This window comes from Erithacus rubecula, assembly GCF_903797595.1.
Source record: "Erithacus rubecula genome assembly, chromosome: 3".
Taxonomy (NCBI): Eukaryota; Metazoa; Chordata; class Aves; order Passeriformes; family Muscicapidae; genus Erithacus; species Erithacus rubecula.
Window position 1 is genome coordinate 68,004,655 of NC_136689.1, and position 103,881 is coordinate 68,108,535.

At 43.2% G+C, this 103,881-nt stretch overlaps 1 protein-coding gene and 2 long non-coding RNA genes across 3 annotated transcripts; 1 reads left to right on the forward strand and 2 right to left on the reverse strand.

Moving 5' to 3' along the window:
• Positions 1 to 9,402: 9,402 nt before the first annotated feature.
• Positions 9,403 to 103,423, forward strand: BCL2 (BCL2 apoptosis regulator). Its single transcript, XM_079302103.1, has 2 exons — positions 9,403 to 11,387; positions 100,001 to 103,423. Exons 1-2 carry the CDS (start codon positions 10,800 to 10,802, stop codon positions 100,133 to 100,135), a joined length of 723 nt encoding a protein of 240 aa, XP_079158229.1. The 5' UTR covers positions 9,403 to 10,799; the 3' UTR covers positions 100,136 to 103,423.
• LOC306800187 lies at positions 31,051 to 40,445 on the reverse strand. The gene is made up of 4 exons (XR_013773769.1): positions 40,178 to 40,445; positions 37,291 to 37,430; positions 35,748 to 36,457; positions 31,051 to 32,173 (listed from the first exon to the last, which is right to left on the reverse strand). It is a non-coding gene; the product is annotated as an uncharacterized lncRNA (long non-coding RNA).
• Positions 77,120 to 84,895, reverse strand: LOC306800188. The gene is made up of 3 exons (XR_013773770.1): positions 84,722 to 84,895; positions 81,897 to 81,996; positions 77,120 to 78,561 (listed from the first exon to the last, which is right to left on the reverse strand). It is a non-coding gene; the product is annotated as an uncharacterized lncRNA (long non-coding RNA).
• Positions 103,424 to 103,881: the final 458 nt, after the last annotated feature.

The following is a 103,881-nucleotide window of genomic DNA, read 5'->3' on the forward strand; positions in this document are numbered from 1 at the left end:
TGTTTCATTTACATGATATGAAACAAGGCTGCTCAATTACTGCTTCAGAATACACAGAATCCAGTGGTTGTTTCTAATAAATCTCATATAACACTGAAAAAGCTTGATGCATAATAATGATGTTTTAAGGGTGCACTATGTATACAGTTTATTTAATGGACCACTATAGTAAGTGCCTTGTGAGCTGCTTTTTTTTTCAAAAGCTGCGTATTTTGTATTTGGTAGCACTGCTGTGTTTTCAATGTCATATTTCCATTTTCATTCAGTACTCTGAATCTAAAATTATGTGTAAAACTGGTCACTTTCACTTCTTTGAAAGTAATATTTAACAACCAAAATAGGCAAAATAGATTGCTTTTGTAAAGAGATTCTTTATATCTATTAACGAAGAGGTATTTAATTAAACTGAGATTAAAAAAACCTTAGGATGTAATTTATTGAGGCTATTTTCCCCCCTCTCTGAATTAGGTTGAACATTTTTCAAATTTTCTTCACATAGATTAAGCTTGCTTTAATATACCTGGTTAAAAACATATTTTTTGGAGAGGATCACATTGGCACTCTCATTTTAAGTGGTGAAAATTTGTTATATTGCAAATGTTGAGGCACTGTTGAATTCTTCACAAAGCCTATGTTTTGGATCCTGCCTCCTGATTTTGTTTAGATAGGTGAAGTTGTGCATGCCTATAATATAATGCTAATTTTGAGAATATAGTGTATTCCTGCATTTTTAAACAGCTTGGCTTCAGTGCAAAGAAATCTAGTGTGCATTTGTATTTCCTGTGCTGCTTAATGTGAATGACATAATGGAACATTTATCATACATCCATTGTCAACATTGGTTAATTGTTCCTTAAAGCAACATAACAATGCTATTCCTAGAATCATGGAATGGTCTGGGTTGGAAGAGACCTTAAAGATCATCTCTTTCCAACCCCCGAGCCATTGGCAGGGACACCTTCTACTAGACCAGGTTGCTCAAAGCTCCATCCAGCCTGGCCTGGAGCACTACTTCAGACCCTATGATCTAAGTTATTCTTGTTTTGATGCAAATCAAATACTCTTTTGGCCACCTGGAAAAGATACCCAAATGGGTGAATTGGTTGTGTTGTAGTTTGAAAGAAACAATTATGTAAATTACTTGATGCCAGCCCAAGCTTAAAGGTCAGCACTTCAAACCAGTAAGCTTTTGGATACTTGAATTTTTGGATCCTCAACTTGGAATGTTGAAGGGTTTGCGTTTAAGAAACGTGACCCAGAAGGTCAGAGCACACACCACACTATGGCAGCTGGGCCTCTAAAGCTTTCAGGTTGGACATCTTGAATCACCACTCACCTCCCAGTATTGACTGATAGAATTCAGTGCAAGTGTCTGGATAAGTAAGACTGCCAGGTGAAAGTTATGGTCCTGATCTACAGACACTTCAGTTTTGCAGACCTGATTTTGCATAGTGTGAGTGTTTTGACAGTGAAACTGTAAGTTGAACCCCTCAGCAATCCTGGAGATTGAAACAAGGTATGTTTTTTTAAAGCAAGAAAAAAATATTTCTCATTGTTTTACTTTCTGCTGTTGCAAGTTAATGATGTTTATTTTAGCTGATAAATTTCTCAACTGTTTTACCGTCAAAACAAAGTAAATTGTCAACTACAGCAACCTTCGGTGTAAATTTTGTTTTCTTATGCACATTCTCTATCTACCAATGTATCTTTTTAAGGTCCAATATAAAGTGAAGGAGATGCCTTGTAGTCTTGTGGAAAAATGTTTAGCAGTTGAAAAACTGTTGCCAGTTTAAATGTTACAGAACCTCTGCATCAAAATGTTTTAGCAGTGTATTAGATCCGTGAAGATCTTCAAATAGGCTTTATTTTCTACGTATTGTCTAATTGTCAATAATTTAATCACTTGTGCCATATCATTTGGTGTCTTGTCTCTTATTTTCTTGGTCAGTCTGTAAGGTTCAATTTAGGCTTTGATAGTCTTTTCCATTCCATGTAGTTTCTAATGAGTGTTTGCTTTATATACAGATTTATTATAATTTTACTTCTAGTTTACTTCACCAAGGTGTTCACGTGCAATTTAAATAGATTTAATATTTTAATAAGGAAGAAATATATAGGTGAATAAAGTTTATTTGCTGTGAAAAACTCTAGGCACTTTTAAATGGTAAAGATATATAGCGTTATTTGTAAAAAGAAACTTTGTGCTTATTGCGTCATCATTTTTGTGCCAGAACTGTAAACTAGTTTTCATATTTTATATTTCTCAAAATAAATGGAGAATCAACAAAGCCTGTAACTTCTAACTTCTTTAGGAGGATAAAGGGCAGTGAATAAATTCATTTGCAGGGCTTTGGTGTGGTGGGATTTTCTGGTTTGGGTTTTTTTTTAAATCTGAGATTAGCTCAGCAGGAGTCTCTTAATTTTTAGGACAGCAGAGGGGGCAACATGTCCTTTCGTTTTTGCAGCTTAGGGCAGAGGTAAAAAAAGGATGTTAAAAATTACTCTGAGTATTCAGCAGACCCAGTATCCTCAGACTATAATGAAAGTGAGATTAAATTGACAAAACCTGCCTTTGTTGCTGGAGGTACTGCCAGTATGCAGCTAGTGCTGTGCTCTCTGGAAGTGCTTGAGAATCCCAAGGAGCCAAGCAGTGCTCATTCTTCCTAGTGGAAAACAATAGAAGTAATGGTTAGGGCAGATGTCTTTCTGTACCAGCACTGAGCACACAGCTGTGTAGAAAATCACTGTATTATGTTGGAGCTCTGTGATAGGAAGGGCTTGAGTGTGTAGTTTGCCCTCAGCATAATAGTCAGGGAAAAATAGTGCCAAGATACTTATTCTCAAAGTAAATTCAAAATCTCAAATGCTCAATCTTTTAAAAAGACATTTGTATTAAATTATCAGAGAGACAAAATCAAAGATGGATTGAGGAAAGCATATGCTAAAATGTGTTGTTGATGATAATCTTTTAATTCCCCAACATTCCGAGTTTTGAAATGGGAGAAGGCCATTTTGCAACTGGAGCTCCTGCTTTTTCCACTTCAGTACAAGTAGCAGACCAAACTAGATTTCTCCTCAATCTTTTCCATAATTTAGGCCTTGTAGGTGAACTAAGATTCTCTCGTAGTTCCATTTAATTGGGTTTTTTCCTGCCCAGCCAGTACCAGGCACGCTATAGAGTAGGTGTGTGCGTGATTGTCTGTCAAAAGCTTGTAGTAAAAACCTCATGAAGTAATTTCCTTTCCTCTGTCACTGGAGGGGGACTTCAAATGAGGTGTCTGTCTTGCCATGCCTCTCATCCTCTCTTTTACTGCTTTCAACCTAAGTTGCTCTAAATTGGTAGGAAAGGTCAGCCGTGGGTTATGGTTTGTGGTGGGGGGAAATAATGTTGGTAAGCTTTTGGATGAAACTTGCACTGAGGGAAGTGGAAAGTGCAAATACTTTTTTTTTTTTTAAACCCAAAAGATGCATATCTAATTTTTAGAGGTGAGGGGGGGGGGGAACGGGATGGAGCAGAATCTAATTTGATGTGGGAGATTCATTTCATAGAATTTATTGGGAAGGTTTGCTGCTTGGGAAAACCTTGATGAATATAATGTTAAGTTTCCTCTGTGGTAGAAGAATGCCAGTCCAGTCTGAAATTTTCTTTTTTTAAGTTGAAAACAAGTTTGTTTTCAGCTTGGAGGGGAATCCCCATGTAAATTTTAAACCTTTCCAGTTCTAATTCTGAAGTTGATTCTGTAGTCATGCTGCTAGAGCAATGTAAATAAATGTAAGGGGTGAGAGCAAAACATACAGGACTAACACAATCATGCTACCAAGCACCAAGAATCAACTCCCTTGACCAAAAAAAGGTGTTAAATCTATAAAGATATCAACTGTAAATAATGTATATAAAATTGTCTAAAATGGAATTTTTAGTATAAGTTACTTGCAGCTGAGGGGAACAGCCTTTTCAAAGCTAACAAGTGCTTCAAAGAAAGTTGTTAGAAAAGCATTTACTTAAAAATGTGCTTTCCCCCTTTTTACTTTAAGAAAATTTAGCAGGTGTAATAAAAGTTTATTAATCAGAGATGGATGTTCCAGTTTGCCTAGAAGACTGTTTCAGTTTCCTACTCCTTCATGCAGAAGCTGCCTGCTTTGCTCCTCTGCAGTTTCCCCTGGGAAGTTGGTGTCCAACCCTTTTCCAAACAGCAGAAGGACGGGGCACGGGCGGCACTGCCTCAGTCACAAGCACAGGCTGGTGTCTTGCGAAAGGTGGCGAGACAGCTCAGCTCGTGTGAAGGCAAGACCCTATTGCCACACAGAGAAGCAGAGATGTCAAACAAAGACATATCCAGGGCTGGATGCAGCTGTTTGTCTCCCTCCAATCCAAACCAGGGGACCTATGGATCCTCACAAGAAGTGAAGATGGTTGAGGGATGAGTACAGTAAAAGGCATCTGAAAGCCAGGAGCTGTTTGTTATGTTGGACCCTAAGGATATTATCCAAGCATCTCATCCAGCTGCCTTTCCTGATGAGTGCAATTAAACCCCATGAAATAAACCATAATTGCAGGTTGGGTGTGCTTTAAGTGTTTTACAGTAGCATTATCTGCTCTGTAAGCGCTTCCAGCCAAAAAGGATCCACTCCACACCTGTAGCATTTGCAACACTGGCAGGATTGAAGGCAGTCTCCTATTTTAGGAATGCATTCTGAAGAAGTGAGGAAGTTTGTTCAGGTTAGCCTGCCACTATCCTGGCTAAGAATGAGAAAAATGTACATCCAGGCTTCATGGGTAGTACCTTTTCCCATACTTTTTACATGCAGAAAACTGGTTTTTAGAGTGTTCTATAAGACAGACAGCTGCTTCCTAGGCAGCAATGTTGGGCCACACATTGAGCAAACCAGATGAAAGAGCTTGAGCAATAAATGGTGGCATGCACCTGATAGCAGAGAATTATGTGCATCTGTGCAAGTCTCTACAAGAATATCGCTTTCAAGGCATTTCATCCAGCTTGGCAGAGATACCATAGATCCGTGGGTATTGTGGTCTCACGGACAGAAACAAACATGAAAGGTCATGTGGTTGGTGGTTAGTTTTACTCAGGGCAAGTTAGAAAGCTCTTGCAGGAACAAAGGCATGCAGAGTGAATGAATGCTGGCATGGGAGGGAGCAGCACTGAATGCCTGAACTGAGGGAAGCACAGCCATAGTGGGTGGCACAGACAAATGCCTCACTGGACACGGCACAAAAAGCACTTACAGAGACATTGGCTGTGTGAGGAGTGGCTTGCTAATTTGCATATGTGCAAATTCCCCACCTGTGGGCACAGTCTTAGTGAACTATTAGTAAAGCCAGTGTTTAAACTGTGCTCCAACTCTATAAGGCAATGGGCCTCTTCAGATGTCATAATTGTATTTGCCTATGTCGTATTGTATTTGCCTCTAAATGCTTCTTTCAGGTTACTCAAATTTAGTTTACTGTTGTTGAGTTTTTTGGTTGGTGGTGATGGTGGTTTTAATTTTTTTCCAGAATAGAAAACCTCTGCAGATTTTTACAAAATAAGTGGCAATGTCATTGCTCACTGTGAGTGCAAATACACATCCTGCTTGTTTTGTGCCTGTTCAGGCAGGGCTTTAAACAATCGTTTGCTTCTCTCCAACTTTCCTGCAGGTAAGCCAAGGAAATAAAAGGGTGGGCAGGTCACCAGGAAGCAGGATTGCTGCTGAAAGCCTACTGATGTTAACACAAAGGTACAGGAAAAGGTGTCTGCTTTCAGGCTGTTGGGAAGTTTGGAGTTGCCAGGCATTACAAACTTTGCTACATCACTTGTTAATAATACTGTGCAGTGGGCATCTGGGAAGCCACTGAACAAGGGGCAGGCTTTCCAGGATCCTGTCTGGTCAGTTGCCTGAGCAGGGATAAAAAAGCCATCTCAAGAAAAGAATCTGTCCTTCATGCTACCAGACCTGACTGATGCCTGATGGCAACGCTTTCTTTCATCTGTCTTAAGTTTCAAAAGAGTTTTCTGCAGATGGGCTGCTGCTTGTATTCCTAATGAAGTTCTGATTCTTTGTACAGCTAATTCTTCTTATAAGTCTCATTAACTTTGGTGGGCTGACTCACATAAAGGTAAATGTGTGTGGAAGGACTTGCAGCATCAGATCTTGAGTAGTCAGCATCTTACTCTGCTCCCTAAAAGCCCCATAATGATTTCTTAGCTGACTTTATGCACTGATTGCATGTTCCTTAATAAACCCTGAGCTTCTCTTGCCATTCCTTCCATCTGCCTCCAGAACCCTATTGCCTTTGTTTTGGATGTCTTTTTAACTGTTGTTTTATCCTGCTGAGCTCAGACAAACAAGTCAGAAGCAGTGCTGTGATGCAAACTCGTGACACTGTAATAGATGTTTATCACCCATTCAGGTAGCATGATAATTGCTTTTAAGATGCCGCTCCCTTCAATTAGAGCCGTACAGGTCAGATGCAATGCTTTTGACGTTTAATGTTAAGAACAAAGCTTTAAATGTGCATAATTTTCTTTTGCTTTTTTACAGAGTCCCAATTTGTCATTCTTCAAGGCACAGTTTTTGTTTCCCATGACTCAACGCTAATACCCTTGCTTAAAGCAAACACTTACCAAGATTTTCCCTTGTGTTTTTCGCATTTTTGGTACAGTCTCAGCTGTGCTGAGTGTTAGCAAGCTTTCTGGTGAACCATGACCACTATTTTTCTATTAAATTCTAAAAAATGCTGGAAGCTATCATTCCTATAGCAAAGTGCTGAATGTAGAGCTGGTGAGGAAAAAGCAACATCACTAAATCCCTTTCAGAGTATCTCATAAAATTTTGCTGTACCTGTTTCCATCAGGAATCAGTTACAAGTTATGAAACTCTTATTTTACTGATTGTGTCCTCATTACATTCTGATCATTTAGCTGGCCTCACTTGCATTTTTACATTAAAAATACCTTTAAATACCGTAAGTGAAAACAGTGATATTTTCAATTCCTCCTTACAAAACCCCATTGATTTTATATGCATCTTTTGCACCCATCCCACCCTGATATACTCTTTGGGCTTTAAAACTGATCTTGCTAGACCGTAATTGTGCAGTGTACCGGGACAGGATTTCTGTGTTACTCAATATCTCTGATGTATTTTCAGTTGCAATACCAACTGCATTAGATTCAATCACCAGTACAGTGAGGGACTGAGTGAGCTCCAGGTTGGTTATGGCCTGTATCATTGTATCATTTGTTCCATTTAAACCATGGAAATGGTTACATGGAAATGTCAGGTTGCTTTCAGTATTGAGAGACCTCTTTTTCTTTGTTCCCTTTCGGTGCAAGAATATAAAGATGATGATGTTACTTGGTTGACAGATCCCTTATCTGTATTTCTGCCATCAGAAGCCCTCAGTTCATAGCAAGCACTTTACGTTTGGGAGTTTTTCACATGGATGTGGATGAGATGAGGTTGTGGTCCAGCATGAAACCATGCTGTGAGTTACACACACGCCCTGGTGAGGCACAGCCCTTAGTCCCCGATTGCGCAGGGTATCATCAATCTTACCTGAACCCGTTTCACTTGCTGTCCTGCAATCCCCGTCCCTCCTAACCCCGAGAACTCAGCCACCCACAGCCCCGTTTGACACACCGGCAGTGCACACAGGACAGGCAGAGGGCACCTCTCGCCGCTCCGTTTCCCGGGCGGTGCGAGGCGAGCTCGCTCCTCGCTGCCGCAGGGACGGAGCGCGGTCCCGGCTGCGGCCGAGCCCCGAGCCCGGGCGAGCGGTGGCCGCTGGGTGGCAACAGCCGCCCGCCGGAGAGGAGAGGAGGGACAGGGAGATGGAGAGAGGGAGAGAGAGGGGAGGATGCTGGCACTCGGTGTGGTGCCGACTGCCTCCCCGTGCCCCCCTAAAACACAGACTCCAGCACGATTAAACACCCTGAACGCCTCCTCAGGCACCTGGAAAGGCGCTGTTCCGTACATGTCAGAAAGCAATTCCTCGGTGCTGCCTCGAAACAAATCCCTGGATCACCGAGGGCACAGGTGAGCTCCATTTGGGGGAATCTTTCTCGTTTGGATGCGGACACTTTCCCTTCTGCCGGAGGGAAAGCTGCTCACCCTTCTCACACCAGTGCCATTTCCTCAAGGAGCAGCCACCCTGTGAACTACGTGTGACGGGTCTGTGCCTGAAGGAACCGTCTCTAAAAGCAGCCTCGGAGGGCAGGGTGCAAACATTCCCAGTGCTCCCTGTCACAGCGAGCTCATGGTCACAGCTTCGTTTATGCATTTTATTCCTTTCAGGTTCGGTGTAGTTTACAGATAAAATTATCATCCCCATCACCCTTATATCGACAAGAAATGGCAGAATTTATCAAACGTCTCTTTTCCCCCTGTATTGAGCAGAGAAAGGTGCCCGGAATGTCTTGCTCCCGTTCGGCTTGGCATTTTCCCGGTGTAGTGCCCCATTTCACCTGGGGCAGCCCCAACATCACACATCTTTGGCCCCCAGTGTCATCGAGGATGGCAGGGGGGTCTGAGCCATCGCTATTTCCCAGCTCTGTAGGTTTAACCAGGTTTAAAGCTTAATTCTGCTTCTTTGGTCAACTCCAGATCGACCTCATCTTCACGCGGCTCCAGAAACCCCTCTTCAATGTAAAACAATTCCTCCGGGCCGGGCTCAGGGACAAACCTGAGCTCCGTTTGTACAAAAAAGTCCAAATACCCAGCCCATCCAGGCGGAGCAGGTGTGCGGGACCCCGCACAGCCGGGATCCGGGATCGGCTCCGCTCCTCTCCGCGCTGTGTGCAGGGGCTGCGGCCGGCGCACAGCCCCGAGCCGGAATGCACGGAGCCCTGCAGCGGGCCACTTTGCTATTTAAAAAGATGTACTCGGACTTCTATTTTTTTTCCTCCCAGTTAAATGTATTAAAGAAAATAATTATTCAAGTGGATCCGCGTGGAGCGGTACGCGCTCGGCCGCGGAGGGGGGGCAGCCCCCGGCCCCGCCGCCGCTTCCTCCGCAGGGGCGGCAGCACCGCCCGCGGCCCGGGGCCGCCCCTCCGCCCGCCGCTCCGCCGCGCTCCGCGCCTCCCCCGCCGCCCCTCCGCCGGCCCCAGCCCCGCGCCGCGGTGCAGGGCGGGCCCGGACCGCGGGGGGCTCATCGCCTCCCCCCGCCGCCGCCGCCTAGTTTTTTTTTTTTTCTTTTTTTTTTTTTAAGCGCCCCCCCTCCATTTCCCCCTTTTCTTGAATGAAGCGTGAGGCGGAGCTCTAGGAAACCACCGCGCCCGGCTACGCCGCGCGGGGCCGGAGCCTCCCCCTTCGGGCTCCGCTCCTCCCCGCCTCTCCCCGCCCCCGCCGCTCCGCTCCGCTCCCCCCGCCGCCGCCGCCGCCGCCGGGAGAGCTCCCCGCCCGCGCCCGCCGCCGCTCGGAGCCGCCGCCGTCCGGAGCCGCCGCCGCCGCCGGCGGCAGCAGCAGCGCGGAGCGCCCGGAGGAGCCGCCCGCAGCCGGCGGGGTGCGCGGGGCTGCGCGGGCGGGCGGGCGGGCGAGCGGGCAGCGGCGCCGCGGCCGCGGTCCCCATCGGCACCAGTCACACCGCACACACGCCCCGTCCGCGCCCCTCTTCGGCAGCGCCAGGGGCTCTTCCTCCGCCGATACAAAGCTGCTCGGGAAATGGCAGCAGTCAAAAGCAATTTTCCTTCTTTATTTTTATTTTCGTTTTTTTAATTAATTTTTTTTTCGCTTTTTCTTGTGAAAAATAATTAATTTCCTAAATACATGCAATTTTTTTTTTGAAATTTTGAATTTTTTTGGTGTGTGCGTGCGTGTGTGTGGAGCACCGGGCTTCTGCGATCGGTGTCTGAATGAAACTACGTAAATGCATATGTCTGTACGTTGCACTGGAGGGAAAAACAGAGCACTTCTGCGAGAGCTTGGATTCAAATGTGGTTCATCTGGTCTCCAGGATTTTCCGTCTCTTTGGGGTTGTTCGCCTTCCCGGGCTGCGAGGCGGGATTTTCTGAGCTTTGACACATCTTTGGAGATGTCTGTTAAACAGGAGTCTGGGAAAATACATTTGAAATCGTAGAAATCTTTTTTTTTTGTGCCCCTTTCCCATCCCCTTGGTGACTTGAAGCATCAAAGCGACCAGAACTTAACACTTCTGAAGACTTGTGATGTTTGGATTTTATTGTTGCTATTTTTCTTTTAGCGAAAACTTGACAGAGGAACATATTTATAGTCCAAGTAAGTACTTTACAGAGGAAATTTAGTTTGTGTAACTTAACAAAAAAACCCAAAACCTAGTGTTGAGGTTTCTAGCATAAAGTGCATTGGATTAACGTCCATCCAAGGCTGCTTAGCAAATCGTGTTGAATTGCAGTTTTTACAGTGTGTGTTCGTCCGCTCCTTCGTGTCCATGGTAGTCCAGCACCCAGGGGAAAATGCACCTGATTTTGAGTCGGTATAATATTTTTTAAGATGTGTTTCAACACCGAGGAGGAAATGGTCCTAAAGTAAATTTATAATAAGTAATAAATGTGCACCTGGAAGTAAAGTATTTACAGCAATTTAATCCCTATTTATGCCGTGCATCTCAAACCGAGGAGGAAACACTGAGAAGACAAAAGTACCTCCGAGACCCCGAGAACACCCCCACACCAGCATGAATGAAACCGTGTCCAATACAATAACTGGATTATAATTTTTGGTGTTATTAATTTTATTACTATTGGCTGCTTTACTTTTTTGGGTTCATCCTGCTCCTCTTCTTCCTCTCTCCCTTCCTCTTGCTGCTTCCTCTTGGGAATTATGGCTCATCCGGGGAGAAGAGGCTACGATAACCGGGAGATAGTGCTGAAGTACATCCACTATAAACTCTCGCAGAGGGGATACGACTGGGCTGCCGGCGAGGACAGGGCACCCCTGCCTCCAGGTCTCTCTGCTCCTGCTGCTGCTGCGGTTGCTGCTGCTGCTGCTGGCACTTCCTCTGATCACACTGGGCCGGTGTCTCCGCACCCCGAGCCCCCCGGCTCGGCTGCTGCTAGCCACGCTGCCCCGGCCGAGGGGCTGCGCCCCGCACCCCAGCTCGTCCACCTGGTCCTGCGCCAGGCGGGCGACGAGTTCTCCCGGCGCTACCAGAGGGACTTTGCCCAAATGTCCGGCCAGCTGCACCTGACGCCCTTCACGGCCAGGAGCCGCTTCGTGGCCGTGGTGGAGGAGCTCTTCCGAGACGGGGTTAACTGGGGCAGGATCGTGGCCTTCTTCGAGTTTGGCGGTGTGATGTGCGTGGAGAGCGTCAACCGGGAGATGTCTCCGCTGGTGGACAGCATCGCCGCCTGGATGACCGAGTACCTGAACCGGCACCTGCACACCTGGATCCAGGACAACGGAGGCTGGGTGAGTGCCCCGATCGCTTGTTTCCTCCTCCGGATCCAGCCCGTGGCTGGTGGGACCCCGGGTTGGGCAGCGCCCGGGAGATCGCGCTCGTGGGAACGAAAGGTTTTCCCGGGGAGGCTGCTCTGGGATGTGCCAAAGCAGCGCAGGCCTTTTGCCAGTTGTCAAGTTCCACCTCATGCAGGGTATGGTGGAGTGGTTTGAGGTGGGGACAGCAGCTACAGCTCGTGAGGGAAAGGGATGAGCGAGGCAATGTCTTCATCAGCAGTCTCCACTTTCCCTGGTCTCCACTTCTCCTGTCCACCCTTGCTTGGACAGGACCAAGGCAGGTTCCTGGCCAAGGCAGTGCAGTGGGGTGGGAGGGGGTGGCAGAGATGCTCATCCAGCTGCCAGGGAGAAGAGGCACATTGCAGCAGGTCCCAGCAGTGTCGGGACAGCAGGGACCACCTGTGTGTGTGCGCATGTGTGCAGTGTCCCTGCCTGAGAGGGTGATGCACCAGACTGGTGTGCAACAAACACGGGACCCCGGTGTTACCAGCAAGCAGGTGGCCATCAATGACAGTGTCTGCAGCTGTGCTTGTCACTGGAGTGGGGTTTTATGGTATAAAATGTGTCTAGAGTGAAAAATCTTCATCTTGAGATGAAACAAAGGTGCTGGAAGCCGTGTCTGTGTGATTGTTCTGGAAAATGAGTGTTTGTTGTGATCTGATGGGTGGCTGTGTTTCTGGAGTAGAGATCACCTCTGTCTGGGGCAGGCTTCAGCATCAACTAGAAAGGGAAGATTTCCACTTGTGGAAAATGGACAGCTTTTTCACTTGTAGTTAGTCAAAAGCTTTTCCTTTTTCTGTCCCTCTCTCTTTCCAGAATAAGTAACTGCATTGAATTAGAAGGGTATTTCTTCCCTTTTTTTCCTTTATTTGTTGATATACTGGAACAAAATGTGGTCCCAGTTGCTCTCCCACAAACCAAACCTGTTGTATGTGTAAAGCTTATGATATTACTGTTTTGGTGGGAGAAATGTCAAAAGTTGTACTGAAGAAGAAACCTGGGTTGAGAGCTGGCATAACTCACCTAGAAATGGAGGTCGGCTAGGTAGGACACCAGCAGTTTCAGGTTTGGTCTCAGAAAGCTGACTCAATTACACAGCACACCTGTGTGTAAAATATGTAAATTACATGTATGTTTCCCAGTTAGCATGTTTTTCAAGCCTGGTGTTTGTTAGCACTGGGTCTCTTGGTAAATCAGTGTTAGGCTAAATAATGTGCTGCCTGTGTTGACCAACTCTGTTAAAAAATGAAGGTGTTGCCTTCCCTGCTGCTGAACCCACCTGACTAAAGGGGATTCATGTCCAGGGATGCAGAAGACATCTCCTGATGCTATAACAGAGGGAGCAAGGCTTTGGGGCCCTTTTCTCAGCAGGAATCCACATTATGCACCTCCCAAAGGAGTGCTGCTGATCCCTGGCTACAAGTCACACTGGAGGCAGGATTGTTCTCCTCTGCTTCCATTAAAAAGAAAAAAAAATAAAAATCAAGATTCATGGGGCCAGAAGGGGGAGCAAAAATGTGTGTGTGTGTGTGTGTGTGTCTGTGTATTATATACAAATACGCACACAGACACAGACACACACTTAGGTATATACACATGCACACAGAATGACTCCAGCACTTGGTTGTTAGGACCACATTTGGGAGAGGGAGTTCTATCCCCTGACCCCCAGGTTCATGGACCACTACAGAGGGTTTGTTAGTTTGTGGGGGTCTTTTTTCACAGAACAGATAACTGGAGGAAAAAAACCCCCAAACTTGTGAATGGCTCAGGCTTTTGGAGACCTTGGCTGGTTCAGAGACGAGCAGCTAAAGGGTTAGGGATTTTGTGAGTGCACTTGTGGGCTGGGATGCCTAACTTGTGCGTAAGTCCCTCCTCAGGCTGGAAGCCTGTCTGCGGAGCTGGGGCCCTCGGATCGCTCCAGAGCCAGTGAAGTCATCCTGTTGACTCCAGCGAGCTTTGAATCAAATTGTGAGCATGCTGGAGATGTATTGTCCCGTGGGTGTATTGTGTAAAGAGAAACATAAATAATGAATAAAACTGAGAATGGGAAAGGACAGGTGTTACCAGGCGTGATTGGCCAGAGGAGGTGAGTGCTGGAGCTGTTGCTCGACAGTTAGAAGTACAAGAAACTTGGTCTGGAAACAATGACTGCCTTTAAAAGGAAAGGATGCCTCTTATCAATAGCCATTTAATTGTTTATTGGGGCTTCCTGTCAACAAAAGCTCCAGAATTTGGATGCATGTGTTTACTGTTGCTTGTTATTTGTAATGTACAGGTGGAAGATGTGCAAAATACCACCTGAAGGTGGCTTTTGCCTGTCTCTCTGACACATGGCTGGTACCTTTGAGCACTATCATTAAACACAGGCAAAACCTTCTAGCTGGTTACAAAGAACAAAAGACTAACGTGGAGATGCAAACACAGCTTTTGAGATCCTCTCTTCAGGTAGAAGAAATCAGGGAGGGTGTGAGGCAGTGGATTTTTCTTTTGTTTTTCCTTTCTTTTTCTAGATTTCTAGATTTGTCAGGATGCTTTAATATATGTGCTCATCTTCGACTTGCCTCTTGCACCATACCCCATGTATGAGCCTTATTCATAAAGGACCCTTCCAAAGCAGCCTTGTATGTGGTCTTGCTTGTAGGACTTCAGCACAGCCACTTGAAAAGATCTCCCTTGTCATGCAGGGTGCTACAACAGGCAGGAGCCCTGGCTGCTGTAGCCTTCTCCTCCTTCATATTTTGGTTCCCTGGTATTCTGTGGAGTGGTAAGTTTATTGGAGGCTGCACAGAGAAGAGAGTGTCACAGTTAGTCATGAGAGTATGTGTTACACAGCAGGTAAATTGGGCAGCACGGGCCTTGTGTCTCATGAGTGGGTGGGCTTGTGTCTTACACTCAGGCCTGAAATTTGTTTTTTCTTGTTTGTCAGTTTGGTCTGAATCCATTCTGTAAGTTGGCAGTGTGTTTTCAGGATGTGAAATCTTTATATTGCAAGGGGAACAAAGAAGGAAAGCGTATCGAAGGGCAGGGTGGGAGGGGGATATAGCTGGTGGAGTATAAATTTTAGGCACTAGACATCACTGATAATGGTGTCTGAGGTTGTTAATGCCTTTACAATACACGGCCTCATGGGTTTGTTCAAAACTTAGAAAAAGCAACAGATGGGGACTGCACGTAATCTGCATTATTAGCTTGTGGTTCTGGTGGCAAATAAATGCCACTTTCAAAGATTTTCACTTTGGCCAGGATACCGCAATATTGTACTTTGGCCTGATAGCATCTTAATTGAATTAAAAAAGAAAAAAGAGGAGAGCTAGCTCATCTCTGCAATTTTGTGGTACTTGGTATAATGTATGCTTTCTGATTAAAAACTTAATGGCTTCATTTTGATTTCCAGAGCTGCAGAAGGACTGGCTTGGCAGTGGCCTGTCGCACTTGGCAACTTTTTTGACATTGACATGGGGAACACTGAAGGGATGCAGTCAGTGTGGGAGAAACAACTGTGTTTGTCTTGCAGTGAGGGGTTCCCTCTTTGGGCACACAACCTAACAGACGTGGGAGCCATGCTTAGCTCTGGGCACTTCTAGTCCAACATATGGCTTTCTCCCCAAGCTGTTCAAGGAAAAAATAAGAGCATGAGCACTACAGAAGGAGACACATGCACTGTCACATTTACATAGACATGATGTAAAGTATGCCAAGGAGCCCAGGTGAGAGAAGTAGAGAGAAAATTTAGCCAGGAACAGTTAATTTTAAGTTACTATATTTACATTCGAACCAGGAATGCAATGGCCATGTGTTTTCATTTGATTCTGTTCCTTTATATTCTGCTGGAGAGTTAAGGGGAGGGATTTAGATGTCTGAGGTGGACCTTAGGTGGAACATAAGGGCTTGCATCCTCTGAGAACCTGCCTAGCCAGGGTGGTGATGGAGGTCCCTGACTTCTCACTGTTCCTCACCCAAGCTGGTCAGGAGCTGCTTCTGCCATGGGAGAAGGGAGGCACTTCAGGGCTGTGTGGGACACCATTCCCAAGAACCTCCCTGTCCCAAAGCTGGCAGGCACCCTCTGGCCCAGCTGCTGTCACTTAGGTGCCATCCTTGCCAGCAAACTCATCTGAGGAGAAGCCCCCCCTTTTCCTGGTGGCTCCTTAGTTTTGGCCTCTCCTGAGTTTTGGCAATGAGACTCTCTCCACCCTGGCAGTGGCACATCACATCTCCAGCATCTCAGGAGGTTTCACCTTCCAGATGGCTGCTGATTTTGCTGACGTGTTTTCCCCCCTGGCAATAGGGCTCCTAATTCTTCAGGGGAGAGATTTCATTTGGTGGAGGAGGAAGAACTGGGGTGTCTAATTCCTGCAGTCTGATGTGTTTTCTCAGGTGGCTGTCCACAGCCAAATGAATAAATGCTTCTTAGAGAAGCAACGAGACCCCAGGTTTCCTTTCTCCTGAGCTGACTGTCCTAATCACTGAGATTCCTCTTTTATTTTGTGCTTAGTAAATCATTAATTTTCTTTGCTTTGGAAAGGAAGCTTGGATTGCTGTGCCCTGCAATGCTCCGTGGCTGTGTCATGAAGGTGAGGCATTGCAGATGCATCTGCCTCCAGGACAGAGCTGGAGATCATGGATCAGGGTGGCACAGAGCTGGTGTGTGGGGCACTGACCAAAATCCCATCACCTGTGGACTCTGGATTTGGACTGCTCTGCCAGGCTCCCACCTGCACAACACTCTGCTTCTTGTGCAAGTCCCAAGCAAAAGCCTCTTGCTCTTTCAGCACAGGACTTCACCTAGCTTGGAGAGGGATGCCACGAGCTTTGCCAAGGAGAGCCTGGAGCAGAGGAGCTTTGACTTTCTTTAGCGACCTGCAGCCTTCTAACGACTCAATCCCCAGTGGGGCTAACCCCAAGTCACTGTTTGACTGGTAAAAGGAAACTGTCTGAAATCCACTCAGTTAAATAAGTGAATTGGCAGTTTCAAGTGTTTCACCTTCTAGGTCCTTTGCCAGTTTTTGTGGCTTTGTGGGTTTATAATCGTATTCTCAAAATATTATCAAAATATTTTTCTTTTTGCTGTTGCTGAAGACAAGAAATGTATTCTGTGGTGGATCTGTGCTGAAGCAAGGAGGAGAAGAGCTAGGGCAGAAAGAGAAAATGATTGTGGCTCTCTATTCCCTTTCATTTATAATAGCTTTCTCTGTAACTTGCAAAAACAGTAGGCTGCATATTTTCTCAGAAGTCTGTTTTATTTCTAAAAAAACAAACAAAAAAATGTATTGACTGTGACCTTTAAAATTTCAGAACCAGGGGTCTCACTTGTGGAGATGATGTCATTCGCCTTGATCTTGCAAAGAACTGTAAACTTCAAACAGCAATCCTATTAAAAAGTTTTACTTTACTTTCAGTATTGAGAAAGAAGTTTGTTCTGTGCCTGCACTAACACAGGCATCTCCCGAGCTGCTGTGTTAGCTCTGCTGGACAGTAAGGAGCTTAGTTTTGTGAGTATGTAGCTTGAAATTCAGAGTCGGTAATCCATGAAGAAAATCCAGTTGAATTTTCCTGCCCAGGCACAAGCGTTCCTCCGATGGCAGAGCACGGCTCCAGCAGGAGAATCACAAGACCTATGCAGTGATGTGTGAAATTGCATGTGGAGCAGAAGCATTTTCCCAGTGGCCAGATCCCAGGGCCTGGGCTTCCTAAGGCAGCCCTTGGAACTGCAAACACTGAGCCCTCGTGCTCAGTACAGGTGTCCTTGATGAGAGGGCCATCTGTCCCTCAGCAGGTTGGACCTGGCATGGTGGAGGGAGGTGGATGCAGAGGCGGGAGTGGCGCTCAGGTGTCGCTCTGAAACCTCTGCTGTGGTTTTGGTCTCCTGTGGTAGTTTGTGCCTGGCACAGGCAAAGCCAGCCTCCTGCTCTGCCATCACCACCCAGGGATGCTGGGCTGGTGGCTGGAGTGGTGGCTCTGCTTGCTGGTGCCAGATGCCACCAATCCTGCTGTGTCCTTGTCTCCCGTCTTGCTCTGCAGCCCCCTCGCCGAACCAGCCCAAAGCCTTTTAGCACCACCTCCTGCCCCAGGGCTCTGGTAAAGCAGTGGCCACTGGTCACTGATCTACCCAGATCTGAGGTTTGGATAGTCCCAAACTGGGTCAGGAGCCTGGGCAGTCATGGAGCAAAAAAAACAGTGTGAAAGACCTGACTGAATAATGACTATCCTTTCATCCTTCTTCCTGATTCATTTCCATCCCTTTTGGTGATCTGGGTTATGGTGAGACGTTCTGGTTCTTTGCCTGTTTTGCTTTCTGCTCCAAGGTGAACCAGCAGTCCTCAGCTTCCCTACTGCCCCTTCCATCCCAGCTGCTGGCACTGGGTGCTGGGCAGGGTGCTGGGTGCTGCCATCAGGAACTGTGTGTGCCAGGTCTGGCCTTGCCCTGCCCGCCTCCATCCCTGTTTTATTTTCCTTCACACCCTTGGGAGGGTGGAGCCCAGCCCTGTTTGGTTTGTTGGTTTTTTAAAAATAATTTATTTATGAGCACCTCGTGGCTGCCCTCCTGCTGATTTAGTAATAATAATAACAACATTTGTTACTCTGTGGCAGCAAAATACTGATTATTTCTAAGGGCAGTACCAGCCTGTTTTATTTTCCATTTCATATATAATAATAGGATGGATGAAGGTGTGCAATGCCATAAATCTTCTCTTCCCCAGCAGGATAACATCCAGGCCTTCTTGGCAAATATGAATGCTGATGACAGATTTGAGGGATTTTTATTTTACTCTGGCTTTCAGTCTCATTAACAATCTGATGGCTTTTTTTCCTTTTTTTCTTTTCCTTTTGGTTCCCAAAAGACTATGAAACTAGATAACTTTTCCAAATGCATCTGAAAGTCTGAAATTTATTTTCTGTTGTTTTATCTTAATGTTAGTTTGCTGCCATAATTATTATATATTGATAGATTTTGCAAAATTCCCCCTTGCTGGAAAGTTCCTTGCCAGTTTCTGGATTTTACAGTTAATGAGTAAGAAAACAAATCTGATGTTAGAAAGTGTTGCCACTGACTTCAATAGGAACAGGAAAAGGCACTTAATTGGACAATTGTAGCAGTGTTTACTTTGTATATGTGGCAAGAAAAACAAGATCAAGTGAAAAAGCCACAGGTTTTCAGCTAATAGAGAAAACCAGCCTTTTCTGCAACACATGATTAACTTTTGGAAGTTGTTTTCATGGGAAAGCTGTGAGTTAAAGTACTGAGTTGCATTCGGGAAAGGTTTGGATATTTATTCATAAGAGTAAGGAAAACATCTATGCTTCTGTTTGAGACAAATTGCATGAAAGGGCAGTCATACAATTTGGGATAAATTTAGCATCAGCTGCTGAAATCAGATCACCAGGTGCCGAGGGAGGAGCTTTCTCCAGGTAATGCTATTTCAAAATTATCAATGGCTTCTTCCCCAGAGCACCTGGTGTTGGTTGGTGACTGGGTATACTGGGATAGATGTGCTGCTGGTCTCATCCATCCAGGGAAAACTGACTCCTGCTTGTGTTTTGCTAAGGTAATTATAAATGCACTTGATGTGCTTCTAAGAGCACCCACATCACAGAATTTACTCCTGTGCTGGCTGGAGCTCTGTTACACATTGCTACTTCTCACTTAAAGTTGCAAGTTCACCCTCCTTGTATTTTTCATCGAAGTTCTGTGAAAAGAACCAGGTGCTGGGTTGGTGGTTTGACTCAATGATCTTAGAGGTCTTTTCCAACCTAATGATTCTGTGATTTTCAGTTAGTTGAAAGAAATAGTCTGCATCCTTCAGTGCATACATTGTTTTATTGCTATTTAATGTCAGAAGCATTAGAAGAATGATTCTGTTTTGTTTAATGAAAAGGCAGCTCGGTGGGTTTTAGGGTACTTCAGTGAGTAATTTAAGAATGTGGGCCAGGTACAATCAAAAAGAAAAGGCCTCATTTTACCCCATGTAATGACTGAAAGAGGCCATCACACAGTTATTTGAGAAAGTAACTAAGAGTCAAAACTTAACTTCCTCTTCTTGTACTGAGTACAAGATAGGAAATGGGGCAAATCACTAATATCTCTCTTTTTCAGTTAACCCATATATGAAATAGGTAGTTTTGCTATACAGCACACAAGATATGGGAAATTTGTTGTTGCTTATCATGCTATCATGAATTGGGCTGATAGTCTATAATTTAAAGAAAAAAGCAGTGATACAAAGTACAATTTTGAATAAAATGTCCACTTTAGTAATTTGGAGCTTAGGATAAAGCTCAAATCTGTAGCATTTTGTCATTGCTGGAGCTTGCTAGCCTGGGAAAGAGCAAAGTGAGTCAGATTGTGAAACTATCTTGGGTGAGATTTGAGTGGAGAGAAGATAAAACAAAGAGAAAAAAAAGTTAAATGGAAATTAGGCTTAAAGTTTTCCAGCTTCACTGTTTGGATGTGTTTAGCAATGCTTTGATGGAAGCAGATTAAAAAGATTGGTTTCAGGTGTTGATTTCTAGTTTTTATGTAGGGGAAGGGTGAGCAGTGAGAAATGGCAAGTGATGGTATCTGTGTTTTCCTTTAAGTATCAGCACAGTTCTTTGGGTGTTTCAAGAGGGAATTTGTCTTTCCTTTTCTATTCCCACTGTATGTAAAAGCTGCCTGTGGTACTTCAAGGAAGGAGTAGTGTAGGTATATCATATGCATCTGTAGGAAGTATCTTTATACACTTGTATTCTTGTGTTTCCATTCGTAAGCTTCATTAAATGCTCAGATGCAAGCAGAAAAAGATATTTTAAACTTTTTTTTTTTTTTTTTTTCCAGAAAGTGAATAGTAATCAAACCTTTTGGCTTAACCATGAGCTTGAAGTTACTCTTAACTATCTTGCTGAACTGAGGCTTAGGAGTCAAAATTCTTGTTGAGTGACTTGCACAAATCACTAGAAATATAGGATAAGAACACAGACAGCAGGAAAGTGAAATCTATGGGACAGTCCTGTAGCCTGTTTTTTGTGATGGAATAACTATTGCAGGCTTTGTCTCTAAAGGAATGAGCTCCTTTCTTAAGAATATTCTTCACATGTTCAGACTGCATATTATAAAACATATGAGAGGATCCTATTTCTAATCACTTACTTTTAATAGAGAAAAAAGAGTTGGAAATAAATCAAAGATAAGTACATTAGATATACCAGAAAAGATAAATGAGTTGGGATTTCCATAGAAGAATAAGGTGGTCAGTGCTGTAGATAGATAAAACCTGTTGGAATTCTCAAGAATGAACTCACATCTTAAAAATACTGGAGTATTGACTCCCTCGTTCATAACTGAAGCAAATTCTACATTGTGCTCCAAGTTTCTGTGAATTTTTGTTCAAGTCAAACATATCCAAAGCCCCTCTCCTGAAGTGATCTGGCACATCACATTAAGACACACTCTCCAAATATCTAATCCTCAGTCTGCTGCTGGATGTGCAAGGTCCCAAATAACTGAGAAGGAATCCTAGTGCCTGTGTTATTTCCAGGCTCCAGCCTGACCTGTTCCTTTCTGTGTTTTCCAGACCTGCAGTAATTAGCAGCACTGCTGTGGAGCTTGGCTGGGGGAAAGGCTTTGCTCCTCACGAGGCTGGAGTGCCACAGCAGGGTGCCCTGACAAGGGAGAAAATAAACCAATCTCTTGAAATGTCAGGTGGCAATCAAGGCTACAAGTCAATGAGCCAGCCTGGGGTCTGTTCAGGCTTCTGCAGTAGCTCATGGCTGGTTGCAAAAATCCCTGCAGCAGAAAATCTGAGTAGTTGGCTCTGGGCTGAGCATGTGGAATCCTTGTCTGTTTGGAGTCAATAGCTATTTTTTTTCCAGTGTGGGTGCTGGAAGGGGTGTGTCTAGCCTCCCACAGCAGTGAGTGTGGGGACAGACCCAGGAGGGGATCAGTGGAGTGCAGAGTGAAGGGATCAAGCTGTGCAGAGCCTTGGTTACAGTGGATGGCTGGGCACGGCTGTGTGCTGCTGCAGAACTGGAGCCAGGCTGCCTCGAGCTTTCCCTGCAAGTGCTTGCAGCCTCACAGGCATCCCCACTGCAAGGGGAGCCCAGGGTGCCACACACATCTTCTGACTGTGCCTGTGTGGGACAGGGGTGGCAGTGTCCCACCAGACCACAGCAGTCTTCTAAAAATCAGTCCTGCTCAGCTTGGCCAGCAAAGCTGTTCCCCAGCCCCAGGGCAAAGCTGGCTGGGGAGCCTTCCTGGAGCTCTGGAATTATGAGAGGGGGGCCTTTCCACTCTGCTCTCAGTCTGGGTGGGCAGGTGGGGAAACCTGCCAAGGCATACCTTTGTACTTTTTTTCATACTTATTGAAGCGCTTTGTTTCACAAGGGAATGGTGTGTTTATTTTACAAGCAACTGGGTTTTTCCTGCCTTTTAAAAAAAAAATATGTATTTTATTTTCCCCAATACAGTGAGAAGGATGCTTGTGACATGGTAGTACATCCTACAGGCTGGGACTTCTGTGAGAGTTCAATGGATCAAAGGAAGAGGCAGCACTGGCTCTTAGTTAGGCTGTGTAAACTGGCCTGGAGTTTGTTTCAGAAAACTTGCTTGCATTTTTTTTCTCCTCTCTCTACTCCCTTCTCTTCCCCCCTGCAGACACAATACATCATTCTTGCAAATGCAACTGTTTAACTTTAATAACTGGCCTAGAGCAAAAACTGACAGTAGGAGAGGAGCTGTTTGGTTTGCAGTTGCTGACAGATGGAATAAACTACCTGTTCTTTTGGAAGGGATGGACAGGCAGCTTGTTTGGTTTTCAGGAGACTTTGATCCCTGCAGAAACTCCTCTCCACAAAAGAAATACTGACTGGAGCTGTGGCAGCTCAGTGTTACTGGCTGCTCCTCATATGTAAGGCTCCAGTTTGGTGGGGAAGCTCTGTGTGCAGATGTCCCTTGTCTCTGTACTTCAGAGCTTTCTGCTGAGAGCAACTCCTCATCCTGGAAGGTCACTGTCACCAGTGCCTTGGGAGACACCCAGGGTCCTGGTAAAGTCAGTTGCCTATGATCAAGGTCCCCATCAGGCTGGTTTGACAGGAGCTCTTCAGAATAGTTAAATGGCTTTGGTTCTCAAAACCCTGCCTTGAAGCAATGAAGGCTGAATGATTAAGTTAGAGATTAAATAATTTTGCAATGAATGGTTTTACCTCTGGCTCCTTAAGAAAGTCAACCTTCTTACTTTGCCAGCTCTCAGAAGAAAATGGCAGCAGTCCCATTTCCTCTTCTCTTCCCTCAGGGCCTGCCACCCTTTTTATTTTTAATTTTTTCCCTCCCAGGGCCATTAGACAACATGCAAATGATTGCTAATAGGGCCAGAACAATCCTGCCTTCCCAGGGGATCGTTAGGGTCAAAGCCACTGTGTGCCAGCCCTCAGTGTGATGCTGATTTTGGCCGTGTCTGCCCCAGGACTTGGAGGTCAGGCAGAGGTGGGCTGGTGAGCACACACCCCAGCAGAACCTGTCCCTGCTCTCCCTGCCCACAGTGGGCTCTGGCCAGCCTGTGCCTGGGGCTTCTTCTGCCCCCCTGGCAAGGCTGGTGTGCTGCAAGGCACTGGCCCCTTCCTTCACCTCTCCTGCAGCCTCACTGGAGGTTCCTCAGAGGGGACAAGTCCTCCCCTGCACAGGGACCTTGCCACCCTGAGCTTTGGTGCAGTCTCCAGAGGACAGGGACAGGTTGGGGGAGCTGAGGAGAGGATGCTCTACCCCCACATTTCCTTCCTCTGCCAGTCCCTTCCTCCCAGGAACCCTGAGAGTCCTCCATGGAGGAACACGTTGGCAATGAATCTTTCAACATTGGCTCTGGAAACTACATGGACTGTGTACCAAGCTCAGAGGGAAAGGAAGGGCAGCTGCCTTCAGGCCTTAGCCTTGGGCTGGGTTCTCTCTTGCCTTTGATTTAAAGTCATGGGATTTTGGCATTGGAACTGTTTGCAGGGGGATTAGGGCATTTGCAAGGCTCCCTTTGTAACACATTTTACAGGGAAGTGGTTGTAACTGTATTTGAAAGTGAATGTAGTGGACAAAACAAAGTATGTCTGACATCACTGACTGAAGTAAAAGTAGAGGGAATTGGCTGTCTCTGTCAAGATTGGGATTCCAAATTCCTTTTCTCCTACAAGACTTGCTGAGGTATGGTTATGCCTGCTGCAGGGCAGAGGCTGAAATCCCCACCTTAAAGTTGCACTTTGACAAATGGCAAGACCTTGACATCATGTCTTCACCCTAGGTTTTGGTGGGTGAACAAAATTTAAAAAAAATGCATTGGATTTGATGAAATACTTCCAAGTAGTAATTTGGTTGGGCTTTTTTTTTTTCACCCCCTCTCTCTTTTTGACCTTGGCAAAGATTCTGTGCACTCCACGATGCTGTGAATTCAGGTGTGCTTACCTTTAAAAGGTAGCAATAGACTCACTGAAGTCTCTCACTTCCAGGGAAGCTGAATGAGAGGGTTCAAGCAGAAAGTGAAACTCTTTAAAAGCACAAATACAACAGAGCAGCCTTCTTTCATTTTCCCAACTGAGCATAATACAAAAAGTAAACAGTTGGCACAAATTACTAATACAGGTTTGCCAGGAGGCTGATCAAAACCACACTGAATTCAGCAGTATGTTTTGCACAAAGTTCAGGTTTTTTGCATCAGACCCATTGCAAGGTAGAAAAGGATATTTTTTGAAAGAAAAATGCCATTTGAAAAAATGTGGAAAATTCTCCTGCTCTACCTCCTACATGTTTCTATTGTCAAACAGTCACTGATCTTATTTTAGACTTGACCTTCGTGTTCTTTCCACAGCACACAGGCTGAATGACATGTTATTCAAGTTCTCGGACAATATTATGATATATCTGCTTTTATATTTAGCTGTAACTTTTATTCTCCTTATAAACAAACCCACCTAATGCAACCACCACCTATCCAGGGAAAGTATTTCCATTCCCCTCAGCTTAATTTGGACAAATTTGGCATGAAAACATTCAATAGTTCCATAATAACCTTTGCAACAGGATGCCTGCTGTGCTGACATGCAGGTCTAGAGCGACTTGTACCATGTGCCAGGAAATTGCATTCTTAAGAAAAATCTAGACATAAATTCTGAACAATCAACACTTAAATTTTGAGAAGTCTGGCAGCAAGCTGTTATCTGCCTCATGGGTTTTCACTGTAATGACTTTTTACTTTCTGAGCACTGCCTCTCTGTCCTTTATGCAGACTGTATGCCCCTGGCCCAAGTAAGCTGATCTTTGGAGAGTAGGGAGAGGGGGGCAATTCCCTCTTGTTGCTGTTGTGCTTTCCAGCACTACACCTTGACATGGCAGGATGGCTTTTCTTACCAAAAGAAAGCAGAGCTTAGCTGGAAGTTACATAAATGGGCTTTTAGCTCTCAGTGACCATTCACACAGCTGCTGGGCTGCAGTGCTGTTCAGCCTTGTCTTCCCACCTGGCGAGCTGGAAAGAGGAGGGAGGATGGGAAGCGATGGGAGTACCATTGGATCCATCTATCCTAGATCAGCTAGGGGCATCCTTGCCTTGGGCCAGGAAGGTTTGTTGAAGTATGAGGGGACTGAAGACAGGGAAGAAAAGGTTCTCCCTCTCTTGAGGTCTCTGAACACTTCATTCTTTTTTGGTCATCTCACTGAAAGTGGAGCAAGCTAAGTGGAGCAGCATCAGATGGATGCTCGCCTTCCAGAACTTCTGCCCTGCTGCCAGCTTGGACAAAGGTTCCAAGATTTTCAAACATTGCCCAAACCTCCATTGTTCCTACTTAAGAGAGCAACAGCATGGCTGGAAGACCTTTATGTGCCTCTCTGCCAAGACCTCCTAGGTGTGCATTCCATATTACATCAGCAAGAAAAGGGTGATTGTAGACAGAAACAACTGGATCCCTGAGCTTTGCTGCTAGGAGATTTCAAGAAAAATTGTCAAGACACAGAGCTCCTTAGGAAAGAAAAAACCTGCTGTGTTTTGTGATGAGTTCAGTAAAGCAAAGGGCTGGTTTAATTAGCAAAACATGAAATGGGGTTCTAGGAGGAGGCAGGGTTGGGGAGGGGCGTTCCATGGATATGAACTTGAAGCAACATGAAGGGCTGCAAAACCGTGTGAACCGAACCCCATCAGGGAAGGCTTACTAAAACTTGAGCCAGGAAAAATTATTGAGTTCTATAAATAGCTAAATTGAAAATTGAGTGCATTCGTGTGTGGGGATGCACACATCTATCTATGAGGTCATGTGTGCAACAGAAATACAGTAGTACTTCATGTGTCGAGGTTTTTTTTAAGTAGTGGAAAATGTTTTAATGACTTTTTCTTTTTTTAATTTTTTCCTAGAGACAGGACATTATGTTCTGTCCTTAGGGCCAAAAACACAAAGTGCCTATTTTCATGAGGAATCCTACAGAAGGAGGAAGGGAAAGTATTATGCAGTGAAGCAAGAGTATAGTAGCCATTCCTCAGTGATTACACATCCAAGCAAAGCCTGCACTAGAAAACTCAAAAATATATTAGAAGCGGAAAACAAGATGTGTGAAGTGTTTCCTATTCCCTCCCCACACTTAATGACAACCAAGCAGCCAGGGAGGCACTCATGGAGTTTAAATTTAACCCCTTGTATTTGATAATACTCTATTTCAGTGGCAGGCAGCAAGCATGTTATGTACACATTAGATTGAGGACTTCCTCTGCTTATTAATTTTGCTCCCTCAAAACTTTCAGTTATTTTCAGTATGTTAAAATAGTCCAGACACAAACCAGAAGTGACTGGAAGCACTAAATAATGCAGCAGATGTAGAAGAACTAAGGTACTTTAAATGAATCCCAGCCTGAGCAGCTCCTTAATTAAAGTGCAAAACTGTTTTTAGTTTTACACTAATAATTTGTGAATTCAAGTTTAACCCCCCCCCCCTTTTACCTTTTGGTACCTTTCATTCATCCTGTGATGGTCTAATGATGAATGAATTCAGTCTTCCTGAAAAAAAACCCCACTTTTCTATACAGAATTCAAATGAATTAAAAAATCTGTGCAGTCGTTCAATTTGATTTAAGAGCAAGACACAGTTTGGAGTGGTAATGCCCTGATACCATGAGAGAATCAAGTTTGTATTCGAGTCCTCTTTGCCGGCTTGTTTAATCGTTTATGATAACATCAGTAGCTTGGTAAATGATGTAATGGGAGCTAAATCAGGATGACCAACATAAACATCTGTCAGTGCATGTGAACATTTGATGTATGACCCCAGGGCCCAGTGCAGCAGTCAGTGTCTTGGCAAGCAGTCCTTGGACATCCGCGTCGGCGGTTTCGGGATCGCGCGCCGCAGAGGATCCGTGTCCATGTCCCCTGCTCCGTGCTGCTGGCAGGGGATGTGATCTGGCTGCTGGGTGTCGGGTGTAGCACTGGCAGCAGGTGCCCTGCTCGCTGGGGACACAGCTCACCCTGTGCCCAGGGTCAGGGCAAGGCATCGGCGTCGCGGCGCTTCTGCCTCAGCTGGCGCCGGGTGCTGGGCAGGCTCGTGCTGGTCCTCTGACTGCAGGAGAGTAACCAAGTTTGCTCTGAGTGGCCATGTAGTTTGAGATTCACACTCCAATTTGCACCCAAAAAAATCCCAGCCTTAGTATTTTGTGAACATAATGTCAGAGGAATGATTTCCCAGGCTTGGATTATGCTGGTGTTATTTTCATTCAAAATCATCTTGTCATCATGTTCTTGCATAGATTTGTAATTTTCTGAAAGCAAGCTGGCTGGTATGTTCATGCTGCTCATAAATCTTTTTTAATATTTTTTTTTTTTTTTCTTTTTAATGGAACTCATGTGGGAGGCTAAAAGACAAACATGTAAGTTGCTGGATGTGTGTGCCCTCTGCAGAAATTGACAGAAAGGATATGAAAATAAAATGTGTTTGAGAGGAAGTGCAGAGCTCAGGGAAGTCTGCCGGTTACATTTTAGATTACATTGTTCTTGGAAGGCAAAGTCTTTGTTGCAAAGTTAACACAGGTAAGAAATCCCTCAAGGAAGAGTTCAGGGGATGGATGGTTGTGGCTCCTGGGTCATCAATGGGCCTCAGTGCAAGCAGACATGAAACTGTGGTTGGTCCCATGTGCCCACCCAGTCTGAGAGCCACTTGGTTTTAACATGTGGGGATAGGGGAAAACTGTTCCCATTTATCCTTGCTGTTATGAAAGTGGTTGCTTTCACACAAAAATTAGTCATATTTAGCTATTTTACTCCATTTTAGTCTCTTCGAGGTACTGCATACTTATAATTGACTTCAAAAAGAGCCTTTTATAAGTCACGAGTAAGTACATGAGGTTGCAGAACATAGACTTCCTATTGCCATGAGTTTTCAAAAGAGGGCTGGCAGCATCTATTGGTTTTTATTATGGATATAATATATAGAATCTATTTGCAAAGAGAAGGAATAAGTTATATATTCTGTAGTTACTAGTGTTTTTTAGAAGATATGCAAGCCATTCAGGAGTGCAACTTAAGCTCCATTACTTCAAAATAAGCTATAGAAATAAATATAATTGTAAGCTAAAATATTTTATCTCTTTAAAGAGGCACTGCCAGCTTTAAAAATGATCATAATTAGCTGGATATGTTAAAATTAAAATTGCCAGAACAGCACACAGTTATTCTAAATGAAAAGGAAGATTGGAAAAAGAAACCACCCCTCCTTGCCAGCAGTTGAGCGCACATGCACTGCACATGCCCAATTTGGTTTTTACAAAGTATGCTGTCAAGTGAATACTGTCATGTTCCCTGTTTAATCAGTTTCCTCTTTTTTTTGTGCGCTGTTGTATATAAAAGGAAATCTGCTTGTAAAGTCAGGCTGTTTAATAATTCATTCAAAAATGATTAGAGTTCAAGGGGAAAGTTGTTCCTTTAAATGACTGAACCAAACAGGAAAAAAACGTGGGTAACAGAGGTTGCAATTCACTTCTCCCAGGATTATGTATGGTATATTGAAATTCCATGTTCAGATCTAAAAATCTGGCTTGAAGTAGAATGTCAGTAGTTATCATCTTTATTTGTGTCCTCCTTTATTCCCCTTTTGGGTAAATTTTGTTTGTTCTGGTTCTTCAAAGGTGCTTTCTTACGGAGAGAGATAAGAAAGATGATTTTTTTCTTTCGGTCTTTAGATGTACTGTGTCTTCCCAAAACAGGCTGAAAAATCCCAGTTGGAATTCCTTTTGCCAGCGGTAGTTTTCATCTCCTCTTCAGACTGTGCTCTACAAAATAAACCAACACCATCCCTGGGAAATGTCCCCTCTTTGGAGCTGGGTGCTGGGCAGGCAGGGGTGCAGTAGGAGCAGTGGGGTGGTGTGGAGGAGTTGGTGGGTGGGGTGGCAGGGCACAGGACTGGCTGGGCTTCAGCCCTTGGGTGATTGCTCCTGTGCCCTGGGAAAAGTGCTCACAGTGGGTCCTTTATTCAATGTTTTCCCTCCTTTCTCTTGTGCAACAAAACAACTACCAAGGGCTTGGATTCAACAATGTGTTTAGACCAGAAACTTCCCTTTGAAATCCCTGTCAGCACTTTCCCAACATTAGCTAAAGCAATGAAACAACGGGGCATGGGGACGCTGAAGCAGAGATGAGAGCCTGTACTGCCTCTGGTCTCTACAACTGTCCACATGGCCCCAGAAAGCCTCTTTCTATTAATGGGAGTATTTCCTTCAACTGCTTTGCTTTCCAGAAGCAGCCTAACCAGCTGTGACCCCCACTTGCAGTATTTGCTGGGGACTGTTTTCCTGAGTGCTGCTCAGAGCTTGTGTGGTGAGATACAAACCTTTCCAATCAGGGAAGGCTCAGCTGGACTGGTCTGCACTTCCCCCATGCAAGTCCAGTCTATTTGCATATGATTAGAATGGGCACCATCCTTGGGGATGCTGCTGTGCCTTGCACTTGGACTCTTGTCCTCCTGAAGCCACCCTAGAATGAGTGGAGCACTGGCATCCAAGGCACTTGAGTGTGATGATGCCACTTAGATGGGACTGAAGGCTGAAAGGTGATAAAGGTGTGAAGAGGAAGAGAGATAGCACTTGTCAGATAGCACTCTGGGCAGCAGAGCCAAGGGTATTTATAGGTCAATGTCACAGGTATGGTCAGGAACATTTTGGTTGTGGGAATACATCATCTCATTTCTTGAGACCAAACAGCTTTTATCCGGGCCCCTGGTATCACATAAAATGGTTCAAGTCTAAGCTTTGGATGTCTCAGCACAGGAAGGAGTTGGATAAGTTCCAGCAGTGTCATTGGGATGTATCCACCTTGTTGTTAGTGCCAGAGGGACCCTGGACTTGGCGGGGTCCATGTTTGTCTTGGAGGAATGGGCAAGTGGCAGCTGGCTGTGGCCTGCAGGCAGATAACCAGTTTGATGCTAGCTAGGGTATCAGGAGATGGTGCTGAAGAATGGATAGCACAGTTCTCAGGTTTTCAAGACTTCTTGTGTTGTAGCATTTTGGGAGCTCCTTGCACACTGGAGGAGGAGGAGGTCATATCATCAGCTGAGCACAACCTGTGCCCTGACCTCTAAGCCAAACAGGTTATTGAATATATCACAACTCTGGTTTCTCCTGCTGCATCAAAGATGTTGCACATTTCAAAATTGTGCATGTTGCTGTTATGATGCTTCCCCTACCAAGTATGCCCTGAGACTGCTTACTCACTGGTGGTAAACAGCATTATTTAGCAGTTTACCCTAACACCCAACAGCTGCTCATTTTCAGCAAAAATCCAGTGGTTATTGTCCTCCTGCTCTTGCCTCTGCGCTCTTCTGCACTCATCTCTTGTCTCAGAAGATCTGCAGTCCTTGTAGGCATCATCCCAGTCCCAGCAAGCTCTCAAATTGACCTTGGTACAATTTGAGACAGATTCAAAGCCATCTTTTTTTCACCCCCGGGTGGTGTCCTACTTGCTACAGATCAGAAATGCTGGAGTTCATAACTGAGTAGGTCACTGCTATAATGTTTTCCATTTGAAGTAGGAAACTGTCTGAATGAGGGGGAAAAAAGTAAAATTTGAGATTGTTTCATGAAAAATAGATTCTATGTTCTACAAGTTTAATTATGACTGATTTTCCAGTTTTAGCTTTCTATGCTTTCAATGTTAAGTCTAAATTAGGCCACAGGAAAAGGATGGTCTATCTTCAAAGAAACATTTAGGCTGATTGTGTTCTTCAGATTCACGGAAAACAGCTGTGGGTGTAGCAATAGCTCTCAAGCTCTCCTCCATGCTAACATACAAGATGCAGATGCAAGCTGGATACTTCTGCTGTGTGGGAGTTTGGAGAAAAGGCTCAATAAAACTGGTTGGCAAAATAAATTACCACCAGAGCTGTAGAGCTGTAGGACCTTTTAGAGCATGGGAGACAAGGGAAGTGGACAAGAGAGAAGGCATCCCACATCCTCCTCATGCAGCTATGAAGCCTCTGATTTTCATGGGCAGAGACCACATTGCATAGATGGGTGAATACATGCTTTTTCATTGCTGCCTGCCCATTAGGAAAAACTTCTTTAAGTACATAGTTATCACTGCTGTGATTGAAATGCAACCCTGTACATATATATATATATATATGTATGTAAGTATATGTATGTGTGTATATATACGTATATTCACAACACCACAGATAGAAGGTGGTACCACAGGGAGATCTCCTTTGGAAAACACGTGGTGGTTCTGCCAGCAGAGGCTTTGATCTTTAAGGTTTTGTAGTAACTGTTCCAATTTCTTTTTATGCAGCTCATCCAGGAATTAGTTAACTCCACTGTTCATATTTGTAGTCCATAGGTGACTAACATATCTCACTAGTCTATAGCTTGACATTTTTGATGACACACATGTCCCATGATTTCTCTACTCATGTGTTATTCAGAAATAGGTAAGGAAGAGCAGTTGCTCCACAACAAATCCACGAACCAGTAGTCTTCTTTTTGAAAGAAGCCACATTTTCCTCAAGAGTCTTTTGGGTATTGCAGCACTGGTTTTGCCTGAAAAGAAACAGAGCACTACTATTGCAGAGCAAAGAGTGGTAACTCATGGAAGAATTCACAAATAGCTGCTCTTCAGTAATCCCACGTGAAGCTGAGCTCTGCTCTTCCAGTGGACTCTGTGCTGCAGGGCTTGGTTTGGACCTGCTGAAGACCTGTCATCACAGTTTGTGTTACGTAGTGCTTGTCTGAATGGTGACTTCAGAAGCACTTGGCTTGGCAGGCAAACTGAACAAGCTCTGTTTAAATAAACACAAAGGTACAGAAGGCTAGTTGATGTTTGGAATTGTCAGCAAATGATGCCGAATAGATATTTTTAGCAAAATTGTTGTACGTTTCCTACTGCTTTAAAGTACAAATTCAGAGATCAGAATGGTTTCAGAATTTTAAAAGTGCAGGGGTACAAGTGCTCATTTGTGCTGCAATTTTGTTTGGGCAGGCAGCTATTTACTGCTTTGCCAGTGGTAGCAGAAGGAATAGCTGGGCCTTGTGAAAACGTGTTTCTCTTCTTTTGATATGCTTCAGCTCTTTTGGCAAATATTAAAAAAAATAGAAAACATCTTAATTGTTTTGGTATTATGGGTTTCATCAGTACCTGGAAGAGGAATGAAGTTCATAATTTAAAACCTTTCCAGTGTCCCTTCCAGCACAGGATGGTTGGTATTTCTGAGAGGCTCTCTTCATGTGGATCTCTGGACAGGTCCTGGAGCCCATTTTCTTGTTTTAAAACTGAAAAATACAAGAAGTCATTTTGAGTGATATTCATTCTACCTAATTTTCACAATACCTTGCCTTTGGGCAGGCTGCAATGCCTTTGCATGGGGTCTGGGGTTATGGGAGAGTAACTGCTGAGCCTCCCCAAAGCTGCTTGCCCTGGCCCTGAGCTGCAGCAATGATCAGGCCTTGTGGGCTGCAGTTCTGCCCCAAAAACCCAGAGTTTTTATGTGATTTTTTTCCTGCAGCAAATGACAGCATTTCAGGACTTTGAATCACTCTTTGTCTCTTTGGACTTGCAAGTTACTGAGACGTAGGAAGCTTTCTTGTTTATTGTTCCCTCTCTCACTTTCACATGACTTTTTACTGAAGACCCAAGCACTTCTTCGGCAGAGTGTTAGATTCAACATTCTTTTTTAATTAAATGTGCTGAGGTGACCTAATCAGATGGTAGCTGGTTGACCACAGGAATGGGAACTACGATACTGTGTAATCTAGTTTAACATTAATTCACTCTGTGACCTTAGGCAAACAGATTAGTTGCTGCAAAATGGGAATGATAATTCCTTTTAAATGTTGACAGAAAGTTGAGTAAATAAACAAGTTCTACTCTCTGTGGGTCAGGCAGTCTTATTCTCAAAGGGACTTCAGAGCTTTCATTATTTCAAACTTCTCTGGAGTAAAGGGATGCAGCTCAGGCATCTGGATCACCAAGGTCTTCCTATGTTTTCCCATACTGATCCCCATACCTCAGCTTTCTGTGGTGTCTGTGTGGCTGTGTTTCAGGATGGAGTGAGGGATTCATGGTGGTTGGGCTGGGTGATCTTGGGGGTCTTTTCCAACCTGTGATTCCATAACTCCTGTCCTTGTCCCCAAAAGCAGTGTCATTCACTATCTTACACCTTGTGTAAACACAAGAAGGATGGATGTCTTGCTTCCCCTTCAGGCAGGAACGTGGCACTTAGTTTCACAGTGGTTTTAGTTTCAAAGTAGTGCATCTCTGTACTGAATAATGACATAAATGAACTCAGCTGCACAGGGCTAAGAGCAGCAGTGACTTCATTTGCCACCAGTGACTTTGCCCAAAATGTCCCGAGAAGCCTCAAACAGACTTCTTGCTTTTTAACATTCTGGTGACAAAATACCTCATGGCAGCAGAGAAACCTATACAGTGTTTCATTTCTCAATTGCGTTTCTTAAACTTTGAAGTGCCATTTATTTTGGTACCTGGTGTATTTCAGGCCATGCTTTTATTTGGTGGGAATAGCGTTAATGTGTATTAAAGGCAGAAAAGCCTGCCGAAATGGTTAGAAGTTATTCCCAGAATTTAAATAATTTCCTAAATTTTGAGCTCTACAAGTCTGATGTGTTTTAAATGGCCTTTTAGAGAGCAAAATGAAACTCAGTGTGGCATTTAACCAACAGTTTACAGAGGTGCTAGTTATTCCACTTGGCTATATTTAGGAATCCAGGAAACAACAATGACAAAAAAAATAGTGAAACACTCTTGCAAAAAAATTAAAGGAACAGTTTCAGCTATAAAACTGATGTCTGCAGCAAAAAAACCACAGCTGCTAAATGTTACCAAATCATAATAATTGTGACAGAGTTACATCCAGATCTTTCTTTAAGACATCTTCACCCATGTGAAGGCCTCTTGATTTAAACAGGGCTCAGCAGCAGGGAGGTTTGTGTTAAAGAGTATCCCGGTAAAATTGGACTCCTCATGTAAATCAAGGCTTATTCTTGCATTCCAAAGGGTGAAAAAGTCACACAAGGGGAGTGAGATGCAAGACGTGTGAAGAAGCCTTTATACAGCGACTCCACGCTGGGGAAGTCTCAGCTGGATGCTCTGCCCTGCTTCAAACAGAAAAGCAAGTTGGCCACTGTGAGAGGGAATTTTGGGGACTCCCCTGTGGCTTGGGAAGCATTGTATGCAGGGAAAATCAGAGCAAACCTCCTTGTTTGCTCCGTGAAAAAGTGCAGAAGGCTAAAGATAGAAGGATAAGTCCTCAAATGAGTGAGAAGCAGACAGAGAGCAAAGGGACAAGAACAGAAGTGACAAAAACCACGTAGGTGAGGGACCACTGCTAGCTTAATGAAACCCTACTTAGTAAAGATGAAACAGTACAATTAATGTGTTTTCAGTGGGCATAATTAGTCCTTCTCCAGAAAATAAAGTAGGTGAAGTACTCAGGCTGATATTTTGCACTCTGCCTTATGAAATGATGTAACTTTTACCAATCTTTGAAATACTGATTGTGAATGAGTCAGTGTTACTCAAGGGCTTTGGTCAGCTGTTCCCATTTACTGGTCTGGAATCTCACTTTTATCATCCAGTCTGAGCTTCCCCTCATGTGTTCAAAACCAAGTTAATGTCAGTATACTGAGATACTGTCATAGTATCATCGAGGTTGGAAATGCACTGTGACAGATGCTGCTTAAATATATGGGGAGACAGTTACCTGCTTTTGCAGGTCTGTGGTTGAATTGTTTTCCTGCTACAATACGGTTCATTAGGGCTGTGATTTCTTGTCACTTTTACAACCTTAGTATAAATGTAGATTTATCATCAAAAGGTTTAGGGTTAGAGTTAGGGGTTTTTGTTCAAAAAAGGGAGCATATTGATGCAGGCTTCCTTCCTTAATCTGCACTGTTCCCCAGGATAAGTGGTGTTTGCATCACCTGAGCTCACCTGTGCAATGAAGTTGCCTGTTAACCTGGTCAGCTCTTCCTCCTGCCGACCCAACCTCAGCACAGTTTTGTGACCCCAAGAGCTGTTGCAGTCTAGGGAGCAGCTGCTTGAAAAGGAGTATCACAGGCACAGACACTGTGCTGTTAGGAAGGAGAGGGAGCTCATCTCATAGGGCTGGTCTCAGCATCCTCCAGCCATGCCTGAGGGAGAGCCTGGGAACGACTGTGTTAAAGAGTGGATTGGCATTTAGCTCTCCTGTTTCTCCTCTAAGAGTTTCACTGCTGTTCAATGGTGGTTACTCGATGGGCAGAGCACCCTTTTTACTCTGCTCTTGGGCAGGTAGCAAGTTATTCCATAAGCAAGCCCCCTCTTTTGCCTGTCCTCCCTCCCACCCCCGGCCCCTTGCCACGAGCAGGTCGGCAGCAGTGGTCAGAGGCATCCTTAATGAGGTCCCTAGCTGCTCAGTGGGCTGATTTGGTTGTAGTTTTTAATAATGCGAGGTTATTTTGTTAGCAGCTTTACTTTCCAAGTCTTTTCCCCCTTCCAGCACCCCTAGGTACAGCTCTACTGGATCAGTTACCATCTGCTCCAGTGTTTGCATTTAGCCTGCAGGGCCTGTGATCTCAGAAATATTTCCTGTAAATGGGATCTCTCATGCCAGGCCTGTCACACAATAGATATATAATTGGATAAAACCTAAACTGAAAACAACAAACAAAAAGAAGAAAACTACATGTTGTGCCATACACAGCACGTGAGCCGCTCCAGAATGGGACACGCTCCTTGTTTATGTCTGAAGCTGCTCTTGTATGTCTTTTTTATTCCCTTTTGCTGTTCAACAAAATCAAATTAATGTAATAATTAAATTCCATGCTGCATTTTTTCCCTACTTACTCTGGAGCAGCTTGCGGTGTGCATGCAGAACAGCAGCAGTCCAACAGCTAAGGCAGTTGCTGGGTTTTAAGTCTTGATCCTGGTGTTGGATACCAGGTAGAGTCCATGTTGAAGTCACAAATCCTTCTCCTCCATGGTTTTGCTGCATGCAGCATTTCTTGTTGGTTGGGAGGCAGGATGATGCACAGCCTGGGAACAAGGCTGGGCTCTGGGGGGAACAGTGGGCAAACTACAGGCAGCCAGTCCCCTGGACACTGAGAGCAAGGGTGAAGATGGCATCAATGATCCTTGCAAAGGAGAAAGAAATGCAAAATTTCTTTCCATTCTTTAAACCCATTTTGAAGGCCTCCTGAGCAGGGTACAGGTTCGTATAAGATGCATGCTGCCCTCTGGGACAGCTCGACTTTTGGATTTGCCAGCCTTTCTGCAAGAAGGTGGAGATGATGAAAAACATCTGATGCAATGAATCTACACCTAAACTAAAAAAAAAAATCCCTAACTGATTGTATACATCAGAAATTGTTCACCGTGATTTTCCCCTTGCTCATACTGTGAATTTTCTTCATCGTTGCTGCAAGAACAAACTGTGCGAGTCGTATTCGTGCTGTTATTCTGGTAGTAATGAGCTTACAAATACTTTTTTTGTTTTGTTGGAGGGACTGCAAATGCTCTACTCTAGTCATAGCTTGCAAAAGCTGCTCAGAAGTGCACTGCAGAACATCAAAAAAAAAAAGAATTGAATTCAGCTTCAGTCAAGACCAGTAATTGGTTTTCATACAAAAAAAAATCCCCAACCAAAAGCTGTTCATCTGTCTCTGGAAGATAAAAAAATGCCCAGAGTTTGGATTTGATTGCCCTCCCCCTAAAGTAATAACAGTAATCCTAATAAACGGGCAGGTTTATAAATTTTCATCAACAGACAGTGCTACGATGTTGTACTAACTTTGGTTTATTTATGACAAATGCAGTCTAAAGCACCTGAAATATAAACCTTGAATCCTTTTTAATTCCAACATAAAAGGATTACATTTTATCAATATAGCTTATCTCCTAGCAAGCTGCCTTTTTTTTATGAACCCACAAAACATTCATTTTGGCTTCTTTTCTGCTTTATTTTTTTATTTTTTAAACAGTCAGCAATTTCTAAATCAAGAATACAATCCTAGTGCTAGTGCCATTTTGGCAATAGGCTGTTTTATTGATTTCTACAATGCTGGCATTTCATCAATAACAGTAGAATACAGGCTCATAAATTCACCCTTCCCAAAAGTGGCCTGATCTTTCATAGCAGCTTCCATTTGCCTTTGAGTTGAACTGTAGTTTTTGTGACTCGGGAAAAAAAAAAATCAGGTTTGATGAGCCTTAAAGAAACAAATAAACCAAGCCAGAAGCAATCAAAAGTACATGTGAGTTCATAAAAAGTGAGCCTTGGTTTCTTTGTCTAGAAGATTAACACTTCCTCAGGAGGGTTGTAATAGGATTGAGCCTTCCCAATGGTACTTCAAAGACATGTGCTCCTGAAGGCTTTTACTGAGTAACTTACAGGATTGTTGGAAGCTTTGCCTCTGCTTTCCTTCTGGTTTCTTTCAATACTTCGAGGAAGATCTGAACTGAGGATCATGTTACTCCTCCTTATTTTTATCCCCCAAATGTCTTCCCTCTTCTGTATGCAAATTTTGTATCCTTAAAGAAAGAAAACAGTGTAAGTTGCATAACAGTTGGAGATTTTAAAACATAAATATCCATCTCTTTCATGTTACTACTTCAGTAGTTTGACGTGTCATATTTTTGCATTTAATGCTGTATAGTGAAATACTTCCTTTTAATTCAAAGAGACCCAGAGCATGTATTTTTGTTACATTTGCAGCACTGTTCTTTCTCCAGGAGAACACACTGTAAGCTTTGATTTCCCAGGCGCTTTGTACAGAGCACTGAGTTCAGCTCTTGGTGTTCATGTGTGGTTGTAATGTGCTATCTCCTTTTTTCCAAACTTGAGTACTTTTCCCCACCCTAGTTCAGATGGTTAGGCTGCTTTCCATGGTAGTGGAAACCCTGAATTCCATCAGACTGGAGGCAGAAAAGCCACTCCCTTGGTAAAGGTTAACTGATGGCCTGGAGACGGCCCCACTCTGTGCTCGGAGAAAAGAAAGGAGCTCTGTTAGGTGGGAGAAGCTGGTCTTGTGCATGGGTAGGGATGCTCTACTGGTTTGGCTACATAGCTAATAGGTCCTGCCTTCTTGGATTGGGCTGCTTTGGTTGTGGTGACCCAGCAAGTTCTCTAGCTCCAGGGCTATGTGTTGCCCAGCTGGGCTCTCTGGTTCTCCCTGTGGGTCTTACAGAGACATGAAGAGCCCATGTCCTGCTTAAACGCTTGCAATTGCTGTTTCTGGACAAGACCATGAGTTGATGTGCCTGAAGTCAGGCAGAGAGCAGAGAGTCAGGCCCAGGTATGTGCAGTCTTTGGCCAGTTGGCTGAATCACAGGGTGAAACTTCCTCTTGATGCCTCTAGGAGATATCAAGGAAATAAGCTCCCAAGCATCATGATAGTTTTGTTCATTTTCTTTCTATGACAAGTTTTGCTCTTGTACTGATTGAAATGAATGGGATTAGACAGGGAACACCATTTATGATTTAATTTCTCACTTCGAATGTGCTGTCAACCTCAGTAATTCTATTGCCAGGATTTTTATAAAGCATCGTGGTATGCTAGTTAATACATTTAAATCTACTTTAAAAGCCTCTCTCTCTCAAGAGCAAATGGAGCCCTGCTTAGCATCCCTTATCAGCTTGCTTAGGAGGGAGAAAAAACAGTTGTCCTTGCTGTATTGGCTGCCAAAGGGAGTTGCATTCTTACTCCATGTACTTTACTAATTTGTAATCTTTCACTCTAACTAGCTTGTTTCCATGTTCTAGAGATTCAGTTGTTTTAGTATCAGCCTTGACTAATAATGTGGTGCAGCAGCTCAATTTCGGTGACCACAAATAAGCAAGCAAAAGTTGTAGACTAATTCTGGTAGTCAGATGTACCCAAACAGAAGTTTTCTGCCTGCATTTGTGTAAGCCCCAGTGAAGCAGTCCCCTCTGCCCAGCCTCTGAGCCTGCTTGTCACCTAAGCCATTACCAGGAAACATTAAACAAGCCATGGAAAGTCCCCTTTGCTGGCACTTCTCACATTACTAAGCAGCACACGGGGGGCACCAGCTACAGGATGAATAATCCCAAGGTTTCCCAGTATGGCTTCAGGGTGGTGGGACTTGTGGCTGGGAGGGCATTGAGGGCTTTTTGGAGGAGCTGGGTGGGGTGGAACACACTTCTTGTCCTCACCCAAGAGGGAAAGGGTGCTGGGTACCTGGGGTGGCCCAGTGCTGCAGCTGGTGACATTGTCCAGGTGTGACCCAGCGTGCAGCTATGGCCCTTGTGATGGAGGGGGAACGGACGGTGTGTCACTGACTTCTTTCATGTCAGGAATGGGCTCCTGGTTTATTGCAGTCCTGTAAATTCTGCCTTTGCTTGCTATAAATTAACTGCCGTATTAAGTGCAAAGTCCAGAAATAAAAGGACATAAATAGTTGCATTTGAAAGCTGTATCATCGTCTGTAGATGTTTAAGTGGGGATTTTATCCGTTAGATTAGAAATACCACTTATCTCATCCTTCTGGATATTTTCACTACCCTTCTAACTTGGAGATAAATATCCCTTAATGGTTTTTTTATGTGTTTTATTTCTTTTTCCATGATGATCAGATCAGTTCTGACTGAAAATGAAGCCAATTATCAAGAACAATAAATAAAAAAGTGCGTGTTGCTCCTTCTGCACTGAAAGAAAGAACAGTAAGTTGAGACAAAACAAATTTGGTTGCCAAGTCCAAGTACCAAAGGCAGCAAGGAGAACTCAGGCCCCATCCTAATTAAAGAGATCTAAACACAATGAAAACATATTGTACTGATGTCATATGTTAAAATATTTATAATTGCACAAAAAGGAATTGCAGCCTATTGGAAACATTTACAGAGCTCGCCATTTCTGCAAGCTAAAGAGAAGAGGGACTAAAAGGGACTGGTTTTGCTCATCTGTGAAAGTTTTGCTCTTCAGGTTTTTCCTGTGAGGTCCAACATTACCTTGCCACTTCCTCTTATCAGTCACTAAGATAAGCGAAGAGCACTGGCTGACTTTGTATCCGAAGGCAGGAGATGGTATCTGTCAGGAATTGCCATTTCCCCTGGGCATTGCATTGCAGTTGCCTCTGTTGGAATAATTTCAGCTGCTGGGAAGCCGCTTGTAACACAGGGCCCTTCATATCCATCCAGAATGCCAGGCTGGGTGTGGGAGGGCCAGGGGCTCTCAAAAGGAGAGGATGTGGTGAAGAGAAGAGCAGGCACCCTCCTAAGATACATTCAGCAGACTCAAGATTTGGCAAAAAAGACGTACCTTTGCCTGCTTGCCACGGGGAAGTAGTAGGGGAAAGCTGACGTGTAGGAAGTCACGCTCCCTTTCAGCAGAACCAGAGAGGCAGTAGGAAAAGCCACAGCCGTGTGTGTAGGTCTTGAAAATGCCGGGATGCTGGGCTGAAGCAGTTTTCTGTAGCAGTGTGTGGCAGGGGTGGTGGGCAGATGCCACTTGCAGTGCTCTGGAAGTCTGCTGTCTAAACGTGAATCCACCTGAGCGCGTCGTGTGAACGAGACTGCCCCGTATATGTTCCCACAGAAGCCTATTGCAGATGTGCTCACTTAAATACTTTCTGTAGTATAAAAATAGGCTTTTGGCTGCACACCATGTACTCATTGGAGAAGGAACTTTTCAACTGTGGCTTAATTTAATATCTTCCTTGTTTGTGTTTATGTTCCTTGATATTGATTTTGATGTTTTTCTTCCTCAAATACTGGCGAGATCCTTTTATAAGTAAACAATGCAAGCATCTTGCTAAGTTTCTCTAGTATTAAAGAGCTTTATGGCAACATATGGACATATTGAGGCTACTTACTAACATATCAAAGAGGAGCATTTATTAGTTAATGATTTTATTAGGAATTCATGGTGCACCAGAAAGGTGATTGGAACTTGAGATATTTAAAGCATCGTTTTAGGGAAATAAGAGTATCTTTGTTTAGCTAGTTAATGTCTACCTATGGTATTTAATATGAAACGAAAAACCAGCTTGTCAATCATACAAAAGAGGAAAAATGTTGCTACCTCTCTGGAATTATTAATGAGCCAAGAATTGCTATTGCATTTCTGTATGACTTCGCTGTAGTTGGAAAAATTGACACTCTGTCAGAGAGAGATTGATAGCTCTGCAGGAGTTCAGGAAAGAACAAAAGCAGGTTAGTGGGGGAGTGCTAAAAAGGATGTGTATGAGGAAAGATGCCTGTTGATTTTCTGAGTGGCTGTGGGTCATGGTGAGGGGATGCAGACAACCCTGCACTTGGCCAGAGTTACCCACTACGGGTGGCTTGAAGGTTAAGTCAATTTCAGGCCAAAATCCATGTCTGTGGGTGACTGTGGGGTTGTCCTCAAGGCAGCACACTTGCTGGGGAGTGGAGCATGGTGCCCCATGAAGGTGGCTGCGTGGCTTTCCAGTGGTGTGGAGGCTGCTCAGCCACGGATGGCTGGAGCCACTGGCTCTTGATTAGCAGAACTCATGTAATGAGGGCTGACAGAGCACAGCAGGGGCAGAAATGACATTGAAAAAGCCAAAATTTAGCTGAAGTGCCAAGGAAATCTTGCTACTTTAAGGGCTTTGAGTGTTTAGTATTGCCACCTCAGGGAAGTAAAGGTGGCAAACAGTTTGCATACATGAATGTAGCTTGCTCTCTTAAAGCCAGGCCAAGAAGTGATGACCCCAAAAAGGGATGGATGATGGCTTAAGCCTCTGAAGTACACTCTCCCTACCCCTCACAGCAGTGGTTCTGTGTCTGTGGCACAGACATGGCCCTGTTACCCAGCACCTGACCCTTTCTTGGGCAGAAGATTTGGGGATTGGCCTTTGTCTTTTTCTCTTGACACAGTGCACAGCCAAAGCCATGTGATGGCTTGTTTCCCAGAGCTTCCTGACCCAGGTTTTCTGTCTGTGCTGCTGACAGGGTGGTGCTGGTGCCTGCTTTCCAGGAGGCCAGCCCAGGGCCCCAGCACAGCTCTTGACTGGAGTAGTGTGGCTGCTTGCCCTGCCCATTGAAGCAGACCTTAGCTTGCCCTTCTGCTGCAGAAGTCCCGGGTTCTGTTCTCTATTTACTCCTACAACAACTCAATTAGTTTGATGGAAATGAGATGTCAAAATGCCCCAGGCTTCAGCGACTTACCCAATGTCACTCAGAAAGCTTTGGCAGGGAGGCTGCCTCCTGAAATCTGTGCCCTCCAGCAATGGGCCATTTCTCCTTCTCACCTTCAGAGACAGCTCTGGAGAGTGGAAGTCTGAGGCATTCAAAGGACAATTACAAAAAAAAATCGCTTGTTTATTTAACTTTCTAACAATTTAATCAACATCCTATTATTCTAAGGAAGTTTAGATACGGCTCTATTTTTTTTCCTCTTCCTTAATTCAGCTTGACATATGCACTCCTGGGGTCAGTCCTTTTACACAAAGCTTCAGCCTTGGCAAGATAGATCTAGACTAACATAGAATAAACATATTTATATGATTTGTTTAATAGTGTATGGACATATTCCTGCAATTCAGTGTTTGGCAATTAAGATTTACTATAAACATAATTTGACTATAGGGCAAAAACCCCCTCACTTTCTTTCAAATACTGCATGTGAGACCTGCCTAGCTGACAGATTACAGAACAGGTTTTAAAGTGGACATGAAAAAAATGCCAAATTCAGCTTCCCTGGCAATAATTGCCATGGAAAGAAGCTGGATTAGAGCAGCTGGAATAAAAAGTCAAGCACTAAAAGAAAAATGCTAATTACCGGTTTCTCTAATCATGTAAAATGAATGTTTTATGACATTTTAATATGATGCTTTTAGCCTTTCCTACTTTGTCAGTGCCAGCATCCTCTGAGCAGCTCATGGATGCTATAATTATGTGCTCTAAGCGATCAGCTGCATTGTGCCTTACCTGGCTGATTCAAACTGAGCTGGAGACATCAAATTCTGACTCAATACTGTACCAACCACCACTCACAGGGAGGCAGAAATGAGGACACTGAAACAGAACCTCCTAGCATGTACTGTAAGCTTCTGGAAGGGGATTTTTTATGGCAATCAAGCCTTGGGATCCATAGATGAGCTTTGCATCTGAGGTGTTTCAACTTGATAAGGTATCTGAATGCAGGCTCTTGATATAGCTTATTAAAGATATATGGGCTAGTCATAATGTCTGGATATTTGGACTTCCACAAAGTTTAGGAGCTATAGGATCGCAACTTTAGGGACAACTCTGCCCCTTTAGTAAGATGAAAACTCTTTAGATACTTCTAAAATGGAATTTGCCTGCCATCAGCCCCTATCTGGTTATGAGAGGGTTCATTATAGATTTGTATTTGAAAAAGGTGCAGTCATCTATCCTTTCCTTTTCTTAAGGCTTAACATTTTCCTAAGGTCGGCATTAATTCTCTATTGCTACCTAATTTAGATGGTGAGATTGGCTTATTTACAGGCTGACTTGGGTGCACTACTATTGAAATTAAATCTGCACTTTAATTTCCCTCTTAATCTATTTCTTCATCAGAGGGAATCCTTATTTCTTGATAATACTCTGTAGGAGGAGAAGGCTGCCATTTCTAATTTAGCATTGCACCTCAGAGGTGCAGGATTTGGACTTAATGCATCTTGGTGAATTGCTAGCTTCCTGTATTTATTCAGGTATATGATTTTTAATAGTATGGGAAAGTAAGGGGTGAATATTCTGATTTTAAGGGGATGGTGCAGGCTGTATACAACTGTTTTCTACCCTACCCCCATCAGGACGTGAAACAGCTGGTATGTCTCTCCAGAGACTAATGTGCTGTCTCTAGCTCCATTTTGCCTTCATAAGCCTCAGGCATTACTCTATAAGTGCACTCCAGGAATTAAATTAATTTACAAGCTGAGGAATACGCTGTTTCTCCTTACTTACAGGTCTCAGATAGGGCTGCTTCTGTATGGTTGGGAGGACAATGTGCAGGTTGCTGTTGAGACTAACTAGCATCTTCCCAGGGCAGTCATCACTTTGGGCAGGGCAAAGGCAGTCCTGCAGCCTGCACCCCATCTGTCCACATCATTTCTGCTCCCAGTAATGTCCACTCACTGGTGAGGTTTTTGGGAGATAGTTCAGATAAGCTGTGCCTCCCCTGGTCTTAGCCTTTATCCCTGCCATGCACAAGTTTCTTGATATACCAGTCTGGTTCTTCTAAATCATGTCCATCCATACTTAAAACCAAGTAATTCTGAGCTATGTCCCTGGCAGATGATTACTTTGGGACCTAGCTGCTGTTTTCCTGGATAGAAAATGCAGTTAGTGTCTGTCTTTGAACCAGTTCAAGTTCCAAATATGCCCCAAATATGCACTGGCTGGCCATAACCAGCTAATGAGAGCAATCTATGTGGTTTTGTTCATGTCAGTAATAGGCTTGTCATTTGTAATTGCTGCAGTGAAGCAGTGATTTCTCCCCCTTTGCCCAAGCCCCTATTGCCAGGGTGTATGCAGGGATTCATTCCTGATGTCCCTGGCATCCTTGTCTGCCTTCCTGCACTGAGGTTCATCAACATATGCATTTAGTGCCCACCCTCATTAGCACTGAAATAAACCAGGGCTTTTCTCCTGCCTTCAGCTGGGATGGGATTTGACTTTGCAGGGAGACCAAGATAAAATCTGGTCTTCAAAGCTCTCCTGAGGGTCTGCACAATAGAGTCATTGGAAAATAGGGAAGTATCTTGCTTCATACTGTATTATTCTATTAAAATAAGATTTTTGACACAATTGGGCCCTTATGTTTCTGAGTGCTGGGTACCTTTAATCTGGCTGGCATCCCCTCTTGGCGGGCTCAGCTGTCCTCTGATTGCTTTCCTCCACGCAGCCAGCCCAGCAACTTGTGAAATCAATCGAATGTTGTGCATCCAAAGTTTATTTTTCTGTTTGTGTGTTTGTTGCTAGGGAGATTTGCTATACCTTGCCTCACACCCCTCCCAGTGAGAGGCCAGTCCCAGATGTGCTGTGGGTTATAAAGCAAAGCTGCACACCTACACGGAGAGCGAGGGCACCGGCCCTGCTGCGCGCCGCCGCTGGAAACCCGGTGGTCAAGCGGCAGCGTTCGAATTAGAAAAGCAATTTTTAAACTGCTGCAGAGCATAATTCATGTCATGGTGCAGGAATGCTGAAGGCTTTTTGATCTTTGTCATCGTGGACCTAAAGGTGAAGGGCTTTTTTTCAGGGGGGTTGTTTCTTAAATCTCCTGAGTAAAGGTAACTATAACAATAAGGGAGCAGATGTGTGGGAGTAAATGCAGCTGTAACTCAATCCAGACGCTCTTCTGTATGTAGGGACATGAAGGGAATGTTCCAATAAAATTCACGTAATAAAAATCTGAGCCCCCCCCCCTTTTTTTTTCTTGCTTAAACTTGGATTCACATGTGTAGAATTCCTGTGGACTTTGATGTGGATTGACATTAGCACCATACAAAACCGGGCTGGGAGAAAGATTTTTAACAGGCATGGGGTACTGGAAGGTAAATGATCTACGGAGACCTGCAAATTTTAATAGAAAAACACTTTCCCAATTAAAAAGAGTTTAGCAAACCAGATATTTAAGTGATGCAATCACCCTAGTAGGATGAACTAGCTGGTCTAGTAAAGAGTTTCTCAAACTTTCTGAAAGCAGGACTGCCTTTTGTCTCACCTGTTTTTGTGCCACCCTGAAAGGCATGCAGAAGCAGTTCAGCTCCTGGGGGAAAGGAGAGCAGAAGGAGGGGGAGTTGTAGTCTATAGCTGGAGTTCCCTCCCCCCAGCCCAGGGAGAAGAGCTGCTGCCAGCAGCTACAGGAGGGGAGCGGCGCTCTGCCGAAGGTAAAGGCTCCTGCTTGTGGCTGCTCCTAGCTCGCTCTGCTCTCTAACTCCAAGTTTAAACTCAGCCAAATGAAGTTTCTCCTGGTTGTTGCTGCCCTCTGACCCTTGCAGCCCCCACACCTTTCTTTGAGTTGCTCAGGTCCATGGCCAGCAGAGTGAGCAGCTCTCTTTCTCCTAAGAGAAAGGAATGGGCAGAGTGGCAGTGGGTGAGCCACCCACTCCTCCTTGTTTTCCTGTAGTTCAGATAGCTCTGTGCTGAATTAATTTTTTACCAGACAACTTCCATTGCACAGTAGTGTATTTTGTTCTTGCCCCGTGCATGCTTCCGAACGCAGGCAGTACCAGACATTTCAGCGCGGCCAAAAGCGCCTTCCATCTGCCTCACAGCAGCTGAAATCCTCTTTGTACACAAAAACAATTTCATTGAACGCGCACAAGCCACGTTTGCGCTGGGGATGTAGCAGAACACTGTGCCCTTGTCCCGGCAGGACATCTGTAGCGCCTCTCTCCTTCCTTCACGTGATGTTGTTCCCCATGGCCCTGCACCCATCTCCCTCTTTGGCTGGGGAGGGCAGCAGCCTCGCACCACGAAACCTTTCCTCTGGCTGCTCCTGATTAGCCTGCTCGCCACTGCTCGCCACGTGGGCTGGTGAGGGTGCCAGCGGCCACGGGTTGCCTGCAGGGCACACACCAGTCGAGCAGGCAGGACTGGGAGCTTTTGCTGAGATGCTGGGTACCCATATAAGGCTCTTCTATGAGTCTGACTCTAACACAAGACTATTTAGTTAGTCCAAACTCCATCAAGCATCAGTTTGCATAACAATTTATCAAAGAAGTGTTTAATGATTGCCACATGAAAAAAATTGTGAGCTCTCTGAAGATAACTGTTTTTATGTTTTTCTTTTCCTTTCTGAGATAGGTATACATATTTCTGCTCCATATAGCTGTTGGTTGTTTTAACACTTATTATTGTTATTATTATTATTATTATTATTATTATTATTATTATTAGGAGGAGGAGGAGGAGGAGGAGGAAGAGGTGGAGGAGGGGGAGGATGTTAAGTTTAAAGGAATAACTTGGGATTTACTCAGGTCCTGTCTTACAGCTGTCTTTAGTGGGCAATGCAAGGAACTGAGAGAAATATTGTTGTTACTGACTTGTTTGCAATTGTTTGGCCTTCTAAGCATTTAAATATTTAGTTGTTACGCTACTTGCAGAGGAAAATTCCAGTTCTTGTCCAAAGCTACTTTGGAAGTATATATACATAGATTATCTCCCTGGTGTCTTAACTGTAAATATGTAGCTATATGTATCTCATTGTAGCTGGAAAAACTTTGCTGAAAGACTTTTTCATGTAGCAGGCTACAAGTTGTTCTTTCTTATTGCTTTGGAAGATGTAACGTGGAATTGCTGATGTGTCATAATGCTCCTCTGCTTCTGTTGTGCTGTGTCAAGAGTTTGGTGTCCCTCACTACTCTGTGACAGGGAGATGCATCTGTCCAGGGGTAACAGGACACGGCAAAGGCTGTTTTGCATAAAACTGCTTAGTTCAAAACTGTCCTGCCAGTCCCCCTTGAGCACCCATAGGTGATGCTCTGCAATGGTGAGCATCCTTTGCCCCCTTTTCTTAGGCACGGGTTGCTGCAGCTGAGGATGGTCTAAAACTCAGCATTCAAGGATGCTCCAAACATGTTGCCCTGTATGCACTGGGCTGGGAAACCCAGTTCTTTCTGTGATGTTTTGATCCCAGACTTTCCCACTCTGAGGTAATTTTTTACTATATATAGCCTGATTCTACCACTGAAAATGTACTGAGTGTGGTCGGTGGAAATGTGGAGGCTTTGCTGGGCAGCCAGTGCCAGCTCTTACCCGGCAGGGGCTGGCACATGCCCACGGTCGGGCTGTTTCCCCTGTGCCCAGCACACAAAGGCTGGATTCAGCCGCCTCCCGAAGCGCAGACGCGGCTTTTATGTACCTAAGGAGGCCCAGGAACCCAGAACGATTCAAATCCCACAGTTCAATGTCTAGCTGGCAAGGGGTGAAGTTGTTTTACATGCACTTTGCACAGATGGAAATGAGTATGGAGTCAGTAGGAGGGTGCCAAAGGGGAAGCAGTAGACACAGTATGTTACTCTCTCTTCTTTTATCTCGCCAGCCTTAGTGTGGTTACAGCTTTACACTGGAGAGAAATGGAGATATTAGGGCTTGCTTTTTCAAGCCTCGGATTGAGTTTCAAAATCCTCTCCACCTATGGCTCCTTCTAAGTTCTGGGTCATTTGCCAGATACCTCAGGGAAATGTGGTGACCCCATCTCTGTCCCCCTGGGGTGGGGACATCACTGCCCTCCTGTTGAGCATGGCAGCAATGCTGTGCTTCCCCCTCTCCCCATGGATACAGGCAGGCAGAGGGATGCAGTCCATTATCTCAGGAGCCTTCAGGAAGCAGCTGCCTACCTCAGTGGCCAGTGTTCCACCAGAGGGGACAATGCCAGTGGCTCAAAGGGACAGTGGACTGCCCCAAGAGCACTCTGTGCCACCAAGGTGGCCTTGTGGGCTGGCACCACTGCAGCCTGAGAAGAGGAAAAAAAAAAAAAGAGGATGTTCAGGGATAATCTGTAGATGTTCTTGTGCCCTCCATGGACTATACTGAAAAAACAAAATGTTTTTCCTATAGAACGAAACAAAAGGGGAAGGTTGGGCTATTGAAATCTAATCTGTGCAGAATTTATTTGTTAATAACAATATCCTTCATTATGGTTCTATAACCTTAATGACTAATGAAGGGTGACAGGAAAGCATTACAATTGCATCAGGGTTTCCTTGCTAACTGATCTTGCTGTACCTGAGACACAAAGAAACTGAATGCTGGGTGGGGAGAGAAGGGTGGGAGAAAATGAAAAGGGAGAAAGAAGAAAGTAAAGGGAAGATAAAGCATGAGATAAATACACTGAGAAAGAGACAAGATTAGTTCCATGGTCTGTACCAACAAAACTTTAGCAATGTTTCCACAACTCTGTGTTTTAGCAATATAAAGCCAGACAGTTTAGTTTTTTGGTTTAGTGTTTGTAGCCACAAGAATGTGTATTATTTCCTTCTTACCCACAGTGTACTCAGAGTCATCCATCCAATACAGAAGTTAATCCCAAATAATCTTGTCACCCAGAATAGGGAAAGTGCCTTCAGTTTTACCATCCTTTATTCACTTTTTACTTACATGTATACTTCTGTAAATCTTGTGTTACAATGTTTTGGGGTTTATCACCCTCTCCTTGATGCATTTTTAGAGAAAAATCTTCCTTAGCAGTAAATTATGCTTACTGACAGTTTTTCTGTCATGACATAGTTCACATACCCAGCATTGGAACGGACATGCTGAGGAGTTAATTCATTGTAAGGTAAAATGTAAAATAATCTCTTTTCTAGACTTCAGAACTTAAGCAGAGGAAGATTCAAGGGCCTCTGTATTTTTTTCAGCTGTTTATATAGAGAAGATATTGTAAGGCTAGGAGTTGGTGGAAAGATGCATAGCTATATTCAGGCAAACCCATAAATACTGGCCCTGCCCATACACCTGGCGAGGGAGTTGTTCCATTTTTATTATCAGCAATACAGTAATTTGATGCTGTTATCAATAAAGTTGTCCATATAACTCAACAGGAGCAGTTCCCAGAGCTTTGATCTTTTTCGGACTATGTGTGTCATATCAGGTCACATCTAGAAGCTTTGCTTTGCAACTGAACAATGTAAGACCTGACAGCTTAAAACAAGGAAACTGCACCTTGGGGCAAAGGGGAGAAGTCCATCTGTGACCTCTGCACATCCCCTAAGTCTATTTTTCTCAGAGGTTTTAAAATATGTTTTTCAGATAAACAGATTTAACAAAGAAAACTACCTCTGTTCCTCCTGCCTATGAAATCAAAGAACAAATGGAGCAGTTGTGCAAGTGCACTAATTACTTGCAACTTCACAGGCAGGAGGTCATAATTTCCCAGTTGCCAACCCTAAACCCTGTAGTTTTCTATGGCAAAGCAGTAACATATGGTGCAGAATGCCCAGGCTTTCAGTTTTAGTCACTGTGTTTTTCATCATGTAGGCTTTAAAGCACTTGAATAAAAATCCCCAAGCTGTGCAGAACCTCCCTAAAACCTGTTGGTAGCAGTTTGGCATAAAACAGGGAGAATTTTTTACCATGGGGATTGCCCATAAGAGTGAAATCAGTCATGAAATAGAAACTCACTAGTTTGAATTTGAGGCAGTCTATCTGTTGGCTTGCCTGAGGCACTTGTCACTGTGGGAGCAAAAATGCTTTTTATCTGTCTGTGGGCCCTGCTCAGAGTTGCCTCTTGGGTTTTGGAGGCCTTTTGGGCTGCCACGTACGTTGGCAGCATTGCCAAGTCTTCCTTACAAGAGCTGAGTCTCATCCTGACCAATGTTCTCAAAACCTTTGCTTCTGGAGCTGGCTGCTGAGAATTTTCTTGGTTGTGGGGGAGTCTTCTGAAAGCTCAACACCAATGCAGCCTAAAAGAGTTGAAACCAGAGGCTCCACAAACCCCCTGGAATTACATTTTTTCCAAAACCCAACATGTTATTTTTAAGTTGATGGCTTGGAAGGGCTTTGGTCACATGGGAATTCACTGGAGAGTCTCCCCAAGAGGGGAAACTCTCTGTCATCTCTGCAAATAATTCCTGCAGCTAGATCTGTACTGAGCTCCACCAGCTTCTCTGGAATTGGACATTAAAAGTAAAGTGAGCAACAGGCACAGAAGCAGCAGAGATTTGTGTCCAGCTGTAACATCAAAGTGGGCTTGACCCAGGAGCTATATGTTGTTTCAGGCAAGTTTGGGTCTTAAAACAGCACACATTTGAGAAGGAACCCATCTGGCACATGACTGGCAAGAAAACACAAATGTAACTTCAACCCTTCCTAAAACATATATACAAAGCTAGAACTACAGAAAAAGGTGTGCTGGCTGCAAAGTTTGATTATGTGTTTGCATTGTCTTCCTCACTATCAACTGAGAGACTTTATTTCAATTGTGTGGTGTGCCTGACAAAGTAGTAGTTTCTTCTTGAAGCATTTTCTTTTGAAACATTGTGTCTCTTTTGTTTGTTTTCTGTCAGGAGAAACTGTTGAGATTATGAAAATTAGGCATCAGGTATTTTTGTAATTTCCATCAAAGAATACTAGATAAAACTTTTCTGTTATAGCCTTGTAGAGATACATTATAGAGTTTCCTAAGTATTTAGTAGAGATGATGCTGCTTTTCTGTACAGGATGGATTTGAGGTATCTGAAAGTTAGACATCCAACAGACACTTTCAAAAGGTGATTCATCTGGTCCTAAGATAGGTGGTGCAAAACGAGATGAATCATCCAGAGAGCAAATCTACATGAATACTTTGTTTAGGTCTGCAGTTTTAAGGCAGCTCAAACTAGGTAAAATACATCCCAGCTCCTTTTCTTGACTTCTCTGAGTGCCTTCATGGTCAGAGCAGAGACCTGGCTGCTCAGGCTCAGCCAGTGTCATGCTTTGTCACTGGCAGAGCTGTGTTTATCCCTGTCTGTAAAATGGGCCCAATTCTCTTTCCATAACCAGCAGATGACCTATGAGTGACAGAATCCACAAGCACTCAAAAAACATTTTTGGACCCTCAGGCTAAATAGATAATATAAAAAGCCAAGGAGGATTACCATGACCTGGAAGACTACCCATTTATCTAATGGCAACAAAAATTATAATGATGGCAATTTCCATCTCTTCCTCCATTGTGGGACAAAAGGGCTGTAAGATTTTCCTATTTCTCATTCCACTGCTATATTTAAGAATAATTAAAGCCATTCTGGCTAAGGGTGATATAATGCATATATTCAGAAGCAGGATTTCAGTTTAATTTTTCCAGCTGGTGGGCCTGTTAGCCCATTTATTTGACTATTCTTCACACGTTGACTGAAACAGGTAATTGCTCTGTTCCCCCTGAGATTTCACGTCCATTTTTTTCAGGCATAAAATATATTAGGCCGTGTGTATTTTAAATTCAAATACACTGTAGGATAGATTTATGTCCTTAAACGCTATGCAGATCTAGCTATAATTCATTTCATATAGTACTGGAAAATGGATTAAAACAAGAGTGCTAGACAAGAAAATCCAGAGTCTTATCTGATGAGGCTGGAGTCCTTTAATCCTCACTCCTTGAAATGACAGCAGTATCTCCCTTCATTTTATGTTCATTTCACATTTTTATCTTAATGGGAATGCAGGGTTGATTTGTTTGTTTGTTCTTAGATTTTTCGGTGTTTCTTTAATGGATTGCTGTGGATAAGATACTGAAGGGGTGTAAATCAGGATGTCTCTGCTGAACGTGCTGGGGTTGTATGTTGTTGTGATTGTTGAGAGTCCAGCAGTCAGCCTTGCAGGGTGGGTTGTGCAGACCCTCACCTCGACATGAACAGGCACCAAGTATTTTTAATAGTCAAAGGCTGTGGACTGGCTGTATTCAGAGCTGGACCTGTGCCAGTGAAAGGTTGCTAAAGGAAAGAGGCAGCATGAGTTTTGAGGTCCAATAGCTCATAAATCACCAGGGATAGAAACACATGCTGTATCCCATGGGCACGCTGGGATTACATTGTTGTACCACTATCCAAACAATGTTCTAGCTCCATACTATCTGAGGATACTAACCTTATATAAATAAAAGTCTTTTTTCAGGTATATATAGATAATACTTGTCATCTTAATTCAAATTTCAACATGCTTTGCAGTCAATTGTGTCAGGAACTATTGGACCCCTTCTTCATACAGTTCAGAAACTCAGCATTCAGAGTCTGCAAAGCAGGAGTGGCTAGTCCAAGGAAATTTTAGCACTGGGCTGATAAAATAATTTTGGATTTAAACAGCAGGAAGGAGGTAGAAGGAGAGGATTCAAGGTGCTATTTAGTATCAAACGTGACTGAAGTACCTGATATGCTCAGATAAAACTCCTGCATGTAGGATGCATTAGGTTTCCTGAAATGAAACTGAAGAAAGGGAGTGATGTGGCAAGAATTTCTGAATTGATATGCAGACGGTTTCCTAGGTTTGTTTGGTTTTCACCAGCTATTCTTGGATTGCTAGTGTTTTATTTTTCATTTCCTAACAAGAGAGAATGGCATTTTCAGGTAAGAGAAAATCTTAATGGCCAAGCATTGCACACTGTATAATATATGTGTGTGTATTTCCCCTAAGGCAAGTTTAATGTCTTCTCCATTTTTGACAAGCTGCAAACTCCATGACTTCTCTTTAGTTTATTCTGGTGGAGTGTAGTTTTCTGGGTAATAAAATAGGGTTGCGATTACATTAAGTCCTTTCTTCCAGATTATTTATCTTGAACTTTGGAAATGATTGAACTAAACCCAAGTCTTTGCATTACTTTTAAATGTGTGGGTGTTGCTCAGAAGCCTATTTCTTATTATTACTACTTAGGTAGTTTGCTCTGCTCTTAAGAAAAGTATAATCCAGAAGAATAGTATGTCACTGTGTATCATAGTTGAATTTCACAGGCACCTTAAAATTGTTTGATATTTTGCAGCTTTTTGAGGAATTGGGTTAAAGTTTTCTTACCTATTTGCAGCTGCAAAAACCCCAGTTTGACTTCTTGCTGTTTGGGAAAACATTCCAATATGTCACCATCTGGGAAAAGCATGAAATGCTGGCTGAGGCCTGGAACCCATTGATTTCATAGATATCTTGTCCTCCAAATATTTTTCCCATAAATATGAAGTTGCATCACACTTTCTGTGTTTTCCTTTCCATCCCCCTCCCCTCTCATCCAAACACTTGCAATGGGGCAGTACTTAATTAAACCCCTTTGTCCCACAGACATTTGTTTGGGCTACAGAGCTCAACTGGAGCATTTTCTTATCTTTTAAGGCCACTATTGTCATTGATAATGGGCAGATAAAATAGATATGAGAAATTATGAGCTACATCTTTTCCAGTGCACTCAATAGTAGAGGTTGTCTTAATCCCATACCCTTCTGGGGCAAGACTTTAGAACTTAATACCAGGAGAAATAATAATCCACAATTTAAAATGGCTATTATCTGGTTTTAGCTGTCTGTGAAGAAGATTAAATTCCAGATGGTGGAAGTTATAATCCAAGCCTGTTATGATCACCAAAATGAACCAAATAACCAAATGCAAAATGGTCTCACCAGAATTATTTGTTCAGGAGCTTATCTGCTGTAGCTGCCATAAGATGTACAAAATATCTGAAGTATATGGGAAAGGATTTGGCCAATGGTGCCCCCAGCAAAGAGACAGCTGCTGTTAGGCAACATACTGGATAAGGGGAAAGTATGATCATCACTGCAGACCAGCTTTTCAATCCCCTTCCTACTGTCTCTGAGCCATACCTTCCTCATCATGTACATCAGCCTTTGGGGAGGAGGGAAGGAATGGTGAGAGCAGTACTGGAGGGGATGTGAAATAAATCAATGAAGAAGCGCCCTGCAGTGATGTTTGCCTGGTCACACTTAAGGAACATGTTATTTAACAGTCAGTTGCTGCTGGAGGCTCCCAAGAAAACACCAGAAGCGGGGGAGAGCTCAGTTTCCAGCCCTGGTGAGGTATGGGGCTCATCTGGCTGCATCACCCTGAGATGAAAGATGGTAAAAATGGCATCCATGCCCGTAGGTACCTTTGGTTTCCATCCCAAAGGCCTTCCAGTCGGACAGAGATTTGGCAGATGTTTTAAGCTGGGCTAAGATTTAAGGGTTAACAAAAGCTGCCATCTAATCAGTGGTTCTTGCACTGCTTCCCTGGAAAATTGGACTGTGACATCCCTCTGAAATTGCATAGGTCAATTGTGAAAAGTAGGTAAGAGGAGCAGTTTACATTTTAATGGGCACTACCAGAGAATTCATGCTGAATTATTCATTTGGAAACGATGTATGAAATGAGAAACTCAACACACTTCTTTGGGGTCATTGAGGGAAAGATTTCTTAAAACATAGCTCAGAAGCTGCATTTCAGAGAGATGTCAAAAATGATGCAGGATGCTCACACATGTGATAATACCTCCTATTAACAGTGGCTTCCCAGCACAGAAAAAAGCATAGCGTGTCTTCATGTAGATAAGCAGACCTATTTCCATTTTTATTGAGGAAGAAATTGAGTTGCAAGGAGGAAAAACGACTTATCTGCAGTTGCCCTTAATGGGAACTGGACAGGGCACAAAAGCAGGTTCCCCACTTCCCAGCTTATCTCCTGCATGCCCCAATTTCTCCAGTCATTCCAAAACATTGCCTCCCAGTCAGCTGCAGAGATTTCCCAGTAAACAAAGTTACTTCATGTAGTCACATGCAGGATCCCTAAAGGATTTTTTTTTAAAAAGGCTATGATTTGTAATAGCCCCTTTTCAAGGACTAGCTGTGCTTAGGTGAGGTTAAATCAGCAATTATTCTGAAGTCCTGTTTTCAGTGCAGGCTCTCCGGATGGTTGCTGATTTTGTTCCATTTAAAGCATTTTGTGGCATGAACTCACTTTGTTTCTGCCCACATCACTGCATTCCTGGGATGTTTTTCACAGGCCTTAGCAAGATCATCTGACAGCAACTAGTGAGGTCAATGAACTTTATACACAATTAAACACTTGAAGCTAGGAGAATTAATTGTTATTTTTTTCCCCTGCAAAGTTTGGGAAGGATACACGGTACGTTATAGTCTGTAACAGAGTCAATGTTATGTGTGGTAATCAAGCTAGTTTCACATGATTTAATGCTGAACAGAGTCAGAAAATGATTGCATCCTTTACATGGGCCTCACAGAGCAGTCACCACCCACACTGTTTATTCAGACTCGGAGCTCTGCCATTCACTGTTTAAGCCAGAGGAGGAAAAAAATCCCTTCGTGAATGCTCTTGAAGCCATGTATTCTCAGCGCAAAGTGGAGCTGGGGGGAGGAATCCAAATAAGGTCCTTCCAATTGCTGCAGTTGTACAGAGGTGAGATTTTCTTCCATCCTCCAGTGCCACAGTAAAGGAAGGATTATTTGGAGCTGGTGTTATGGGGGCGAATCAAACTAAGAATTTGTTGATGCCACTAAAATTTCCAGAGACAGCTGGGTAGCTTTTCTTCTCCCACCTTTCCCATCTGTTACTACCTGTACAAAGAGGTAAAGTTACCTCCTCTGCTCTGTGCAAAATTGGTAGGGTTTGCTGAAAAGTCATGTGGTGGAGTGGATTTTGGTCAGCTTGTTTCTTTCAAGAGTGAGAAATTTTTCTGCTGTCTTATGCCTTAACTTTTTTGGTAAGAGAAGTATTTGGGAAACACTTTGCTCCCTCATGCCTACCCATCTGTTACAAAGGAAGCTCTAACCAGAAAAGGTTGTGAGTGAGTATGCAAGACATCTATGATAGCCTAGTAAAATTTTATATGCATCCAGTGATAGTGTTTTTACTCCTTCTGTAGCTAAACTTACCTCATCAGGAAGGCTTTTGCTACTCTTCCATTGATATTTTCCCTTTACAGTTCTTCACTTTTTTTCTGCGTAATCCTATTCCTTTTTAAAAGGGATTCCTCACTTCCCCAGGCACTTATATTTTTAAGTTTCTACAGATCTAAGATACTCTTTAAATTTATATCTGCAAGTTTTTGAGGCTATAGAAATGCCAAGAGCATATAATCAGTTAGTCTAGAGACATAAACTAGAGTACCACCAACACTACCACCCCCATCAATTTTATGCAGCATTTAAACTTTTTATGTTAAGTGCTGGCTAATCTGAGTGGCAAGTATGAATTGTTTGGCTCCTCATCTGAAACTGGTTCTGTGGTGTGCTCTATCCAACTCATAATTTTGGGTCCATGAGCAGGAGATTTTGTAAGTCCTCTCCCCATCCTTTACTGCTCATCTCTTAGGTGGCTTTTTATTCCGTTCTAGTTTGTTTTGAATAAAAGAAACAAGTATTTCCTTGCTTAGTAAACTTCACTTATGGTAATAATTGTGGAATATATAGTGATGTAGCATTAGACTGGTATCTGTATGTTTTCCTAATGCCTTGCAATTTTTCAAGACCCACTCGGTTTGTGTATTCCTTTGGCTGGAATAATTTTATTCCAAGCTCAGGTATCTCATCCGTTTTTCCATTTAAGAACTGATCATGAGATGTGCAATAGCTGTGTCCACGTGCTTTTGTTCTTCTTGCCAAACTCTTGCTTCATAAATTAGAGCTTAGCCATGGTAAACCCAGGGATCTGGAGTGTCCTCCAGGTTGCTGTCTAAAAATACCTAGGGCATTTTTCCAGTCCACCAATATCTAATAAGATGGATTTGCTCATTGTAGTTAAACATTATGGGTGAAATTCTTCTTGCAGGAGCATAAATGGAGCACTCACTGACTTTAGGTGGTGCAGATGGGGGAATAAAACTTGTCTGAAGTGTCTCCTATTGGGAGCTTATGGAGCACTGTGAGCTTACAGAGAGCACAGTGACTATTTTAGTCATTGTTTTCCTTGTTACTCAAAGCACTTACTTAAGGCAATGCCTGGAGGGAGAGAAATATAATTATCCCCAAACAGAAACCCCTTTAGATATAGTAAGGGTTATTGAAGCAGTATTTATATTTCCAGCATAAGGCTGCTTTCCCATTTGCCTTTGAGATGTGACAGAAATGTTCCTCTCCTCTCGCCAGTGAATACATTGCTAGTACAGAATTCATTGGTACCAGAATTGTGCTTCTATTTCCATACTGGGTCAGTTGAATACTTTTAACCCATGTTTGCCTCATTCCTCAGCAGCCTGAAAACTGCAGTGTGTAATATTTTGGGTTGTTCAGCCTAGGTCAAACAGCCAATTACACCTTCATTCCAGCCCTATGTACTTTGATAACAGGTGCCCCTCCAAATCAGCTGGCTTGAGAGGAGGAAAATTATTATTTGCTTTGTGAAGTGAGTGAACTTGATATAGGAGTCTCTGCAGGATTAAATATCTTTATAGATACAAAATAATCATGTTTGATATGGAAAAGTGAGTCACCCAATGGTTTTGGTTTTTTCCTAGTCATCGCTGGAGTCTTTCCACTTTCTTCCCAGAGCTGTCAGCATTATGGGGTCAGAGAGGAGTGCATGAAGTCTTTGTCCAACTCAAGCTGATGAGGGTAGTAATTAGTAACTATGCAGTTCAGTGGAGCCTATTTAGATCATGGCACAAACTACTGAATAGCTCCTCAGGGCTGTTCCTTGAGCTAGCTCTGCCCCTTGGCCATGGGCAGGCACTGGCAGGCTGAGCTTGCACATCCTGCTTTTACACAGCCCCTGTCCTGCCTATAGCTCTGTTTTAGATTCTGTCCTCTGTGATCACAGCTCTCTTAACTCTCTTGAGGGCTCATGGAGCTGGGAAATTGATTTTTCTGTTACTCACTGCTTATCACAGGCCCTGCCCCACTGGTATTTACATGCCCTGCACTACTCTGTACCACTAAGATGTAGGCAGTTGTCATTTTTACAGCTAATACTGCCCAGAATTGCAGATAAATTCAAGGAAAAAATATCAGCAATTGCTCTGAGGCTTTGGTTGAAACAGTGATCACCTTACTCTGCAAAGAGTATCTTACTTATTACTTCCGAAGTATTGAGACAGTTTTCAATTCTGCTGGATTTATTGCTGAATACTGGCACTTACCTAACAATGGAGGTCAGAAACTGTCCAGCTGTGGTCACTTGAAGCCTCTTCTGACAGATAGGGTTTATTTGACTTCTGTTTACCAGCTGGAGAACAAAGTCCTTGCAAGCTGGGATTGCGAGTGGGGCTTGTTCATGGTAACACACAGCCCCTAAGTGCTTCAGTGAAGCTGCTCTTTGCCTTCAGCTCCATGACAGCACGATTAAACCAAGACTGAACAGAAGTCTTTCAAGTCATCTAGAAAGCTCTGTGCTGCTCATAAAATGCTAATAGAGCCTCAGCTGAGTCTCTCTACCTTCTGATTCCCACCTTCAAGCAGATGCCTTCAAGAAGACTGTGCTGAGACAAGATTTGTGTGCCCTTTGTCTCCTCCCCCTGGTTTCATTAGAAAGGGTCAGACACATGTTAGCCTAGAGAAATGGAGGATGTGCCCCACAAATCTCCCCTGAGGACAGTCTGTGTTTTTGGAACCTGGATTTGGGTTGCATTGTGCAGGTGCAGCACTGTTAACTCCTAATTCTTCTTGACTATCTGAAATTGTGAAAAAAAAAAAAAATCCCTCAGAAGTAATGTTGCTGTCAGTTTATCATGTGGAATAATAGAATCATTTAATGTTAAGGGGTTAGAATGAACCTTAAAAATCATCTAGCCCTGCTGCCATGGGCAGGGACATTTCCCACCAGACCAGGTTGTTCAAGGCCTTGTCCAGCCTGGCTTTTACCACTGCCAGGAATGGAGCATCCATAACCTCCTGGGCATCCTGTTCCTGATCTCACCACCCTCACAGCCTAGAATATCTTGTCCTATCTCTAAGTTCCTGATGAAGGGTCTCTCTCTCCTTGGCTTCCCTGTAGGTTCCTTTCAGATACTGGAAGTTTGCTATGAGATCTCCATGTAACCTCCTCTTCTCCAGGCTGAACAGCCCCAGCTCTGACTGCCTTCATAGGGGAGGTGCTCCAGTCCTCTCATCAGCTTTGTGTCCCCCCCAAAGTTCCATGTTCTTCTATGCTGGGCACCCCAGAGATGCAGCACTCCAGGTTCAGAGTAGAGGGGGGCAGTCACCTCCTTTGACCTGCTGGCCGTGCCCCTTTGGATGCAGCCCAGGGTTCCATTGGCTCTCTGGGCTGGGGGCTCACACTGCCAGCTCATGCAGAGTTTTTCATCAGCCATCACCCCAGGTCCTTCTCAGGGCTGCTCTCAACCCAGGTGTAGGACCTTGCTTTGTTGAGCCTCATGAGGTTGGCACAGGCCCAGCTCTCCAGCCTGTCCAGTCCCTCTGGATGCCATCCCTTCCCTCCAGCATGTTGAACTCAGTGTCACTGGCAAACTTGCTGAGGGTGCCCTTGATCCCACTGCCCATGTCACAGGATGTTGGACATATCAGCCCCAGGACCAACCCCTGAGGGACACCACTGGGCACTGGTCCCTGTGGACAATGAGTCAATGACCACAACTCTTTGTGTGCAGCCATCCAGCCAGTTCTTTATCCCCGGGTAGTCCATCCATCAAATCCATGCCTTCAATTTGGAGACAGGGATAACATGCAGGACAGTGTCAAACAGTTTTCACAAGTCCAGGTAGACAATGTCAGTTACTCTGCACCATCCACCAACACTGTAGCCCCATAACAGAAGGTCACCAGATTTGTCATGCATGATTTTGATTTCCCTTTGTGGAGCCATGTCGGCTGTTACAAACCACCTCTTTATTTTCCATGTGCCTCAGTCTAGTTTCCAGGAATCTGCTCTATGATAGGCAAACATCTCCATGGTCTGTTTTGTTGTCCCATTCCATAAGCCTTGCCTTTTTCTCCCTCAGGACAGAAGCTGCTTCACCAAATCCTTTTTTGTAGCTGCACAGCTATGGATACCAGCTTTGGATACCAACACAAGGGCTATTCATGCTTCTCCACTGGAAAAATGAAGTGAGCCTGAAGTGTCCCTGCCAACCTGGCAGTGCTGGTGGTAGCACTGGTTGAACCTGGGACATATCATGAAGCCCAGACAGGCAGTAGCTTGTGGAGTTCACTGCTCCCTGCCAAGGGTTAAGTGTGGGCATTTTTAAAGTGTGTTTCTGAATCGGGATGCTTGCTTGTTTTGGAGACTGATTTATTTCCTCCTGTACGTGTTTGGGATCAGAGCACTTGTTTCCTCTGACTTCTGATGCCTCTGTGGTCTCTCTGGACTGCAGCTCTGTGAGGAAGGGACTTTTAATTTGCTGAGAAGCTGGCAGAGTAAGGTTTCTTGGCATCACCATAGCCCTAAAGATCAATAATAATAAATAGTGGAAACATTTCAGATGCCTTAAATCAAACAGTCATATGGAAAAAGAGTTTGTGTTCCCCATGGCTATAATGTGTATGCCTTATAGGTGGGTCAGGCGATTGTGTTAGGAGTCCAGATGCTAGATGTGCATCTCAAAATCCTTGCTTTTGGATGGCAGAAGCTGGGGAGTGGAGGTGGGATTTAAGCCCCTTAATTCTATGTATTCTATTCTGTGGTTTGATGTGTACACAGTAGCTCTGTGGTTTATCATTTACTGAGAACTATGCTTTTCTAAGAAAATGCTCTCTTCCTGGTGCATATCTAAACCAAGGCCTCGGCTGTAATTTCGTAAGCTGTAAGGATTGCTCTTTAAAATAGCTGTTTGGTGGCAATAAGGGCAAACAATTGCCCGATTCACGTTTCAGGTGAGCTTAACAGAAATCATATTGACTAAAGCTAGTCTGAGCAAGACAGCAGTGTTGCATTTGAGTATTTGCCAAGAAAAACCTGTGAGTTCCTAAAACTGGCTACAAGGACAAGGGATTAGCCTGTCCTTCCAAGTCTGTAAATAAGGTCCTCAGACACTTTTTCCACTTGGGAACATGAACACTGGCTGTTTATGTTTTTCAAAGAAAAAAATTGAAAAGTCCTATGATTTTGTAGATAGCAAAAAGTCAGCTTTGCAGTTGCTACCAGCATGTGGGTAATTTGACGTTCTTTTCTAATCAGGAATGCATTGTGGTACTGCTGTTCCTTGCAGTGAAAGGTCACTGCATTTTTAATTTATATTCACTGTTTGTATTTATCTAATAAATCATCCCCTCTGATAAACCAAATGACTGGAACTGTGGAGCAAATGAAACTTTGAAACAAATCCTTTCCTGTGACACATGTATGGATCCTGAATTTCCAAAATAAAGGTGCCTTTTCAGTGAAGTAGACAGATATTGGGAGGCAGGCTAGATTAAGAAAATAAAGGGTGCATTCTGTATAGCTGTGTGACTTTGAGCTGCCAGAGTATTTTGTGGTGCTTGTTTGTAAGCACAGATATTTAGTTTCAGAATTACTACAGCACCTGAGTAGCTTACAACCGAAGCGGTTATGACTACATCCATAGTGCAGAAATATATCCAAGTGCAAGGTACAAAAAGTATAACTTGATGTATGTGATGCTGATAAAAAACATCATCTGCTCTATCTGTTCAGGAAAGACCAAAACCACTGCTTTGTTCCTGGGTTTTGTGCAGTGCAACTCCCATGGAATGGATTATTGGTAGAGGGTCCTTTATTCTATTTTCTTTCCTGTGTCCCTTCCTTAAAAAGAAAAGCAATCTGATTTTTATAGCTTGTTTTCAAGTAATGGGTGTTGAACTGGTGGAAAACTGGAACGAGGTGGGATTGAATCAGATTCAGAACTTCGTTTTGTCTTCTGGATTGCGCAGCGGGACAGAGCTTGGGTGCAGGAGGGATTGCATCCAGGCTGGAGCTCCCTGGCTCTGAGCTGCTTGGCTTCACCCCTCCCTGTCATTCCCCTGCCGCTTAGGGAAATATTTCCATTTGTTCTCTCCAGGTACTTTATGGCAGTGCGACGTGGCCAGAGAATTCACTTCTCCCTCTGTGAGAGAGGCAGGACGTGCGTCCTTTATTTCAATCGCTCGCTGCTTCTGGTGTTGAGCAGGCAGTCTCAGCTCTGGCATCTCTGAACTCTGCAGTACTTGCCTTTGCAAGTTTAGGGCTCATTTGGTTGGAGAGGTTTTTTTTGGATGTCCTGTTGCCGTAAGTTAGGGATAATTTTTTCCCTTAATGAAAAGAAGAGGAAAAGAGAAGACATACGCTTTGTTTTGCAGATTCATCTGAGGCACAAAGAGTGCGTTGTTCTGACTCTCCCAGCATGCTGGTAAATTTTTTATATTGGCAAAAAGGGCCTGGACCTCAGAATCCTGAACACTTCTGGTTTCCCATACAAGAGCTGGGGCCTGCAGTGTGAGCCAGAACAAATGTGGGAGCTGTGCCCGGGCAGCCTGCGGGGCAGAGAGCTTTTTGGGGTGGCAGAGGAGCTTCCCACTCTACAAGTGCCATTTTCCAGTATCTGACTTTCTCTGTGGTGCTGTGTGTGTCCCCAGGAAGGTGCCTCACTTCATGTGCTGCAGCACTAGGCATGGTGCTGCTAAGCCTGGCTCTAAAGCTGTCAGGAAGGTCCCTGGCTCTGATTTAGTGTCCCAGACCCCATGAATACATCATGAACCAGTTTGGTGCAGCAGAGAGCTGCCTCCATGGCCGGTGGGAAACCTGCCTTGCAGCCAGAAATCCTGATAACTTTGGGGGGGTCCCAGGAGATCTGGAAGGATCCAAGCAGCTGAGCACAGCTGTGCTCAGGGTAGTGGGGGTTGAGCTCCTTTGCAGGACTGACCCTCAGCTGATAAGGCCTAAGATGGGAAATTCAGACAAAGGTGGCCCAAATATTATGCTCATTTTCTCCTTGCAGGTTTTTTTATTTTTTTTCTGGCAGCTAAAATGATTCCTTGAAGCAAAAGGTGTCATTTAAAACAGAGCAATTGTGAGTTCACAGATGCATCACTGGAGCTCGGAGTCAGCCTCCTACATTGGATAGGCAAAAGACTGAAAAGAAAAAGATTGTAACTGCGATTCACTTACAGGAGAGAAGGGCCCCATCCTCACTTATGGGCTTTGTTTCCTTGATCAGAGGCATCTGGTTAAACTCCTGCTTTGCACTTTGCCTATTGTTCAAAGTTTCAGAGGGAAGATAACCTCTCAGCAGAAGATGCACAGCAGAGGGTTTAACCCTGTGTGTCAGTCAGGTATTGCAAGACAAGAGCAAAGGAATATACTTTACTTCCTCTGGTGTGGTGTTTTCATACACTTTCGGCTCATTCAGAGGAAGAACTTGCTTTTTAGTTTTATGTGGAACCAACTTTACTGTGAAATGTTTCACCTACATCCTTCCTCTCTCTCTCTCTGGGTTACACCCCTGCAGACTCAGGATTAGGAGTTTGGCTGCAGCAGCAGGAATGCTGCAGGCTTGCCCTGGAACCTGTCCTGTCTCTGCTTTCTGCAGGAGCCCCCGTGAGGAGAGCCCCACTTTTGCCTCCCACGGGAAATGCTGGCAGGGCCATTGGGGTTAGCAAGGTCCAGGATGCCTCTGCCTGCCCCCTGTGTTTCCCCAGGACCACTGTGATTCCTGGTCCCTACCCACTGCCCCAGGAGGGATGGCACAGGTGCTTCTGGCCCCCTCCTGCCCCACCTCAGCAGTGGGCAGAGCAGGAGCCCAAACAGAGGAGTCTCCATCAAGGCACAGGGGCTGCGGAGAGCCGGGAAAGGGCTGGGGCACAGGTAGCCATCGATGGCTCTGATTCATTTGGTTTCCTGTCTCTCTCTAAGAAAAGGACGTAAATAGCCAAAAGCAGGGGATTCCAGTGAAAAGAGCAGGCGGGTGCTGTGCTGTGCCAGCTGTGGCCCTCCCTCACGGAAAGCCGGTAGTGGTGAAAGCCGGGATTCTCAGAAGTGGGGGGAGGCGCGGGCGGCTGCTGCACCGCATCACCCCATCGCATCGCAGAGGCTTCCTGCAGATGGGGCAGATCGTGGAAGGAAGAACCTCTGCAGCGCCCTGAGCTCGCCCCTGGCTGCAGGAGGGGTCACCCTGTCATCCCTGTGTTTTGGCCAGCCCCTGGCGCAGGGGAGGTCGCGGAGGAGCGGTGGCTGTAACTGCGGTGACATTTTCTCATGGGAACTTCATGTTTTGGGGCTGGTGGTAGGGCAGTGTGGGCAAGCCTTGTGTCCATACTTGGTGCTCATAGCCATGCCCATAAGTGTTGAATGACTGCCTCCTTATAGAAACACAGGCTGTCATCACCAGTGTTTGCTGTGTTGCCAGTGCAATAGCAGATTGCAGTGATCCTGCAGAGAGATGCTCACACAACAGCATTCTGCTGCCATAGGAAGGCTGGTATCCCTCTGGTATTGAGGGCATTGTCTGGGGGGTATCCTGAGCCCAGCTGTGCTCGAGACACTTGGCACCAAGGTGGTGAGCTCTATACCCCCAGCTCATGTCACACACCAATCTCACAGTCTCAGCTGGCTAAAGACACACCACCAGTAGTGCCTTCATCTATCAGGCTCCATAGCCCTTCCTCCCACTGCTGTTTCCTTGCACTCAAAAGGAGAATGCTGAGGAGGAAATCCAAGCCAAGATGGCACAGAGGGGTTCCGTTTTTGTAGCAGATGGGACAGAGTTGTTAATACAATTTGTCTTATTTAGAAGTAGCTGCATATATAAGTGCAACTCTTACAACCCATTTTTCTTCTATTTTCTGTAATATAACCCTAAAAATTGTCTTTGTCAATGGTGAAGTTGCAGGCAGGAGAAGGTGAGAAACAAGGTGCTTTTTACAGGGAGCAGTAACCTAATACAAAATACATTCAAGGCACAGTGAAAAAAAAAACAGAGGCAGGTAAGGGTGAACTAGCTACATCTTCTAAGTGAGTGCTGTGGGGATGCTCCAAGGTTACAGATAAACCTGTTCACCCGTAATGAAATAATCAATGTAACAGATACTAGCAAACTCCCTCCAAAATTAGTTTACTAATTTTGAATTTGAATTAGTTTGAATTAGTTTTAATTTGAATTAGTTTTATTAGTTATTAGGAATACATTTGCTAGTAGCAGATAAAGTTAATCGAGGTGATCTCTTTTTCTCACCATCTTATCTTCACTTCCCTGCAAGTGAAGTCCTTTCCCTTTCAGACTGCTCAAAATGGATTCTGCTGCCTTCCTGTAAGAAATTCAAGCTCCACCTGTGTTTAATTAGATATTGGATAACCTGGCTTGTTGTATTACGAATATCTAGGCCAAAAGTCTAGAAAAACTAATCAGTCTTAGGTCAAAGAGCAGTACTTCCAATTTTAAGCCAAGGGAAGTGATAAAAGGTATAGAGAAAGGCACCTGAAAAATCTAGGCAAATTGTTAAAAACCCCTAAATTAAGTAAAGCCTTTTGCTTATGTCTACTGGTTTGTAATATATTTGTGATTACATAAGGTAGCAAACATGTATAATTGTCTTTCTCAAAGACACATGCAATGAATAATTTTTACAAGAGGTTCTTTTCCTTCTTGCTGTTCTACAGGACATTTTAGATACAAAAGGTAAATCCTACTTGCAAAAGGATAAAGAAATTATTTTCTTTTCAATGCTCTGGCTGGTTTTTGAAGAAAGGACAGAAAGCACAGTGTGCAAACCTGTAAAGGGACTGCTCCAGTGATAATGCAGCATTTCTGTGGGCTCAGGTACCACACAGGGAGTGTGGGGATCTGCAGTTTGCTGCTACCCCAGTGATGGATAGTGGGACAGCCAGGCTTTGTAAACAGCAGTGGTATCTTTATAATATTCCTACCCCAGTGGATGGTGGTGGGGAACAGATGCACTTTTGGGCAACCATTCTTTGTTGCCATTCATGCTGTATCTCACACTGGTTCCTGGGTGAGGGTATCTGCTGCTCCTTCATAGGGATTGTTCCTCCCTCTGTTTTAACAAATTAGCTGTGAGATGTGAAAACAGTACAGCAGGAGGAGCTTGCTGCATTCTCTCCTCAGGATATTCAAACCCACAGTGTTGAGTTTGAAATGAAGTGAAATAGTGGGCTGCAATCCCTTTGGGATGGGGGAGGAATGATCCCCAGTCTTCCCATATCCCTTCTGAGTGGGGTGAGCCCAGACCCCTTGGCTTAGATCAGAGAAGTAGTTTTGGAAGGAAGAGGAAAGCACAGGCCTCTGGGTTATATTTTTTTCTTTGAAGGAAAGTAAGTGCTTCCAAATGTAAGTGTCTGAATTCCCTGAGGACAGAGGCATTGCTCTGCAATCCTGAGTTAACCCCACACTTTGGCCTTGGGGTGAGGGCATGGTTTGTCTCCCACATTTTCTCTGGTTTAGCTCATTGCTTAGCCAGCTGATTTCCACTAAGTCTTTTCCTAAATGTTTGAACTCCCTCTGCTCGAAGCAGAGAAACCCCAGCCCCACAGAGGGGTTTGGCCAGACTCAAAGGCCAGCAGCTTGCAAGGCTTGAGGCTGTCACGAATAAGGTTCTCCCAAGGCAAGGTGGGTAGTCATGTTTAGTGCCAGGGGCTGATTAGAAACTCTGTGGCTTTCTAATTTTTGTCTTCTGCTTGGATATGTGAAGATGTCCTTAGCTGACATAAATCTTTCTCAGGATCTCCATGCCACAGGATTTTGTTTTACTAGCTGCAGGCCCAGAGCAACCTGTGCTTTGTCTACAGCTGATAAGCCTTGAAGTTCATTTCAAAACCTTCCAGCATTCAGATGCTAAAATACCTGACTCTTTCCCCCTGCCCACCCTAAGACTACAGCAGCCCAGTGGGAGTACCCTTCCTCCTGAAACACCCACCAGGCTCTCCCTCCTTGCAGAACTGTCACTGTTGACAATCTGTGGCTGAACTCTCTTGTCTTTGATTTTTTTCCTTTGGAAAGGGGCTCAGCTCTAATGACAGACACTCTGGTGGCCATAAATGTCTTTATCTGCTGTCCCAAGAGCTCTCCTGCCATGTGTGCCCCGCTCCTTAAGAACTTGTGGTCTCCTCTCACTGCAAAGACTCAGTGAGTCAGCAAAGTTCCTTGGAGTGCTCATGTGCCTTCACAAAGAGCTTTGTAAATACTGGACTTTGTTTTTGCAAAACAGCCAAGTAAAAGTTATCTGTTTATGATGTGATACCTGCAGTTGTATCTAAATACTTCGCAGCTTGCATTTGTTAGGGCTGGCACAGTTCCTCAGCCACCAGACCAACCGCAGTGCAGCTCTGCATAACTTTCTACCTTGAGATGAAGAGTAGATCTTACATTGCCACCTGCAACCTGGCTGGAAAATGAGCTTTCTAGAGGGTAGTTAAACTTGTTTCTCATCTGTGGGAAAGAGTAAGAGTCTCCTGAGGTGTGCAAAGGTTAGGGTCACAGTGGCTATTAACTCACCTGGCCTACTTACCTGTGTGTCATGCAAAAGTTTCACCCATACTTTCATTTGCTAAGCCTGAAAGATTTTATATTACAGTGTTTGGAGCCACAAAGGGAGGGGGAAATGAAGCATCCCCAGATGGGCCCAGAAATATATTCCAGACGATCAGTGCAGGTGATGGATCACAGTGAAAGGCTTGTCTCCTGGACCATTTTTGTTATTCTCTCTTGAGCTTTCCCATGTGTCTCCAAGCTGTGATACCTTTCAAAACCATGCTGTGCCATTCCTCTTTGAGGCTGTGATGTGAGGTTCCAAGCTGTCTATGGGCCTGGAAATACAAGAGCAAGTCAGGATAGACAAACACAACATGGCACCGTGCTGTGTTACTCCAAGAGTCTCGTGCATGGCTCCCAAATGTGGTGCTTCCCCATGGATAAACCTTTCATGCACCTTTCACTGGCTTGGGACCATGGAAAAAGGCATTCATCTTTTCACACCAGGCTCCTGTGGTGATTTCTATATCCCTTACTAACTGGATATGTATTTTTGGTATTCCCCCATGTTTTATACTTGTGTTAACACTGCTTCTATATGTTCTTTAGTAAAAATGCCCTTCTATCTAGACTAGTAGTTCTAGGCTTTTTTTGTCATGTACATGCCTGTGAAATTGTGTCACGAACATGCCTGTGAAATTGTGTCTGTCTTTTTTATAAAATCATAATTTTGTCAATGATTTCTGTTGTTAATTTTTCTTGCCCCTCAGTTATGCTAATACGTCAAGTTTGGGGATACTGACGCATATAAATTTATTTCATACATATCCGTGGTTGATGTTTGAGTCTACTTGATCCTAATAAGGTCATCATTATGCACAGCCACCTGCTAATTCTTCAATCTGTAAACTTTTTTTCACTTTTTGTCTATCTGAATGAGGTCAGTACTCATCTCAAGTGTGCCGGGTGCATGACCGTCTAAGGTATTTTTTGAATGACCACATGAGATCTCCAACAAATATCTGTGAGGCTGAAGTCACCAATGATGGTAATTCCTCTCTCTACACATTACAAACAGATGGTTGAGGAGATGTTCCATTCACTGGTAAAATTTGTTCTGTAACAGATGCCTGCCAGCTGCCATTCCCTGCCCTGCTGCATGATTTTATAGAGCTAACGAGATTAAGAAACTGTTGAAATTGATTTTTGCTTCTAAATACAGCAGATCTGATTCTGAAAATGCAGGGAGGGCTCTGTCTCAGGTGGTGCAAGCTGGCACAACTCCAGTGAAAAGTCAGTGGAGCTGAACCACTCCGCATCAGCCACAGTGCTGCCTGGAAGAGCAGCTCTCTTAAACGAAACCGTCGGCATTCAGAAACAGCAACAGAAAGATGTTTCCCAAGTAGAACAACAGCACAAAAGTGGGACAGAGGGAGAGTTTGGGGCAGTTTAAAAAACTACCCTTTGTTCATACTAGCAGTTCAAGACTGCTGATATATTTTGAGAAATGCCTTTCACTGGAAACTCCAGTACATCAGATAGCTGATTGCTCACCCTCAGTGTCATGGCAGGAGGTTGTTTTGCAGCATTTGAACTTGCTTGCTCATGAATCAACACTTCCCACCTGTAGCCACTGGGGCTGAAGCCATAAAACCTCCCAGGCTGAAATCCTTCTGCTGATAAAAATCTAGATTGAACTCAGCATGAAGCTGTGGAAAAATGCAGATGTGTATTTTGAGAGTCCATGGTCGGGCTTTGAACAATCAGATGAGTATTAAGAGAAAAAAATGCAGTAGTTTAAAAATAACAGATCTGCTGCATGGCAGCCATAAAAGGAGATTTTAAGGAAAGGAACAGAAAATCTTGCCAGACAAACACATTAGGAGCAGCAGTTGATATGGCATGTACTAATGACAACATATATATCCCCTTTTTCTCCAAAATAGATGTTAGAACCTTATGGAATCAGCCAGAGCACACTGTTTAAACTCTGCTAGCACAACATTCACCACATCTTCTTACCACTGCAGGCTTTTGCTGAACACTGCTGCTGTTGCTTATGCCTCTAGACAAAATTTAAACTCAGCTCAAAGCAGTAAGCAGTTCTTAATTGATTGATCTAACTTAAAGCATTACAGGCTGTTTGAAAATCTCTGTGACCCGACAGATTTGAATACTGAAAAACATGACATCAGAATGACCTTTCCTTCTGCACTGTTCCCACAGCTCCTTTCTTCTCAGTAGATACTTGAATCTCTGCTGTCTTCCTAGTCTTAGTGCCTGGTACACTGAGTTTGCTCCATCCATCCATCCATCCATCCATCCATCCATCCATCCATCCATCCATCCATCCATCCATCCATCCATCCATCCATCCATCCATCCATCCATCCATCCATCCATCCATCCATCCATCCATCCATCCATCCCACTAGTACCTCTAGTTGCAGGGTCATTTATTTATTTATTCCCTCTCCTTATAAAGGGATGATAAGGCAGTGCTGGGTCTCAGCAGCATCCCCCAGCTATCCAGACACTGCTGCAGGCTTCCCAAGCACACTCATTCCCAGAGAACAGAACTCTGAGGTCTGTTGTGGTTTGAGATAACTGACAAAAGAGTTTGGGCCTGCCATCACCACCCTGCAAACCCAGCCCATCTTAAATCATGGCCTGCTGCCTACATCAAAAGTTCTTTGTGAAGAGCACAGTTACTCCTCTGTAACTGTTCTGCATGGAGCAGGTCATCAGCTGCTTATGAGCTTTCCTTCTGTTTGTTTGGGGTTTTTTTCTCAGAAAAACCTCACAGTATGAAGTAATGTTAGACATAAATAATCTCTCATCCTACTCCCCTAATTATAGAAAGAAGAGTCTTGTTAGGCTACATGTGATTTTGTGTGTTAGCTCCTCACCTGGGAGTTCAAGTGGGTTTCCTATGAGCTTCAGCAATTTCATTCAGCAAAATCTGAAATGAAATGCTTTATTTTCTGTGAATCCACTGGATGATCTTTGAATTACTGAGCCTTTCTCAAGGTGACTTTGAAAGCTGTCTCCCTTGCCCCAGCAACGAGATTTCTGTGCACGCTGTACAGCTGTGATAATCCCTGGAGAGTTTTGTCCAAGCCAAGAAATTAAGAGCCCTGTCTAATGGGGTCACTGGCTGCTAATGAAGTTGCACGTTCATAAACTACAGCTACAGCTCTCAAGGGAAACTCCCTGTCATCCCTGCTTTGGGATATGCAGTTTGTCTGTGTCATAGGAGCTCGTAGGACTTGTGAGAGCTGCTGGAGGCAATCTGCTGTGTGGACTTTATTTTTAACCCCACTTCCCCAACCACTATGCAAGTTCTTTCATTCCCAAATTGAATTGAGCAGAGTTTTAATTTGGGTGCCTGTGTCAATTTGTCAGCAGTAGTCAAAGAAGAGAGGAGTTATTCAGGTTTTTTTCTCCTGTGGAGGATCAAACAACAAATCTGTATAAGGAATTCCTGGTGGAGAAGCCTAAAAGGAAGATTATGAATTTTCAGCTGTGGCCTTGTAAACTAACTGTCTCTGCAGACATCATGGAACAAGAGCTCATTAGGAGTAATCATCTAAAACCTGGGTGAAATCTCTGTAGCTTTTCTGACTTAGACCAGATGAAGACCTGATCCATTCACTAGTTTTAAGTTCAGACACACGTTCTTGTGGTGGAGACATAATTTCCTCTGCATGCTGTAACCACTGCTCTGCACTGTGACAAGCAAATGTTTATTGGGCTTTGCAGGCCTCAGCAAGAGTTCAGAGCACTTTTCTTCATGGCATTTGTTTTGCTACACATGATGTATATTTTGGTGGGTTTGCTGGTGCTTTATTTGATGTTCAAGATCAATCACTTCTAAAACACAAGTGTGACATCTTGGGAAAAATAACTTCCACTCTCTCAGTACTAATCTATCATGCTGACTTTATTTCCGTCACAGCATACCAAGAGCAAACAACTTCCTAGTACTTTGTGCTTTTCAGCTAAATGCCTTTTCTAAAAGGCTAGGGAACCGCTTGTGTCATGGAAAAAACAGAATCCAGCTACGCAGAAAATAAAGAGGTGCAGTGGATCAGGCTTAATTGAGCACTTAACAGGCTCAGACTAGCCTGAGCTTACATTAACTGAACCACTGAGCCCATCCAAGCTGAACAGATGCAGAGCATTTAGGCTGTGCAGTTAAGATACGCTTTAGCATGGGGTTCTTTATCTGCAGGTAGTAGCACATAACCACCTGGGCAGCCCCCTGGAAATGACTCCCAGCATGGGCAGGGGAGAGGGGCATTTTGTACCTGCACAGGGCATGCTGCTCTCAGGGTCTTTGTGTATGATATCCCCCTCTGCTTCTCTCAAGATGCAGCTAAGTTTGTTCCTTGTGAGTTTGTTTATTTGTTTGTTTGTTTTTCTCAAATCTTAGTCCTATGAAAGAGGTGTTGGGGGATGTTGCCAGGTTTGCAGGTGGCTTGGAGGCAGAAGGGCAAGTGGATGACTTTGTCCTTTCTACAAGACCTTCTCTCTTACACCCTCTGATGTCTCACTAGTTTGATGCTACTTCTTCCTTTCTAAGGAGCCAGTGTCTCAGTCAGTGTGGGAATTGCCCCATGAGTCCCCACCTGACTGGAAACAGTGCTTCTCAAGCTGAAAATAGTGCTTCTCAAGCTGAGAGTTAGTTTTTGCTAACTAGACACTGTCACAGCTGTTGGTCATTCTGCTGTACTTTCTGCTAGACTTTATTTTTGAGCTGTGGAAAAAACCCCAGCCCTGTGCACACTGTTAGCTCAGACAGGTGACAATGTGCCTGTCTTAGGTGATCGAAAAGACAATTGGTATCATTACTATGCCTGCAGATAATTTAGGATTCATTAAAGCAAATGTTCAGAGAGGAAAAGTGCAGTTTGACATCGTGGTATTACGGCATCCCTGGCTCTAGCAGGCACATCAGGAACATTGTAGCTCAGCATTTTCTGGATTGTAGGGATCTATCTGTTGGCTTAGGCTTTGCAAAAATGTAAGTGGTATTTACAATTGCACTTGGCAACGAGCTGCTTTTTTCTGATACAAATCCAAATGCTAGGGTTATAATTATGCTGAATGTTGCATCCTGCAATCTGGATGCATAAGCAACATGCATTGGTCTGGTTTTCACAAAGAAATTGTTGAGGGCTGCAGTGGCCATCCCTGAGGAATCTTCCCATGGCCCTGAATTATGTAGTAAACCCACATCTATGTAATCTGTAATCTCCTCTCGATACTGTTTCATTTTGCTTGCAATAACTGTATTAGACACCACTGCAGATTGACTCTGTGTGCTAGTCCAGACATAAAATGTGGGATTCATCATCTTCCAGGGACTAATTTTAAGTGCTTAAAACAAAATGGAAAACCTTCAATAGGGAAGAGATGCACTTGAAAATAGAGGCTCTTTCATAGAGTAGTCTTGCAGGTCATGTCATACTCCTTGTAGTGACCAAAGGACAGAACAGACCTTGATTCTTGGGAGTCATAGCATAAGGATTATGCATGTCCTTTTTTTTATATGGCTTGATCTTGGCAGTGATCTATGTAGATGCATACCAGATCAAGCCAGAGCAAAGTCACATAGGCAGCCAACACCTAGAGACCTAAAAAAATATTACATCAATGCTCATGGTGACTGAGAGGGGTTGCCTAAATTTGGGGCTGGCATGGGTAAGATGACAGCTAAGGTATGAATCACTTTGCTGTATGCTGCAGGGTTGAAGGGTTCCTTGTTGTCAGCTGCCAAGAGGCAAATCTGCATAAGGAATGGACGATGGACACCTCACAGGTGAAAATAGCAAATTTACTGGACTCAGTGGATGAAAACTGAAGCTAAAATCGCAACTGAAAGTTTGGGTCAGGCTATAAATAAAGTACCTGAGTAAACTGAGGAGAATTTGTTTTTAAAGGAACAGAGCAGAGGGAGAGACCCATGTACATGCCTTGCACTTCAGTGTTGGGATGTAGCTTGGTTGAGTTTTTTTTCTGGTGGGTAATAGAGTGTGTGCTTACAAAAAACACATTTGAGCAAACACGGATACTACACAATATTAATGGGATGGGGTTTCTTTTCCATAGGGAATTTTATAAGTTTTTCTGTAAAATTTGATTAGCAACAGTCTGTGTGATTGGTGAATTTCGTGTGCCAAACACTTTGTCTTACAGACATATAGTCACAGAAAAGTAAGAGATTCTTACACAAGACACAGATAAGCTCACAGTCTTGATTTTATCTATAAGGAGATAGTCCTCTGAAAACTAAACAGATCTCAAAATACTCTTCTCTGGATTTTGGTTTTGCACTGTGTTATGAATTTGACACAGCAGAAAGTTTTTCAGGTAGAGGGGATTTATATGGACAGACTTACTTTTTCTGTCCTGTGTGTCCCTACATGTGTCTTTATATATATATGTCATTTGGAGAAGAAAAAGATGAACTGTACCTTCTGTGCTGAACTATTCTCTAGTTAGCAAAGACTAACTCTCAGCTTGAGAAACATTATTCTTAGCTTGAGAATTTAGCTTTGTAATAAACTCAAACTAAAGTGAACCCAGAGGAAGACTGGCTGTGTGCTCAGCCTCTGCAGGTAGAGTCTCATTTCCAGCTTATTCTATAAACAGACTCTTTTCTTCCATTATTTAATGCTGCTCAGCTGCTTCTCTGCAAGAAAACAGCAAAGGCAATTGAGCACAGTCTTGGTCACGTACGTGGCTCTTGTCTCAAAAGCTAGTTCGTATTCAGTGCTGTCCTAGTTTTTCTTTTCTCAGTCCCATAAAGGTCCTTTTCAGAGTTGAAGAAATTCCACTTAATGAGCAGTGGAATCAGTGTGTAAGCAAAGAAAGTACAGTATTTAGCATACTGCTATAAAATTACAGATAAATATTTACATACCTTTCAATGTCCTTTCACATTCTCTTAAGCTGTTGGGTTTTTCTCTAATCTTCATTTGACCATTTCAAGCATGACTAACATATTTTGAATTATTTTTACACTTCCAATATCTACTCTGTAAAAACAGTGAACATGAAGGTGCAGGTGGCTGAGCTGAGTTCAAAAGAGGAGAATTAGGACTTTCCACTGTATTTCTGTGCTTGAGTTTCCTAATAAAGCCGCTGTGTTATCCTGAACTTAGGCTAACTCCATGGTTACGGTGGTGTCGATTAACCACAGTGTCACAGAATCACTCAGCCTGAAGCAGCCAATACAGAGATTTTTATTTTCCTCTCCTCTTTATCCAAGCATGGAAAAGGGGGCAGGTTGCTACGTATTCTTGTTACACCTTATCTAAATATATTGATCACTTCCTCTGGGCTGTTATCTGTTTGCTCTGCAGTGGCCGTGGTTCATTCACACTGGGATTTGCAGGGAAGCTGAATGGATAGAGCCACGTGAGAGGTACCGGTGGGCTGGTTCAAGCCGGGTGACACTGTGCCTGGATTCTCTTTTGTTTCTTCTGGCTGCCTGTTTGACATCCTCCAGCCCCCCTGTTCATTAAGGCGGCGTGGTGAATGGAAGGCAGTGAGTGTAATTGGGGCAGTTAGGGCCACCTGGTTTATAAATATAGCCAACATCCACTAGTGCATCTCTTTCAGCACCACATGCATCAGAGAAGTGCAAACTGGCTGATAGTGAATGGAAATCATAAACTGATGTGAAAATTCCAGCCGTTCCCAGTCATGCTGGCTCTTCCTGCCCCAGCCTTTTCAAGGCCTATAAAGGAGCATTTTCAAAGGTGGGGGTCCCCCAGTAACAGAGACTACATTCATGTAGCATTATTGTTGGTGGAGTTTTTATGCTGGGATAACTTCATTAGAGTAGATCCTGCGGTGCCCAAGGGTGAGTGTACCCAACCATGTGGAATGGAGCTGGTGGTTGACACGCTGGGTTTTGTGCCATTTGTGCAGTGTGTGTGTGGCTCAGGTAATATGCTGGGGAAGGCAGGAGAAGGATTTTGTGCATCACTGGCAGTCCTTGTGCAGAGAGGGAAGTTCAACCCACAAGAGACTAAACACCAGCTGATTGAAACACCAACTTTGCACTTAATGCTCCCAAACTTAAAGCTCCTTCTCCTGAGCTGAGCTCTTCAGATCTGACTTGAGCAGGGCTACAGTGGGAAGAGATGTGGAACCATCTTGAGCTGGAAGCATGGACATCATGGACATCTCATTGGTGCCCAGGACTGGGTGACACTGGCTCACAGATGTGACCTTGGATTCAGCAGTGATCAGTGAAAGCAGTGCTCACAGTGTATGGGAACAGCCGTGCTGGCCAGTGAGGATAATGTCTTTAGCAGACTTGCATCATGAAGCGGTTAATGAATTCTTTTGTAGTGAAAGGCTGTATTCAATAAAAAGTTTCTGGGGCAAGTTACCATAGCCTGCCATACTACAGTACGTCAGGCAGACCCTTGGTTTTTTTTCCCTTTTCATTTATTTTTTCTTCCCCTTTTAATTTTAAATTGAGTGCAGCTGACTGCCTCCAATGCTGTTAACAATGGCACTTCTTTCCCTGAGACAATGTAACATTTAAAACAGATAAAAGCTCATGTGGGGCTAATAAAAGTTTGCCCCCATGCTCATTCCTGTAGGGCAAGTTGCCTCGTTGTTAACATTTTAAGTAGCAGCTCTATGAATATGAATGTAATTGGCTTTTACACACTATTACTCATCAGCGGCAACTCCGAACAGGCATCACTGGAGGGGTGTGCTGGATCTCAAAGAAACTTTGTAGCCCAGCAGCAGGGGAGCAATGTTGTGTGAGATGAATCCTCAGCTGGGACTGGGATGTCAGTGGGTGAATAACTGGAGGGACCAGAGTGCTGGGCATGGCAGCCCAGTGGCCCCAGTCCAGCAAGAGTGACAAAATGGGAGGACACACACGGGTGACCCTTGGCAGCCTGTGTGCTACTTCTGGTGGTTGATGGAGAGAGGGAGCAAGTCAGTGGGTTCCCATTCCAGATTTTCCATCAGAATTGCTTGTACAGGCTGGGTTAGGGGTCCAAATAAAACCCTCTGAGCCTTGGTCTTCTGTCCATATCAGGGACAAGGAAAGGCATATAACTTGCATACCTTCTTGAATGGAGAGTATATACTGAATACTAAAAAAAAAAAATAATTGTTAGCAACATTATGATTTTGAACCCACTATAAAAATATTGGGTTTTATAAATGCACTTTAAGGTGACCTCTTTCCTGATGAGTTTCTGCATTATATATATGTGCTTTTACACAATTAGTCTAAATTCTCCTTCAGTCAGCAAACCAGCTAGTTTTAAACTAGTCTGTGTGTTGCATGTGTTTTGACCATCCTTCCTGCAGAACTCAATTCAGAACATCCATGACTTTTTCATCCTGAATCTTTCTTTGTCTGTGGTGATCTTTGGATTAGGCTCCATGTTGCTTTGTGTATCCATGATGGGAAGGTGTCTCTTCTCCTTTCCTCCACCTCCTCCTAGTCTCCTTATTGCTGGACAGCTCTTGGTTCCCCCTCTCAGCTGCTGTTGGCTGTAGCTACAAGCCTGCCCAGCTGTGAGGCTGAGCCCCTGTCCTGCCTTTCCCATAAAAGACATACATCAATAACAGGACCAAAGAGTTAGTGCATTATGCACTCTTTATGTTAACAAATTTAGAAATATGATCGTTCCCCACCAATGTTTACCAATTATATATTCCAGCCAAAGCAGGAATGAGTCATTTTTACATTGCTCATAGAAAATTTAAAAAAGGCTTAAACACCCACAAAATTTGCTTACTCTTCAGGTGTAGCCCCCGGAAGGGTGAGGACAGCTTCCGCCATATTCTGGTTGGAAACATCACTGACATGACTATTGGGAAGTTGAACAGTCCCAAACCAGTGATGGGTGATGTGCAAAAAAATATGGAAAAGGCCATGAGGTCAGATCCTGAGGACAATTTTTAAAAAAAGGCTGGGTTGCAAAAATTGTGCTTGGTTTCAGTAAGGCCTTTTCATGACACGTCACCTGATGACTCTGTGTGGTGTTAGTAGAATTGAGCCAGTCTTTATTCACAAAGATAGGAAGTCAGATCTTTTGATGCACTGGTGGCTGTCAGCGAACTGATACAGATGGTCGTTTTGTTCAGAGCAACGTGCCCAAAAGTATCCCAGAGGTGCAGCTCAAAATACCCACATTGCTCTCGTGTGTCACTCCCTCTCTTTCCATTAATGCAAAATGACTCACAGGCTTGAAAAGGCAAACATTGATCAAAAGACTGAAGAGTGATTTACTGGTGCAGGATGGGACAGGGTGTTGTTTTAGCCCAACAAACAGTAACATTTAGAGGTATTGCCAAGGGAGTCCGAGGCGGTGCTTGCTTACTAAATCGGGTAAAATGCAGGGATTTCACCAAATGCAAATGACAATGAACAATATGTATGACTCAATATATCCGCTATGCTTTCAATGTGCAGAGGGTGGTATAGCTGACCTTTTGAAGTGATGCTTTGCAAACAACATTGTTGTGATTATCGAAGTGTTCATTTTAGAGTACAATATTTGGACCCGCTCCTCATAATTTCTCCGTATCATTTGAAGGCTGTTTTCCCCTCCATTTATAAGAAAAGTACTTCCAGGCAACCCCTAGAGTGTCACACATTAATTTCTATGTCTAACCAGGGAGTGAAACTTGCCATCCGCTCTCCGAGGCTTGACACACACCTCTGGAGTACTTCAAGTCACGTATGGAATTAGCTAAAATAAGTTTGATGGTAATTTTGTGAGACCTTCCTGTGTGCCAGAAATAGTCTTCAAGAACAATGTAGGGCGAGAAATACTCTCTGCACTTTAGCCTCAGCTTCCTCCTATCTAAAAGCTGTCAGTGGCATCTCTGGCCATGCAGAGCAGATCCCAGAATGGCTGCCGGGTCATTCCAATTTTGCAGTACTGTAAGGGAAAGAAAAGAATCTGGCATCAGATTTGTAAATTTGAATGTAGAAAAGGCTAAAAAAAATGAAACAATCGCAGTTCATAGTCAGTCCAAGGCCAGCAAGCAGACTGGAACAAGGCCCCCACAAATCCAAGAGAGGCAGTTTTGCTGAGATGCATTTCCTCTCCGTCCTCCATCAGCCAAGCCAAAAACTTAACAGGAAAAAAAATGCAAAGGAAGCCGTATAGAGCAATCTGGCTGCCCTTATCGCAGATAAATAGCCTGGGCCCAGCTCCTCCATGGTCTGGGGACTCAGTGTGGTGCTCGGGCTGGGCGGGACGCTGCTGCTGTGACCAGCAATGGCCACACTGCTCACCCCTGAGCAGTCCCCCCTCCGGCCTGAGGGGTCTGGCACAGGCTGGACCCACCCCAGCTACAGCACAGCTTTCCTGGAGCATGAGCTGCGATGCTCAGATACCCCATCAGGTGAAGAGTTAATTACTAAAAAATAGCAGAATTTTCTATCGGGTTGAGGATGCCTTATTTTGATCATGGAGGTCAGACACAGACATGGGAATTCCCCCAAGCGGGTTTATTTGCAGATTTGTTCAGACAGCTTTTTTTTTTTTTTTTTTTTTTTTGTGACAGATCAGCCTGTTTTTATAATAATCTCATCTTGAAACTTGAGAGGAAGGGAATGTATGGGTGAGCAGCTAATATCAGTGAGTTCTGGAAACTCCCTTTTTATGGTCTCTCTCATTTAGCAGCTGTTATGATACTTTCCTTGCATTAAAAACTTATTTTACAAGACTGACAATAAATTAACTTCATCTCTTCCGGTAAAATTAGCTTCAGATCGCGGTAAGTTTGAGAAAAGAACTAATAATTAATATTAATATACCAACAACAAGGCTATGATCTAATATATCATGAAGAAATAGGGCATCGGAGGTGTTAATATCAGAGAAGGCAAAGCTATTTTCCTTCTTCTTTACTGGTTATTCTCCTGGCTGAAATATTTTAAGAGTGTATATGTAGGATCTAGTGACTCATAGATGCAAACATAGGTTTAAAATTAATTTGAAAATATCTCTTTATACAAAGTAATATATTTACTGATTTAAATCATACCCATCTGGACATGTTTATCAAAATCAATCCTTGTCTACTATAAGCCATTTGCTGCCATTGCCACCCACTGGCCAGGGACAAACAACCATCCTGTTACTGACCTAGATCAACAAATATCCTGATTAAACAGACACATCTTGCTACACATCCAACTGCTTCCTATCCAGCATATTGCCTTTAACATAAAATCTGGCCAGCTTTGTACAAAATTTATTTACTGTTTATATCTTTAAAACATAAATAATAGTCTGAGAAGGAGGGAGCAGGGGGAGCCTGTTCTGCAGACCGTGAACTCTGATCTGATAGTTTCATCCTTCTGTCATCTCTTCAAATGTAGTATCTAAAAACTGAAGGATCTCATCCTTTTATGTTTCTGTAAGATGAGATAGAGTTTTGGCAATGCTTAGTAAAATAATGAAACTGAATTACAGACTGTAGAGAGCCATTTTTCTCACACAGGGGTCAGCATATATGGTAATAGTTTTGGATTAAGGATGAAATTATTACAGGACCGTAATAACTAACCTTGTTAATCTCTTCTCATTTTCTTAAGAGTAGCTCAAAAAGAAATATTACAGCAATCACAGCTTAATATTGGAATCCTTCTCTGCTTTAATCAGAGTCCTTTATATACTGTAATTTCATGTGTTATTTTGTCCTAATATTACTAATAATTTTATGAATCATGTCTGTTATTTGTTAGTTTACTACTTTCCTTCACAAATAATTCAAGGACCCAATATTTATGCCTTTTTCAAAAAACTGATACAGAAATTATTCTTCTTAGAGGAGCTGCTGTTCACTTAGGTAACCATTAGCAAAAGGTAAACCAGGTCCTTGGAGCTCTCTTCCCTGTGCCTTTTGGTACCATATCAGGTTCATACCACCAGTGCTGAGACAGCCTTCTCTGCAAATGAAAGGCAAAGAAAGGCGATAATGTTTTGTTCTCTGCATCATTAGTAAGGGGGAAGGAGGAGAAGAACTTAGCAGAACAACTGCATCTTTTGTTTTTAAGTTCTTCGGAACAATTCTGCCAGGCAGCGCGTTTTCCCTCTGTTTCATTTGTCTTTGTTATTTTCCCTATCTAATTAAAATTCTGCAGTGCCGTCATGAAATTGTTGTCCGTTTAAGGTCACAAACAGCTTCTGTCCTAATGAAATATGAATTGCATTAGTTAATTGAATTGTGCACTTATTGTGTGTTGTGAATGGACTAAGCACACTTATATTCCTAACATATACTGGGTATTTTTTCAGTTTAGGCAGTGTGTGGACATAGAAAATGCTGCTATCATTCTTGGCATCACAATAGGGAGATTTAATTGGCAATAGGCAGGACTGAGAAGTGCTTGTGAAGGACAAGAACTCTTAAGATCTCACACAGGCATCTGGTAGCTGGGATGAGATCGGCTCTTCAGTGGTCTGGGGTCAGGGCACAGTCCCGAGCGGAAAACTCGAATAAACCCTTATTATGCACGGTGTCTCTGTGATGTCTGTCAAGATAGGAAGAACCAAGGGAGAGTAACGAAACATCTGTGGCCTTCTGCAGCAGGAGGCTTTCTGGGTTAAATGAACCTCGTAATTGAAACCCTCCATGCACAGTCCAGACCGTTCTCTTCCAGGCTCTGCCCAGTCTCTGTGCAGATACTACCCCCACAGCCCTGGTAACACAACAAGCTGAGCTCTGGGGTCCTTTTCACAGCTGGGACATCCTTTCTCTGAACAGTGGGAAGGTTGTCAAGGACCTGATCAAAGTCAAATGAAAATATGGGAACTCTTTCTCTTGACCTCGGGGCTGTGGCTGAAGCAGGTGCTCACAGGAAATGCAGGCTGTGGCACTGAGCCTTCACAACGTATAAGATGGATGTTTTGCATGGGTAACCACTAAGTGTTGGGCTCTACTAATGAACCAGACTATTTTAGAGGATGGTCGTTAGCTGGGAAAACAGTAACAGAATACTTGATTTAGTTTCCTTGCATGGGTTTTGATTTTTTTACTTAGTTCTTCAGACTGTTCAGCATCATACATACACACACACATGTATTGTACATGTTTAATATGCATATGTGTGTGTGTGTATATATATATATATATGTATATATGTATATATACACACAGATATGTATATCTCCAGTGTTCAAGCATTAGATTTATTTACAGGAAAAGTTGTCTTTGGATTCTGCATAATATTTCAGTAAGGTAGTAAACCTGAATATAGTACCTTCCAGATATTCTTGAACTTGACAGGCATGGAGAGGTATCTTTTGTTCTGTCAAATAGTGCCTCCCTTAGCTCAAAATGGTACTTCATTCAACAGTAGGCTGAAAGAAAAGATAAACAGTGTTCAGGTTGAAGAGCTGTTGATAAATTTCTTCTTGTCATTTTCCACTCAAAAACTGAGGAGATATGCAAATGGAAGTTTCTTTTACTATAGCAAACTAATGCGGGAATATAAAACCACTTAAGATAAACACAGCTAAAAACTGACTTGCCACAATACACAATTCCCAAAGGGAAATACCATGACCCTTTTCACAGGAAAAACAGAGAGAAGAGTGGCTGTGCTTGATCTCAGCAGGCGTGGATACCCCCTTTGTGGGGACTTCCCAGCTCTGCAGAGGCACTTGTCATTTCCCTCTGTGGGTGATCCTCCGCAGCTGCTGTGGCACTCACCTTCCAGAAACACTTCTCCATGGCCCCAGACACACACTTTGTTGCCACCACCCACAGATGATGCACTGAGATACAAAGTGAGGGATTTTGGTTCAGGTAGGTAGGCAAGGACTTTCCCTGTATGCTCAACAGACAGGAAGAGAGGTTTCATCAGAGGGCAGTGTGGGGACAGCCACGTTAGGTGGCTGCTTCTCTGAGTCACCTGGAAGAGTTTCTTTCTCAATCATTGTAATTACTGAACCTAAGGGGATCTGCCTCTGGGTGTAGTTGTTGCATTACAGAAGTGCTTCAAGCAGATGAGTTTCCTGCAATCCCCAGCTGTCCCGAGACACTCATATCTGCTTAAATTTCTGACTGAGGAGTTTCCCACCTAGTGCCCATATCACTTGGTTCTTTCCTCACTCTCTGAATTTTTTGCATTGGCACAGTACTGAGAGCTGTAGCTGAGCAGCTGAAGAATATCCCTGCCCGCATGAAAGGGTTCAGGAGGTGATTATGAAGGGGTGGGTGTCAGTAATGGTTTGGTGAAGTCAGTCATGACAGATCCACAGGCAGTGGGCAAATGACTGAGAGTGAAAGTGGTGGGATGGGGCGTGAAGGATGATTGACAGTGGTTGCTTAGTGGTCTGAAAAGCGGTGAGTGAAAGTACTTGGGGGAGAGGGGAGGGGAGTTTGGGAAGTAGGCTGATGGTGAGTAAGACACTGCTGCATTACCCTGTGACACACCACGGTGTACAAGCTGTATTCTCTTCTGTGAAGCAGTTTTAAAAGACTTGATGTCATTAAAAATGCTCACGTACTTCTGTCTAAATTATATAATGTAGTGCTGCATAATTAAGCAGAGGAGGAAATGAAAGAGATTCAAGGAAGGCTGAAAAATAAAAATAAACTGAGAAGTCCTCTAGGGAGAATAGAGAAGCAAAGAGTGATAAAGTCCTGCAGAATGATGTGATTTTGCTGTCTTCTGTAGCACCACCATGTGAAAGCAGACAGTCTGTCCCTGCTCCTATGGATAGCCTTCCATGAGGATACCTGTGCTCAGCCTGCCCCTCTGGCTCCAGCCACAGGATCCAGTTTTCTGTCTATAGCATGGTGAATCTTTTTCCACCCCAGACCATCAGCCATGCTTCAGTGGCCTCCTCCAGCGTTCACTCTGGCCTCAAACAGAGCGGGGATGCAGGGGTGGTCCTCAGAGCAGCCGGGGAGAGCGTCCTCCCCTGCTGTGATTAATTCAGTTAAAAACCCATGACTGACCCGTCACCGTGTCTGTGGCTGGACAAAGGACTGAAGGCTGCCCTATGTAAACAGTAGCATTTTATACCCTGGCACATGCTTAAATTCCATATTGTTACCAGGTTTTTTAGCTGCATTTTCAGTTAAGTAAGGAACAGAGCTATTTTTTTTTATTATTATTATTATTTTAAATACAGCCTCTTCCCTTTATGTTACTGTCATTATATATTGAATTATTATTCCTTCCATTTTGATAAAGCACACAAACAAAACCTAATTTTTTGTTCTGTTTACTTTTTAGTTTTCATTAAATAGTTTATGAAAAATGTTTCTTTTAAGATTAAATAACTTGCCCATTCTAAAAATCTGGTTTGAACTTCTTTTTTCAGCCTTTCATTGTGCCTTGCATTTAACTTACAGCATTTTTTTAATATTAAATAATCACATTAGTTTTGTAGAAAAAATGACATATTGGAATTTTCTTAGGTTAAAGGTACTATGTAGCTTGTAGAGAATTTTTTTCAAATTTCTATACAATTCTTACTTTAGGAATCCATAGATTTTGTCTCAATCAAAGACTTATTGTTAGATGAGTATGAAAAAAATCAGAAAGAAGTCTTTATAAACATTGAAGGACACAAAAATCCCCTGCTCAGCTAATACAAAATTATTTAAAATTGTCCATCTTTATTGGAATCAAGATCAATTTAGCACTGATTGTGTCTGTGTCTATGCTGGGCACCACCTGCTTCAAATGAAGGCAAAGAAATGCCTCAAGAGGTGGATTTAGGAAAATGTCATCTCCCACCCGTCTCCCTGTCTTGTATAGTCCTTTTGAAGATCTCACACTAATCCCAAAAATCAGAGATTTATTTAATCCTTCAAACAAATGCCTTTCACTATAATTGTTATAATAATAGCAACTATTATTACTATTATTGTTATTGCACATTGTTATTACTACTGCTATTCCTATTATCTTGGACTGTTAAGGGCTTTTGTTTACTCTAGAAATATTTACTTATTCTTTGAAGCTCACTAAACTCTCGTCTCAGCATTCTGTGGCAATTATCTAATTTAAATACTTTATATAATAAGATGGTCTAAGTGAGGATGGCAAGCAAAAGTATGCTGTCTTACCAGCTTTGAATTTCCTGTCCTTCCTTATGGAAATGTTTCTTGCCTGATGAGGACTGGGAGTGCTGAATCTCCATCTGCACATTCTCCCACCCCGTCACTCCTTGACTCCTTGTTCTGTTAGCTGGCTACATTCCCAAATAACTTGTTCCAGTGCTCTCCCTATTGAAAAGTTTTCTGTGTCTTGCAGTCTTATTGCTCTACTCTGATCCCTGTCAAATAAAGAGTGCATAAAATTCAAACACGATTTTCAGAAAACATTTCTTAAATCCCAACAGCTTTAATTAAATTATTATCAGTGCAATGATTATTAATGCATAGTATTAGCATTTCAGAAATGGGATAAGGAATTTAACTGATTTCTTCTGACCCCATCCAAACTGTAGCTTTGTAGTGTATTTCTCTTCCAATACTTGGCACCTGCCTAACTTCAGACCCCCAAGGCAGGAGGTCCCTACTGCAAAACTCAGTCTACTCACATGTTTAGGAATCTAACTTGAAAGCATTTTTTTTGAAGGCTTATATGAGTAGGATACATTACAGTGACAATGAGAAGGAGCTCACATGGGCTGTACAGTACTGACAGTTGTTTGCCCAGCCAAAAGCCGAACATTTTATTAACACAAGCAAGCAGATAAAAAGACAGTTACTCTTATTTTGGCTATAGAACTGGTTAAAATGTCTTACTTTAAGGACCCTTGATCTGATACAGCTTCTGCTTCTTTACTTTCAAATGTTCTGAGGTCCCACAAATGGCTGTGACAAATTGAGGAAGCTCAGAAACTGAAAGGTCATCTGAGAGGGGAAGGGTGGCTCTCAGGCACAAGCTGGCCAAGGCTTTGCTTTAAGAAGCCAGTCAGATCATCCTTCTCCGGCAGACAGTGCAACTCTTTGCAAGTGAAGCTGGCTTTTGCCACCAATCAGGATGAGGCTGGTGAGGCAAACACCTCCAGTTATCCCCAGGAACACGGTTGTGACGAACACGAGCTCAGCAAGCTTCTTAATTTCAGCCAAAACAATGGATATCATGAGGCACTGGATGAACTTTTCTTACCAGTAAGTAAGAGAAATTGTCTGGGAAGTAATGTGATTTGGCTAGACAGAAAACTCTGCTCCAAGACAGGGCAAATGGCTTTGACTGAGCTGTTCCCAGTTTCATATGCAAGTCTGATGAAGCGGTGAGATCTGTGCCAGTTCTCAGTGTGGCCAGAACAGACTGTGTAAGAAGGTTTGTTAGATGGAGAGTACAGTAACTGAATGAAGGAGAGCCTAGAAAATGGAGAGGACCAGAACAGAAGTAGATCCTGCAAATAAGCCAGAAGTTATGAGCGTCTGGGGAACATATTAGTCAGATATGTCTATTAAAGACATCTGTATATATGGCAGCGTCTTGTGAATTCAGAGAGCATGATGCCAATTACAACCATTGGAGAGTCGTAATTTTGGTAAATGTATAAAAGGGAATTCAGGAAAACTGGGAAGGTATGAGAAAAAGGAGTTGAATGGCGTAACTATTTAGACAAATGTAACAAGCTTAAAAGCAAAAGAACAATCAAGAGTATTTTGCCATGGAAGATGATTTTAATAGCATTGGGTGGTATGGAAATGCAGTGGAACAACATAATTATCTATAAACTGTTCAGGAAAGAAAGACTGGGCCATGAAGGCAGAGGAAATACTGCTGTATAGAAGTATTATTTAGCTGAATTGTAAGTGGGAAGGGCTGTGCAACTGAATCTCTGAAGACAAATAAATAAATGCTAAAGTAGAAATCCCAAAGCATTTTTACAACTTTTGAAAAGTAAAAACATTAGCAGGTCTTTGTTGCTAATATCCAGCTTAAGAAAAGGAAACAGAATGAGCATTGTTGAACTCAAAAGAATTGTTAACAGATTTGTGGTAATGGGGACTTGGGCTACTCCCCTAAGCCTAGCCAAATAGATGAGGAGGTACATAAATTAGAAGAGCAATTTTCTTAACACTTGATGCAACACTATCTTGGAAAAGTGAGAGAGAGAAAGAAGCAACTACTCTTAACTGGGGTATTAATCACAAACTGACTGTAGCTAACTCCCTGAGTACTAGTGCTTGGGTGTACAAGACACCTAATTCGGTATGGCTGTTCAGGGATCAAACTTTCACCTCTTCGAGGTGATGTTCCTTTTGTTTCCTTTAACCTCTGCGACATAAGTATGTATTTTAACATGTAAAAATTCAACAAAGAGCAACTTCATCTTCCTCCTCCTAAATCTACCCTTAAAAATTGGCCAGCAGTGAAGCAATAAACACAGCTTTATGAGCTGCTCCTCCTCCCGGGAGTGTGAAAGCCTTCAGAGAACTTCTCATATGGCTCAGCTGCTACCAGCTCCTTGATAAATCATACAGGTGTGCCGTGCCTTCCACGGCATCAGAGGTTTTTGCCTGCAGGTCTCCAGCTGTACAGTGCCCAGGTATCCCTGCTTTCTCAGCATGGTTTGGCTACACAGCAAACCTGACACAACTGGTGTTGGGCTAAGCTTTGTTTTAAACATTCCTACCCGATCCCTGCTTGGTTCTAGAGGAACACCACCTCGACTTGGGTTAATTCAAGACACAAGCTTCAGCTGTTGTCGAGTACTAGCCAGGGCTAGTCTCACTGCAGGCTACCACTGTGTCACAGCACAACCTTGAAGAGTCCCTTTGGCACAGTGCCTGTGGTGACTTGGCAATTCCATCCACCTAGGCTGCGTTCAGCGTTGTGGCAGCCAGCTGCAGTTGAAACCTGCTGGGACCACGGCTCAAGCATGATTAGTTGGCACGATGACAATCATGTGTTTGTCTCCACTAACTTCTGCTCCGGAGACAGGAATAAGCAATATACCATCAAGGAAAGGCATAACTTGGGTTGGACAAAGGCTTTGTGGAAGCTCTGCAAGGCAGCACTGAATGCCTGAAAGTGAATAGTGAAAAGAGAAGTAATGAAGGAAGTAAGGTTAAAGAGCCAGAGGAGGATGGAATCACACAATAAATGGCAGAAGAAACATGCACCAGAAGGACAACTTGACCAAAGTGTATAAAAAGTCCCCAATGTGTGAAAGAAGTGCAAATTCAGAGGTATAATTTTGGAGTGAACACAGATGGCAAAACTAGACTAAAACCAACAAACAGGGTCAGGTTGGCATGACAAGAGACTGACCCTTTCATGGTTCTTACATGTGTAGAAGGGCCATTTGGATGGGAGACAGAAAACATTGGGCAAGAAGATGCAATGCAGCAGTGTATTTTTTTCCAATCAAAAGCCATCTATAACCTGTGCTTGAAAATGTCTTTTTTCTTCAAGCATATTAACAGTTTAATCTGTGATAGTATCACTGGCGACATTGAGAACACTGGCCTTTAACAAATCAATAGATTTGTTTCATCTTTAACTAATTTGGACCTTTAATCTTCTTGCTTGTAGGAATTCTTCTTCCTTCAGGTCAAAGTATTAAATAGGCTCAAGAAGTAAATAAGGAAATAAATGCCAGAAACCCCACAGGGAACATTGAAATTAAAGTTCTCTAATAGTCAAATCAACTTAATGCCGTGATTACCGGCTCAATTCAGCTTCTTTTCCTCATGCCCCTGCCCCCAGCTCTATGGCTAAAGCTGTGGGAGTAAATGGCCTAAAAAAGAAAGGTGTTTTTGTTTTCTTTTAGTTTCTTGATGTTTGTATTGCTCAAGATGAAGGTTGAGGGTCTTTGTATTTTAGCTGCTCACACTACGGACATACAGGAACTTTTACAACACAGATATATAAAATAGCCCAAAACATTGGTCTGCAAATTCTTCACAATGTTTCATACCTGGTTTACACTCAACTGTGCACCCATGTTGCTGATACATCTGACTTTTTTTATGGATATAGTTATACTGGTGTGAACCCTTCTGCAGACAAAATCTTGCTGATATAACTGTCTCCCACCAGCACAACGTATTTCAGTTAATGAGTCAGAATACACTTTGATATCAGTATAAATGGTTCCTCTTGGGGGGAGGATTGCTTCTTTACTGTTAAAAGTGCAGATAAGTTTTGAACTTTTCTCTTCTCTTACTTGTTCTTAAGTCAATCAGTCCTATATCTATTATTTCTCATCCAGAAAAACTTTCTTTTCATCACATTTTTGACTGCTGGTCCCTGTCTGTGTTCTTGCTTCAATTGTATGGTCATCAGAAAAGAGTATATCTAAAATCATCTTGAAAGCAGAAGTTCTGTTTCAGGTGACAGTAACCACAGGATCAAACACCTCCAATCATAAAAGAAAAAGAAACAAAACTGACTCAAAAGTTTGAAGCTAACAAATGGTTTGTAGCTGGCTGAGATACTTGTATTTAATCTTGGGGAAGCAATGACTTTCTGGTCTCCAGTGGAGCATCTCCTAACCAGACAGACAGGCACACAACGAAATGAAGTCTTAATGCTGAAAACTTCTTGAGAACACTACAATAAAATTCTGGCAGGCTGGGCTCCCTTGGCTCATGCACTCACTGCAATTTGAATGTCTCTTTCAGTTTAGCATGATGCTTGGCAAATTTCCCAACCTTACATTATCTGGGAAAGGAAGACAGGAGAAGCTGGTACATTCAGCAAATCTTTGAAGAAGCTTCTTTGCAGTTTGCTCATAGCAAAGTAGCAAAAGTGTTGGCTGCAAAAGAATGTAGAAGTGTCAGGACTGCAGCTTAGCTAGCTTGAAAAGGGTTTATCTGACTTGCATCCAGGCACCAAGATGCTCAGATACCACAGCAATGTGTATGTTATAAGAACCTAGATAGAAGATGATTAGATAGCAAATCAGACAGAATTTTGCATGTGATTTCCTGGGTTTGTCTAAACTTATAGCAGCAACATTAATTATAATTATAGGAGGTTCTGAAGGCAGCTCCTGGGTGGGTTTATGGCACTTACATGTTGGATTCCAGTTATAAAGTGCCAGCTGAGAGTTACCACTGTGGCAGGAAGCCCCTATTGATGTAAAGCTGATAGAAACCATCTTTGGGCCTTCCCAATTTGGGGTAGGAGCAGCAGATAATGGTGATGGAAGATGCAGGGGGAGAAGAAGCCTTTTGGCAGCAATGGCAGAACTCCAGGGAAAAGAGCATTGAGACATGCATGGGATATCACAAGAAGAGAGGAGGGGTGAAGTGGGAGGTGGTTGTACACAGGAGTTACTTGTGGTCATCCTCTAGATGATTTCTGTACCTACTTCCAGATCCAGTGCCTCTCCTTCCGCCACACAGGAATTCCTCAGCCCTTGTAATCATTTCCTCTGGCTCTTAAGCAAGGGCAGCTCTTTAATTGCAGATTAATGCGTCAGTGAAATCCTTGAGGCTGCGTTGAAGTGACTGGGCAGGAGAGGCCAGGCTTCCAGCAGCAGCTGCTGGCACAGGAGTGGCAGCTCACGCTGCTCTGCGGGGACGGCAATGCCGTAAGCAGGAGCAGGATCCTTCGTTTTTCTCCGGCAGTGCCTCAGGGCACATCTACTCGGCAGAGCACAGGGATCCTGGGGCTGCCCCTTAGCATTGGTTGTGCTACTTTCACAGCAGGAACATTTAGTCTGCCTGGAGTGCTATTCTAATGTACCCACAGTGCTTGCACCCCTATCCCTGACCCTGAGGTGGTTTGATGAGTGCAAGGTGAGCTCTCTCTTCCCCTCTGTAGAGCTGCGCTCTGCTGTGTGCTCTCACCTGCTCTTAGAAGTATTAAAAAAAATAAATTATTACATTTATGAAGGATTTTATATCAACTTTGATCTGCAGTTTCTGATCTGTGGGGTCTTATTTATTTTAGAAACTGGGGAAGTTTTCAGGGCTGATTTCGTAGGTGATGCTTTTTTGTTTTCTTGGCTGACAGTCTTGATTTTGTTTTATATTCTTTCCTTTGAGTATCTGAAATTTTGCATGAAATTTCTACTGAATTGGAAACACCAACACATGAAGTAATTACCAATGTTTCCTGCCTAAGTTAACAGCATTCTCCTTCCTTGTGCTCTTAGTTCAAGGTCACAATGATAGAATTTAATCCTTCATGAATTTTCATCCGACTTGCTGTCCACAAAAATTGTTGATTAAAAGATCCAATTTCCATTGGCATTCTCCCTTTCAAAGGATGTCAACAGGAAATATAAATGTGCAGCCCTTTGTGAATGATCTGCAAGGACATGCAGGCTTATAAAAAAAAAAAAAAAGCAGCAGTTAGCTAAATCCTTTAGTTTCTGTTTTGAATGACTGGCCATAGGAATGCAGGCTAAGCTGTATTTCAGCTGTTCCCAAGGATGTGTATGTGTTACTTGTTGATAGTGGTTGGTACATCAGGCTCCAGTGACAGCTACGTGACCACTCTGATGATCGCTGTCCTGTAGCAGAACCAGCCCCTGCCTCCCCTCAAGAACAGCAGGCATGAAAGAAAACAAAGAGGGATCTGTTTGTTCAGAGGACTGGCACTCGTACCTCCTGCTTTTTCCGAGAAAAGAGAGATCCTAGGTCATTTCAGCTCTCACTCTATTCTCCCAGCAGCCATTAGGTTGTAAGGAACTGCATGACTTGTTCCAGCAACTGATGTGAATTTCTGATACCTGGGAGAGCTGAGACTTCAGCCATACAGGGCCTGTGGGGAATCTGATTGATAGGAGCAAAACTCAACACCCAGAACACCAGCTTACTTCATTGGGAGCTACCCATTACCAACAAAAAGAAAGGAAAGCCCACCACAGTCTTAAAGTTTCAGCATTATGTTTTTAAAATCTTACCAGTGTCCAAGGTATGTGTCTTTCACAGTAAAAATTACTTGGAGTGTGCTGTGAATGCACAGACACAGATCAGTGCTGAACATCTGGTTAAAATAAATTACAGTCTTATTTTGCAAATAAAAATTCCTAGGGTCTACATGACAAAGTCTGGCCAGCACAACTATCTCATGGGGAAAAAATCACATCCCTAGCCTACAAAGATAACTATTTTGGCATCATTCCCTTCCCCACTGTGTAGACTTACGTAGACTTAGACCAGAGAGGAGTCCTTTTGCCAGTGTAGCTCACATTGTTTGGGAGGTATCTCAACCATGCTGGCAGACTCCTGCAGCTGGTATAAGCCATGTTTCCATCAAGGAATATGGCCATAACAGTGACACCAGCAAAGCCCCTGAAGTACTTAAAGAATAGTACTTTTTCTCCTGCTTCCAGCATCTAATATTTTTGGTTTAGAGCTTCCTGATAAAAGGAAACACACAGAATTTGTGCCCTTCATTAGATCATCAAGGCATTATTTCTTGCTACAGAAGAATTGAAGTATATATATATAGATAGGAGGTGTGTTGCTTTCCAGCATCCTGGTGGTACTTCCTTTTAATGGGAGAAGAACCCAGTTCTCCTGCAGGATGCCTGTTATATGTTTTGGTGTTGGTTTTGGAGATCAAGAGGCAGGGATGATTTGGCTTTTATTAGATCTTCATATTTTGGTTTTGCTGGGTGGCATTTAAATAAATCTAATGGTCATAGTTAATGAATTACAACTGTCTATGCAAATTAATTTGAGCTGTTTTGAATAACAAAACAAAGTCCTTTACTCAGTGACTTGGCTTGTGTTCTCACACTCTTATTAGTCCTTCTTATCTCTTAACCAAGGGACTTTCTGGATGAACCCAAAACTTGAACGCTTACCAGCCCACCTTAATCTATGAGCCCCCCATCCACAAGGCAAGGCAACACATAAAGCTGTCTTGGCTTAAATGTTCAGCTTTTTTGACAACAGTTTTCATGTGTCCCACTTAGTTAATTTTGTCCAATTTTCTACTTGCTTCAGTCTACACAGATTCTGCTCATTCCTTTTCCTGCTCCTTTACCCTCCACTTCTCTACCAGGTCTCACATTTTTGCACAAGTGGTGAACAAGACAGAAAGGAGAAAAGGTGGGGTGGGGGGAGGCACCCAATTAAAAGCAATCTCTTCTGAGTAGATGCAGACCTGGAACTTCCTCTTATTTTAATTTCCCATTATCACTTAGCTGTGAATTGATGAGAATGGAGCAAAATGCCAAGAGGCCCCATTCTCTCGTGCACCACATTGGAAGGGGAGAATTTTCAGCGTTCCATCAGACAGCCAGGACCTGTCTGCCTCCCACAGCTCCTGGTGGGAGGGCTGATTTAGGAAATGGCAAAAGACAGCAATGACCAAAAAATACTGCCTCTTCTCTGCCTCAAATAAGGCTTTTCCAGGTGAGCAGAAATGGTCTGAGCCACTAATGAGATGTAGGCTGCCAAAGAAAACACATGGGCAAATTCGTATTTTCCAGACAGCTGTTGGTAGAAATGTAACTGTCCATTGAAGTCTACAGCACAGCCTCACAGCCTTTTTTAGCACTTACTCATTAAATTGCAAAGATAGATTTCTCGTGAGGTTACTTTAGCGTAATGTTAGCTGTGTTGTCTCACTGGCCCTGTGAATCAGTTGCTTGTCACAAGATTTAGAGAAAAAACAAGTGCCTGCATCAAGTCACACGAGGATTGGGTGACACTTCCACACGGCCTCTTGCTGCTGGAGCACCATGGAGCACCTTGGAGCAGCCAGGCCACCACTCCAGCTCTGTGCTACTCTTGCTCAATGCTGAGCACGAGTTTGTCAAGCCGAAGGGGTTTGGATCCGAACTGAGTGTTGAAACAACAAACATGAGATGGAGCATATCCCTGAGGGATGTTAAAACAAGCAGCAGGAAAACGCGTGACTGGTCCCTCGTGGTGCAGCCGATGGGACAACCTGCTCAGACCAGTTGGATTTCACCCATCTGGTTCACACGTGCACTCAGCCTTTTGTGTCCAGGGCCACCCTGAGCCAGGTCCCTCCCCAGGCTGAAGCTTTGCCACCTTGCTGTCCTCTCCCTCTGTCTGCCTCCTCTCATCCCTGTGCCTTGAGCCCGGCACCGCTGGATGTGCTCAGTAAGTGACAGCCTCCTGGCTGGAGGACAAACACTGTGCCACAGCACCTGGAGCACTTGTACAAGCAGCTACTTTCATTTCCCATTTCCCAGCCAGTTACATGGTTTAACTCTTCTGCAGCAGCCCAGAGCAGCCCAGGCAGCTGGAACAGGCAGGGAATATAATGGGGGATAAGTTCACATTTCCCTCTTTTGTCAGTGCGGCACCCACTGTAGACAAATCTTCAGAGTGATGCTTTTAAATTAGCTGGGCTATTTGCAGTATAAAGCCAGTTACAAGCAAGACAGAGAATTTAAGAAAGATTTTGAGAAAAACAGGCCTACGTTGACATTCAAGCCCATTTTGTCATTACTTGTTTTAAAGCCATTCTGAAGATTTGACAGGGGTCTTAATGCATCCAGTCTCTTTTCGGAGGATGAAGGTGTAAGAGCAATGTTACAAGGTGAGATGAGTCTCCTCAGCAGCTCTGTGACACTTGTCTCCTTCAAAGTGATTCACAAATCCACAAATGGGTGTCACTAAATTTACTGCTGCATGTGAATGTCAACTGTTTAGAATGGGTTTGATAATTTGGGGAAGAATATGGCCCACTAATGACTTGGTTTTAGTGCAAGTGAGATTCATGTGTAGGGACACATTAATTTTCTAGGTAGAACAATTTCTAGCACTCTGTTTAAGTAAGATGCTTCAGAAAATTAAATAAGTCAGCAAATTATTTGCGTAGGACTATCAACCTACGAAGCATCTGAAAACTGTGAAGGATCAAATAGAGCAGCTTTGACCGTGTTGCTTGAACACAGTATTTTGTCCGGAAGGCCTTCTCACTTTCTTTTTCTCATAATTGCTAATAGTGCTCCCTCAGAAGTGGCACCCATCAAATACCACAAGCTAGCTGCTGCAGTGACATTACAGCTGTTATCCTGATGCCAGAAATACTTTATTTTATAGTGTGGGCCTTTCCAGGAATAAGAGAATGAGGCAGCCTCCATTAGGTCTGGGCTTTTGCATATTGCAGAACCATGTCTAAATGAATTAAATAGAGATGCCAAGACTAAATTACTGAAACAGTTCTCATGCTGACTTGGTTTGACAAGAATGTGGCCTAGTCTGAACACCAGATGGATTTCCATCCAAGCTGAGTGATCAACACCTTACAAATCCTGCATTTAAAGATGTGGCTTGACTATTCCTTAGAGCCTGGATTTACCCTTCATCTCGCAGTAGTCTGGAGAAAGCCTGCTTGCCAGCAGGGTCACTCTTCAAGAGCACAGACAGGAGGACTAGTCATCACCATTACTGCAACTACTCACATTTATGTATTTCTAAGCATATGCATCACTTTTCATGAGCAAACCTAACCACAGTCAGTCCTTGCTCCTTAGATATTTCTGAGTGATGTTTTTAGTCAGTCATGCAAATATTTTTTCCACTAATGCCAGTTCACAACCCCTTACAGTGAGAGCCCCAAAATCAGAGGCTCACTGTGATGTAGGATGCAAGAATTTATGCAAACAGATGCCTTGTAAGGACAAGGAACAAAGAAGTTAGGCAAGACTACTGTCATGAAAACCTGTTTTGTTCAGTCAGAAACCTCAGACAGCACTGAAGAAACAAAATAAAAAAGCTTATGCAGCCAGGATCTAACACATCAGCTGCAGACCTAAGAGTGTGTTAAAGCACAATCATAGAATCATAGCAGGTTGGACAAGACCTCTGACATCTTCAAGTCCAACCATTAACCTAGCACTGCCGTGTTCGCCACTGAACCATGGCTCCAAAATACACCCAATTTCTACCACAAGCAAAGATGAAGGGGGAAAGGAAAAAAAAATCTGGATGGGAATTGGTTCAGGAGTTCATGTGCCAAAGCCACTCCCCAGGCAGGTACTTTTTCCACAATCAGCAGGGCTTGTATGGTGACACCTTCTTTTCCTTCCCATTATAATTTGCTAATGTGCACCTGGCAGGACTACCTGCATGTCAGCACTCCCAGGTGTAAAAAGATATCGGCCTCTCTAAAGATACGGACCTTGTGAAACGTCACACCTCGGCACAGCATAGCCAAGCTGCCCTTATTTGCATGTACTGACGACTTAGGCTTGCATAAAAGACTCATAAACTTTTTGGGAAAAGAACAGCTACACATTTGTCTACTCTTTGTGTTCCAAGAACTTTTCTTGTTAGCTGCAAGATGACATTTTAATGAGGTTTCACTGCATAGAAAACATGGGACGATTTAAACAGCTCTGTCCACCCCCTCCCTCTCTCCCTCCCCCCACAAACTCTTTCTGAAATGAGTTACCATGCGGGAACAAAAGCTTTTATGAGAATTTATGTCATTTGTGTGGAGGCAGGGGTGAGGGAAAAGTCATTCAGCTGCCAAACCTTGGCACCAGAGTGTGTGCCATTCCCTCTCCTGCCCCGTACTGGCTGGCAAAGTGGCTTTGTTCAGACCTGTGCAAGTTTCTTCAAAAGCCAGGGGCTAGCATGTGTTTGTTTGTTTGTTTGTTTTGGAGTCACCGAGAGGGCAGCGTAAAATAGCTGCGAGGCAATTCCCGTAGAATAAAATGGAAGTCTCTCTGGCTCTTCATTCAATACAATGTGCCTCAAGAGGATATCCTGCCAACCCGATGATAAAGAGGGAAATAAAGTCACTTCCTCACCAGCTGTTTGATTCAGGTAGAAAAAGGAAGCGTTTACTTCCTCATGTTTGCTCTCTCCACTGCCCCCTTGATCAGAAATGCCAGGCAGAAATTGCCTTCTCCCTCCACATTTTTGGTAAGGAGCTGTCAGATCCATAATGTTTCTCTGGGCTCAGCCTGTGGGCAGTATATCTCCCCTTGCCTCCCGGGCTGGGGTGCAAGCTGAGCTGCAAGAGGACCGGGGCTGAACAACCTTGGCTCATTCCACAAGCAAAGAATGCCCGTGTAATTAAAGATGACATTTGTTTCTTGGATCAGGGCTGCCGAATTTGGGCCAGCGGAAGAGCGGGATAGTGTGATCTCTTTGTTTTGAGACTGCCCTGACTCAGTGCACTATTGCGCCTCCTAATCCTCCCACAGTGACAAACTCCACTTCTGTCCTGGGCTCCCTGCAAATCCCTGGAATTCTGGCCAGGAACATGATCTGTCCTCCCAGTACGTAACTCAGTGGACAAGAAGGCAGTAGGGGGTGCCCTTGGGGCAATCTCGTGGTTTCCAGTCAAAGCAGGCAAGGTGAAGCAGGCATCTCAGGTCCTTTGGTGCCCAAAAGGAGCCCAGGCAGAGCATCTTTCCCTTCTCCACCGCCACCTTTCTTCCTTCGTGGAAATGGTCAACACGAAGTTGCACAGTAAATCAGCAATGTACTGATTTGACTTAATAAAAGCTTCATAAGAAATGGCTTTTTAAAAACTTACAGAGCTGAATGAAGAGTTCTTTTCCATATAATTTTTAACAGCCCTGATATAATTTTACATCCAGGATATAACTTCCCATTAAATTTTGAAGGTCTTAAAAGCAAGGTCTGCAGCGATTTTCTTTCCAATTGTATAAGACTTCCAGAAAGGTTGACCAAGCCAGAACTTGCCTCGGTCTATTTGCCAAGGGGACCCTTTCTTTCATTATAAAGAGTGCTTTTCAAAGGACATCAAGTATTTCAACCAATTTTCCTAATCTTATTTATTTTAGCTGAGATTCTCTTATTTTAAACAGAGCGGTTTAGGTGACAAAAATCCAGTGACAAATACATGGGTTTACAGAAGACAAAACCTTATGAAATGTTAAGATTCTGTTTAGGGTTCTCTTTGTGCTAAAATAGTTTTCAGCAACGGGTCATACTTCCCTCCTCCCACCCCCCTTGTTTTAGTACATAAAATGGACATGTGTTTATTTAAAACAGGTTTGAAACTTAAACAAATAGTGACAGGCTGTTCAAACAAGCTTCGGAAATAGGTCTAATCAGGATGTTTGAGAAGGGGAGGGGGAACCATCATAAAGAGCTACTTGTAATATATAGTGCAGACACCATTAGGTTGGGTTCATGTTATTGTTGTAATAATCTCAGACAAAAAAGTACTGCATGCTGCACATTTTTTTGTTAACATTCCTCTTTTGAGCCATAGGTTATGACATATTTTTGTCTTGTATCCAAGTTTTACTGTTCCCCTCTGTCCATCTCCATGCCCAATACCAGAAGCTCTATGGAATCATTGGAAATGGTCTCACAGAAAAACTGGGAGGCATGTTTCTGAAATGGGATAGAAAGGGAGGCACAAAATATGCTCATTTTGATATTGATACTGTGTGTGCATCAACTGTTGTGAATATACAGAAGTGGGACCTTCCCCATAGAAAGAAACCATGCAAACCTTAACGTTTAAATGTTTTCACATGACTTGTGTTTCCATGAGGGTTTTTTTTTTTCATTTCCTCTCTTTTCCACTCATAATAATATCACCAAGTGTTGAACTTTACCCTTCTTGGATTTTTATAAGGCCCAATCTTGAACTCCCTATACAGACAAGACTCCGTGGAAGTCAGTGCGTCTGTACTGGCGACAACAGGATTTAGCCCAGTCTGTAACATTTTAGGATATTGTGTTACTTCATAGCCTTAAGGAGAAATAAAAACAGCTTTCCAAAGAGCTGCACAGCAAACCAAGTGTGCTTTTTTCAGCTCTGCAACAGCACAGCAGAATTATTAAGGCCAGAATTTGCAAATGTCTATGTCAAAAAACAGGCAGCTAAGCAAAAGTTGCCTGTTTCTTTCTGTAACTAAGAGTTTGCATTAAAATTTTCCATCCTCCCCACAAAAGGTTGACCTGCTTTCATTTAAGAATATACCTTTGGAAACCCAAGTTGGAAAATGATCGCCTAGAGGAACAAGCATTGAGAAATAGCAAGAGGCAGACGTGGTTTCACGTCACTCGCTTGGCCAGAGCCTGTGGCTGTTCTGTTACCAAGTCTTACCTACTTACATCCACTGTGACCTACAACATGCACTATTACTTAATGCAATTACACATTTTGGAAGCAAATATCTATTATTTATTTGAATCTCACTCTAGCGAATAGAAGTCAAAATATTAAAAAACCTTACACGCCCTCTCGTGGTAAAACCACAAAGGCGCCTCTTCTGACAATACTAGAGATGTCTGATGAGGGGAGCTAATTTAACTACAGAACTTGATTATCATTGACTCATTTGGGAGGTTTTACATCAATAATGGACACCTTTGTCTCCTCAATTCCTGCTGTAAACCATAACAATGTATGCATTATTAGAAGACAGGTTACCTCCTGGCATAAGAACATTGCAAAACAGCTAAAGGCACTATAATTTATTAGACAATGTTAACTTCTACCAAAAATGGGAAGTCTAGGGTAGTAAAAGTAGAGGCAGAAACCGTCATGTAAGATAGCTGTTTGACAGGCTTATTTCAACAGCTTGGGAGCAGACCTTAATTGGCCGCGCAGTAAGAGTTGCCATAAATGATGCTATCAGTTTTGTCACATTTTAAAAGTCAATCAGCTTGGCTATTTACTGCTTTCAGGCCATACAGTATGATTTATCTGTCTCTCAGGAATGCTCTGAAGTGTCACTCTCGTTAGGAATTGCAGCCTGAAAGAAAGGCATTACGTGCAGAGTATCACCAATCCGATCATTTGCCCGGTCAAATCCCACCGTATTTATGAGTCACAAAAACTTTATCATTGCTACTTAAACAGCCTACTTAAACAGCCATTTGGTGCCTACGTGCATGACCAGATTTTTCTGGAGCACTGGACCACAGCATCACTCTTTTTGGTGACAGTTGTGAGAGATTATCATAGGTGTGACACAACCCTAACACCTTCAGTTCGTGTGGAAGAAACATCTGTGGCTACTACACAAAGTCTTCTGAGCCCATCCCAAGGGAACCAAACAAATACTGCCTCATTTTCAATGAAGCTGACCTGCAATATAGATGCTCCTTATGCAGTGGAAATAAAAGATTCATCTACTTCCTTTGTGTGTGTTTATATAGACAACATTTAGGAGCCAAAATAATGGTAACTTTTATTTTAAAAGGCTGCTTTTGTCTTTTCTGTTAGACTTGGCATGCCTAAAGCAGAAGTCACAATCATAAGTAATTTCAGCAATATTTATAAAGAAATAGGCAGGAGAACTTCTTTTAAGAACAAAAACCAGAATTCCCAAAGCACTATTTTAATAGGTTTGTGTGATCTTCTTGCACCAGCGGGATTGTTGGGTGACCCCTGAGGGTGAAGAAGTTGCCTCCCTTTCCCCATTCTCCCCGTCCCCAAAAAGCCAGTAACTGCAATTCTGATATTCCCTTTCTCATTATTTCCCTTTCTAGGATGCCTTTGTGGAGTTGTATGGCAACAGTATGAGGCCTTTGTTCGATTTCTCCTGGATCTCTCTGAAGACTATCCTGAGTCTGGTTCTGGTGGGAGCTTGCATCACTCTTGGCGCTTATCTCGGACATAAGTAGAGTCACCCAGTTTATTGTGGATTACAAAAGTCTTTCAAAACAACAAAATAATATTTTTTTTTCTGTAGCACAATGATATTTTATGAGCAAAGCAACTTCCCAGTGAAAGATTAAATCAGCTATTACTGCCAAAGGAAATATCATTTATTTTTACATCGCCGGAAAATTATTTATTAAAAGATATTTACATTTTAACCTGCTATTTTCGGAACCTCAGCAAGTTGTATCTGTCATCACATCGTGTTGTTATTCTTAACTTTAATGAGCCCCAGAGTATTTTACGTTCTTTTTTTTTTTTAATTAATGCCGCTGGCTGGATTATTTTATCTCTGAAGAGCGAATATACTGACAAAGACGTACCTGCTTACACTTACAAGGGCAGTTACTTGAGCTGCTAAAAACTGCCAAATTGTGTTGAATTTCCTAGCATTTTCCAGGAGGGATCTGAAAGGCAAGGTCAGCATGAACAAAGTTCTCACCCTGTCCTGCTGGCAAGAACTGACGTAGTAAACAATTCAACATGGTACATATGTGGAGTCAAGACAGAAACTTCTTGAAGGACACTGCTATCCCTACAGGAGAACAGTTGGAAATATGATTGCCTATGCCTTTTAAACATGTGTTTGCAAGTTACCAGCTGTGCCATCACATCATAATCACAATACCCACACAATACATTTTTTTTAATAGAAGTGTGAAGTTAAATCTTTGGGGCTCGCAGGAAATTGCTGTTTCAATGATTTTCTCAGCAGCAAAATGTTTTTTATGGCTACTGACACAGAAACATCAGGAGACCTTAAGTGCCTGCTTCAACAGAGCAGAGCTGGAGTCTGAAGACCTGACCTGTGTCCCACTTTAGTGGGCTCATATCTGCAACTAATCCTGCTTACTTACAGAGTTCCTCCAGGGGTTTGAAACCAATTAGATGTGGTCTCTAAATCCCTGAAAGTTGAAAAAGATCTTAATTTTATTTGGCAAAAAGCAGACCTCAGCTAAGTTACAGATTAGCTCTGACTATCCTTGTTTATCAAACTGGACACCAAAATCAAGTTCATTTTCATAACAGGAAAGGAAAGTGAGATTTATCATCCTGCCCCTCGCCCTCAAAATATTTTCATGCTAATAATCTCCTAAGACTGTCTACAGAAGAAAAGCTGATGAAGAAACTAAAAATCCTCTCTCTGGACGGAGACTCTCTGACACCTCTCTTGTGCGGGTGCCTACTGTCATCTCAAGTGAAAATAGGGTGAAGGAAAAGGGGGAGTGGGAGGTGTGAAGTCATCTGCTCCTGTTACAAAATGCAACACAAGTAAAATTAATGCAGAGTACATAATACAGTTTTATAAGCAGACCTGTGTTCAAAGTGGGGCTTTCTGTGAGCTTGATGGGGTCCAGGAGTCCCCTGGAAACCGAAGACTCTGAAGCATCAAGTCCCAGGGGCTGCTCTGAGGCATGGAAATGTCCAGCTTCAAATGTTTTAAATCCTGTGCTTCTATTTTTTCTATGAAACTTTTGAAATCTGGCATTTGTGGGTAAATGGATGTCCAGATATAAAAGGAAAGTTCGCAAAGCTCTGGATAAAATGTACCATACAATACATAAGTGCTCAAAGGGTGAAAAACAAGCATTGAGTAAACTGTAGCTCCAACCTCAAGATTTCAGCTGAATAACTTTGTGGCATTATATGCAAAATATCTCCAGTAACTCGGGAATGTAATATGTTCAATGTTAAGGCTGTAGTTGATGTTGTGTCTTCAAAGCTGCTTTTATGTTTGGTTGGTTTTTTTAAGAGTTGTACATCTCAGCATTTTTACTGCTATTTAGTCGTGGCACCTACACTTTGTATGAGCAAAGATGGAGCAAGCTTACATTTCAGATTTGAAATTACTTAATTTTATAGAAATGTAGAAAGGAAATATTTCTAAGAACACAAAAAATGTGAACTATGCTTGATTAAAGGAAAAGGAAAAATCCTACCATCAAACAAATAGTACCTGCAGTGCTTTCAGAGTGCTTCTGTAAGAAGTGGGCATGGTCATGTAGGGTTTTTATGAAAAATATTTCAAATCAGAGCAACTGAGGAGTATTGTGGATTGAGTGTGGGCTTTGTTTTTTATCTCAACTTACGAATTGAATTTGTTTGCAGCCAATTGCACAACTGGAATTGGCTGCTATTGAGCTTATGTTTCATTTCACAATCTAGTCTTCGTTTTGATTTGTGCCCATATGCCCATTAAAGCTTATGAACTATTAGACCTCAAATTGTTTCAACATTGTTTATTTTATTAAAGGTTTACATTGTCAAAAGTAGTAAAAAATATCAATTCCAGTGCTGCTATAATACCAGGATAATTTGAATGGGGTTTTGGTTTTTAATACCTTCCAATGGCTAAAGTTTTTTAAAGCTGCTTTAGAAATAATATGAAGACGACACATGATACACAATTAAATGAATACTGAGGATTTTGTGTTCCATTGTGTCTACTCACTGGACTTCCCAGTGTATTTGTTAGTACCAGGCAAAGAGAAGAGTCGTGATGACTGTTGATGATTTTATTTTATTAAAGAGCTAATGGAGTTTTCCCATCCTGACTGCAGAATAGTACAGTATTGTGGCTGCATTAGGTATAATGATAGTTGATAATACATTGATTAAGAAAACATTTTAGAAACGTTGAATGTATATAAAAGCTTGAACTTCTTAAATAAAATCCTCTCTTCTCACTCCTGCATTTCTTTTGCAATAATTCCTGTCTTTCCTACTCTTCATCACAATTCCATGTAGGATTTTTTCTCCACAAAATGCCTTACAGACTTCCATGCTCAAAGACTATGCTTCAATGAAAACCCATCCTCTGTCACTGTGTGTGCACAGGGATCTGATCAGTCCTACCATATCCAAATTGTAAAAGCAAAACAAAAAAAAAAATTAAAAAGAGGGACACTTCTGAAGTGTTTAGGTGTAGAGAATCAGAGGTCAAAAAGGAAGGAAGAGGTCAAGAAGTCAAGGGATACAGAGAGATCACTGGAACATCTCCCTGATTAAAGATGAGTGTTGCCTGGAATTTGTTTATTTTTCATCCTTTCCATTGAAAAAGGGTGATATAAGGGAAGAGAAAATGCTTGCAGAGACCCCACAATTATTTTTCACTATAGAATTTTGTTAATGCTGAAGGCAGTCTTTTTAAAAACAGCAAATACATAGACATCGAAGAGAAGTACTGGATTTTGCTATATGCAGCTTAGGTGTCCTTAATTCTTTTTCACTCAATTTTAAAAGAAAATAATTTTTGCTTCTGATAAAATAATCTATAGGATCACCTGAGATCTGTCATAAATCAGTTACTTAGAAACAGATGAAAAATTGTGCAAAAATATTCTGAAATTAGAGGCGACAGAGAGGATGTTTCTTAATAGAACAAGCACTAGATCCACCGAAGGACTAATGGGGCTGTCAAGGTAACAGAGAATATACAGATGAGAAAGGGAGCTGGAAGACATGGAGAATGATATTGGTATGTAAGAAAATCTTCAGTTTCACATGTTGCAGGAGATCACCCAAGATGGTCTGAAAATAACTGTTAACTAAAAGCAGCTACAAATGCGTGCACTACATGGCTACAATTGCTAAAAATTTGCAATTACAAAATTACATGTAAATTATTATAAAATGATCTAGTCTATAAAAGTTTATCAGTTTGCTGTTATGATTGGGGATGATATAGCCGGAGTAGTTTTGCACTAAG

Excerpts from the sequence above, each read along its gene's own strand:
- BCL2 (XM_079302103.1), top strand. The coding sequence starts at position 10,800 with ATGGCTCATCCGGGGAGAAGAGGCTACGATAACCGGGAGATAGTGCTG. Across the intron at positions 11,388-100,000 it reads TCCAGGACAACGGAGGCTGG|GATGCCTTTGTGGAGTTGTA; the intron begins GTGAGTGCCCCG and ends TTCCCTTTCTAG.